Genomic DNA, 144,179 nt, shown 5'->3' on the forward strand with positions numbered 1-144,179 from the left:
AAAGTCTCCCTGATGTCCTCACTGCAAAAATATCGGAGACTGTAGATACTGAAGAAAAACCGGGTAAATTGATTGCGCAGCGTCTGCAAGGCCTCCTTCAATTCGATGCATAAGGAACAATCCCTATGTGCCGCATACAGAAAATCGAATGCAGACAAGATTGTTCGCAGTAATGTACCTACAGACTGCGACGCAGCTTTGGTTCATCTGACGTTTTGCATTTCTGAGTGTCACGTTACCATTACGAGGATCATGCCTTCGTATCATGCAACCATTTACACGGCTTCGGCTACTGGTTCGCGCCCGATGCGCACCTTTATCGCAAGTATGGCTGCAGTGGCCCCGGTGAAGCATTTATGCTGCATCTCGTAGCTGTAGACGCCGTCGAAGCGGGGAAAGTCGAACTCCGCCAGTTTCCGAGCGAGCCAGCAGTAGAGCAGACCCGTTGTCGCCGTCATGGAGAGTACGCGAAGGGCGAACCTCATGGAGCCCATGCTCAGCTCGTAGCGGTAACCCAAGAACATCATCGTCAGAAAAGCGTACGCCGCGTGGAGGTTGTTGTGCGAGTGGAGTGGTGACATGAAAAGCAGCTTCCAGTCGCCCCTGCATGTATTAAAAGCAACCCGTCATTTGCATGGTTAGGTGCGTGGAAGTGTGAGCATAGACCCCATAGTCTAACGCATATTGGGTCACCTTAGTTTCGTGGCCTATCCTAGTATTAAGGCAGAAACATTGGATTTCTACGCTTAATAAAACGTGCGACGAACAAAAAATCGCTGTTAGGAACCCAGAACCACACACAAAATCACAGCGCCAAGCGGGAGCCGGAGAACGTTGATCGTGGAGGGAAACAAAAGTACAAGAGGATGGTTGGGTATGGCGGCTTGTCTAATTCACGCAGACGCAGAGCGCAGGCGTAAAAAGAAACAGCTGTGCCGAAAGAGGGTAGGCCGCTGCCTCGTACTCAACACGATCTGCATTGAGTGGCTAAGGATTCTATTAAGGCAAACAGCAGGCTGCTGGCGATGGCGAGTGATTGGTACGAATTTCCGGGGTTATGTCCAAGGGGCTGGAAAAGTGGTGACGGGCCCGGCCGTAAAGTCTGACCGAAAGTTTAAGCGCACATGACAGAACAACCAACTAGGCTTTCGCGTTCACATTTTGTAACGTTCCAATGATTCTCCGTACAGTTTTATTTGTTATCCGCAGCCCACTTTCCAACATTGCCAATTTTTATGCAGTTTTTAAACATTTATGCAAATACATCATGAACGCCACTTGAAAAGGACATCAAATTAGGGCTGCACGAAGCTACAGAACACAGTTCTCGCGCGCAATAAATTGGAGAACTACCCTATTGCATAAAATCCTCCCAATTTGAATTTTCCTTAGCGCGATAACGTACTTTGCGCCATGTCTGAAGCATAGCTCACGCTAGGCAAGATGACGTGTCCACGAGAGTAAAGGGGAAGGCTTATCACCGGTAGCGGAGAATTAAGACAGCTGGTCTTCCTTATTTGTAAGCTTGAAGCGCTCTGAACTGGTCGGAGGACGGTCCGAATTTATTTGCACCTAGCATTTCTATGGCCGGAGCAGTATTTTACTGTGAAGGAGCACTGAAGAACTGCTCTAGAGAGGCAAATAAAAAAAACCATGTATCCAGGACGGTGGATGGACTACAGGGGTGATAGAATGGGAAATTTGCCAGCGCCCCTGAATATGTTACGTGATGGGAGATTGCCTGGTAGCAGTTAAAAGAGTGCGCGAAGCAAAACCCGTTTGATTGTAATTGCGATTCAGCATATTTCCTACCTAATTTAAGTAAGAAAACTTTCAAGGTCTACACATGTGTTCTATGGCAGAAACATAGGGCTCTCCGGTTCCCTTTCGTACAAGCCCATTTATGGACAGGAGATATGAGTTCTGTAGCGTTTACAACTTCACGCTAAACTTATAGTGACAAGTAAATGGAAGTCGGCGCAGTAATAGAGTTGCCGAGAAAGGCGAATTTTAATATAAATCACTGCTGAATAGCCTCCGTTAAAACAAGGGTCGTGCTGGTATTGTCCGAGCACACTCCATCCCGTAGGCGCACCAGTATTTATGCAGGCGCCAATTCCTAAATATTTACAACCACATGGGAAACTACATAATTGGGCAACGTGGATGGAACTCGGCGCAATAATTCCGCAATTTAATTCGGACAGCTTCCGCCACTAAAGGTTCCAGAGTGAGTGTGGGATCAGCACCGACAAGTTTTTAGGAGCTATAAACTTCTACCTGGATTCGACGTTTCTAGAGTACAATGACAAGCTCTAGCTGCAAGGGGAAAGAGTGTGCATAGGGTCATCTCTCGCGCCGGTCTCAAGTGACCTACTTTTGGGATGGTTTGACCGACAACTTGATGTGGCATTGCAGGGCAAGAGCGTCGTGCAGACGTTTAGGTTTGTGGACGGCTACCTAGTCGTCTTCAAAAAGAACGGTGGTGCGGAGCCAGTGCAGATGAAGGACCTTCTCGGAGTGTTCTCTTCCGTCCTATATCCCTTCGTGCTCACCACGGAAAATCCGAAGAGTGGGACCATGCAATTCTTGTACATGAGCCTGACCTTTCCTGATCGCCATGTATGCTGGACGTATGCACCTAGGAGCCAGAAGGGCTTTCTGCCTTTCTCGTCAGCCCACACGAGGCTCGTCAAGCGAGGCATCGTGCTAGCGGCCCTGAAGATTTCGGTGCTTCGCTCGTGTCACCACAAAATGTCCAAGAGCCTGGAAGCACAAGCCGGTAGGCTTCCTAGCGCAGGGTATCCGCGCACGTTACTTTTGACTGTCGCGGAAAGTGTGGTGAACTCGACGACATCGAACTCTATGCCGCAGATCCAGGAGACGAGGCGTGGGCGTATAAACGTCATTCTCTACGTGTCACATGGACTCAAGAAGATTGGTCAGAAGGCGGGAATTAGGACAGTGTTTGCCGCACCTAACTAGATTGGGAGAGTGTGCAAAGTCGTCAACAACGTGACACCTCCAAAGGCGCCTTGTGGGATCAAACATGCCACTCGCTTCGTTCCCTGTCGCGACAACGTAGTGTACGAGATCCCCCTCAGGTGCGGTGCAGTGTACGTTGGACAAACGGGGAGATTTCTCAACGAGCGCCTGAGGGAGCACGCGTATGCCGTACGCGTCGGCACAGGGAGCCACCTAGTTTCCCACTGCGAGAAGTGTGGGTGCAAACCACCTCTTTTTGAGAACACCAAGGTTCTTAAGCACTACTTGGGAGCGCGTACGCGCGAAATTTTCTGAGCTTACATGATAGCGAAAAGAGGCGGCAAGTGCGTGAGTCAGCCCTCAGTTACTTTGCTACAAAAGGAGCGTGACTACTTAGACGGGGCAAGTCAGAGATAACAGCATCAAAATATTCCCCTCAGTGCTGTGTGCATTGTTCATTTTTCACTGGTTTTTTGTACTGTGGTTTTCCTTTTCTCTCTTTTTTTGATTGATTGCAAAAGTGTGACGTCGTCTGTGTTTTCGTATATATTGCAGAACACAATAAAATACGCCCAGTTGCTAGACAGCGCTTGTACTGTCTTTTTTCGTTCTGTCGTCCGCGTCCTTGCGCTGTTTTTTCTAACGATGTATAGCCAACTAGCCCAAACCCAAGCCTTACTTACATGCGCTAAGAGACCAATTCTTAAAAACTTTGATTCGTGATAGCTTCAGTTAACGAATTGATATAGCCATCTTCTGTAACCATGCTAGCTTTTCAGAAATGTCCCTTCTACACCCCTTACTCGCTCCCGAAATATGGGGAAACCGAGAAATAAGCTTCATTAGAAATGAGGGTGGGCTTGAGGCGGTGGAGGTCAAGGGAATTAGATTTGCCAGTGTATTTGATTGTAAGGTTTAACGCGCCGACGCAACGCAGGCGATGAGGCGCGCCGTAGTGGAGGGCTCCGGATTAATTTTGACCACCTGGGGATCTTTAACGTGCGCCGAAATCTCGCACACACGAGCGTTTTTGCTTTTCGCCTCCATCAGAAAAGCGGCCGCCGCGGCCGGGAATCGAACCCGCGACCTCGTGCTCAGCAGCGCAACGCCTTAGCTACTGAGCCACCGTGGCGGGTGATTTGCCAGTGTAAACACATCGCTATACCATAATCGCTTTGCGAGCGCATATTTGCGGCAATAACCGTAGTGAATAAAGTTAAACCTGGATGTAAAGAACCTGTGTTTGGCGAATTCTTGCATTTAACGAAGTTTTTCATTTCCCCATATCTGGCTTCATTGAAGCCCATATGTTTGTGAGCTCTATGTAGCGAAGGAGTTGCGATGGCTAACCTCGATGAAACGAATTGGCTACGCTGATGAGTCAATGTTTTTTGCCGTTTTTTTTTGAAAAATAGGCTGGCGAAATGCACTAATTTAGCAAATTTTCTCCCATCGCTATCTTCCGTGTGTTTCCCCCAGGGGGTAAGAATATATGGGAGGCGAAATGGCCCATTGCGGCAAGCGCGGGCGAGCGACCAGATAACGTCACAATGAATACCTAGGCGGACTCCCAAGCTTCATAGCTGCGACGGCGAAGGAGAGGGTAGCGGCACCTGATGGACGAACTGATAGCGGCCGCACTCCATTCCGTGGCTGCGCAGTGCAATGCTGATTGCGTTGGCCGCGCAGTTTCTTCACCCGCGGCAGATGTCGCTAGCTTCACGTCTGACAAGAACTTGTGACATTATCTGACCGCGCTAGGAAGCTTCGTTTCCCCTCCTATCTTGTTCTTGCTCCGTGGTTTCCCCGCGTGAGTGCGCTCTAAGGGAGGTGCTTGGCCTGCCAGTCGGCTTGTCGAATCCACTGATATCTGTGCTATGGCTTCGTGGGGGATGAGTTCTGCTGTCTGAAAACGAAAATATTTGTCTTTTTAAGACAAGCTCGCAATTTTAAATGCCGTCTCCTCTTGCGAGAAAGAAGAACGTCACCGCCCCCTAGAGTGTCCCAGCCAGCATCGGCTCAACTATTTTGAGTGCATAACAGAGCATCAAGTTCGCCAAAAGGTGCCCTTTACGCATACATTTGGTGCTTTAAACGCGTTCAGGCACCAAAAAATTTCAAACAGCAAAAGTAATATTTGGTTACGTTCGTGAATTCGTAGGCCGTGTATTAGCAGCAGGCGCCAATCACGCAGTTTTTCAGTGTGAAATATATCCTTGAACAAGGGTGAGTTCAGCATCACTGATATTTAGCATATCGATTTAGTTTCTGCTTCATTCACGCCAGCTTTAACTCGAAACCTGCGTGTAACGAAAACATGCATGTAACGAAAACATGCATGTGACGAAAAAAATGCGAATTTTTGTCAACTTCGTTATATCCACGTTTGACTGTACGTCGAATTGCCAAGATTCTCTATGCTCGCACACGCAGTAACTTTCATAAGTAAAAAAAAAAAAAAATCTCTGACACCCCTAGGTGTCCACATGATTAGAATGGGGTAACGTCGAATCGTGAAATACGTGCGTCATCACTCAAGACATACCCTCCATAACCAATGAAATGTTATCAGCGTTTGCGTATATCCGAATGGCGATATACCCAAAAGACAGGTGAGAACAAAGCATGGACTTTTATTTATTGTTTGTTTGAAGCAGTCTTCACCAATTCATACGTGCTACTATGATGTAGCTAACGGCTTTGACGAAGCAATAATGAAAACAACAGCTGATAAACGCTTTTGGGTGCAAATGAAATGCGCCAAAACGCTCATTAGGCTCCTATACCCATCAACTCGTCGGATGCTCAAAATAAAGATGTAGCTAACACATGATCGGTACGCTTAGTGGCGTGTTCTATGCACTTCGTAACAAGAACACTTCTCCCGCCAAAAAAGGAGCGTCTTCATCTCCTTAGAATGTGAGTATATGTCTTTGAGCTTCACTGTCGTCAATAGGCTTTACAAGGAGATCGGCTCACCGGGGATGAGGCCGAAATGGGGCAGCGTAAGTGCCTGGATACGGTATGACGCCGCTAGGATCTAAGTACAGGTTGGTCTGATGCACCGTGACTACTCAAGAACGAACGCACTTTACGCTTAAAAGAAAAGAGCAAAATATACAGACACCAGGAATGAAGCACATGCCGGAACAGAGTTGACTAGCGCTGAGGACCACAGAGCGACCCGACCATACGTGGCTGTGAACCGCCACATTTCAAAGAACTTGGCTAATGCCCTGTTCGCGGTATCATATCGCGTCTGAGACGGGGTTTATATCACCTCCTGTGTCTATCTGATGCATGGCTCATGGTGCTATATCAATACCATACTAGTGATCTTTCGAAATAGGTTGTGCTCAACTAGACTTGTGAAAACGTTGTTTTTTTTGGGCATACTATTTGAAAAATTCAATACCCGTGTTTTTACGCGCCCTAACTAGGCCGATGATGCGCGCCGTAGTGGAGGAATACAGGATATATTTTTCCAACTTCGGATCTTTTACGTGCGGCGAAATGTCGGATCTTTTGTTTTGCATGCTCTTTTTAAACTTCGAAGTATCGAGGCATTCCAATTATTATTTCCCAGGAGTAAGACTTTTGATCGTTACAATATGCTTCGATGGTGCAATTAAATTTTTGATTCTTGATTAATTTCTAAACCAAATTCACGATTCCTTCCCATTGCTTCCGCGATGTGGAGTAACTGTCATTGCATAACGTATTCATTTAAGATATGTGCATTGCGGTATGATTTCAATTTAGTCACTTTCTATGTTGTCTCCAGCACTAATTACAGAAGAAACAAGCTTCTGTGCGCACCCATTTACCCATGAACCACGCCCTCATACTAATCCCACTGCCGTCTTGCGCAAGTAAAGTAACCTACCGGTTGAGTGCTGAGTCGGCGCTTAGGCACGGACTTTGTATCATTGCATCCAAAGAAGATGGTAGTGCCCGGATGAATGCTGCCGATATGAGGGCGGACACCGGAGCAAAGCTTGGTGGTTTGCAGTGAAAAAGGTACACATATGCTGCCCCGGCCAGCAGACCTGACAGATGGCCCATGAAGGACGATTGCGGGGCCAGGATCATGGTTTCCAGCAACTCGTACCATGCAAACCAGGCGGGAAATGGATGTGCCTGTTTGAACCACTCGACGTTCTTGAGCACCTGCACGCCACAAAATGATACGCAGCGAGCAGTAATAATGGAGAGTTTGCGCCTGCTTCACCGCAGAGTGTATTTCCCCGATTTTTGTTCGGTTGAGGTGGTGTTGGTCAGTGTGTGATGTCGCGAAACGCAGAAAACGACAAACCTGCTATTTGGACATTTCATCAATACAGGGCGTAAAAGCCCTATATTGGGCTTTTATGGTTTTCTCTCCGCTCACATTTGACAGAGTGTTCAACAAACGCCCTTCCTGTTTTAGTATTTGAGCGTTTTTAACTTTCGCTTTATGAATAACAGGCAAGAGAATGTTGGCAAAGCTGGCAATCCACTGAGAGAGCTACATGGGAAAAGACTGGACACTCGCCGAGCCACCGGTGCCATTACATACGGTGGCGCAGCGTTCGCATTGCCACCAACCTCATTGCTAGGTTCATATTATGCCGAAACTCGTTTTTTATATTTACCTCCTCCTATACCAATCAGAAACCAATTCTCAGTGGGTCCGTAGCCCCTTCGTGATAGGCTAACAAGAACATCCTTTTATTAGAATAAAACATACATGGCGTAGAGACAAAAATTATTGCGGGTTTAAGTAGCTAAGGGGAGACAATATTCTTCGAATAGGACGACTTAAAAACGAATACTGGTTTCATTTCCGTTAGGCTCACAGCACACGGAAGAACAAATCCCGCTCTTTATCGAGGCCAAAGGACGCCCATTACATCTCCCAAGGGACTGTTTCTTTCCCTTGATGAGTAGTGTGGCTTCCAGCTGGTAGCTATAGTGGAGGCAATCGTGCAGTAACAGCGTCTTGACGAGACGTTCAGCCGCCTTGTCACTACTGCGCAGCACCTTAACGTCCAAATATTACCCTCACTCCGCTGCCCACAGGATAATCATGTTTGGCGGCGTTGTAGCGAACGACAGGATCAATCCCAACCACACCAAGTTCACGCATCAATCAGTTCAGCATAGCAACCACCATAGGTTTCCGGCTGTTAACGGGCAGGTGTTCGCATTTCCACCGATTCAATCGCAACTGTGCTGCAAATATCGCACACTTGCGAAACGTCTCGGAAAAATAAGAGATTTTTAGGGTAGGTCACCAGAGAGCTGTGAAGAATTTTTAGCCGGATATTGAACATAGTTTGTGCAGGAAGAGCAAGGTTTCATGAAGGCTGAAGGCGGAAGTCTTACCTTGAGAGCAAAGATTACGCCGGAGAAGCCCATGCTGCACTGGTTAATGTATCTGGAGTTTCCGGATGACCATGATAGAAAGAAGGCAAGCACGACGTGAATTGCTCCCGTTAAAACCAGAAGAAGAGCCAGAACGTATGCGAATTTGGTGCTTCCCATCTCACTCTCGAGGAGGATTGCCTTCCACAGGAAGGACACCATGTTGTTGTAGAGATGCCAGTCGTCGACGTGCTCCACTTGGGCCAACAGGAGGCGACGCCATTGCCGGTGGGGCACGATGTGGCGTGCGCTCAGACACACCTCCCTCGGAGAACGCCACGGAACGGGAAGCCAGCGTGCGAAGACGGCCGTCTGGAGTGCTATGGTGAGTCCCGTGACCAGTGGAAGTGAGCGGAGGCCAACTTGGTATAAGAGGTGGTAGGCAAGCAAACCCAAGGCCCATATTCCGATGTGGCGCCCACCAAGCAGTATTGACGCCAACCACGTTACGCATTCCATTCCTGGTGACAGCCACCTTTGACTTCCTCGGTTGGTCCTTTTAGAGGCCGGTGTGCCTGCAGTAGAGCGCTCGCGTCGCTTTTAAATACAAAAAAAATATCAAACATTGTGCAGTCAAAATCACCACGACTACTCACCGAAATGATCCGAAGGAAGGTTCACTCACTTCTCGCCGGGATGCGGACAAATGTTGCCTCTATATACGATCTTCTCCTTCACTCTGCGTTAAGCGGGCTCCTGACTGTGTTTTTCATCTTCTTCATCTTCTTCTACCACATATATTCCGTGACACTTGCTAAACTTCATCTCCTCATTGTGAAAATGAACTGGTGGAAAAATTATGGCGGGAGCAATGGCCGGTATTCCACTGCCAACCGAATTCGAAGGGCAGCGTATCCCCACTGCATTAGTTTGGTCCTTCAAGTCGGTAAACCTGCTAACCTGCACATCTGAACTGTACACCTTTTCGTTTTCTTGCACCAGTTGACGCGCGTTCAATCTACAGAAAAACCAGATCTATTTGGACGAAGACTCCAAATTCTTGCTTCCGACTATACGCGTGTTTGGTTGAATGCCGTACACGTGGGAAAACTACTCGGGCCAATTAAGTCTGCTGAAGCGTTTTAAATTTGACAGCATCGCCACAGTGGGCATGGATTGGTCTGCCGGGACCTTCCGACGCCAGCCGTCATTGTAGTGGCCAAACCCCTGAAGCAGATATGTGGCTATGCTGAAGACCTTTCGAAACTATACATGGGCGCCTGAAAATCAGTTGCGCCATTAATGAAACGGAGTGACACCATGTGGTCTTGAATTCTGAGTTGTGACGTTTACGAAGATGAATAAAGCGTCCATTTCAATTGTTACGTAACTGATCCTGAAGAGGACTCGGGAGAATGACATGCAGCGACCAATTAGATGCACAGTGCTCCGGCTTTTGTGCCTGTGAGTCCCGTAAAAACGTTTACTCACCCACTCACTCTCTGCATAGTCATGTTCTGTAACTCGGTATGGTCCCTTTCATATTGTAGTTTTAATCCGTCTCATTCTTCACCGTGTACCTCCACAGCCGGTACTGTGCAGCACCCTGCATTTTCAAAATAATGCAGATTTTCCGGATGCTTCCCCTTTATTCGTGAAGGAGAATAATTGGTGGAACAGAATTTTGAAAACCAAAAAAATAGAACAAGTAAAAAATGATTGAAAATGGTGAACCGTTAACGCTCTGAATCTTCACAAAAAAGCGGATTTCGCGGAAGCTCCGATTTAGTCGTTGCATTAGCTTAAATTGGTGTATTCAGTCGAACAGAATTTTCGGAAACCCTCAAAAATATGAAAAATAAAAAAAAGCGAAATTGGCTTACCAGGTAACTGTCTGCATTTCCACAATAACGCAGGTTTCGCGAAAGTTCCACCTTTAATGGTTAAAATGGCGTAAATGGAGACAATTTGTCAAACGGGATTTCGAAAAACCCAAAAATAAGAAACATTTAAAAAGTACTGCAAATGGCAAAATGTTTCACGCCCTGCTTTGCTTGCTTATTTTGTGGGTGCCTTAATGGAGTACTGACACGAAATTTTCGTGTTACGTTTTTTTCGCTGCTATGCGTGTCTACCAGCCCACTTGTCATAGAATGACAGATTAGACGGTCGAGCGCAGCGTAAACATTCATTTACGGCGTCATTTATTCGTGTCAGTTTCGGTTTCGACAAAACAAACGCCGAGCTGCCGCCATGACAGGAGGTATCACGTTACGTCACTATTCTTGCCGCATCGCTTCCGCTCTGGAAGCGCGCGCGAGCGAGCGCAGGCGTGCGCCCGGATCGGCCGAGGTCTTCGCCGTCCCCACAGGCCGGGGCAGCATGACATCGGTTCCAAAACCATGACGTGTAGACACGCCCGAGCAGCGCGCGCCAACCACAGCCAGCGCCTCGGCTTCTTCACGGGAGCCCCGACGTCGGCAGTTTGGGACAAGTAGCAGATGATGTCATGTCGGTCCGCTCTGGGCTTTTTCGTGCGGGCGAAGAATAAAATGGATTTTAAATATGTTTCCCTGAACGGTTGCTGTTGAAACCTGCTGGGAGATATCTCCTAATAAAAAGGAAGCGTTTTACATAGTTATCTCAGCTTTGAAATTTTGTGTCAGTACTGCTTTAAGGCGTGGCTAAGAAAGTTATCCTACGGAATATTTGAAAAAGATTTATAATCATGCCAAGAGGACTCACGTTCTCTTAATGTATACTTCTATTGTCGTTGATGCCATGTTTAATGCCTATTTACTCATGTTCTGTATCTCACCATTCGTAAAAGTTAATTTAAATAAAGTTATAAAAATGCTGCATCAACTTGAATGTTTCAATTCAATATGAGTCAAATCCAAACTTACCATTCCCATAATGATTAAATTCACCACATAATTTTCATGTACTAGAGGAAATAAAGTTTTCCTTAATGACATGTATACGCAGCAAAATAGCTGTGGCAGCGTTTCATTTTGGTACTGTAACTAACTGCCGCTTTTTTCTCATATTTGCTTTAGGTGGATTTGTCTCATTTCGGAAAAAGACGCCTCACATAGAAAAGTGAGGGAATGTGTCTCTTGGGAGGATTTAGACTATTACTTCTTAAATGCATTTTTGACAAACGACTCATTAAGTACTAGGGTATTGGAACCATGCGCCATTCATTGTCTGGCACGCCCTTAATACTATCCCCGGCCGATGCCGGGAAAGGACATCACCAGTCTCGAACTTACTAAGTCATGTTTGAGGTTAAGAGGCAGATGGGCTACGTAAGTTCAGCATGGGTCAAGCTGCATACACTTCACTTCAAAGACACCTGAAAGTTAACCTCACCACTAACTTGACTCCGGCTTAAACAGATTATCAGTTACGTTTGGCTAGACCATAGATGATGCTATACTTTGAAAGACTGGTTGCATAGGCAATAGCTTCCGGAGTATATTTCTGTCGATGCAGAAATATAAAAGCTATACTTGTTGCTTTATTTTATAATATAGCTTTTGACTTGCTGTTTACTTTTATTGTTGCGGATGCCATTAACGTTATTTGAACACAAGCGCCTTGTTTTGGAAGAAAAGAAAAAGAACGCAGGCGCCATGTACGCTACGTTGAAGTTTCCTTGCAAACACTAGTTTGAAAGATATTCATTTTTTACAATACGTACGCATGCAGGGAAAGACAATGCTGAGGGAACAGTTGGGTTTCTCGTTTTTGTAGATTTTGCCGCACTCAAGGGGGATATAGGTATAGGGGCGTCTGCTTCGAGTTTGGAGGGCGCCACATCGGAAGCGGTAACGGTAGCATATAACGTCGGCTTCGAGAAAGATTGTCATTATTTGCAGTATATCTACTGTAGCATCAATCTGGGCGAGGCGCTACTGCCCACTTCGAGGAGACATGGACAAATGCCCTGGCACGGTTGCGGCCAATTCGCCGTGTACTTCGTCTGCTTATCACGAACATTATCGTCATAGTGTCGTACCTCATCTCTCTCTCATACCCATCCTCATCATCATTCCTGCTGTTGGAGTTCTGGGTTGCGTTCGGAATAAAGGTGCTGTGCCGAATACCTCCAAAACGTCCCTCCTGTATGACGGCTGTCCTTGACGTAGCCCTCAATACCTTTACCCGGGAAACTTGCTGCAACTGAATTCAGGAACCTCAGGGGAACCCGAAGAACAATTTTTTCAAAGCGGGCCAGCTTTTACTTGGTTGCTTAGTTGGACAAAGCGCTGGCTACCGCTGGCAGATAACGCTGACCCATAATGTTTTATCACGTTAGGCCGGATCTTTAGGCATTAAAAGCCTTTTTTAGCGAAAAATAGGCAGCCAGAACCACGTTACAGGCCTCCAACATCGTAAATATAGGCACCATAAAGTTTTGCGTGATTGCCACTAATTTCAAACAAAGAAGTTCGCGACCTGTTCTTACGGCAAGAAAACGAACAATGTTACGTTTGTGATGGCACAAAGAATCCAACATCTGAACATAGGCGTTCAATTATCCGATTAAGCTGCCGAAGTAAAGGTTATTCTGTGGCATATTTAAAGAAGCGCACGGCTAACTTTCAATTTCTATGTCAAGTGTCCTTTTCTCGAGCATCGCGTATAATGAAAGAGGCATGAACAAAATATTTGAGAGATAAGAGTACTGATTAAAAAGACGCTACTTGATGTCTGCCCGACACGATGTGATTAGTACAAAACAAGAACACGCAGATAATAAACGCGGGCAGAGAACGATCTATCAACAACTTAATATGCTGCTGCATTAGGACTTCCCGGTAAAACTTTCAGTTTATGGTCGTATTAGAGTGTCCTCGTCACAACTTCAACGGTGCACACCATGCTAAGTGAACCCTCACAGTGCATTGAAGACTTTCTATAAACCACCTTCCCCTACCCCTTTTCTCATGTCCCCCAACAGGGCCTATTGGCCTCCTCCTGTAATAAAGTCATCCATTCCATTCCATTCTTATGTACAATGATATTATCGAGCTGTTGAGGCAATACGCCCAAACACTGCCAAATCGACTTCAAAATCGACTTCAGTCGAGCCGATTGTATGAAAAGAATGTTTTAGAGCCCGTCCCACTATGTATTATAATATGTAACAAATGCAGCTGTGGAGCGATGTTTCGTCATTGGCTATTCAACGTAGGAATGATCGGCTCAAAAAGGCACAATCGATGCACAACCTTTCTGTTGAAAGCGCAGTTGAATTTCAGCATTCTCATGGAAACGAGGATGTGACTGCAGAAGCTTGAAGAAATTTATACGTAGAGCGCGGAGAATATTGTGTAACATTCACTGCGATAATTCCGGAAACAATAGCAAAATACCACCGTGTGCACAGTTGTATTTCGTTATTTTGCCTCTTGTCACTGAGAATGGGAGTCCTTATCCACTGCTGCGGGGTGTTGTTTTCCGCTGGTTGGTTGCACCAAAGGACAACGTTGAGCCCCATAAAATTCACTGCACTCAATTCTGCCCAATAAAATAAATAACAATCTCAAGCTGTACTCAAAAACCAAACTTCAGGCAAACCTCTGTTCATATGGTCCTTTTAAAATAGACATTTATTGGCATATGGGCACAAACCCAAAAAATTATTTATAGGCGCAATAAATAAATGACCATAAAATCTCTTCCTAACCTGTTATTTATGCTTTTATAAAGGATGGGGTGATAGGAGCGCAGGGAAGAAAATAGCATTTGCTGAAAATCTGGTCTCTATTTTCAGTAGCTTGTCTATCGTGGGTTACTACTGCGAGGTACCCAAAGAGCCACCAATTCGCACTCAACTCCAGTGATCCCTTCCACCGTAATGCCATCAATTTTTAACCGGCTGATTGAAATGACCGACCGACAGACGTCAGTATGTTTGCTTGCACCTAGTTACAGAAACATTATTGTTTCTGAAATTGTCGCAGGTGTCCACTTGCGTCATGCTATGCAGAGCTCTTGATGTGCATATTGACGATGAGGAAGTGTGATGCACTACATTTTTTTATTGACAAATCACCTGCGCCGACGAAGTCAGCTCAGAAAAAAAATCTGGGGAAATTTAGCGAATTGTGTACTGATCGATGCGTCGCATTGCAATGCCGCTTGTCCAGAGTGTGAGCTCTGTAGAAGCAAACTTTTCGGTGTTGTCGAATTCTGTCCGAATAACTATGTTCATTCATCTATTATCAGGATTACAGGTGTTATTCCGGCGAAATCTGCATTTTTGTGGAAGTGCAGGCCATTGCACAGTTCGAAATTCTGGCCATTTCCTTTGTATATTTTTGTTTAGGGTGTTTTGGGTGCTTAATACCAAACTACGATATTAAAACGAATAAATGTGTTACTTTACCCAAATCTGCATTTTTGTGGAAATGCAGGGCATTTCGTGGTTCGCCATTTTTGATAATTTTGTATATTTTTCTTAATGTTTGTTTCTCACAATTTTTCGGACCAATTATGGCCATTTACGATATTATACGATTTAAGTTTTTACTTCCGCCAAATTCGCTTTTTGTAAAAATTCAGGTCGCTACATTCTTCGCCATTTTTGATATTTTTCTATTTTACTTATTAACAGCGAAGCTGTTCAGGGAAATCGTAATTTTTTGTGTCCGCAGTTCAAAATAAGAAGATATTCCCGCGCGCCCGCACGTGATCGCGGGACTAGCAGCGGCCCTTCGGGGGTTAAGAAAACCAATGAAACATTACACCATCTTCCCGTAGGAGAACATTGAGTAGTATGCGAAGCAGCCAGAGGTCGACTGAAGTTCCAATTATTTTTCAGTTCGTCGTTTCCGTTGACGTTCAGCTTCGCGTGCCTTCGTTGTATCAGCAGCTTCTTGACGTAGTTTGAATGAGTGAAGGACATAAGGCCCGTTCGTAGCACGTGCTCCCGCCTCGGTTTGTAGCGCAGTGGGAAGAGCGTCACGTACCTCTTGTTGCCGCCATAGAGTCGCGGGATCGAAACCGGGCGCCACCTCACTTTTTCTTTTCCTAGTGGACTGCGCTGACGTCAGCCCAAACGCTGACGGGGCTGAAAAGACGCGCATGCGCAATAGAGTGTGGATTGCGGACAACTACAACGAGGGAGGGAGGGACACCGCCCCGAGCATGAGCTGCTTCGCATATGAAAATGGCTAGTGCTCGTGTGTGCCTGCCTTGTGACGACCGCCCGGCGCCCGTTGCGCCCATTTGTCAAGCCAAGTATACGCACCTAGGAAGATTGGCCAAGATTGCGGCGACCGCCCGGAAGTGAAATAAGCCAAGAAAATGCCAAGCGCTCGTGGGAACGTGCTTCGCGGCGGCCTCCATGTGACACCTTTTGACGTTTGTCAAGCGAAGTATACCTACTTAGGGAGGTTTGTCAAGATTGCAGCGACTCCCCGACCGTTGAAAAAAACCAAGAAAATGCCCAAAGCTCGCGTGTGCGTGCCTCGCGACCACTACCCAGCGTCTCCTGTGCATGTTTTTCAAGCCAAGTACCCCCACATAGCGTGATTGGCCAAGATTTCGGCGACCACCCGATAGTTACAAAAACCAAGAAATTGCCGAGCTGTCGCGGGTGCGTGCCTCGCGGCGGCCTCCTAGAGTCCCCGGCGCCCGTTTGTCAAGCGAAGCACACCTACGTAGGGAGATTGGCCAAGATGGGCCAAAAATTTGAGCGTTCGCCGTAATCCCGGCAACACTTGCTCAGAAAGAGAAAGACGTCGTAGCGTCAGCCCCTCCAAGGTGATGTCCAATGATTGGGACTTCCAAAAAAATCAAGGAAGTTCACACTTACAGCAACAATGATGGAGTAAAGGGCGTTGCGGCAGCGAAGTAGAAGCAAGTCTGCTGTAATCGTGCGCTTGAACCTTCGGGATGGTCGCGAGGGTTGCGTCCATGTTCGCTACCTTCACGTATTACACGTTAGTATCAGCTACTTTCATTTTTGTGATGGTATGATATGGTGTTTTAGAGGCGTAGCCTCTTAGGGGCCCGGGCGGTCGGCGCCTCATGTCGTCGTCGTCGTAACCATCGTCTCATGAAGTCACGGTACCAAAACACCCGGACGCTCGTTTACTCTTCGCTCTAGAAAGCTAGGTGCTTCAAAGACACGAGTCATTTACAACAAAGCTGCATACCACAACCTCGAATGGTTTCACCTCCGTTGGGAAAAACCAAAAGACGCCAAGAATACACGTATACGCTGCATGCTTTCTCTCTCCCAGGTTTCACGTTTGTGGATTATGGTCGGGATTTTTTTTTTTGGTTTTTCAAACTTATCTTCTAAGAATTACCTTCATTTACGCTGTTCTGACGGTTAAGGGTGTTGCTACAGCGAAAGCGGTGTTATGTAAAAACAGCGCGTTGCATGGTTCCGTCTGTGGGGGTACTTGGCACAGGGTCCTACGTTATAAAAACCAGCCTCCCAGCACCCTTCCTTATCTGTCTAAAGGAGCCCCGGCGATTACAGCGCTCGTGTTACAATGTACGAAATTCGATAATTCAGCGGTATCTTTCTTTGTCAGGAAAGCACTTAAGGACTTCCCATTGGTAGCGGCGTAGTTAGTTCTGAGGCTTCGAATTTGCAAGACTGGTGCAAGACTGATGCACTGTTGGTGCCATCTTTGGGGTCTCTGTGAGCTTCAAGCTCAGAAACTAGCCATCAGCCACAAAAACCTAGATGGCAGTAGTGAGACCTGCGCTGCAGATTGTAAAGGACTGCCATCCAAAACCCTGGGTAGTTTTCCTAGACTTCCGCTGTGTTCTACAAGCGCTTCTCAAGCGGGGAAATCATCAAGGCCAGCGGATTCATCGAATCAACATCATACACACCGAGACACTGCTCCGAGGACACACTATTTTATTGCAGTGGTTGCGAGCACACTGTGGCGTCACGGGCAATGTAATACCTGATCGCTTCGCGCCAAAGTGCCGCTCCAAGAGCCAACAGCACAACCCCCTTTATATAAAGAGGGCGTCAACGGACTAGTCAAAACTCTCAGATGGCGGATGCAATTGCAGCTCTGGCGGAACCCGGACCTGTAGTAAGCTACCCTTCTTGCTGTCTACCAGCATTGTACGTTTCGTATACCACAAAGTTTATGCAGACCAACAGAGTGTGCTATACATCGCCTGCGCCTCAAGGTAGCCTATAACAAAACATTCTTTAGAAAATTGGTCTGCTGACAACACCTTTGTGTCCTCGTTGTGGTGTACGAAAGGACATTAAACACCTGTTCTCTTTTTGTCCTCGTTTCTGCTCGGCGCGAATGACGCGCGGAGTTTACTACGGGGGGAAATCCCATAGCCCGTGGAACAGCAGGGAAAGTGCGGTGGGGTTTTAAATTCTTGTGGATTTGGTTAGAGACTGTGAACTCGATTACGGCTTGCGACTGCCTCTGTCGCTATATGTTTGTATATGTGTGGGTCTGTCCATCTTATAGGTTTTCTTTTGTTTTTACTTTTATTTATAGTATTAATCATTTAAGAATTTACCCCAGCTACACGTTCACCGACCATCTGAAGTAGGAAGCGTAGCTTTATGCATGGCTGACCACTTCGGTCTGAATAAACAAATTCTATCTCCCTCCATTTAATCTCTTTCTTCTATTTCAACAGGGCAGCCTGCTTAGGAGATCTCAAAACAACAGATGGAAAAAATACGGAGTAAAGAAAAGAGATTACTTCAAGCGAACCAGGGGATTAAACTTGGGCTTGTGCGTTAAGGCGGTCGGGTTTCTCGCTCACGCGAAAGGGCTGCACAACGTTCCACTAGTGGCGCCCCGCACAAAATCTTCCCTTAAGAAGAAGTAGAAGAAGCTGCTCCTGAAAATTATCTTTCCTGAAAGTCGCGTGATTAGAAAAGAATTCCATTCATTTTAACCATCCTCTGTTGATTGGCCGATCCCCTGATTGGGTATGTGCCATACCTAAAGGCGCAACAACAACAACAACAACACAGTTTGCCCTGAGTCCTCCGTTGTGTGCGGCCAACCCGTCCACTCTTTTTGCGAAATGGAGTTCTCAGTGGACCCTGGAATCGGCCAAGGTGAGTGCTAGGCCCGACAAGCAGTGCGTCTGTGTCGTGTTCCGTAGATTTCTAGGAAACGTAACGAACGTCAAGGTGGCCCATTTTGGTTTCAAACGAGTTGGGTACACAGACGTCGGGAATGTAATTTCTATCCCTGCTCATTCTACCACTGGTTATCTGCTCTCAGCTATCCACGTAGTTTTTGTCTTGGAACTGCACGAGGGATTCTCAAAGCTTTGCCATTACCATCCTTGGGCCGGACACAGTTCTTCGTGAATGCCTGCCATCTGGGGAGCAATAATTTAATTTTTCAGCAAAGTATAGCAGATAGAGAGGAGCTTTGCGTCAGGTATGAGTTGAAATAAATTTTATTGGCTCGTCTAGCGTGAAGTATAACAAATACGAACCAGGAGCCTAGCCATGGCTAGAGGGGGGGTGTTTGGGAGCCAGAACGCCCCCCAAAAGTTTGCAAGAGCTGCAGTCCTCCTCATCCCTCATCCCCCGATATGAACCTATTTTATGCACTGCATCAATATGGTAAACAAAACGGACTCCATCCCGCCTTTCGGAAGCTGATGTCGAGCGAAGCTGTTGTACACCACTACGCCTCCTCATGGGGGAGGCTATGAAATGTTCCTAGTCACCCTGGCGGGCTTCTCGCTTGCATATGCGGATTCTCTGGCGGAAACTGCTGGGTCCTGACGCGTGCGCTCAGCGTTTTGGGCAAGAAATGCTGCTTCCTGCCTAGCCTAATCCAAGCGCTGTCCTCGAATGATGTCAACTCCTCACTTTTTCGAGCAGCTGCAAACCTAATCTTTGCCAGAACACATTTGGTAGGGGGATGAGTGGTTCCATTGTTCACCAGCGCCATATACATGTTGTGGTTTCGATGCTTGTTATGTGTTTTTGCTTATAGAAATGCTTAACTCCAGGCTTCATGCCTAGCTGTTTATCCTGATGCGTGCACTCGGCGTCTTGGGGGAGAACTGCTGGGCCCGGCCGGGGTTTTTTTTTGTTTACGTAACGAAATTTGCTGACCATTGAGAGGCTAACAGCTTCGCTTAAAATATGAATAATGTTGGTTAACAGCTTCGCTTAAAATATGAAGAATGTTGGTTTGTTCACGTACACAAGATAGGGCTATACTTACGATCAGCTACCAATGGCTACCAATGGCTATACTCACGACCCCATATGCTCTTCGGCATCGGTTATGAAGCCAAAGGGATCGTCTGTCCTTACGGTGTGAAGGCAAAGCCTTCGACTTTTGCATAGAAACCATGGGTTGGAACTCTAGCCCTCTCCAGGACTTTAATTTTTCAAATAGCCAGCTTTTTCTGACGCAATCAATCAATTTGTTGTATTTCTTAGCCTCATTTTCCTTCGCTATATTTGCAAGTGTTAAGCCCTCCTCAGCGCACGCCCCCTAAAGCACCAATGTGGATTCTGCGAACTCGTGGGACTCACAATTTCAAGCAATCGCTTAATTTACGACACTTATATGCATTATTTTTCACAGGCTGCGGTATTGTGGTATCTTTTATATCGCTGCTGACACAACGCGCTAAATAGCATACTTAAGATTTAAAGAAATGTCGACATCCCGCGTATAGCCATGCAGGCAGGATAGCATGACGTCGTTGGTGTAGCCACAGCCCTTGTTCGGTGGTTGGTTTCGCATATTGCCGTCCACCGCCCGTGACTTCGGCTGAACGCAAAGACCGAATGCTAGAAGATATACCTTCCTTCTTTTCGTGCATTAAAATACTAAAGGACTCGATGATCTTGCGTAATATCCTGCGTTTAAAGGAACTCTGAGTACTTTTATGTGCTACTGTCGATATCACATCTTTGTTTGCCCGACATTTTTGGGTTGAATTCCAAACAGCGGCTCTTATTTTTGTGTTTCAAGTATTATTCACGAATATTATGGTAAATATTAGTCCTTTCCTCTAAGATAGTTGTTTGTGAGAAAATATTAATTTTCTGCGATGAAGTCCTGGGACTCCTGCATGCAGTGGTATTTTTATGTGTGTCCCAGTGAACGAAACAACTTACCCTCCTGTTTTGTAAAGCGCAAGGATAGCTCAGAAATGGCTTGGGTGAAGTCTAAGGTTCTTTTCATTTATTTACCGGGCGACGATTGCCCCCCCCCCCTCCTCGCCTGTACTGTTGTTAGCTAGGCTACTGATGCAGATTGTAATATAAACGTTTATTGGACACAAGTGGGTGTGTACATGAACTTCTAATGATTTAAGAACTATATAATTCTGTTGCGCTGTTTTCTTTTTTGTTTGTTTAGAAGGGTCAATGGGTCCAGTCTTTCAATCCCCAGGTGAGTCAATACTTCAGCCACTGGTTTTCCCACCCCATTGTTTTTTACTTCACGATTGCCCCCGACACATTCTTGGGTCCTATGGGGATACACCCGTCTAGACCACTACACCCCTCTAGACCACTACGCCCGTCTAGACCACTGTTAACAGGGAAGCTGTTGCAGGTCGCGCCTTATTGTTCGTCTTGTGTAGGTCATGTGTCAGGCAGGAGTAGGAGCAGTTAAAAGATGCACTGGACTCGCAGGAGCGTCCTCTTCTCTCTTTCGTTAGGAGAGGGAGCCTCCGGCTACGGTTGTTCAGCTGCGGGTTTCTCTGCACGAACCGTAGAATTTCTGCTGCGAAAGCATTGCCGTTTTCGGATGAGTGCCTCTTTATGTTTGAGACCGAACATCAAAACCGCAGCTCCCTTGTTAAAATAGATTTCATGCTGTTTCAATCGGAGTTGATTTTTTAAGGAGGATGGTATTTAGTGGATACTTACACTTGAGAATTCTGGACTATCTGTCTGACTATCTGTCCCTCGATTCAAACTTTCGGCAAAAGTTAAAACAGTTTGTAAAAACGTTTGTACAGGCGGAATCAGTCAAACTATTAAAACTGCTGGCGCTAGCCATACACGTCATGATCATTTAGGGCAAAGGAAGCCTCAGACCCATTGGAAAGAAAATATAAGCAATTAACTTGTAGTACCCGCATTTTGAAAAAATTAAGATCATACGTCAGGTTGTTTGTGAGAATAACAGGTGAAAATAACATGTTCAAAATGGCGCATAGAGACTCCAATGCGTGCATATAAAAGAAAGCGAAAAAAGGAGATGGCTGCTGTTCGGTTTGTGCGGCTCAAGGCCGTGCAAGGCACCATAAATAATTTCAAAGATTCACGCTGTTCAAACAGATAGCGCGCGAGCAGTGCTTAGGCAGGAAAATTGAATTCTATTGAACATGGCTATATTTCATTTATCCCAAGAGGAGAGAGAGGAGACGGAGAGGGTAAAGAGTGGGCGCGAAGAGCGCAGAAAGGAATACGTGCCATAGACGGTAAGGGACTATCATCTTTCGAAAACATACGCAGTGAAGCAGGCAAATGTGCGGGCAAATTTTGTCATGACGCGAGCCATCATGACCCGTTTATCTTGAAAGGTTACAGCATTGACGATCCTCTCCTTTGTGCAATGTATATATTCCTGTTGCCCAGTTCCGCAACAAGTCACCTGATCAGGAGGACCTTTTGAAAGAAGCAGAGGGAGAGGAAAATGTTGTGCGCAAAATCTCGACACACGGGCGTTTTGGCTTTCCAACTCCATTAGACAAGGAGCCACCGGGGCCAGCATCGAACCCCCATTCTTTGGCTCAGGAGCAAAACACTTTAGCCACTAAGCCACCGCGGCGGGTGAACTGAATTGTCAAGAGTGTCACGAGCGAGGGGCCACGTTTGCAGTTTAACGGGAAATGAGGCACTGAAATTATTTACGGGCCCAGCCCCTTAGGAGCTCGGGCTGTCGGCGTCTCCTGTCGTTTCATTCGTCACGTTACTAAAACCTGGGTACTCGTTTTGCCACGCCTCACGCTAGTACGTTTCATGTCCATGGGCAGAAAGGCGTACTCAAAGAGCACACCGCTACCATAGTTTTCCAACGCCTCGCGCAAGAATGGTTAGTGCTTCGAGGACACGAGACTCTTCCGCCAAAGCTGCGTGGCTCTACCACCCAATGGTTTCATCTCCGTTGGCAAAAACGCCAAGGTGCGAAGAGTACACTTATACACTGCGTGGTTCGTTCCTACCTCGGTGTCACGTTAGTGAAGATGGCCCGGGATTTTTACCGCCGCCGGGTCTCCCGACGAATACCGCACACGTGATCGTGCTGGTGAGGGGGCTTGCCTTGCGCCTTAAGTTTGCGTTCATGCGACACGCCACGTCGTGCTCGACAGGGCTTCACACTTTTGCGATGCGGACGTGCGTGCGGTTGCTTTAGTCGAAATAATTCCTCTCACTTCTGTACCTCCGTTTTGAAGCCTTGGAAAGAATGGGCCTATCGATGATCCGAAATCCCCTCACTCACTCGCTCACCCACTCACTCACCTACCCAACCACCCACCCACTTCTATAATTATTATCAATCAATCAATCAGTCAACCAATCAATCAAGCAATGAATCAATTAATTAATATAATGTAACTAATTAATGTATGCAGTAATCATAATTAGTAAGTAATAATTGATTATAAATAGTACAATTATTAATTAATCGCACACTCGAGTACTCAGCGATCGATAAATTGATAAATCTGTCAATGAATGAATACAAATGCATAAATCTATCAATTATTGAATCAAGCAATCAATCGTTCATTAAATCAATTGAAAAATTAGTCAAAAAATAAATAAATACAAAATACATCAGTCAGTCATCCAATCAATAAATCAATCAATTGATGAATAAGTCAATAAAAAATATACATAAATCGATCAATCAATGGCAACAAGCAAGCAACCATTAAATGAATGAAACAATAAATCAATCAATTAATGAAATCTGACTGTAGCTTTCCAATGCCACTTACGGAGAAAATCTACCAACAAATTTCCTGAGGCATAACAATACGTAGTATTATTTTCTGTCCTAATGGTTACAAGAGGAACACGGTCGGTCCCTAAATCCGCGCACATTTCGAGGAGCACCGGTTAATTACCGCACTACAATCATGTCACCGAAGGCTCCACAGCCTGAGTTTTCATGTCATTTCATCTGGATTCATAACGGTGCTACTTCATAACCGTGATACGAGCCTCACCGAGTGGGTTATGGCACCGATGGCTCTTTGTTTCCTGCACATACACTTTGTGCTTACGTTTCTATACTTCGTTAAATAATCGCCCAAGAACAATGAAACAATCCTGGAAATCACACAAAATGGCTGATAAATACTTTTTTACGCAGAGTATGGAAAGTTTTATATCAGAATGCATACCCAATCAAAGCCCAATAGTTTCTTTTGTTGTTGATTGTAGTTGGGGGGGGGGGGGGGTTGTAGTAGTTTCTAATTTATACTCCAGGTGTCACTGCTTGCGTCATGAGCAACCCCCCGGAGAGGTGGAATGGGCTTAGGTTACTCAGAATATTGAAAGAAAATTGCCGCGAACAACACTGCGCGATTGCGAAGATTTGATAAGAGGAGACTGGGAGGAAGAGGTGGAGCAGGGCACGCGCTTGGAACAAGACCTGGCTCTTGCGCATTAAGTGCTAGTTCTGGTGGCGATTTACAAGGGAACCGAGTTCTATGCCACGCTGCTAGAGTGGTACTAGACGGCCACGCACACAAGACGGTTCCGGACGGCAAGATAACCGCAGAACGAGAGCCATTTGGCTGCTGGGCTGTGTCTCTCTGACGGATGTCGAACTCACGGTGGTTACTGCACGCACCTGGAGAACGCAGCCGTGGATCCTGGGGGCAAGAGGCGAGATCGTTGCCACCAAACCCATCTGCCCATGAGTTACATCAGCACCTTTAACACCACAGCATGGTATAGCACTGACTGCTAACACGAGATAAAACTACGTCAGAGAACCTATATCCCGCGAACTCTTGAAAGCATTGTACCTTCCCCTATAGTTACTTGGTTTGTATCATCTCGTAAAATCTCCTCGTGATGAATTCAATGTTTTGGTTAAGCGTATTTGATCCGCCTGGTTGATTGACGTGACAAAATTGGTGAGCCCACAGGGATTTTTATCTGGCCCAGTCACGTGTCTTGTCAGCTTCAAGAATCGATTTAAAACGTTCGTTCGTTGGTGCAAACACTACGTTTGTACAGACAGAAGACGTTGAAATTAATTGAGGGTAGAGACAGACACCTTTCCGGAGTCCTGGGGATTAAGGGGGGCCTTGTGGCCGCAGATTTACATCTAGCGGTGATGGTGAGAACCCTACTGGCCAGGTCTCTTTGCAAGTCCAGGTCCGAGCTGCCCAGCTAACGCGCCCAGTGCTCGTCGCGATTGACATGCGTGGAGGGCTCTTGGGGGCATGCCCACATAGGGTGGACAAGTGTTGCACCGTCGGCGATAGATTCTGTGGATTACTGCGGGGCAAGTCAGTGCAGGATACGCCGCAGGCGTTCTTGATATTTTCTGAGCCCTGGATGGGCGGGAGATTATGGAGGCGGGCCAGGCGGTAATGCATGACAAAGTCGTTGTAAGTGATTACTCAGGCTCTAGTGGGGGGGGGGGGGGAGGCTTTCACAGGCACGGTTAGTAACGGCTCGTGCCAGGTTGTGGGACGCCTCGTTCTCTTCCAGACCAGTGTTCGCCGGGGTTCAATTGGGGGCGACAGCAGAGGTTGGGAATCTATTGAAGAGCATTTTGAACGCCACATGGAAAATGAAACCATGGGCAAAGTTTGGCGCCGCCGTTTTCAATCTGTCATTATAATTGTTTGAATACTCCGGGTTGTTAAAGCGGGTGTTGCAGCCTCCAAAGCCACCGTCGTAGAGGTGGTGCGCATGGTGAAGGGTGTGAAAATGGGAGTCTTATCTGGGTTCATGACGGCTCCGAGGACGAAGCCATTGTGATGGCGGTAATCTGCGGCGTATACATACATGATGTTCGGTTAAGGACAATTTGCTCGCTAGTACTCGTGCTCACTTCTTGTGAGCTCTGCGGTATTGGGGGGGCATGCTCCGAGGGAGCGGACAAACACGTAGACAGGATTGGCTAGCCCGTGTGATGGTGTCCTTCGGGTTAGAGGTCTCTGTGGTGCAGAGATCTCAGTGACTCGGCCTGTTCTCACCGGTGAAAGTAGTAGAAAGTTGGGGAGCTGGTTGATGTGAAGTGCCTAAATAAGTTCCTGAGTCATATTGTGGATAACGAGGCGGTCATGTCGGACAGTAGGTGCCTTCTGGAGAATTTAGAGTGTTGCTTTATATGCCTTCCTATTGAGATTACGGCTGGTCATATTCGTATGGAGACCATGTGGAAGCGAGGAGGAAGAGATGTGTAGCTGAGCTTACGAGTCTCAGGAAGAGGTGTAGCCTCTCTTCTTCATTGAGTACGTGTTTACCACCAGAAAATCGCTTAAGGAATTCAATTCTTCGGTTTAGATGACAACCTAATTTTCAGATGTATTGTGTGGCTCCTCGGTTGCGTTCACTTTCAGGAGGGACCTCTGGTGATCAAAGAAACATCTACGGAAGTTGCGATGTATGGGTGCAATGAGAATTCAGGTGGTTGGTGAAGCAATTATGGTTTGGCGTGGTAACGTGCAAAGGCCCACCAAAGTAGCTTCCTTGCCAATGGCTCGGGCCGCATGCTGCAAGGTGTTTTCAATGTGTGCATTACACCGCCTGTTACCCAAAGCGTTATGTCGTCCGCATACAGGCTGTAGTGGAAGTAAGGTAGTACTTCGAGCCGTTAGGGGATATGAACAATGGCGATATTAAAGAGGAGGGGAGAAATATCTTCCCCTTGCAGTGTCTCAATGAAAGGTAGTGTGAAAGTTTATGGTTCGATATCTGCTACTCGGAGAAACGCAATGCGGGCCACCCAAAACGCACGCACTCGTAAGTGCGTTCTCCAGGGGACGCTGGTCCTAGGGGACCCATAATGGCACCGTGAGTGACCCGATCGAAAGCAGGTATACTTTGCCTGGTAAAGCATTGATTTTAATTGCCTTGCAAAGGTCATTTGCTTCCCTTTTAGCATGAAAGTGGTAGATGCGGCACCAGCAAAAAACGATTGTTGCCCGAAAAGCCTCGCGAGCTAAGGAAGGAAATCCAGCCAGCCAGGCAGAAGAGCACGTGTGTCGTATCTCTAAGGGGAACACTACAGAGTATGAGGCAACTCTGCAATACCTGCCTTGTTGCGCATGCTGGCTGCCGGCACTCGTTGCTGCATGTGTAGGATATGTGTGCGCCTGGGTAGGCACACATGAAGAAGGACCGCCAGTTTGGTCCCGCGATGAAATACCACCTGACTCGCCGCGGTGCCTCAGTGGCTAAGGCGTTGTGCTGCTCAGCCCGAGGACCGCGGGTGCTATTCCCGGCCGCCGTGGCTGCTTTTGCAATATAGGCGAATAACTAAAATGCGGGTGTGTTGAGACTTTTGCGTACGTTGGAGATACCCAGGAGGTAAAATTAATCCAGAGCCCTCCACCACGGCGTGCCTGGTAGCCCAGGTGTAGCTGCGGAGTGTGAAACACCACAATCCTTCAGTCAACAATTCAATCAATCAATCAATCAATCAATCAATCAATCAATCAATCAATCAATCAATCAATCAATCAATCAATCAATCAATCAATCAATCAATCAATCAATCAATCAATCAATCAATCAATCAATCAACAACATGTGAAGAGCATGCGAAAGCCTGGCTCAATTGTCATTAGAGTCGTTTAGCTACCTGTACTTTATTAACAAATAATGTAATAATACCGTTACATAAGCTAATATAGAACACGCTTTGGGAATGTATTTGGTAAATCGTTGTGCATAAGCACAGTGAAAACAATCATAACCTTTATTTAAAGAGTAACCTGCGGTGATCATCCCCCTGTGGCGTTAAGTCTGAATGAACGGTACGAAAAGAACATGAATTGAAAAAAAATTTCTATCGATTTATTTTTGTGATCACTCTTCCTTTTCTTCGTCTATGGCTCTGGTATCTGTGGCACGCTCATCTGGAAGAAGGGGTACTAATTAAGTAACCGTTCAGCAAAGAACAGTTTGAACTTTATCGCTACGTTACTAACCAATCTGCCAATATTGGAACACAACGTAACAAAACGAACCCAAAAAAAGACAGAGGACAAGGGACATTTGGCTTGTGTCGTTTAATATCTGGTGCAAGAGTGTGGGGCTAATGTATCGTACTGTGTGAGTAATAAATTATGTGAGTTTTTAACGAGACGTTACATATTTTTTCTCGGTTTCGGTTTACCCAGAGCTTGTTTCTGCTAGCACGTGTGAAATGAGCATGAACGCATCCATGGCGACGAGGCTAATTGGATACTCTTGGGATTAACAGACTTTTTTCTTACAGATCCCGAGGAATGGTAAGTGCTTTTATGAAGAAGAGACATCACTTGCTATTCCCTTGGACAGACCTTAGAGAATTTTCGAATGCTAACCTTTTTAAAAAGACCATGCGGCACTGCAGATAAATGCTTGTGCTCCCTCCTTAGTGCCTCAAATCACTTAGAAAGCTGCAGCTATCGGGGGCACCTTCGTCGCGGCGTATGTCTTCCAGTGGCGGCATGTTGTTCTTGGGATCTTCTTTAAAGTGACTCTGTATGGTGTTATTTGCTGCAGCTGGAGGTTAGCCGGCCAATAGTCGTGATTTAGCCCGAGTGACGTCACTCAAGGCCACAAACAATGCCAAGACAGAGAAAAAAAAATGGGCAGGATTTTGCTGTTTCTTACGCGGTAAGAGCTGCAAGTTTCGGCTCGAATGCATCGTGACTCCGTAATACGCTGTTCAAACATCGCATATGGTTACGAATACGGCAGAACCGCAAGGATTCTTTCATCTTAAAGTGACAAAATAAAAGAGATGTCTGTTTACATCATGAAACCTATCGGCACGTTTGAAGACAATTTTTATCCGTGTGGAATGAAGAATGTAATTAAATTTTTAGCGAATGACATCAGCTGGCAATGCCAATATTTTGGCGCTCCAGGCGAATACTAACTGACGCACGAAGATAATTCGGAAATGGAATGAGGTCGGGGAATACGTGCAAAGTAGCTTCCGAACCGAAGGAGTAGCATCGAAAACAATGGTCCGTCACTAAGCAAGAAATTTGAAGTTTTAACTTAAAACAGTGTGTCTAAAACATGACAGTAAATGAACATTTTCGCATACATGTTGTTTTACTTAGGAACAAAGCAGACCTCTTTGAAAAGCTGCGCCACTTTAGCGCCGGCCCAGATGCAAATATGTTAGTTGCTTAGCTCGGCTTGTGATGTGAATGTTGGGTAAAAGATAGCTAGACTAAAATTATTTTCTTTAACAAGTCAAATGTTACAAAATATTCGGGACGCATTTGCACTACTATTTTGCAAGTGTACGAGTTGCCTAATCGCCACTGCTCTCATTATGGAATTACATTTATTTCGCCATGAGAACCTACAAGGCCAAGCCGAATGCCATTTTTGCTAACGGCATTTCCGTTGATTGAAATTAGATTTGCCGTGTGACAGAGGTATTCGTTAAGTTAGAAGCGTCTGCCGGCTGAATTAACATTCAATGATTTATTTATTTATTTATTTATTTACCTATTTATTTATTTGTTTATTTCGAACATATTGCTAGAGATTTGGTGAAGGGTTTTGCAGGAATTGGGGGATACATTCAGAACAATGACATAGCACACGTCAGTTAAACTTTCGTAGCATACTTCGCGCTTGAAACAGCGAAATGACATAACACACGCCAAAAAAGAAATTCTAAGCATACTTCGCGTTTACAACAATGTATATGTAGAATGGAAATATAAAGCATGAAAAATGAGACAATGATGTAGGAAAGCCACGAGAGTATACGATTCAAGATTACACAATATACCATTTTTGTGAGCCAAAATTCGTTATGGGGGATGAAGATCACAACCGGTGAACGGTATAATCAACACGCACCTGAACATGGGCACACAAATGAGAGACTGAAAACCGCAATATATAATTAATACGGGCAATGCTCAGACATGGTGCAAACTTGAAACTGTATACATAAAAACGTCGAGGGTTCTGCAGTAACAACGTTATGTGGCAACGCGTTCCAATGTGGTTGCTTCGGGGGGAAAAGAGTGCTTGAGTGTGACTGTGGGGATGCTGTATTCGGTTAAATGTCGGCTGTGTTTCGTTCTAGAGATTCCGATATTAGACACATTTAAGGACAGAGAATAAACACGCCCCGACGAAAGCAGGCGAAGTGGCAACGTACCTGATTACCGAAGTTTATTGTTCTCCTCACTTTTCAGTGGCATTTATTAGTGTGCTTCGTTACATAAACAATGAGTAACATTACTTGCTCTTAAAGCATTCCGTCATGACATGTTATGATATGAAGGGCCTGTCTTATAGGCAGAACAATTAGAGCACTAGGACGGTGGTTTCTCCGTAAGCTTAGCGCCTATCTTTTCCAAAGTGGTAACCTTCAAATTAACACAAGATACCTCAGTAGAAACGGCAAGAAACGCGGCTATAAGTGCCCTTTTGGGTGTTTGTGTCAGCCGATATTCGTTTCTTTTGGAAACTGCTGTACTTATGAAATTAAATTTACTTCGCCGCGAGGACCCCGCATGGCGATACCAGATGCCATTTTTGCTAACCGCATTTGCGTTCAATGAAACTAGATTTGCACTGTGAGAGAGGTATTCCTTAAGTTTAAGCGTTTGCCGTCATATTTAAATTTCAATGGGTTATTTATTTATTTATTTATTTATTTATTTATTTATTTATTTATTTATTTATTGACGGACACTACCCTCGACCTCACGTGGGCCGCAACCAGTGTAGTTCGCGAATGGCGCTGTGGTACAGACCCTATGGGTTCCGATCACTACCCCGTATGGATAACATTGGCAGACTCAACTTCCCGTTGCAAATTGCGTCGCACAGTGGTAGACTAGGAACGCTTTCGCTACCTCATTGCGGACTACGAGCACACTTTACCGTTAGCCACTAAAATAGCTCGGGCTGTCAAGCATGCCACCAGAAATTTCAACGTCCGGTACGACACTCCGACACCTGACAAACACTTGATCAACCTTTGGTCGACCCGCGAGATCCTCCACCTTCAATATCTCAGCAATGGAAAACAATTAATCGACTTACTCAAAGTTCGGAACAAAACAGCACAAGCTAGACGGTACGCCAAGCACCTCAGAAGAACCCGTTGGCTTGACCACTGCGCAAGCCTAAATGAACGAACCGGTTCCTATAAGCTGTGGAGCACTTACAAAGCTCTCTTTGGTACGACAAAATCCCTTAATACCACGCAAAACATCCTACTTGCTCAGTCTATAGACGAAGACGAACTGGAACGAGTTGCAGCCCAGACATTCTTCCCACAAGATAATGTATACGACTCGACTATCTACGCCCCAACGTACGGTGATCACCTGAAGCCTGAGGACACATTCGTCACCATTCAAGAACTGCACATAGCCCTTGAGGCTGTTAATGTCAAGAGCGCTGCCGGGAAGGACAAAATTACTTGGCAAATGCTCCGCAACCTTGCTGAGAAATCTAAACAACAGTTGTTGGCGGAAATTAACACAATATGGGAATCTGGGATACTCCCTGTTGAATGGAAGCACTCCGTTGTGCACCCAGTACTAAAGCCTAAAAAACCCGCTACTTCCATTTCCAACCTTCGTCCCATTTCACTTACATCCACTCTTTGCAAACTGATGGAGTACATGATCCTTACTCGTCTCACCTACCTGCTCGAGACAGCGAACGACGCCATTTACGACCCTGCACAAACCGGGTTCCGGCCCGGTCTGACCACTCATGACAGCCTGCTCTTATTACGACCAATGATAGAGAAAAAATGGAGAAAGAATGTTAACACAGCTCCAGGAGTCCTTGTTACTATTGACCTCAAGAAAGCATTCGACACAGTTTCCCACGCCTACATCATTTCGATTATGGGAGAACTTAACATCGGTCACAGACAAACCAATTTTGTCAAGAACTTTCTCTGCAACCGAACGTTTGAAATACATACGGGTAAAAAGCATCCCCACATCTTCCATAACCACCGAGGTGTACCGCAGGTCGCTATTTTATCTCCGACTCTATTCAATCTCGTCATGTCAAAAATTGCCAGGCAACTCCGACAAATTCCCAACATTCAAAGTACTACATATGCCGACGACATTACGATTTGGATTGACCCCCGTAAGACAGACCTGACCCAACAGCAAGTGCAGGTACATATTCAAACTGCACTCGACACTCTCGCCGACGCCCTCCAACACACTGGGATGCAGCCTTCACCCGACAAAAGCACATACGTGGTGTTTGGTGGCACACAGCAACAGAAGGACGCCTACAATTTTCAGTTTGTACGATCGCTCCTTAAGCCGTGCCCCGAAAAGTGGGTTAAAGTTCTTGGCATCCATGTCCCTGAGGATGACGGCTGCAGTGTGTGGCTTGAAAAAATCAAGAAAACATGGCACCAACAGCTTCACATAATGAAACGCATAAGCAACCGGTTATGAGGGGCTACAACGGAGACACTCAAACAGTTGACCCAGACTGTCCTCACGAGCAAAGTGACATATGGGGCAGTATGCTTCGACTTCACTAAGGCTCAGTTGCAGCAGCTGGAGGTGCTACATCGGGAGAGCCTTCGAGTCATCACTGGCCTTCCCAAACATGCCAAACTCGAGGAGCTCTACAAGCACGCTCAACTCCCCCCTTTCACAGAAATCATCCGAACCCGCCAGGAAGGCCACGACTTCCGACGAGCATCCACTCTCGCCGGCCGTGCGCTACCCGCGCTGCTCCCACAATGCGCGGCACCACAACAACCCATCCCTTTGCCGCTTCCACCATGGGACGACTTCATCGTCGTTAACCCAAAGCCACTCCCAGTCACCGGTCCTACGCTTCGCCACTCCAACAAACACAGACGCACATCTGAAATGACCGAGCGGTTTCCACATAGCACTGTTTATACCGACGCCACTTGGGAGCCCACCACGAATACTGCCGGATTAGCGGCCATTCACTCGACATTTCAAGCCGCTTGTCAACAAGAATATCCAACAGCGCCATCGTCTACCCACCTCCAACTCGAAGCGATATTACTGGCTGTCCAACAAATTCAAATTTCCCACTGGCCTACCAACCAGCCTCATGCAACTATCTTCACAGCCAGCCAGGAGGCATTCCGCGCATTGCGCCGGGTGCCTTATCAGAATTCTATCTGTCCGTCCATCAAGATGCTTGCCCGAAGGCTACATTGTAAAACAGGACTACAAATTCGGGTAGACTGGGTGCCAGGGCACTGCGTTAACTCCACCAAGGAGGCCGCGCGCGCCCTGGCGAGCGATGTTCTTTCCACCCGCTCCCACCCAGTTTTGCCTCATCATGACCTTAACTTGGACCCCTTTGAAGCCCGTGCCACCTACCAGCGATGTGCTAGAGCTCGACTCCGCAGCCACATCCCTGCCAATGACTACCCGTTACCTACAGGACTGCCACGTGGCCTTCAGGTTCTGATCCACAAGGCTCGTGCTAGGGTGGCGCTTACAGAGGACATCCTTTTCAAATGGCGTTCTTACATACCAAAAAAAGGGCAGCCACCCGTTCTCCCCGGCGCTACCGCAAACAATTCACCCCCGCCGGCCACGACACCACCCACGTGCACCACGTGCTATTTTGGAGCCACACCGACCATTGAACATCTCCTTTGGACGTGTCTGGGTCTGCACGCGAAGCGCACGTCTTGCAAACACAGCAGCGTTACGTGTTTGACGGACTGGCTCTACCCACCCGCAGCCACAGCCAAGCAGGTGTTTGCCTCCTTGTGGGACTTCGATTTCGCTACTGGCGTTCATCTGAGAATGTAAAGTTTTCCCGAACTGACACCACCCTCCCCACCCGCCCCCACATAGGCCGAGTCGCCATCCTTGTGTCAATAAAGTTTCATTCATTCATTCATTTGTTTTTTATTTATTTATTTATTTATTTATTATTAAGAACATACTGCTACCCTCTTAGTGGAGGCTTTTGCAGGAATTGGGGGATACATTCAGAATAATGACATCGCACACCTCTATTAAACTTTCGTAGCTCACTTCGTGTTTAAAACAGAGCAATGACATAGCACACGCCAGAAAGAAATTTCAAGCATGCTTCGCGTTTGCAACTTCTTTTAACGTCAGTTCTTATTCTACAATTTAATGGAGCCCCAAATTTCACAATGCGGAGGACCGTGTTAGAGACGACTGTTGCGGCCTAGCTACCAGGGAACGTAGCCGTGAGACCCCTGATTGAAGGCTTTAATGGCGATGGCAGAGTAACAATGATGATGATAGTGTGATGGTGTGCTCCAGGCGCTTCCTCTTCTTCAATTCTCAACACCGGTCATTTGCAACGGCCGGTTCTAACACGGTGCTTTGAGTCAGACCAACGCCGCCTGTCCGACAATGGCAAGAATATCGCATCCTGTAAAACTAGACATGCATGCTTCAAACACGCGGCAGCAACAAATGGTTGGCAGCTAGCGGTGGGGTCGGCCGTCACTAATTTTGCGGATAAGTATAAGGCATGTGCCGGTTTTTTTTAATTCGTTGAAGCAAATCGTAATCAAGAGAGGCTGATCGAAAACGATGTTTCAAAACCTAGTTTCGCGGAACTAGAGCACGTATGTTAATACATTTACAGGAGTTCTTTAGCTGTTTACAGGAAGGAAGGGACTTCAATGATGTCTAGAAAGCGTCTTTCAAGCAATCACGCATTCATATGTGTTTAGGTAGTGAGCAAGCGCTCCCATTGGGACATAGATGGCTTGTAGTTCTCTCGCAGTTCTTGCGTGTAATATACGTGTCTTTCCATCAGGGAGTCGGACGACTGTTCTTCGCTGGCGCTCTTTCTCGTCTGCCTCTCCTTCACGCTTATCACCGCCGGCTTCGGCTACTACGTCCTGGTGGAGTGGGCAGGTAAGCACCGACGCGAGGTGGGAGGGCGAGGACAGTGTATACCGAGGAACACAGTTCCTTGAGGTTAACCATTTACAGCCAATTCGCCTATTGCTAGGGGGCAGCAGATAATCTCCGACAGCAGAACGATGTGCACAATTATCGTACGCAAGTGATCTGCAACCGCGCGGCGCCCGCTCAAATCTCCGGTACCGTCAAACTGTGCACCACAGCTTCAGCGTATGGGAAAAAAATCATTAAAAATAAAAACATGGTTGTACAGCATTCATATTTTGACAGAAAACGGCTTATGCTACCCCCGCCCCCTCCCACCCCCCCCAAAAAAAACCCCACCATAAATGAATTTTTGTTAAATGTAAAGCCTACTCTAAATGGATCGGTGAAAAGTTGGTCTGTGTAAGCAGGCTTTCCCGCATGGCGTCTTGCGCAGTGAAGCATAGCCATCTACGTAGGGAGTATGATCACAGAAAACTCCAACAGTTGTGCTATCGAGAGTATCCCAAAACAAATTATATGACACATCGCCACTACTGTATATCTAACATTAGGCCGAGTTTAGTTTACGTGTCGTAACTACTTCATAGTCAAGTTCTAACCGTTGCAAAATCCGTCTGTTGTATACACGGCCAACTACGGGGGAAACATTGTTAGCGAAAAGCAGCTGTTGCTGTCATTTTGCTAAAACTATCCGGAAACAACTTACATGAAAAATAGCCACTAAGGTGTCCCTTACATTACGCACCAAAGCTTTGCTGGTAATCCTTTTCCCCAGGGTTACAGCACTGAATTTTTAATGTTGGTAGTCTTTCTCGGGCTACTTTCACCTGAATATTTTTGTGTGCTATCTGTACGTCTGTACGCCCGTCGATCCCTCTATTCAGCTATCCGCCCAAAGAAAAAAGAATCCTTAAACGAAAAGTTTATACAGGCGAAAGTTTTTCAAACCCTATAAATCTGGTACCAAACTTTACAGTTGTCAACGTGGTTGAGCAAGAAAAGAAAAAAGAAGAACACCAGGTATTTATGAGACATAACGTGATACATAACTGCCACTGGGCAGCATACTTTGGAAAAACAGAAAGAACTCATTCAAACTCAATCACATTTTTTTTTTCATTCACACTGTACTCAATCAAACTTCGACTAAAAAAAATCTCCCGCCCTGAGGCCGCTTCTACGAGTCTCGCGGAGAAGCATGCAGATGGCGCCACGCGGCCGCCTAGAGGCAGAAATGCTTCCAACTCGTTCGCGCCTCTCCAAACACACAGAAACATCCCCCTCGCGACGAGCACGATCAAATGCAGAGCATTTCTGGGGGCGCACGACGTTAAGTAGTTTGCGTTACGTTAATGTTGTTGCACTTGTGGCAACTGCTCACAAGAAAGCGCTCGTCAGCAGTAATTTGAATGAGTCAACGATATAAGGCGCGTCCGTAGCGTCGCATTCTGTGTCGGCTTTGTGGCGCAGTGGGTAGAGAACCATGTACCTTGCGTTCCGCCGGCAGGGTCGAGGGATCGAAACCTGGCGCCGGGTAGTATTTTTTTTTATATAGTAGGGAGGGGTGCGGTGCGGACTACGGACGCCAACGCGGGTGACATCGTGAGTTACTGAAATGCTCTGCATTTAAAAGCTCACCTGTTGGGTGCGGTGCGGACTATGGACGCCAACGCGGGTGACATCGTGAGTTACTGAAATGCTCTGCATTTAAAAGCTCACCTGTTGGGTGCGGTGCGGACTATGGACGCCAACGCGGGTGACATCGTGAGTTACTGAAATGCTCTGCATTTAAAAGCTCACCTGTTCTCAAAATTGCTCACCCGCCGCGGTGGCTCAGTGGCTAAGGCGTTGCGCTGCTGAGCACAAGGTCGCGGGTTCGATTCCCGGCCGCGGCGGCCGCTTTTCTGATGGAGGCGAAAAGCAAAAACGCCCGTGTGTACGAGATTTCGGCGCACGTTAAAGATCCCCAGGTGGTCAAAATTAATCCGGAGCCCTCTACTACGGCGCGCCTCATCGCCTGCGTTGCGTCGGCGCGTTAAACCCTACAATCAATCAAATCAATCAAAATTGCTCGTACTTTGTCACCACCTACTGATTTATAATCGTACTAACCGGTACTCAAATTCATTTGTCCGCACAAGCATTCGTGTTCAATCCGTACTCATGAGTACTCAACTCATCTGTATTCACGAGTAATAGTACTAAGCTTGTACTAATGAGTACTCCATCTGTACTCATGAGCACTCAGTCTGTACTCATGAGTACTCAATCTTCTGTACTCATGACTACTCATGAGAACGTAATTTGCACTACTCACAAATACTCAACTTATCTGTACTGTTAGTTTGTTCGTGCCTCGAATGAAAGACTAGATAGAAGAAAAATAAAATGTACGAGAAGAAAACGTCTGACGCTGTGCACGGTTGTAGGGCGACTCACTACACGAAGGCACGTACACGTGAGAGAGCGAAACGGAACAGAAACACTCGCGTTGCGTCTGGTGTCTCCTCTTGCTCTCATGAACCAAACGACGATGCCTGGGCCGCCTCGGGCTCACGGCGAGCTCGGATCTTCTCGGTGCGGCCGCGGCCGTAAATTGCGGTTTTCTGCGTGTCTTCGGGTGGCAGCTTTTGTTGTCCGTTTTCGTTCCCGGGCATGCTAATATTTCCCTAATGATGCTCCGAATTCCAATTGTGCCTGTTCCCAGGCACAATTAAGTGTTCGCGTAGATTGACGTCCATTCTTATCCAGATCTCTCTCTGTCCGCTTATGCACAGCTGCTCGATGCTGGTGTTTTTTTTTATTGCGAAAGTTTGCTCTGCAGCATAAAACGGTGTAGGCGAGTGTGTTTAAATGTACGTGAACAGGAAGTTTTAACTGAGAAAGTCTAAAATGCTCCGGTGATACGGCCCAAAGAGCCAGCGTCTGTAGTCGGGAGGCCGGCCTGGTTTGAGTCCCACACTATGTAGTACTTGCTGTCGGGAGCGTTGGAGGCCATGGCAAGTCAACAGAAGATGGTGAATGTCTGCGGTCGATGCCGACGTGGTGCAAAATGGACATGTCCGGCCAAACGGAGCCCGTCGATCCGGGGGCCCGGTGTGGGTGACCGCTGGTGTAAGAGCAGCCCCAACGCGAATCCTTCGTAGCTCCACCTCCTCACGGCGGGTGAGCCCACCAGGGAGGTTTGATACACACGGTGGAATAAGTGCGCGTGTGGAGCGCCGAAGGTCTTCTTTGTCGGTGGCCAACTTTGACATTGCGTCAACTGGAAATAAGGGCAGTGGATGCGTCGTTGGAGGTATACGAGTCGCCGCATCCGCCTGTTGCTGTCCAGGGGTCGATGTCCTCTGGGCCCAAGTAATCTTCACTCTGAAACTTAGGGCCGCAGCCTTCGCGTGGATGGTTTGCGACATGGGCACTTAATGAAGTACTTTCCGGAGGCCTCGGACTGCTTGCATTGAATCTGTAAAGATGTTGACAGGTTGTGATTGGTCTGGCCTCAGCAGCTCTATAGTCGTCAATGCGTCGAAAATCGCTTTGAGCTCAGCAAGTGTTGACGGGGGCCTCTGAGGGGCGTAGTAATGGCAGGTTTGACAAAACTGAATGGCTGGGTTTACGACGGCTGTGGTAATAAGGCTTCCCGAAATACTGGCGTCGACGTAAAACGTATCTTGGCCAGCACTGGATGAGAGTTGCGGCGCAACACGGCTTGACCGACCCACAGGCTTGCCGTCAGTAATTAATATTCGGGTCCAAAGAGGGGTTCTGGAGAGGGATCTGGCGGCGTGTTAGTTTGGAGGCCCATATACCACCTTAAAGCAGCCACAGATGTGTACACCTGCGCTTTCAGAGATAGTGCCTGTCGCCGCTGGTGAACCAACTTATCCATCGTGTTAAGGCCAGCTTCTTCCTGTAGTGTGGAGATGCGCGTTAAGCGAGGAAGGCAGGTAATAGTCCCCATGGCTTCTCTATTGATGGCCTCTAGACGATCCCATTCCGCCCTTGTCATGTACTGAAACTGAGCCTGGTACGTGATACGTGGCTGCAGGATTGCACGTACGAGAAGCCGAGCCATCTCTGTGCGAGCTCCTCCCGATTTCATGGAAATCCGGCGAATTAGATGTAGCAGTTGAAGGGCGCGCCAGCGAGCTTCCCGGAGCCATGGCGTAGCCGAACCGGAGGCCGCTATGCATACTCGAAACTTCCTAAGAGGGCGTTCGTTTCGATGAGGTTCGGTGGATTTCAAACCGGCTTGATTTTTTTGTGTGTTCCGCTGGATTCACTTCGTCGGTCCTGAACATGATAGCATTTACAGCGTTGTGTTAGTTAGTTGCGCCGCTTCTGTCGCAATTGTGGTCGTGTAGATCGTTGCGTACTTGGTGCATTTGGGAGCGTAGACGTCCGTTTTGTCTGGCGGCGAGCTGCGGTGTGCAGGTATGGCATTGTTCGGCGCGTTGAGGATGTTGCTTCAATTGACGTGTGCGTTGCATATGGTGCGGGAGCGGTTTGCTTTTCGTTTAGCGTGTTGTAGCGTGGCGTTGTCGTAGGGTGGCGTGGTTGACCGGTCAGAGTCATTGCGGCTTAGTGCGCGCTGCCGCTGTTGTTGCTTCAAAAGTGAAACAATTGTGGTGGAGAAGCGGGCGTAGTTTGTCTCGTCCATTCTGTCCCACATTCTTTGGCGTCGCAAGCGTGACTTCATCGTTAGGGCATTCGATGCCTTTGTCTGGATCGGGTTCATTCGGTGCCGTTCTTGCCGTGTCCGTGTCACCGCTCAATCTCTTGTCTTTTTCCCGTTGTTTAGAGCGTGCTAAAATCGGTATCTCTCCCGTAGAAGCAGGCTGCAAAGCGTTCCGTTCGTCCCGAGTCCACTTGATCGTTGTTGCGTCCTCTTGTACCAAATGGTGTTTGTCCGGCGAGTCTTGATAGGAGCAGCGGGTGCCGGGGATTTTGTTCGTTCCGGGTCGTACGAGCAGCATGCGCTGGCCGTGTCGTTGCTAGTTGACGGACCTACCTGCACCAGTGTGATGTCGTTTGTTCGTTTGACTCGGGCGTGAGCAGCGGGTGCCGGAGAGCTCGTACGCTCCGTTAGGGTTGAACCGCGTGCGTTGGGTATTCTTTTGCTCGTTGCAAGGCTGATTTCTGCGGTTGTTGCATTCGCTAGCCAAGTCCGGATAACGAAGCGGGAGCGGAAGATGTTGCGAATAGCGGTTTCCTCTTTGTGTGCCGGCTTGGTCGTGTGGCGTGCGCTGTGCATTTCGTTCGCCGTGGTCAGCTCCACCGGTCCAATTTGGATGTCGTTCGTCACCTCTGTTCGGTTCGTGCTCACTGCGCTGTGCGCCTCGTTTGTCCTGAGAAACTCCCCTAACCTTGGTGTGCTGTCGTTCTCCACGTATGGTGGGTTTCGTCCGCCGTGCGTCTCGCTCATCGTGGCCATGCTCACCAATCCGAATGCGATGTCGTTTGGTGCGTGGACCGGGGCCGGGACAGCACGTGCGGAAGATGTACGTACTGGCTCCATTCGTTCCGTGCTCTCATCGTTTCGTTCGTATACGTCTGGACCGGAAGAGCGCGTGCAAGGCACGTGGTGCCTCCTGGCTTGTGCGCGCTGCGTACGTTGCGCGTCTCGTTGCTCGCTGCTGGAATGACCTGCGTGTAGGCGATGTAACCAGTCGATTGGCTCGGTGGGTGCCAGAGCAGGAAGTGTTCATGATCTCGCCAGAAATACACTGAGCTTCTTTTGTGTTTCCGTAATCGTGGCGACTACCTGGGAGAGGTCCGGTGAGCAGGCTATCATAGTTTTGGCTGCGGCGTTTCGTTCGTGGGCATGCCGTCGTGCAAGCTGCCTGTGGCCGGATGTCGCGTAGTTTAGGCAGCGAGCACCATATGACACTGAAGTGTAAACAAAGCCTTACCTTGCATGTAGCCGCCCAGCGTCGGTGGTAAAAAGACATGAATAAAATTCGTGTCTAGGCAATGAGCGCCTACTTTACAAAACTGGTGATTAAATGCCCATTGCTTGCACTCTGCTCTGCTCTGGTGGAATAAAAACTGGGAACGAAACTCCGCAGGAGCGAAATTTTGCTTTTAGACACTAGAGAATCGAGAACGAATTTCGATGCACACGAAAACAATGGATGTACACTCTGTACTAGGCGCGCTTAACATCATATTGAGCCATGTACTACAGTTGCTTTCGAATGCAGAAAAATAAACAATTCTGCGTTCTAGCACCTCCTGCCGCCGCAATATCGTGGTGTGCCTCAAAAATGGAAATAGTAGACCCATGTGTCGAAGCGTAGAATGTATGATAGTTCTTGTGGTTCTGAAGTTCAAGAACAGGTGTCTGAAACCGCGTCGGCTGGACTGAATCATGCCTGGGACGAATGGCCCGCGGCAGACACGCACCGAGTCCCGCCTGAAGATGGCGTTGCTAAGTCGCCTTCCCTTTCTTTATCGTCGGGGGTCGGCCGATTCGGCTCGGCTGACGCAGTATCTTCGCCTCCATTCGCCGGATTCAATTTTCGGTCAGTGATAACTAGTCCTGATTGGAGGGATTCGAACTGCACGCGGCTGCAACGGAACCCCGGTGGTATAAAGCCAGCCCGGGAGCAGCGGCGAGGCAGCGGTACCTATGCATATATCGTAAATAAATGCAGCTTCAAATCACTGTCCACTCGCCTACTTCGTCGCTCTGATCTGTGCCGCATCGATAGCAGACTCAGGAGGGCAACGTCGTAACACAGGTGACGGAGCTGCGGTGGCCCAGTCCCAACAGTGTGTGCGCGCGTGCTTGCGTGCTTGCGTGCGCGTGCGTGCGTGGGTGCGTGCATGTGTGTGTGTGCGTGTGCGTGTGCGTATGCGTGCGCGCGTGTGTGCGTGTGCGTGTGCGCGTGTGCGTGCGTGCGTGCGTGTGTGTGTGTGTGCGTGCGTGCGTGCATGTGTGTGTGCGTGTGTGCGTGTGCGCGTGTGCGCGTGTGCGTGTGCATGCGTGCGCGTGCGTGCGCGTGTGCGTGCACGTGTCCGTGCTTGCATGCGTGCGTGCGTGCGTGTGTGCGTACGTGCGCGTGTGCGTGTGTGTGCGTGCGTGCGTGCGTGTGCGTGTGTGTTTGTGTGTGTGTGTGTGCGTGTGTTGGTGTGCGTGTGAGTGCGTGCGTGCGTGCGCGTGCGCGCGTGATAGATTGCGTGATAGATTGAGTGATAGATAGATTTTATGAGGCGCGATAGATTGCGCTGACGTCACTGTAGTTGCCGTGTTGGTGCGTTGGTTGCACACTGGAAATCTGCAGCTCTTATCTCGAGCAGCACTGATGAAGCTGACAGCGATCGATCGTAAAGGGCGTTGGCGTCATTATCTGGAAGCGGGATAGCGTAGGAGACGTTCCAAGACGCGAGCTTAGGCAAAAAAACCACGGCATCTGGCGTTGGCCTTCATCATTCAAAAACGGCCACTTCCCAAGGCACTCCACAGTGCGAGCTTAACTCTGCAGTATATTGCTATCGAGGGGTGGTCGCCCCGCCAGTAAATAGCGGATTAAGGTACGGGAATAACAACCACCGAAATTCACCAGCACCGCCAACTTCATCATTACACGGTGGCATAAACGACATGCGACGAATCTGCTTGCCATTCGAAAGCACAGTCTTTCGAAAGCAAAACGCTGCTCCAGCGTCAAGATTATAGAGCTCTTCGACAAAACATGCAAGAAGAAACAAGGCGTCGCACGTGTTCAACCGGGCATTAAGGTATCCGATTCACACCTCACAAACGTGCTTACGTGTACTCGGATGTTTTATTTCCATTGCAGGGGCAAATTCCACCTCCACGACTGCACGGTAGGGCTATATGCTCACTTGTAGATGACACTGCACGAGACAATAGTGTTTCAAAACGGGATCCTAATCAAACCAGATGGGCCTACGTACATCAGCAAAATTATCGCTTGATCGTGCACAGCGGGATGGTGCGGCCAATTTCGGTGGCAGAAACACTTCAATCGCTTTGACGCAAATCACGTAAATTGATCGCGACTGTTTAAATGAGCGGTTGGGATCAAGAACCACTACACAGCGGGACGTGCGTCTACGGAAACTGCTGAATACCAAGAAACGGCGACTTCTGTGCCCGTAGTGCATGCATTGTGACCAGCCCCCACCGCCTCTCCCATAAAACAACTTGAACGGAGAAAGTGCAACGAAGCAGCCACGTGTTCCCAGGCTGCGTATTTCTAAACAAAAATAACTGCGGCAATCAACACGTGCCATAGGAGGAGAACAACTGCGGCCACATTGCCCGCCCGGCCGTCACCCCTTCGTTTTTCCCTTTTCAGCATAACCCTTTAGCGAGCGACCGCCAGAAAACGCTAACAGCACCAAACAGGAACCGGGAAAGGAGAGAGGAGCAGTTTTCGTTGTCCGGTTTTACCATCCTTCAGAGTTAACCTTCACAGCGGCACTGCTAAATGTTTGCGACTCGTACACGCGCGTCCGGACTCGAGTTCGTAATAAAACGTGTTTGCACTACTGTACTCACGAGTGCATGCACTAGCAAATGCAGCATTCATGAATATTGCACACATGAGTACCCATGCAATACTGATGAGTAGTCATACTCCAGAGTACTGCACTCATGAGTACTTATACTCATATACTCATGAGTAGTGTACTCATGAGTGCTGTACTCCCGAGTTGTGGTCTTCCTCGTGTACTCACTCGTCATCACACTCACTTTTTAATGTGAATGTTTAGTCACTTATCATCGTACTCATTCGTGAGTTTGAGTCAAATGAACACAAATGAGTGTACGCACTAGTGAGTACGCAGACCTATGCTGGGCAGTGCTCTTTTATTTGAAAATACATTTACCCTCGATATTTACGATAGCAAATAGAAAATACGTGTTGAGAACAATATTTTCACTTCAAAAATACAAAAGGAGCTCGCCCCCGACCCTAGATGTCAAGGCAGCATTGCAAGTCCCAGTTGCAACGAAAGAGTCTAATTGATGGCGCGCGAGCTGTAGAACGCGGGAAAATGTAATTGATTCAACGTGTTTATCATCGAAGGAGGGAGACGAAAGGGGAAGAGACTCAGTGGTGGGAAAAGACGTGAACAGAGATATTTACATGGCAGGGGCAGTAGAAGACGATGATCGTTCGATGACATTTGCAGCGAGTTGATAAAATACCAGAGCAATTTTTTTGCTGTAGCTGTAAAAGAAATGATCACTTAATATTGCTGTCATCATACCTGAAAATTTATTTTAAAAATTCTGTATATACTCGTAATCAAAAACTGCGTTAGAACCAATTAGAGGGTTGAGACGAGCAACACTTTTGCTCTCTTGGGATATGCACGATGCCAAAAAAGTACCACGAAAATGAATTTTTAATATTAGAAACAAACTCTCCGGTAGCCTGCACATGATATTCAAAGTGCACTGTAATTCTCTTCAATCATGCGCATGATTTAAACGGTGAACATGCCATTCTGAATGAACTTGCAACGTGAGCATGCAAAACCGGAAAACAGCAGCACAGGAAAAAGGGTCTGACGAGGGCTCTGGGAAACGCCAATGCGGTGCGCGAGGAAACGGAAACTGCTACCCCAAAGCAGAGTGCAGCGCTTCCATACGTGCTACAGGAGTCGTTTGAGGGCTGAATGTACAGACGGATGGCGAAGAGAAGGTTCCTGGAGTATGGTGGCGAGAAGAACAAGCTTCGCGCGTTTATCTTCAGGCGTCTGGTCAAGCGGTAACGGGCGGACCGCTAAGCACGAGAGATATTTCAAGACCAAAATAACAAAATGCGCAGATAGACTGTCGTCTATAGTCTAAGATAGTTCTAATTTTTTTCTTCCTTCCAGAATATGTTGCATCCTAGTAAAGTTCTGTCGCTTTTGGAGTTTCTGTTTCTCGCAGCAAGTTTTGTTAATGCCTCTTCGCAAGTCGCAAATAAGTCTCGACTGTGTATAGTTTCTGCACCGTCTTTCGTTAAATATCCCTAGTTTCACACACTCGAACATTGTAGTAAATCCTTTGTGTAATAGAAAGTTACAATGATGAAAGTACTTTCATATAACCTTAGATATGGAACAGAATCCCTGTGATCGGAGTAAAGCAAGCACACAAAGCAAGTTCCCAATGGTACCTTGGGGAAATCGAAAGAAAAAAGGTAATAAACGAAACGTACAGCACTGCGGGGTAGAGGGGGGATTCAAAGGAATACGAGCAAAGGATCGCATGGCCTTAGTTGCATACGGTTCTTTTTGGCGGGTAGATTTAGAAGGTCCACTCGCGCGCGCATTTCTCTGGGTTGAGAATATGGCCTGATACAAAATCCAATGCTTGGTCAACCAAGTTAAGTTACGTATTTAATTTTTTGTGGATTGAGATGCACGGGCCGTGAAGAGAATTGTCGTTCCGGTGCATGCATCCGTGAAAGGCATTCTTTTCATTAACGTGAATTTAATTTCTAGTTGAGAGAAGAAAAAATCAACAAACCCTGATCTTGCGTTCTGCGTCACATTCCTCTCGTAATTTGCTTGCATCAATGTGGTAGCATGATTACGAGTTTGTACCCCATAGGGAAGAAATAGCCCACCTTATCGCCCAAAGCAAAAGGGGGCAGTTGCCATAGAAGAGAAAGAATACTCAAGAGAGGGCCCTAGCTTTCTCAATAAAGTGCAGGAAATGTGGAGAAAGTTACGTGATTTAATGTCGTCCACAGAGTGTTGCCTAATTTTTTACTCCTACGGCTCCTAAATCTGGCGACATGGCACGGGAAATTATGCGGGAGAAGAGATTTGGAACGGGTACTTGGTTAAGGCAATAAGGCTGCTTTGGTTCGGTGGACGCGGTAACAGGCCGAAAACGGCTTCACGAAAAGGGACGTCCGGTTCTCTCCGGAGTGTTTTTCATTCCATATCAGATGCGAAAGTTCGGCCCGCAACTTGATTTTTGCTGAGCTCGCCAGTGGGGTTGAAATGCGGAACTATGATACAAAAAGCTTCGCTCGAATGAGCAGGCATTCGATCTAATGGCAGGCCGCATTCTGAAATGTGTGCAAGACAAGAGCATGAACGAAGATGTCGAACCTGGTAGCCAGATGACGCTGATTGTATGTGATGCCCTGCTCTTCGCTGTTGGTTTTTCTTTGTATCCCTCCTCCTCACGGTACAATGCTATAGTTGACCAACTGCCTAATTTACGTATGGTTACTCACCGCGGGAATCCACTGTTTGCGCCTGGTGCAGATATTACTAGGATTGTTGGTGAATTGTTTCGTATACTTTAACAAGGTCATTACTGTGCAGGTGGCGGACACGACGACGCAACCTTCGATCGCGAAGAGACGTACAGGCTTAAGATTCCTTCCACTAGTATTGCACGTGGAACACCCTCAGATTCGGCTCCTCCAATTACACCAGAACCCTCGTCCAAAAGGAAACCTAGTGAGTGAATTTGCAGCATTCTTTGCGCCAATGGTATATCAATACCTTTTGGGGAGACTAAATATATCTTCATTTCCTTCCCTTTAATTGAACGAATTCTTTGGCAACCGCCCGACCTATTACCCCCAGCTAGCTGCTTGATGGGCTGACTGTAAGCTGGGGCATAGCCACAAGGAACTGCAGTAAGCGGGGAACAGCACGACGGGAGTAGTTATGTTTCCGCTGGTGCCGGAATAAGAATGATAAATTGTCTTGCACGCTTACGTGACTTGATTATTCAATTAGCGACACGGACAGTAGCGAAGGGCTTAGGGAGCGAATGTGGCATATTACTGGATAGCGCCAACATTGCATATTGGATAGATCTATGCATTGATGATGGTTGTTTGAAATTGTAGGCGGAAGATCGTTGACGACAACTTCGATACACGGAACGTCCTAATAAATACGAGCGATTTCGTGGAAGCGGAAGCCTAGAACTTCTACCAAAATAGTCGGCTTCGAGAATTGAAAACACATACACGCACCAGGACAGTATATGCTATTTCCCGATCTTGAGATGTTCGGAGCATTGTTAAGTGCTTTGACATTGAAGGTCTCTATTCCGGTAAAAGAAACTTATATACGTCGAAAAAATGCTTTAAAGGAGTAGCATGGAAGAAACATTTTGTGAAGATGTAATGGAAGGGCGAGTTGCCTGTTCATCAGAAAAAGTTTAATTCTCCCACCGTATTACCCATCGGTTATATCCTTAATTATGCAGAGGCTTTTAATGTTCAGCCGTTCAGGGGAGTACTCAGAAAATGTTTTCTTTATTAAAGTACCACCGGCAGTTCTGGTCGATTCCTAGGCAGTGGGTTATAACCAATATATACCATTGGGTTATAACCAATATTGAATTATTCGTTACTTGTAATAATTCACCGTAGTGTTGTGGCTCCTAAGGAAGGCTTGTGGCTATACAAAATACCGCGTGTTGATCCAACGACCGACGTGCGAGCTGTGCGAACTCGGGGAACTCGAAACTATTTTGAAGAAATATTTACTGTATTTTACATGAGAGTTCCCAGAGTGGACAAAGCGTGATGGGTGGCAGGGGGAGAAAAGCGAGCTAGGTAAATATAACGAACAACACGGGCTCCTACGGGGGTTTGTGGTTACAGAAAATGCGCACAAGCTGTCCTAGCACATCCAAATACAAGAGACTTCACTGTATTTATCATGTGCGCTACGACAGCGCAGGGAAGAACGTGGTTGGAGGAAAAGGAAAGAAAGTTAGGTAATCGCACAACTACTTTCATGGGCTTCAACGGGAGGCGTGTGGTTGCAGAAAAAGCGGCACTTTATTTTCACATATAACACGCGAGCTGTACTGACGCAGCTCAGAAGCAACCAGAAGCAGCCCAAAGCAACGGAGGGTGTTGGCGGGGGTGTAATATGTGGTCCGGGCGACATCTAGTTGTTGTAGCCCAAACCACTACAGTCCAGTGCAAATTGCATATACATTCTTGTCATCTCGCTAAAGAATCCATTCATTTGGTCACGTTTTAGGTATCTAGGGTTGTCGCCCATATGCATATTTATCTCACCGCGTTACCATGGTATCATGCCGTTACCCTTGTAGCTGTAACACCACTTTGCATGCGTGAACATGTACCGGATCCCTTCCGTAGGTCGAAATGAAAAACATGTTTTATCCCTCAGCTTGCGGTTCCCGTAATCTGGCTTACCGGCCAGCGGAATGCAAGTAGCGACATCTGACGTATACGTCTGAGAGCAAATGAAACAAATTGTTTTTGTAGCGACATCTGACGAATAGGTCTCAGAGCAAAACAAACAAATGGTTTTTGCCCGATACTAATCGCTTGCTCCTGAAATGATCTCGGACGGCTTAAATTAACCCCTCACAATACAATATAAATTTTAAAGTATAGTTGTACACACCTGCCGCACAGCTTTCAAAATGAAAAGAATGACGTAAATGGTGTCATCTTGTGGACGCAATCAGCATGAAATAACGCAATTAAAAATTCTCACCCCCGCTAATTATTCCAGCTGAAAATGAGTACACTACGTTGTAATAATTCCTAAATCACCTTCACTACCTTGCCCTGCACGAATGTGGCGGAGTAAAAGCAGGTTGCGAGCTCACAAGCTCACATGAACTACTTGGGCAGTGTTGGCAACTGTATGGTTTTCGCTCTACATGTTGGACGTTTTAAATGCGAATGCATTTCTTAGCCGCGGGTTGTCTTGCGTCGTTGAGCGGCGTGCGCCAAGCAACAGTTGGGGCGCGCGCCTAGCAACCGGAGCAGGTGCGGAGTAGCGGAGGGCAAGGGGAGAGGAGGAGCGCGCTTGGCGTGTGAGGGCGCTCGCATCGCGGAGCTCTGGCGGAGTAGCGGAGAGTGAGTGGAGAGGAGAAGCGCGCTCGGCGTGTGAGGGCGCTCGCATCGCGGAGCTCGGGGCGGAGAGAGAGCTCGCGCGCGGGCTGGCGCGGGTGTCTCTCTCCTCTCCGCATACCCCTCTCTGCTCGCTGCTCATATAAATGCAGGGAGCGCGCGCCTCTCTCCGTGACTGCTTGCCGACTGGCGCCTTGATAGCGATGGAAGTCGGTGAAGTCGAATCCCTCGCGGCAATGATACCGCAAAGAAGAATTCGGTGCACCCAATGCATTCGCATTTCCGCACGATCCCCTTCGGGGAGGTGGGGGGATTTTTTTGGATTTCGTCTCTCGCTGTGGAGCTATTTTTCGCTAGGCGTAACGCAATTTTTCGTTTATTGAAAGTATGAAATCATTCCTTTATCTAATGGGCTGTAAATAATCTTTGGTTGCTGGACTGCATTTCTATATCTTGAATCAAAGACAGACAGTGACAACAAATAACTCATCAGTGAACGACAGAGTGCGAGTGGCATGCGAACAGGGGAAAGCTGTCCTAAGTAAGAATAGAGCGTTCACTAGGAGCATTTTTTCACCAGAACTGGTGCAGATGAGGGCAGTGTCGTGCAGCATCCTGCAGAGTGCTGTTGAAGCTGTCAGTTGGTAAACAAATGCCACACTGGTTCCACAACGGCCTCCCGTGCCGGGAAAGAGGCCCGTAAAAATATCGGAAGCATGGAGGAAAGCTTTTTTTGTTGTAAATATGCGTTGTAAATAATACAAAACCCTATATCAATTGGTTGTACGGCTGCTCCAATGGTGTCACGGAATTCTTATCTGCCCATCCTTGATATAAGACAGAGGTAACTAAATATTGGGATGCGCAAGACGAATAAATAAAGAATTCTTATAATAGACAGAATCTGAGCTAGTTGGATCATAATTGATTAAATACCGGTCAGCCTAAATCTAACTGAGGACTCAGACAAAGACGAGAGACGAAGTCAGCGCTTGTGCTTCATGTCTCGTCTTTGATGCATGCTCACTTAAATTTAGGCTGACCAGTATTTACGAATAATGAAATGGCTGTGGCTTAACTCAGTTATGCGCTGGTATGAGTAGCGAGACGTACGGTTACTGGTATTGTTTCGCTTTTCGAGGACGCTTCTCGATGCATGTGGCGCGTTCTTCCTACGTCTCCCCGGCTCGCTGCCGTCTGTTTGTTTTGTTCCGACGACGGAGTCTGGCTTCTTTCAGTCTCTCTGACTCACTTACCATATCTGATAACGAATCCCACCGAGCCGTCCCTTCTATATATACGATGCAACGCCACCTCAACCTTTGTTGTCGCAACGTGGTGTCAGCGGCTGCTCCTCTGACGTCATGCCAGATGGCGCGGTGTGGGGCGCTGCCAGCTGCGGAGGTTGCTAGGCAATCGCCGAGCTCACGATGCGGCCACCGGTCACTGCAAAACGGCGAGAATGCGGCCATTGTAGCTCCCACCACAAAAAGTTGTGCCACGCTACTCTGCGAAGAAGGATGACCAGCAAAGCTGGGCGTAGTCCAAGGAGTGGGCTAAACAAAACACACGTGCTCCTAATATCTATTTGGGCATACCTCCTAATTTACCAGCGGCAGAAAACTCTGCAGGAGCTGTAGTTTTACTGAGAGGATAAGCACGGGTGTGTCCGTTTTGTTTCCCTAGAAGTCACGTATCGACAGGAGACGACAATTCTCTAGTATTTGTAACTTCGTATTCCTGAAACTTTGACATTATTAACCATGCAGAGAGAGAGAGAGAGAGAGAGAAAGAGAGAGAGAGAGAGAAATAACTTTATTGGGCGAGGCTGGTGATCCTAGGCGTCGGCCAAGAGCCCTTGGGCTCTGGCAGCGTCCTCTGCCAGCGTGACGGCCCCGATTTGATCTGCTGGTTCGGAACTGAGCAACAGGGTCTCCCGTTGCTCCGCCTCAGTGATTCTGCGCGCGGGCGTAGCCGCCTGCGGGCAGGCCCATATCATATGTGCTTGATCTGCCCTTTCTTTAGATTTGTGGCATTTGTCCGAATGTTGCCCTGGATAGCAGTAGCTATACATAACCGGGTTCGGATACGAATTCGTCTGAAGTAGTCTCCATACGACGGATTGCCTCTTATTGAGTGATGGATGAGCGGGGGGAAACAGCCCTGTTCCAGATGGTAGTAACTTGTTACGTCCCTGTAGGACACGAGCCGATCCCTCCCCGACCATCGGAGCAAATGGGCTAATGCGGTGTCATGCAGCGATAAAAATAAATGAAACTCGGATGACTGTGAAAATCTCTAAGGGGCTAAGTTCCACGTAATTTGTTCCTTGTGGTAGTTTTATTTAACCCATCATTGCAGCATTTTTGTGCAACCATTCAATCGGAGCAGTTCAGAATTGGTGAGCACGTAAAGCCTGGCTGCGTGGTCATGCCCCCTCTCCCTCCCTAGCCTGCATCTCCCACCACGTGCACGCAGAAATAGGTGATAGGTGAGACACCTGCCAACACATTGGTCCGGAAGCACTTCAAGGCGCCTGTGTTCGAACAGGAAGAACGAAGGCAGAACGTAAGTCCAAAAGCCCTTCAAGATGAAGACACCAAGCGTTACCTCGGCAGACCAAAATTTTTTTTCCGTTCTACTCCGATTTGTTCGCCCACGTAATATAAAAAGCAATACATATTCAGCGACGTTGTACAAGAATAGAAAAAAGTAGTTGATTCCCTCTTTCATAGGAATCAGTAAAACACGGAAGTGAAATGTGCCTTCACAGCAGCAGTTCAATGTTGTTTGTCCATCACAATGAACTCGCACATCGCGATATATACTTCGTCGGTATGGCAACGTTATTCGCCTCGACATTAGACACTGCATTACACACGCCGGAGCATTCCGCAAATACCAATTGAAACCCCAGCGACTTTCAAACCGTGCGAACGAAACAGAACGGGTTGTCAGCGAATCGCTTGGTGAATATACAGTGTGTGTGTGTGTGTGTGTGTGTGTGTGTGTGTGTGTGTGTTTGTGTGTGTGTGTGTGTGTGCATGTGCGTGTGTGTGCGTGTGCCTGTTCGTGTGCGTGTGTGCGTACGTGCATGCGTGTGTGTGTGTGCGTGCGTATGTGTGTGTGTGCGCCTTTGTGTGTGCATGTGCGTGTCTGTGCGTGTGTGCGTGTGCGTGGGGCGAGGAGGCATGGAGCGGGTATCGCTAGCAGTCGAGGGCTTCAGTGCACCCAGTTAATTTCAGTGCGTGGCAGTCGTTACAGCACTGTCCAACTGCTCTGCTGTGCATTGTGTACTCGAAAACAAAGATTGCAGACGCGTTTTTCTGTGGCTTCATTGATTGCGCTGATGTCACTGTAGTTGCCGTGTCGGTGAGTGGGTTGCACCGTGGAAATCTGCAGCTCTTATCTCGAGCAGCACTGATGAATCTGACAGCGTTCTATCCAAATGTGTGTTGGCGTCGTTATCTGCAAACCACATATTTTACGAGACGTTCCAAACGCGAGCTTAGGAGAAAAACCCGGAGTCTGGCGTTGGCCTTAATCATATAAAAACGGACCCTTCACAAGGCTCTCCACAGTGCGAGCTTAAACTCTACAGTAGTTGCTAGCGAGGGGTGGTCGCCCCGCCAGTAAACAGCAGATGAAGGTAGGGGAATAACAACCACCGAAATTCCCCATCGTCTTCAGCTTCCTCATTACACGGTGGCATAAATGACAAGCGGCGAATCGGCTTCCCATTCGACAGCAAAGTCATTCGAAAGCAAAACGCTCCTCCTGCGGCAAGATGCTAGAGCTCTTCGACAAAATATGCGAGGCGAAACAAGGCGTCACATATGTTAAACCCGGCATTATAATGTCCGATTCACAACTCACAAACGGGCTTAGGTGCACTCGGATGTTTTATTTCCAACGCAGGGGCAAATTTCACTGCCACGCCTGCACGGTGGCGCTATATGCTCGCTTGCAGATGTCACTGCACGACACAATAGTGTTTCAAAACGGTAACCTAATAAAGGCAGCTGGGCGGACGTACATCAGCAAAATTATCGCTGGAATGCACACAGCGGGGTGGTGCGGACAATTTCGGTGGCACAAAAATTCAGTCGATTTGACGCGAATCACGAAACTTAATCGCGACTGTTTAAATGAGCTGTTGGGCTCAAGAAACGACTACACAGCGGGTAGCCCGTCTAGGGAAACTGCTGAACACTGAGAAAGAGCGACTTCTGTGCGCGTACTCATGAGTAGTGTACTCAAGAGTGCTGTACTCACAAGTAGTGCTCTAACCCCTGTACTCACTTTTCATCGTACTCACTTTTTAATGTGGGTGTGTAGTCACTCATCATCGTACTCATCCATGAGTTTGAGTGGAAATGAGTACAAACGAGTGTACTCACGAGTGAGTACGCCGACCTATGGTGGGCTGTGCTCTTTTACGTGAAAATACTTTTACACTCGATGTTTATGATAGCAAATAGAATAAACGCGCTGAAAACAATATTTTCACTCCAAAAATACGAATGGAGCTCGCCCCCGACCCTAGACGTAAAGGCGGCATTCCAAGTCCCACGTGCAACGATAGGTTTCAATTGATGGCGCGCGAGCTGTATAACGCAGGAAAATTTATTTATTTATTTATTTATTCACAATACCCCTAAAGGCCCCCGTGAGGGGGTATTACATAGGGGGGTTACATAGCACACGTTTTGTATTAGCGCAGTAAAGCGGAAAAAATATACAAAAAGAAGCAGGAATGTTCACACTGAAAACGCCAATAAATATACATTGTAAACTTGAAAACGCTGTAATCAAATCATTATAGCAAACAAAAAAGACAGGAATATAATACAGATGGTTCAAACTCCAGCACGACACGATGTACAATCTATCAGAACAACAAGAACAAAAATAAAATACAGAGCAAAAATAAATATGTTCAGTACACAATTTCAAGAACGGGAAAAAAAATCCAAAAAGAAGAGGAAAGTGCTAGGTTAGCTGTTGAATTAGTTCCTGGAATTTCGTGTTGTTTTTTGAGAAGCGATATGAGATGGTAGATTATTCCATTCGACTATGGTACGTGGAATGAAAGACCGGGCAAAGGCAGATGAGTGGCAGTTTGTGCGTTTAACTTTGTAGGAGTGGTCTCGGCGAGGGAAAATGACTGGAGGTGGCTCGAAGAAATCATCGTGAAGTGACGCGTGGTGATACAGCTTATGGAACAGTGATAGGCGGGAAAGATGGCGGCGATGTACTAGATCAGGTAGTTCGGCGCGACGTTTTAGTGCTGTGACGCTAGAATGAAATGAGTAGTCTGAATATATGAAGCGAGCTGCCCGGTTTTGCAGAGATTCAATATCAGTTACGATGTATGCCTGATGGGGATCCCAAATGGCTGATGCATACTCAATTTTAGGACGTATTAGTGTAGTAAAGGCAAGTTTTCGAATGTCAGAAGGAGCATGTTTAAGGTTACGCTTTAGAAAACCGAAAGAGCGATTAGTGGAAGCCAGGGTGTGTTTTATGTGATAATGCCATGACAGATCGGGTTGAAGGTGAACTCCTAGATATTTATAAGTGGAAACGAGGTCAAATGAACGGTTATTGAGCACGTAGGACGTAGGAAAGCGGGAGGCGCGATTAGTGAAGGACATATACTTAGTTTTAGAATGGTTTAGCGTCATTAGCCAAGATGAGCACCATGCATTGATAGCGTTAATATCAGTTTGTAAAGCTTCACGGTCATTATCGCAAGAAATTATTCGGTAAATCACACAGTCATCAGCAAAGATTCTTATTCGGGAAGAGACAGAGGATGGCAAGTCGTTAATATAGATTAAAAACAGTAGCGGTCCTAGTACGCTGCCCTGGGGGACTCCGGAAGTAACAGGTTTGAAAGAACAGGTACAAGTGTTAGCAGACGTGAACTGTAGGCGTGATGAAAGGAAATCTTTTACCCATGATAAAATGTTAGAGTGAATGTTAAGCCGAGAAAGTTTCGTGAGGAGCCTGTGATGAGGAACACGGTCGAAGGCTTTTGAAAAGTCAAGAAAAATGGCGTCAACTTGGGATCCATCGTCGAGAGATGAATGAATGTCATGAATGAAACCTGCGAGCTGTGTGTCACAAGAATATCCTCTGCGAAATCTGTGTTGGTACTTATGTATGATGTAATGATCATCCAGGTAGTTGATAATTTGTGTGTGTATTATATGTTCGAGGAGTTTACAAATGTTACTGGTTAACGATATAGGACGATAGTTTAGGGGAGAAGAGCGTTCACCAGATTTGAAGATTGGAATTACTTTTGCAATTCGCCAGTCATGGGGTATGCAACCTGATGATAAGGATTGGGAAAAAAGAGCACACAGTATGGGACAAATGCTGGCTGATAAATGTTTGAGTATTTTGTTATTGAAGCCTGCATGATCCGAGGCAGTAGAAATTTTGAGCCGATTGAGCAATGAAAATATTCCAGCTTCACTGATTATTATTTCAGGCATGCTGATGTCTGGAATGCAGTTAACTTTAGGGCATGAGGCGGTGTCTTCACACGTAAATACTGATATGAAGGCGTCGTTTAAAACCTGTGCACACTGAGACATGGGAATGGCATCATTATTACTGTCAGTGAGGATGATGTCAGGATTGCTAAGAGGATTGATAACACGCCAAAATTTCCGAGGGTTATTTTTTAACATAGATTATAAGTCATGTTTGAAAAAATGACGGCGAGTTGATGCAAGCAGTGACTGATATTCTTTATCGCATCGTTTGTAACGCAGCCAGCTATCGGAAAAGTGGTCTCTTTTATTGGCGCGGCGATAAAAACGTTTCTTTTTGTTATTGAGGCGTCGAAGTCGCTGGTTATACCAAGGAGCGGTGTTTTCTGTTTTTATGGTGATAATTGGGATGAACCTGTTGATTAAATTGGTAAGTGCGTTTTTGAAAATGACCCAATTATCTTCAAATGAACGCGATCCGTGTTCTTCCAAAAAATTATCTGCGAATGAGAACAGTTCATTGTTAATGCTTGTGTAGTCAGCCCTATTGTAACATCTTATTTGTTTTTTAGTAGTTTTGCGCTTGATAGGAGAAATATGAAGAATACCAGTAAGGATGTCGTGGTCCGATAGCCCATCGAGATGCGTGATGACAGACAAAATATCAGGGTCGTTGGTAAAAACTAAGTCGAGAATGTTAGCCGATGTGGACGAACTGCGCGTGGGACGACTAATTAATTGAACCAGTGAAAAATTGAGACAAGACTGAACAAAGTTATGCGCTTCGGTTTGGCCATCCGTAACTGATTGAGTGGACCAGGAAATGTTAGGAAAGTTGAAATCGCCAAGAATTAACAATAGAGAATTTGGAAAACGGGAACAGATTAAGTTCAGCACACGGGTAAATTCACTTGAAAAATCAGTATTCGCATCGGGTGGCCGGTAAAAAACGCCAACAATTAGGTCACGAATACCACACTTTATGGAAACCCATACACATTCCAAAAAAGAACTAACATACACAGGCACGGCAAGTACGTCATTTGCTACCGCTAGGAGAACGCCACCTCCTTTTCTGTGTTTTCTATCGCAACGGAAGAACCTATAGTTAGCCCAGGTTAGAAAAATACTGCTATCGGGAACTTCCTCGTTTAACCACGTTTCAGTAAGCGCAATAATTGATGGAGTGCTAGAATCGACCAGGGAAGAGAGCGGAATGCTTTTTGACCGAACGCTTCTGATATTTGTGTACAAAAAAGAGAGGCCACTAGAACGGACTTTTTGAGGTGATGGACAGCAATTTTTTGTTGAATGGGAAGTGAGATGGGAATGCAGTCATACCGTGGTTGGATTTGGAACGGGTGCCGCTTGATTTGCAATAGTGTCCCACACGTACACGTCGTTGTTTATGCATAGCCTGTCAAAAATGAGCTTCACACGGTCACCATCTTTTTTAATTGTTTTTGAAAACTGCAGTAAGTTTCGCCGTTTGTCACGAACTGGCTTCGAAAAGTCACGTGACAAGCCATAAGACGTATTTTTCAGCTTGCCGCCACGGCTCATTATCGCCTCTACCTCTTTATCATCGAAGAATTTGGCAATAATTGGCCGCGTTTTATCTGGCGAAAAACGCCCCAGGCGATGTGCTCGTGCGATGGATGTGACCGTAAGTTCAAGCTGGTTTTGACAAAAATCATTTACAACCTTTTGAACAGCATCCCATGTCTCTGCTTCATTACTGTCAGTGATGCCATAAAATAAGACGTTGGACCTTCGCGAGCGGTTTTCTAGATCGTCAATCTTATCCTCGATATTAGAAATATTGCTTAGCCTTGTGACGGCCCCTGAGGCACCAGAAGACTGAAGTTTAGATTGTAAATCGACAATTTGGCTTCGAAGTTTTGAAATTTCCTCGTTGTTCGCGGGAAGTTGCAATTTTAATTTGTGCAATGAGTTTTTCGTCGGAGGAGGGAGACAAAAGGGGAACAGAATGAGTGATGGGAAAGGAAGATAAGAGAGATATTTACATGGCAGGGCCATGAGAAGACGATAGCCTTTGATGACATTTGCAGCGAATTGATAACATAGCGGATCATTTTTTTTGCCGCAGCTGTAAAGGGCAGCATCACTTAATATTGCTGTCATGCTATCAGGCAATCCATTTTAAAAGAGTCTCTATATTCTCGTTATAAAAAACTTGGTTATAATCAATTAAAGGGTTGAGACGAGCAACACCTTTGCCCTTTTGGGATATGCGAAATGCCAGAAAAGTACCATGAAAATGAATTTTTAATATTAGGAACAAACTCTACGCCACCCTGCAACTCGTATTGTAAGTGTAATGTAATTCTCTCCAATCGTGCGCATAATTTAAACAGTGAACATGTCGTTCTGAATGAACTTGCAATCTGAACATGCAAAACTTGAAAACAGGAATCCAGGAAAAGGGTCTGACGAGGGCTCTGGGAAAGGCCATTGCGGTGCGCGAGGAAACGGAAACTGTTGCCCCAAAGCAGGGTGGGGTGCTGCCATACGTGCTACAGGAGTCGCTTTGAGGGCTGAATGTACAGACGTATGGCGAAGAAAAGCTTTCTGGGGTTGGCTGGCGAGAAGAAGCTTCGCGCGTTTCTCTTCAGGCGGCTGGTCAAGTGGTAACGGGTGGTCCGCTGAGCACGAGAGACAGTTCAAGACGGAAGAAAGAAAATGCGCAATTAGACTGTCGTCTGTGCTCTTCGATAGTTCTAATGTTTTTCGTTCTTCCAGAATGCGTGGCGTTCTAGTATAGTTCTGTCAGTTTTTGAGTTATCATTTTTCGGAGGAAGTTTAGTTAACGCCTCTTCGCAATTCGTAAATAAGTCCCTACTGCGTATAGTTTTTGCACCGTCTTTTAAATATCCCTCTTTTCAGACACTTGAAGATTGTAGTAAATCCCTTGTGTAATGAAAAGTAACAATGATGCAAGTACACGCATAAAACCTTAGATATGGAACAGAATCTCTTGAAGCACAGTAAAACACACGCACCCAAAGCAAGTTCCCAGTTGTACCTTAAATAAAGCAAAAACAAAACGGAATGGAGGCAAAGAATTTGAGAGGGCTTTTTGAAGCGAAGGATCTACTACGTCACGTCTCGCAAGGCCATTCATTGCGTCGGAGTGACCTTGAGCAGCTGCAGCAAAATTGTGCAGGTGCGACATCTCACCATGTGATCTGCTGCAGAGAGGCGTCGCAGCTGCACTTGATCGTGGCCTCACTGTGAGAAAACACGTAAGGAGGTGAAGGTTTCATGGCTGCTTCGGTTAAACTTAGTCGCTGAGTGACGGAGAGAACATGGCGAGATTGGGTCTTAGTCTCGCCTTCGATAGCGCACTGGATTGGTCGCCGGTGTGTACCCTTCGTCTTTCGCTCGTGACAATTATACGGGTACAAGTAGTAAACCAGGCGTAATTTTAGATGGGAAGCATCTCATGCTCGGCCTGTGTCCCTCCCTCCTTTGTTGTTGTTGTCCGCCGCCCCCACTCTACTGCGCATGCACGTCTCTTCAGCCCCGTCAGCGTTTGGCCTGACGTCAGCGCAGTCCACTATGAAAAGAAATACTTAGGCGGTGCCCGGTTTCGATCCCAGGAATCTCTGGCCGCAATGGGAGGTACGTGGCGCTCTTCCCACTGCGCTACAAAGCGAAACGGGAGCATGTGCTACGAACGCGCCTTATGTCCTTCACTCATTCAAACTACGTCAAGAAGCTACCGATACAACGAAGTAACGCGAAGCTGAACGTCAACGGAAACGACGAACTGAAAACTATAGAGGAGGATGTTGAATTTCCCGTGGGAAAGCTGTCTCGGGAAGCGCCACGCGCCTTGCAGCTCAACCAAAGAGGACGAAGAGGGAGGGCAGCGGGGTAGGAGCGTGAGCACGCAATAAAGAAAGACGAGAACCAGGAGGTGTTCGATCAGTTAAGCGGGTGTCGGTCTCTTCGTTGTCTCTACATTTCTCTACATTTCTCTGTCTCTACAAGGGGTTTCACACTACGTTCACATTCGTGCTCCGATAAATAAAACAACGTAACGGCAACACAATGGAACCTACACGGAACCCCCATATTGCATCACATCCTCCTCATGGTTCCCCCCAGGAAGATGGGGTAATTTTTTTTGTCTTCCGTCGTGGCCAGCTCTGACGGCACGGCTCACTGCGAAAAATGTCCTTGCGACACAGATGGTGCAGTTCCGGTAGTTCGAGCATTAATTGAAATAATAATATAAGACATGGTATGTTTTCCTGGTCTCTGAATAAAGCTGTAATAAACCAAACGTAAAGCACGGCAAGGTAGAGGGAGCATTCAAAGAAATACGAGCAAAGGAACGCACGGCCTTAGATGCAGGCGGTGTTATTTGGCGGGAAGATTACGACGGCCCAGTCGCGCGAAGATTTCTCTTAATTGAAAATACAGCCTGATACAAAATCGAATGCTTGGTCAACGAAGCGAAGTTTCATATTTATGTATTTGAGGATTGAGATGCAGGGGCCGTGAAGAGATTCGTCGTTCCGTTGCATGCATCCGTGAAAGGTATTCTTTTCATTAAAGCGATTTTAATTTCTGGTTGAGAGAAAAAATGAACAAACCCTCATCTCGCGCTCTGCGTCTCATTCCTTTCCTAATAAGCTTGCATCAATATGGCAGCATGAATAAGAGTTTTTACCCAATAGGGAAGAAATAGCCCACCTTATCGCCCGAATCAAAACGGGGGCAGATGCCATAGAAGAAAAAAAATGCTCACGAGAGGGCCCTAGCTTTCGTAATGAACTGCAGGAAATGTGGAGAAAGTTATGTGATTTAACGACGTCCACAGAGAGTGTTCCCTAATTTCCTACTCCTACGGCTCCTAAATCTGGCGACATGGCACGGGTAATTACGCGGGAGAAGAGATTTGGAGCGGGTACTTTGTTAAGTCAATAAGGCTGCCTTGGTTCAGTGGACGTGGTAACATGCCGAAACTGGCTTCTCCTAAAGTGACGTCTGGTACTCTCCTTAGGGTTTTTCCTTCCATATTATAAGCGAAAGTTCGGCCCGCAACTTGCTTTTTGCTGAGCTCGCCAGTGGGGTTCATATGCAGAGCTATAGATACAAAGAGCTTCGCTCGAATGAGCAGGCATTCGATCTAATGGCAGGCCGCATTCTGAAATGTCTGCAAGACAAGAGCATGAACGAAGATGTCGAACCTGGTAGCCAGATGACGCTGATTGTATGTGATATGCTCTGCTCTCTACTGTTAGTTCTTTGTAACCCTCTTCCTCCCGGGACAACGCTATGGTTGACCAACTGCCTAATTTTCGTATGGTTACTCACCGCGGATAATCCACTGTTTGCGCTTTGTGTAGATATTATTAGGTTTGTTGATGAATTGTTCCGTGTAGTTTAACAAGGTCATTACTGTGCAGGTGGCGGACACGACGACGCAACTATCTATCGCGACGAGACGTACAGGCTTAGGATTCCTTCCGCTGCTATTGGAAGTGGAACACCCTCAGATTCGACTCCTCCAATTACGCCAGAACCCTCGTCCAAAAGGAAACCTAGTGAGTGAATTTGCGGCATTCCTGGCGCCAGAGGTATATAAATACCTTTTGGGGAGACTAAATATATCTCCATTGCTTTCCCTTTAATTGAACGAATTCTTGGGCAACCTCCCGACCTATTACCCCTAGCTAGCTGCTTGTTGGGCTGACTGTGAGCTGGAGCATAGCCACAAGGAACTGCAGTAAGTGGGGAACAGTACGACGGGAGTAGTTATGTTTCCGCTGGTGCCGTAATAAGACTGATAAATTATATCTTGCACGCTTACGTGAGTTGAACATTCAATTAGCAGACACGGATGGCAGGCAATGGCCTAGGGGGCGAATGCGGCATATTACGGGACAGCGCCAACATTGCATATTGGATAGAGCTATACATCCCTGATGGTTGTATGAAATCGTAGGCGGAAGATTGTTGACCACAACTTCGATAACCGTAACGTCCTAATAACTGCGAGTGATTTTGTGGAAGCGAAAGCCTAGAGGTTCTGCCGAAATGTCGGCTTCGAGAATTGCAAACACATACACGGTCCAGGACAGTATATGGTATTTCCTCTTCTTGAGATTTTCGGAGCTTTGTTAAGCGCTTTCACATTGAAGGTCTCTATTCCGGTAAAAGAAACTTATATACGACCAAAAAAATGCTTATAAAGGAGTACCACGGCAGAAACATTCTGTGAAGATGTAATGAAAGGGCGAGTTTCCCCTTCACCAGAAAAAGAAAATTTCAATTCTCTCACCGTATTAGCCATCGGTTGAATCCTTAATTATGCAGAGGCGTTTAATGTGTAGCCGTTCAGGGGAGTACTCAGAAAATGTTTTCTTTATATAAAGTACCAGCCAACGTTACTAGAATCCTTGTAACGTTGGTACCAGGGGCAGTTCTGGTGGGTTCCCAGGCAGGTCTTAATACCAGTGGGTTATAACCAATACTGAGGTATTCGTTACTTGTAACAATTCATCGTGGTGTTGTCGTTACTAAGGAAGGCTTGTGGCTACACAAAACACCGCGTTTTGATCCAGTGGACGACGTGCTAGCTTTGCGAACGCGGGGAACACTAAACTATTTTGAAGAAATATCTACCGTATTCAACATGTGAGTTGCCAGAGTGGACGAAGCTTGATGGGTGGCAGGGGGAGAAAAGGGAGGTGGGTAAACATAACGAACAACACGGGCTCCTACGGGGGTTTGTGGTTAGAGAAAAATGCGCAGAAGCTGTCCTAGCACATCCAAATAAATGAACCTCCACTGTATTTATCATGTGCGCTACGGCAGCGGTGGTAAGAACGTGGTGGGAGGAAATAGAAAGAAAGTTAGGTAATCGCACAACTACTTTCTTGGGCTTCAACTAGAGGCGTGTGGGTGCAGAAAAAGCGGCACTTTATTTCCACATATAACAAACGAGCTGTACTGAAGCAGCTTAGAAGCAACCAAAAGCAGCCCAAAGCAACGGAGGGTGCCGGCAGGGGTGTATTATGTGCTCCGGGCGACATCTTGTTGTTGTAGCCCAAACCACTACAGTCCAGTGTAAATTGCATAGACATTCTTGTCATGTCGCTAAAAAATTGATCCGTTTGGGCAATTTTAAGGAGTGTAGAGTTGTCGCCCTATACATATCTAGCTCACCACGCTAGCATGTTAGCGTGTCGTTACCTTTGTGGCTGTAACGCCACTGCGCATGCGCGAACATGTACCGGATCCCTTCCGTAGGTCGAACGGAAAAACATGTTTTATCCCACAGCTCGCGGTTTCCGTAATCTCGCTTACAGGCCACCAGAATGCAAGTAGCGACATCTGACGTATACGTCTGACAGCAAATGAAACAAATTGTTTTTGTAGCGACATCTGACGAATAGGTCTCAGAGAAAACCAAACAAAGTGTTTTTGCCCGATACTCGTCGTTTACTCCTGAAATTATCTCGGACGGCTTAAATTAACCCCTGACAATACAATTTAAATTTTAAAGTAGTTGTACACACCTGGCGTACAGCTTTCAAAATGAAACAATGATGTAAATGCTGCCATCGAGTAGGCGCAATCAACATCAAATACCGTAAACCAGAATTCTCGCCACCGCTTATTATTCCAGCTGAGGAGGAGAAAACTACGTCGCAACAATTTCTAAATCACCTACACTATCTTGCCTAGCACGAATTTGGAGGAGTAATAGCACGTTGCGAGCTCACAAGCTGACATGAACTACTTGAGCAGTGTTGCCAACTGTAGGGTTTTCGCCCGGCATGTAGGGCGTTTTTTGAATTTTTTCTCTCGTCGTGGGGCCGTTTTTTCGCCAGGCATAGGACGATTTATTGTTTAATGAAGGTATGAAATTACTCCTTCGTCTTAACTCTAACGGGTTGTAAACAAACTATGGTTGCTGGACTGCATTTCTATCGCTCGATCCACAGACATACAGCGACCACAAATCACACTCGTCACGGAAAGACAGAGCGCGAGCGGAATGCGTACAAAAGTAAAGAAGTCGTAATTAAGAATAAAGCGTTGACTAGACGCCGTATTTTTTATCAGAACTGGTGCAGATTAGGGCAGTGTCGTGCAGCCTCTTGCAGAGTGCTGCGGAAGCTGTCAGTTGTAAACAAAAGCCGCACTGCTTCCACCAAGGCCTCCAGTGCAAGGAATAAGCATGGATGACGGAGTGACTATCGATAAAGATTTACCGACTAACATTGGTTGTAATAATGCGAAACCTCATATCAATCGGTTGACGGCTGCTCTGATGGCGTCGCGGTATTCGTATCTGCCCATCCTTGACATGAGACAGAAGTAAATAAAGGTTGGGATTCGGGAGACCAATGAATAAAAATTGGCTGTAGCTTAACTCAGTTATGACTGTGTGCGTAGCGAGAGGTACGGTTAATATTTCTGTTTAGCTTGGTTCTCGGTACGGCAACGACGCTTTATGAGGCGTGCGGTGTGTCCTTCGTCTCTCTACTCGGCTCGCTGCCTCTTCTTGATTTCGTTCCGAAGACGGAACCTGGCTTTTTTCAATCTATCCGACCCATTTACCATATCTGACAACGAATCACACCGAGCCGTTCCTTCTATTTATACGATGCAACGCCGCCTCTTCCTCTGTTGTCGCAACGTGGTTTCACCGGATGCTCCTCTGACGTCATGCCAGATGGCGCGGTGTGCGGCGCTGCCAGCTGCGGAAGTTGCTAGGCAATCGCTCAGCTCACGATGCGGCCACCGGCCACTGCAAAACGGCGAGAATGCGGCCATTGTAGCTCCCACCACAAAAAGTTGTGCCACGCTACTCTGCGCAGAAGGATGACCAGTAAAGCTGGGCGTAGTGCAAGGAGTGAGCTAAATAAAATACATGTGCTCGTAATATCTATTGGGCATAACTCCTAGTTTACCAGCGGAAGAAAACTCTGCAAGGGATGCTTTTACTGGGAGGATATGCACGGGTTTGTCCGTTTTTTCCCCTAGAAGTCACGTATCGACAGGAGACGGCAATTCTCCAGTATTTATAACTTCGTAATCATGAATCTTTGAAATTATGAACCATGTAACCATAATAATGAAATGAAACTCGGATGATTGCGACAATCGCCTCAGGGGCTACGTTCCACGTGATTTGTTTCTTGTGGTAGTTTCATTTAACCCATCGTTGCAGCGGTCTTGTGCAACCCTTCAATCGGTGCGGTTGAGAATTGGTGAGCGCGTGAAGCCTGCCCCCCGCCCCCCCCCCCCCCCAGCCTGCATCTTCCGTACGTGCACATGCATAGAGGGGTGATAGGTGAAACAGCTTCCAACACATCGGTCCGTAAGCCCTTCAAGGTGCCTGTGTGGGAACGGCAAAAACAACGGCAGAACGGAAGTCCAAAAGCTCTTCAAGAAGCAGACAGAAAGCTTTAGCTCGGGAGACTAAAACGTTTTTCCGTTCTACTATGATTTGGCCACCCACATTACATTAAAAGCAATACGTATACAGCGACGTTGTATAAGAATAGAAAAAAAGTGGTCGACCCCTTTTGCTTAGGAATCAGTAAAGCAAGAAAGTGAAATGTGCCTTCACCGCTGCAGATCAATGTTGTTTGTCTATAGAAATGAACTCGCACATCGCGATATATACTTCGCCGGTATGGCAACGTTAGACGCATCAACATTAGAGACTGGATTACACACTCCGGAGCATTCCGCAAATCCGATTGAAACCCCAGTCGCTTTCAAACCGTTTGAACCAACAAAACGGGTTGTTAGCGGATCGCTCGGTGAACACACGGTCTGCTACAGCGAAAAGAGCATAATTTGCGGGTCGGCAGCAGTCTTTTGGGTGTGCTTTGCGAGCGACGTCCTGTAGACGGGTCGCCTCGGCAAAGGTTCGACCACTTCGGTCCTGCTCTGCGGCGTGAATGGTGGACATTTGCGTTGCGACGAGCTCAATGCTTGGAACACGAGAGGCGGAGACCGTAGCTTAGACCATGATGCGTGAACGCGCTCCGCTTCCCTCTGGCGCGTCTCTCGTTGCCCAGCCGTAGAATCGGCCATCACAGATTTGCTCAGTAAAAATTTTGGGTCATCCTCGCATGGCCCACAATGCTCCCTGAAAGTGTTTTTGTCCCCCAAAAATTTGTTCTTTTTCTAGCGGCCCTTTTATCTCCAGGGTTTCAAGCAAACTTACGTCTGTGAAAAAATTCATTAAAAAGTAAATTTTCTTACAAAGGCCACCATTTTTTTGTGAACATCATGTCGAGGCCCTGGGCTGCTGTATGCCGAATTTTAAAATATTTTTCCTTTTATTTGCTGTGATTACGTCATTCAGAAAATACACGATATCGAGCATTATCATACATTTTTAGCAAACACAAGCACATTCTCTCAGCCAATGAAGCATTTGTACCTGTATCTCAGCATTGTGGAAAATTGGTAAAAACTATATTCATACTGAAAAAAGATTAAATGTGCGAGAAAACGTTTGTCAAACTTGGGAAAATGTCCCTTATGGCCCATATTCACCTTGAAATTGCGCATTGTTGTGCTCGTAGTAAAAATATCAAACGCGACCCATTCACTAGTACAAATGATCGCAGTTTATTTCAAAAAGTTTAATCAAAACAGTTTTTGTTTTAGCAGAGAAAAACATTTTTCAATTTGTACAGCGACACTACCTCACCCCTTTCCACAGAGCGTCTTCTCTGCGCGGCATCCACCTGCCGGCCTTTAAAGGAGCCATGAAGAGAAAACACAAGTTTGGTTCATTCAAAAGATTGTCTCGTTAGAATCATACTGACACCACTTTTAACGTAAACTTCGCTCAAATAAGCTACATAATTAGGAAAAACGGGAATGGTCATGCGACCCACCAGCTCATTTCCCGCAACAGAACCTGTGATGTCACATGGGCTTAGCTCTGCGATTGGCGGAGGCTGGCAGAAGCAGACGCAAATTAGGTAGACCTTACAAACTAGACGAACGAGCGATTTGCGCTTAAATTTAGGGCACATTCTTTACAAAGTAATAGGAATGATGGGACAAACAGTGGAAGTTACGAAAGCACATGTAAACATAGAAGTACTGATGCGTTCTGCTGTTCGTACTGCGCACAGCATGCTTTGGTTTAGCTGCACAGCACTATGGGGCTTGGGGTTGTCTCAGACGACACTGGCCGATTGACGAAAGCAACGGTGTCTTACGTGACCCCATTTGTCGAGCGAGCACTGTTTCAGGGAACGAATATTTTCTCCCAGAACAAAAACAAGCCAGGTTTAAATGCGGGCAAAAACAAACCAAACGCTTGCCACGGTATGGTGGCGCCATCTAGGTTACGGAACGTAAAGAAACGCGGGAACAAACCAACACCGCTGTACAGGGTGGAGACAACCTTTGAACGGTCCCGTGCCGCCGCAATTGGGCCAACGGGCTCAACGCGTTATTCTTTTCGTTTCCCACGAGACCTAGCAACGCGAAACAGACAATATGATTCAAAATTCTTCAGTATCTTCAGTAAACCGCGTTGCGGCGATAATTTTAGCGCGGTTTTGACACAATGACTTGCTTCGGCGGCGAGCGAACAACCGAACATGGCGGCGCCAGCGTTACGTGTCTCTACCCTGTACGGCGGATGCGTGAATGAAGGTACTCTAGGCTGCAGAGCGGTCGGTTCCCGTGATGTCACTTGGGACCACGAAAACGCACGATTGAGCGGGAAAATCAAAATTTTAACCTAAGTTGTTTAATTTCTCAGTGAATAAAGCACCGTTTGTATCCGGACAAGCGCTGGGGGCACTATAAAACACGAAATCTTTCGAATAAAACCAACTTGCATTTTCTCTTCATGGCTCCTTTAAGAGGCGCCAGCCAGTGGGTTTGCGCTACAAGAATAACTTTCGCCGCAATGGTATTTGTAGCGTCAGGGCAGGAAAAAGGAATAATTCGCGTGTTAGTAGGAAAAGTACAACGTGGAGCTAGCGGTGGTGCGCCCATTCCATGACTACGGGTAACTCAGCGGCTGCACATCAGATGTGCATTTAAAGCATCGGGTTATGCAATTCCCGCTAACGCATACAAATAAATCCGCTTAACTTGATGACTCAACCGCTGTTAATTTCGTAATTTCCGGCATACTTAAAAGATACCGCGTATAACATACCCTGCTTCTTTAAATGCACGTCCATGTCCAGCCAGCCGTCGAGTTACCCGCGCTCATAGAATGGGCGTACCACCGTTAGCTGTATGTTGTAGTTTTCCCACTAACACGCGAATTATTCCTTTTTCCTGTACGGACGCTACGAACTACAATGGCGGAGAAGGGTATTCTTGTAGCGCAAACCCGCTGGCTCGCGGCCCTTTCATGCAGGCAGGTGCAAGCCGTGCAGAGAAGACGCTCTGTGGAACAACGGGGCGAGGTAGTGTCGCTTTGCAAATTGAAAATTTTTTTTCTCTGCCAAAACAAAAACTGTTCTGATTAAACTTTCTGAAATAAACTGTGATAATTTGTACTAGTGAATGGCTTGTATTTGATATTTTTACTACGAGCACAACAATGCGCAATTCCAAGTGAATATGGGCCAGAAAGGAGATTTTTTCAAGTTTGACAAACGTTTTCTCGCATACTTCACCTTTTTTCAGTGTAAATATAGCTTTTACCAATTTCACACAATGCTGAGATACAGGTACAAATGCTTCATTGGCTGAGAGAATGTGCTTGTGTTTGCTAAAAATGTTGGAAAATGCTCGACATCGCGTATTTTCTGCATGGCGTAATCACAGCAAAGAAAAGGAAACATATTTGAAAAATTCGGCATACAGCAGCCCAGGGCCTCAACATGATGTTCACAAAAGAATAATGGCCATTGTAAGAGAATTTACTTTTTCATAAATTTTTTCACAGACGTAAGTTTGCTTGAAACCCTGGAGATAAAAGGGCCGCTAGAAACAGAACGAAATTTTTTTTGGGCAAAAACACTTTCAGGGAGCATTGTGGGCCATGCGAGGATGACCCACAATTTTTACTAAGCAAATCCGTGATGGTCGATTTTACGGCTGGGGCGTTTGGCATGGAATTACCCTGCACCAAAGCAGTGAGGAGAGACATTCGCCAGTCTGCGTCGTTGCCTTTCTGCCTTAATGCAACAATTCTCTTATACGCGGGCACTGTAGAGGAGTAAGTTGTTCCTAGACCGTTCACGGAGACATCACACCCGCAGCATAGGTGGCGTATCAACAATGATAAACACCGAAGATTATGAAACTACACGCTGCGCAATAGAGGCACCAACTATTGGCACTCATTAGCGTGATGGCACAGTAATTCGCTTCACGTCTCCTAGACGGCAGCACCATCATAGTGGAGAATGCTATAGGGAAGAATATATAATGTCAGTTCGTAGTGACATAGAGCTGTGAGCTCATAGCCCAGTTGCCATAACACATCCCGTCCCGGCAAGAGTGATCGTGGACTCGAATACTAGCGCAGCCGCTTGAATGGAACGTTTTCTGGCGATATCATTTCTGCGACAGATATTACGTCGTTGAGGCCTCGTTGCACCCCGGCATAAAACGCTTTCATGTTGAAACACAACAAATAATAATACCAAAAGAACTGATATAAACACGAATAAAAATTACAACTAAATTGGTATGCGTTGCAGAATAGTCATGTGTTCGCGTATGGCGGGTTGTTCGGCCACCAACACTATTGTGTAGGGAGAAGTAGGGCTTTTTATGCTCGGTGTGGGGCGTCGCCGACAAAATTGGTTGGAAACACTGTAATTGAGGCGGGCGAGGTTAGCACGAGAAGGGGCGGCCATATCCCTCACCCCGTGCACTCAATGTATTATAGCCAGGCGGTCTTGAGAGCGGCTGCCTGGGCGCAGCCAAATTGGACGGTGTGACGTAACTCGACATTGCCAGCCTTCAAGAACGCGTTTCTCGCAGCGGGCTTCCATGGGGCCAGGGCTTCTCTGTGATTGCCGGAGTGGATTTTTGCGGAAATCATGCAAATAATTTCGGAATTCGCGGGGCATGGACACTTATCGCATGGCTAGAAATCATGCCAAATTTCGGGGACTACTTTGTCGTCAAAAATGGCACATAAAGCTTTTCAAAGTGCTGTTCTGAGTGGCGCCCGTCACCTAAGGTAATGTTCGCGTGTTCCGGAGCTGTTTGGCGGCATTTTTGAATGTCTACATGGACTGCAAACGGGTCTATACAACGGCTTTGAGCCGCTGGCTGGCCCAGCCTTATCATGAGCATCAACGAATCCATTTTCATACGGATTACGAGAGTTGGAAATACCATCGAAGGTGAAGCGGCTGGCTGAAAGCCACTCCTTAACTTCGGCTGCGCGAACATGCATTATACAGGCCTGCAGTGCCACCAGACAGATGCAATGCTTACCGAAGCCGCGCTTCTGCACTTGTCACTAGAAGGAAGGATGGGTTTGCGGTATAGCCGAGTGGCGCGTCTCCGGGGGCGCCGACGATGCGGTGAAAGCCATTGGGTGTACTTTAAGTAACCCGATATTTGATATTTTACTCCGTGGCAAAGCTGATGTGCGGTAGGGAAAACTTGGGAAACTCGGTAGCGAAATCTGGGAACCACCGATTTGATTCAATGTTCAAGTAAATCCCAAGGTTTGAGACGATGGAAATCGGATTTAAACGCAATGTTTGAGCCGATAGCAAGCCTATCAAAACAGTTCCGAACCATTTCGTCGTTTCATCGAGACGACACAAACGCTATGCGCAAACCCAACAGGTGGCATCCGTTAGCACAAGCGTGCAGAGGCTGATTGGTGTGCGCTACTATAGTCCAGCGTACACCAATTTTCCATGGCACGCTTGCAGACAGCCTTCTGTTACGGTCGCAGTTGCCCTTGACGATGTTGTCGGAACAAAATTTTTCGTAGTAGAATGTCGATCCAGCGCAGCGCAGCGAAGCGCTCAAAGCGGTGCATTGCGAGAGGCTGCGCTCATGGACAGTCTTCGTGACGTTTTGGCTCGTGAGAGTCGCGGGACGATTCACCCAACACCTTGAGGCCGCGATCACAGCTGGGAAATTCGACTACTGCGGAAGATTTCCCCGATGGCTTCCACATTTTCTAGCTGCACACTTGGCTGGGCTCCATGGCTAAAACCATGACAGCCGACGAGTAGCCGAAACCGTCCCGTGACAAAGGCAAGTCATGGGCAGGCTTCCAGCAGTGCAACTGCCCGAACTACCGTCCCAATGTGTTGCGTGCGTGCGTGTGTGCGTACGTGCGTGCTTGTACGCTGTCAGCGCAGACCAAAATCATAGTTCACTTAATGTTACATGGTGCGAAACCCAAACCAATCTCAGATGCGGAAATCTTAAACACTTGGCTGTATCTTGTCTTTTACAAACGTAAATATTTTCGAGGTTTTATGGCGGCTGTATGCTGTTGTAGGGCACAGGAGGTAGAAGAGCTCATTGGAATTTCTAGAATGCTGTCGAAATCGAACAAGCAATGGCAAAAAGGGGAGGCTTTACACAGTATTGGGAAGGCTGGTTTGGAAAATATAAAACTGCCTTCTTGAGCATGCCGTATACGGATTGGCCAAGAGGTGGCCGATCACTGAGCATTTCAAAGAAGCCATGGGAACAAAATACCAGTGTGGCACATCAAGAAAGTGCTTCGTCCCTATAGCAATATTACAAATTTCATCACAAATGTTCAACAATTACTCCAGATATCAAAGAAAACAGGGGAATCAGTGACCACTCCGTAGCCACTATGTGGCGGGGTCATTGCAATGTTACAGCATTTGGTTAGTGCAACTGCAGCCGCCTATCAAGGCCACAGGAAAGAAAAATGACTTGGTGATTGCCGTGGGGTCCCTCTGCTCGGTTGGACAGTTCCACTTGAGTGCAAACGTGTGCTTTCGGTATTGTGCACGTGCTGCCTTTTTCGCAGCGGGAAATTTGAAATTTTTTATTTATGTCGCGCTTTTTGTAAAAACGTTTTTGGTGACTGCAATGAAGCTTAGTGAGTTACCAGGGGCTAGTTCGTTTGAATTGAACAAGGTTGTATTTTGTCTTCAGGACCTCCTTAAGAAAGAAGCCTCTATGGCGGCTATAATTACCTGTCATGTGCCTTGTGGGTGTTCCACTGTTGCTTTGTACGCAGTGCAGAGTTTCGCAAATAAAGGGTCAACTAGCGTGCAACAGAGTACTACTGCTTCTGGTTATTGAGAACACTTCCTCGTTCTCTCGTATATAGGGTCAACAATGAGCGACACAACGCTAATCTGCACCGTCAGTGCGTCCGGTCCCGACGACCCCCTGGCGCTTCCGACGGACGGCCTCTGCGACTTCGTCTTCTACGAGTCACTCTACGCTGGCCAAACCAAGCCCGACACCCTGATAGACGATGTCCCCAGTCCAAGGCTGAAGAGTTTCATGGACGCCGCGTCCACCTCGGTGTTAACCGACTACGGCTGCGCTGTGGACATCAAGTGAGGGCGATTACGAGCTTCTAGCTCGTACAAGTTCTTCGGTGATACGACGAGTACTCGTGTTCGCGATATGGTAGCAGGTACAAAATTCCAAGCGATAGCGATGTCGTTGTAAGAGTTAGACTAGGAGGCAAACGAAAATAAGTGCTGCAGCTAATGCCTACGTCCACATCTCAGGTAGGAATTTAGGGGAGAGCGTGAGGTAGGTACTTAGGTGTGGAGGCACGTAATGAGACGAGGATGCTCGTAGGTATTGTGATTTTCTGTTCACTTTGTTTCTTCAGCAGAGAGTACATTTGATCATAAGCGAAGTTGCGGGTGTAAGATGATATTCCAAATATGCGAATGAACATGAAGGGGCATGAACGGCTCACACAAAGGCCGATGTGTCGTGCCACATTTTTGGAACGCCAGAACTAGAGAACCATGTAATTAATCGAGTGGACACAGTGAGTGGTAAAAAAAGCCCCGAGACAAAATTTAATTTTTTCAACCACACCACAGTCGCCGTCGTAGTATCAATCCTATTGGTCCGAATATTACTCTTGTTCTTATTTTATTCTTGTGTGACCCTATTGTAATGATCATAGCCCACCGATAATTTCGGCTTCCAAAAGGCGTCTAACAAAGGCTTTAGCGCGGAAATCGTTTACCCTTTTCCGCTAATCACGATTTTTACCAAATGTGGTGGACGATTGCAACACTCCCTAATGCAAAATTTGTGCACAGCATGAACGGCAGCCTCCGTTCAAGACGCATAGCTGCTGTGTCTAAGAAAGTTGTCGCGTGATCAGCAAACGCACGGCGGTGAGCGCTACTCTGCCGTTTATCCAGCAACGCGTCGGCGCCGCAAAGAATGTGGTTGTAAATCGTGTTTGAACATGCCGTGCAAAGGTCACGTGGCTCGGATGAACCTAGCATCGAGGATAACGACGGAGGACCAAAAGGATCGATGAGCGTGCAGTACGGAGCATGCGCTGGGTTTTCTGTGCTTGGTGTGAACTTGAAAGAACAACACGCTTATTTTCATGGATGCCTGGCTTTTGGTTTCTTTTCTTGGGCGCCAAGAGACACCAACGGTGGTTTTTCCACACGTGTCTGGCGCGGGATCGGAATACTGCCGTTTCCCTCACACTTTCGGAGGAGCCTCTCGCACCACCTCGGGAAACCGCCCTCCCGTTCATTTTTCGCCTCCATTTTCCTTGTCTCCATTTTCTTCGTCTTCCGTGTTTTCATCGTTCGCTCGGTTACGAGGCTGGCGACGACTCCAAACCACAGTAGCGGGCGCCAAAGTGCTGCGCACTCAAACGTTATTTTCTTGCGAGGTGCTAATATAATCTTGGACATAATAGAGTTGTAATCAGGTGCTAATAAGGAAGAAAATGGATAATAATGTTCTTAAATAAATAGAAAAATGCATATAGATCAATAGCAAATAAAGACCTAATGAAAAGTAATTAGTATGGAAGGTTATGTTATGAAAGTTCATTAAATATATGAACATACAAATTTTGAGGAGTGAGGAAGCACAAAACGCAACTGCATATCTACATAATGTCACCATTGTAGTTGCGTGAGGAGGAGGTTGTTAAGAGCTACCGAATTTCATTTTCTTCAAAACATATATTTGTCTTGAAGTCAAGACGTCCTATTAGACCCAATAATACGTTTTTACAGTTTAGAAGTCCACACAAAGCGAAGGCAACATGCCTCTCTACCGCCTATAACACAGGGAGTTGAGTGACGTCCACTGGAGCTGTGCGCGGCAAAAATAAATAAAAAGGCATCCTTCAGGGTATTGACTATGTAGCGTCGTGTACATTCCCCTTATTTGTTTAAAAGAATCGTCCACAAATTAACAAAAATAGGAATCGGATATACGGTTTCAAGAAAAAAAGTTCAGGGAAGCTCGTATTCACGGGCAAGCTTTGAATGGCGAAGCTTTTGTAGGTGAGCATTGCCGGGCATATAGCAAATTTTCAGTATCATTGTTTCTTTCCACAGTTTCAGTACCAGCAATCACAGTCATATGCACGAAGAATGGTGGATGCAATGTTGTCCTCAGCGTTGTAGATTTTCACCAGCTCAACTGGCGAACCTTGAACTAAGTCGTGCAAGGCTTGAACTATAGCGAAGCTGCAGGGCTTCTTTATTCGCGAACACTGAAGAACACATCACGACGCATTTGTACAAGTTTGAAATTGTTTATTTACATGTTCCGTTGTTTCTTTGCACTGGGCTAGTAGTAGTAGCCATCATATGCGTCGATATCGTCGTGTTCCTCTCGAAAAGGATCGGACATGCGCGGTAGGGCTTGACGATAGTGCTGGGGCTTCTTTTTTTTTTTTTTTTTTGCTAAAGCGACTGAGTGAGCCGGGGACGCAGCTGCCGTCGCGAGGCACGTGCTAACTAGCGCTATGCATTTTCTTGGAATTTTTTTCATACAACACCGTACTTACGGTTCGTACAACAACTCCGCTGATAGAATGGCGGATGACGCGCATATGTGGGCATCGACGGAACGGGAAGCTTTATTAAAGGTATAGTTTCGTTATTATGAACGTCCGCGCAGCATTTTCTTATATTGTTATTGTACTTGCAGGAATTGCTGATTTTTAGAACGGTAAGCGGTGGTGAATGCGTCGAGAAATGCCATAGGTGAGGACCATGGTTCAAAGTTTTACTCTCCCTAGCGAAGACGCCTTTAAAGCGCAAAGAACGTGACATACACATAAACTGTACCTTCTCCGGACGTTCTTTCTAGAGCCGCTTTCCCGCTTTCCCATAGTGTGCGGTACGTGGAGGACACCATTGTGTCCTGCAACTTCCCTCGGCGCCCTCCCTCCTCCCTCAAGGTGCCGTTCCAGCAGCGTGGACGCGATACGCGGGGGTGTTGCGACCGGGCGGGGGCACCCGATCCTTTCTCCGTGGTCTCCAACATACGATGGGTAGTGTGTATGGTGCGAGCGGCCAGCCGCTGTTGCAGCCGTGAAGAAGTCCAGAGCAGTAGGATAACGTAGCTGTTTACTTCATAGCGAGAGGTGAGCCGAAGCCACAGAAACATACAATGCCCTAACGGGCGAGGTTACAATACAGGACACGTGCAGAGCGACCGCATGGATTCGCTGCTCCGACCGGAATGATTTTCAGCGTTTGTGCTGTTTCTATTTATACCCAAAAAAGGCCCCCAAGAGTAACACGCCATGAACATCACAAACATCCACACGCTCTTTCCATAGTTCGTGAGTCACCCATGGCTTCGTCCCACATGGCGTCCGAGAAAGGGGGAGAGAGTGTCCTTGAAAGGTGCCGGGGTCGCGCTATCTAAAGGTTGATCGTGCCGATAGCGAAACGTCTGAGCCGGGTATGTCGGGGCGTGACTCACCGACGCGCAGGTGCCTGAAGGGTGTGGCGAACGTCGTGAAGCATGTCTGGGCGTGCCGCTGTCAGCTGCCGGAGGCGCGTTGCAAAGCGAGGTGACTGACCCGGCATATCGAGACACGAAAGTACGATTCACCGACACGCGGGCGTACGTGGTCGATTCCCACGTGGTGGCTGATGCGGGAAAATACGGCGGCGTTTGGCCGATTCGTAACAGGGGCCAGTAACACCCTCGACTCACCCAGCAGGAAAGCGCAGCAACAGCAGCGCCGCTCTCCACCTCGGGATATCCAGAGAAGAGCCCAAAAAGCTTCGCGTGAAAATGCCTTAACATCTAAGACTGTGCTTAACACTGCTGAAATTTCTTTGGCCACGAACGCGAAGATGTGTTTCCGGACGGGAAAGCTGTGAGAAAGAAATAAAAATGGCGCAGCTTGTACTGGCGGTACAATGCTGGAAAATCAGCAAAGGTGGCGGTCCATCACCCTTCGTCGGAGACCCGGCTGTTGCAGCTTACATTTATTGCCGAACTTGCGGCTCAAAATTTTCCATCAGTGGCCGGCCCGGATCGTTTTCTCCGCAGCCTTTCCCATCTCTCCCAAAGTGCACCGCGTTATCACGCCCAGGAACCAGCGGCAAAGCCCAAAGCCAACGCGAGCTGCGAACCCAAAGTAAAGGCTATCTCCCCAAATCGAATTACAATTCAATCAGATAGATGGCTGCTTCATAACGCGAGGGACCCAAGTTCGATTCCGACCGCACTAAGCGTTTTGTTTCCCATTTGGCTGCACATGTTACTGTTCCGCGCCGCTGCTAACTCCAGACCCCTCGGGGCTTTGGAGTATCCCAGTGATTAGGTTGCCGGTTTCACGGCCTAAATGTCGCGGTTCTGATTCCCGGGATCTCCCTAGCGGCACTTTTTTTAAGGCACGCACTCCCAATACCAGCTCCTGGGCTCCTTGCGTCCTCGCCACTTTCCCTAACACTTTGAGGATGTTTGGGGCGACGGACGCATAGTGCTCGGCCTAAACCTTACCGCTGTTAAAAGTATGCAAAGAAGGGACCTCTGCTTCTTACGGCTGTGGCATGCGGTTCTGCTGGTGTACAAAAGAAAGTGAAGTTTTTGTTTTGAATAAATGTGCACTGTGTTCTTGCCGATAAAAGCATTGCAAGGGTTAGGAAAGAGAGATTAGTACTAACGCTTAAGATGAAAAGATTTGATCTTTGTACATCGGAGATGTCTTTGGTTGCTAACGATTGTACCACCTCGCAGCAACCACAGGGATTTCGCGACCGACCTAGAAGACCCAAAGGGCAAGGATCGAATCGTCGAATTGTGGAACCATAACGTCTTCCACTACGGATTTCTGACGCTGGACCAGTACAGGTCGGACAGTGCCGCCGTGATGGCCGCTCTCAACAACCTTAAGGTGCGGGATATTTGTGGTCATGATACCGTAACAATAAACTCCAAATACGATTTGTGAAGTCACCCTGAGCGTCAACCATAGCTGGTTGTGGCACATTTTATGCCTTTTATGAATTGCTCACAAGCTCACAAAGGTTCTTTGCTGGTTCTAGTTGAACAACGATGATGATAGGCCAATGTATGCCTTGTTCAGATACATTACGCTTAATATATGTGCTGCAGACTGTACTTATACCAATGGTAGTGAAAGGGATATGACACACACGTGATCTTATATTTTCATCACGTAAACCCTCTATCGTCATTCTCTGTTCAAGCGCGACTCGTTTTCACTTGAGCACGTCTTACCAGCATTGTTCAAATCAGTACCACAGCGGTGCTGGTGGGAAGAGCATGTGGCGTATGAAAAGAACATAGTAGAAGAACATTGATTGAGATATTAGGAAAGCACACGGCAAAATGACGAATTCTTTACTAGCCTCCTAAGGCTTTACTTTTGTGGTAATGTTTGAAGTCGGCCAGTTGGTAGGTGTCAGTAATTAGCGATAGCGCGAAGCAGGGTACACCACAAGAAAGCTTCTGGCCTTAACTTCTGCCTCAAATGAACCAAGAAAAGCATAACATAAGTTCCACAAGAATAGTAAACTTCATTATTTGGCCCGCAATGAAACGACGTGATGCAAACGATACACGAGGAGTGTCCCTGTAAATAGAAGATTAACTGCTGTCGAGACAACTCGAGGCACTCTTGCTTGTCTAACTGGATGCCACCCCATCGACCATGTGAAAGATACTACGACACACCATTTCCTCGAGAATAAAAAATTAATGCCACCGGCGAGTTTCGACAGAAAGGTAAACAATACTGTGATTCGCCGCAGGAGTGCTGTGAACAGACATGACTTGTTCCTTCATCCATTCGCTACACAATGGAATGTTAGGGCGCACAGTGTTCCGCTTAGAGCTTTGGGAGGCAAGTCTGGCTTACCCAAGTGCAGCGACACAGTTCCTGCTGTCGTCCAGAGCGGAGGAAGCCATGGACGCAGCTTCCCAAGACGGCGCCCTGGACTAAGGGTACTTGGGAAAATAAAGTTTGCTTCCTTCCTTCCTTCTTAGAGCTTGACACTTCCTGCAGCTATCAAGTCATTGTCAACAAAAATCGAGCATTGTTGCGATTTTGATTACTGAGTGCTCGACACAGGTGACTAGATGTTGGCCAAGCTGTGACTGTCCATATGCGCGTAAGCATGGCCGTCATCCATCCAGTCAAAAATAAACTAATCAGTTGGAACGTAGGGCGCTGTTTGTAAACTAGAAGAGACCAAAAAATGTATACAAATTCTCGAGGAACCCTCTCCTCACAGCCATCTTTAAAGGGATTTGATCAAAACACGAAAGGACAGAGTTTACTTGGTTCGCAGGAAGTCTGCACAAAGAGGCAAATGAGGCGGAAATGTTTGCACCAAAAGGCAAAGGTCAAGAAAAAGTTCCAACATGATTTTACGTTAGAATACGTTGCAGTGAGAGCTTTAGTCGGCTAGAGCAAGAGCCTCCAAAAAAGTGAGACAATCTCACATAAGAGTAACTCGCATCTAAATGCCGTCAGAAAATGGGCCTGTATCCCCACTGCATGACGGCATTCTGTGCTGCGTAATGAACGCGCGTTATGCAGCCGAGGCGCCTGGTGACAAAGCAGTGTCACAGAATGCACAATATTCTCTGCCATCCACACCTGCTAGTGCAATGTCATCCCAAGAAGCATTAGACATACCAAACGGAGCAGCAACTTTGCCCTGAGTACCACTTTGGAAAAGGACGAGGAAAGCTTGTATTCCCGCAATGAACATTAAAAAGGGAGCGTAGGAGGACACAGCAAATCGCAGAAGATTTCTGCGGCAAGGCCATACAGCCAGAAATCCGGAATCTTAATCAACCAAATCACTCACAATGGACTTTCTCTTATGCTCCTATTTAAAGTTTCCGCGCGGAGGAACCCTGCATGGAAATATGTTAAACAATTCCTCACATGCTTCGCATATGGATTTCTCTCCATTTTTTCCTGTGGAACCGCTCCACTACCCTGCACTCTCGGGTGTAACGGACGAAGCCGGCATAATAAGAGTACTGTTTTCGTAGCAATAAAATTTCGCTGCGCAGTTGTGTACGCAATTTCACACCCTACTATTCAATCCTAATACGAGATGCTGCAGGCAGGCGAGGTGGTATTCTTCGTATCGTCCTGATAAGGGCCTATTTTTCTTGCCAGATGCTAAGCCGGGCATCCCCATGCTCCAATCTTCGTGTATTATATCGTTTGTTATATTATCCCTTTGGGAAAGGCTTGGTTTGCAAGAGCCCTCCTTGATAAGCCCCCACACACGTACCTATTTCGGAGGACACTGCGGTTAGATCGGCTGATTTCTTTACTGGACAATACTGAGAGTCAAGACGGCTTACTTCGTACCTCGAACTCGGCAGCTTCACTCTTCTACACAAATGAAGACAATGCTCTGCGCGGACAGAAAAGCCGTTAAAGGGGCCCTGAAAGGCGTTTTGAGCACACTAAATGAACTAGCGCAATCGTTAGATTGGGTCGTCAACATCATCTGTGCCAAGTATTACTCTTTTACGCGCAGCGGAAAGCTCACACTTTTGTTGCAAAGTTTGTCGCTTTTTTCTCACCCTTTCCTTCGTGTTTTTGGACGCCGCCATCTTCACATGTCTACATCATCGATTCCCAGATGTTCGTCATGAGCTAGACATCCTGCTATTGGGCGGCTTTTTCACGCACTTCCGGCAAAGAGATGAGTCGTCTGCTCAGCGTCGGCTCGCCGGCTGATCTGCCAGCGGAGTGCCGGAGTGCTTGGACATTTTACGACAAACGAAACAAGTGTGAACAAACGCTTAACCGTTTGTATTGAATGCAACAGGGCCATAACACGACATGAATATTCTCTTACTTGAGTACGTTCCATAAAGAAAGCGTTGAAGCCCCGTGGCACTTCTTTCTTGCAATTGCAGAGAACGCCCTGAGCCGAGTGCCCGGGTTTGACGCATACATTTCATTCAACTTCCAAACAATCCAGAGATGCGTTTCGAACGAACACAACGTCACAACATGCGTTGCAAGTCAGAACCGCGATTGACAGACGGTGGGTTGCCTCCTCCTGCCCCTCGTAAATTCGGCACTCACCTCGCGCGCGGTTTGCGGGGACGAACAGCTAGTCACTTAACTCTGGCGCACAAGCCGAGATGGCTTTTAGCCACGCACACTGCACATACGCCATGCGGGGTTGAGTCGTACGCCGCTTGAGAAAGATAATCCAGACCATGGGAAGCACTATCCACCCGCAGAATCACAACGTCGCATTTCATTGCGAAACAAAGGCGTCCACAACACACACACCATCGCCTCCTGTAATGCCAAACGCATCTCGCACTTCCAAATGGGAGTAAATAGTATGCCTGCAGTGCCCATATGCCGCGAGGTGGGGCCTCAAGCAGAACCGGGATCACGTAACCGTAACTGACTTCTAGAGCGGTTTGTGCCTTGTTTCCAGGGCAACCGATGTTTGATATTGTCAAAGAAATGGTGCTCGCTCCAGCGCTAGAAAGCTCAGAGCCGCGGAGGAGCATGTTTTGCCAACGTTGCCGCTCTCCACCACGCGTCGCCCCAAGCTGAACTGGCGTTTTGTGCACGGGTTCTGTATCGGTTTAAAATGTCTTTTTCACATGCCGCCGCCAGGAATTACCACCACCACAAAATAAGACCCGGCACCAGCGGGGCCACATGTGATACGGCGCTTTTTGGATAAACAGTGCGCTGTGCATCCAAGGGAGCGAGCGCAGGATCCTCCCCGTGCGGCTGCGAGTTCGCCGCCGATAAAGAGTCGCGTGCCGCCGATAGCAAAGTTCTGCAGCAACGTACACCGCGAAAGCGCAAGGCCAGGCCGCCGCACACATGCGGCCAGATTTTTCGTTCGCTTTTCCAGCCTCGAGCGGAGAGCGGGATTCATGGTGTCAACAAAGCTTGCCCGTAGCAGACGGCTGTGTGAGCAGCGCAATAGCGGAAGTACGTCACCGCCGAGGAGCGCAGCATCATGGGAGGGAAGGCTCGCTCGCCGTCAACAGCGGAGAGTAAGCTGAAAGGAGGAGGAAACGCGGCGCGACGATAACACGCGGTTTTTGATTTACGATTTCTCAGCTAATACTCATCGCTTCAACAAAATTTTTGCGGGAGGAGATTGCTAATACATTGCTTTATTTGGTTACATGTACATCCACGCATCGGCGGCAGGTATTTTAGGACCCCTTTAAGATGCTTTTGGAACTGCCCACCATAAGCCTGGATTCGCCGCCTTGGTATTCTTGGTGTTCATTTCTTGGTGGTTACATTTGCAGATTCGACGAACACTGCCACTGAATTTAAGCATTGCATCATGGCACCACGGCCTGCTTGCTGTAAAAGAAGCTGCATATTTTATATTCGTTTCGACTTTTGGTTTTAAGAATCCCCGTATCTCAGCCTTGCTCTGCTTGTTCCTGGAACAAATGTTCACCCGTACTGCGCTGATGCGGTGGCTGGGCTTTGGACAATTCAAACTCAGCGGTCATAGCATTTTTGGGCAACTGAGCACCCATTTTTGCATTGGAGAGACACATTGGGAAAACATCCGGTGTGGTTCAAACATTACTCCGACACATCAGTGAGCCACACTTCGCGGGATTCCGTAGTCATTTTTTTTCGACCAACCTTTGTTTCTTGTGTGTGGTTTGACGTAATGCTGATAGGAGATTTTAGCACTTTTTTTCACCATGCCATGTGTTACGAAAAGCGTGCCTGGTATGGTGGCACGCCAGGAAAGACATCTAGACATTTTGGAGTAACTTTGAGAACTGTGTTTCATCTTTGAACAGTGTACACATGCCGTCAAGGTCTCGTAAATTTATAGAAATTTCTTCTTCCAGAAACGGCGTGGCTGCCTTCGTCTGCGTTTAAAGGAGCACTCCCTATAGAAAAAAGTATCCTTGTAAACCAGTAATGGCGGTCAGAAAGCCAGTAAAACAAATATTTCCTGATACCACATATCTTTGTTCCACTTGCCTATGACGGCTCCAGTACAATCTTAGTCCTTGTTTGGTGTCTACTCCACAACGCTCCCTTTTCACAAATAAAAGTGGCCTAGTGGGCAAATAAGGGAATGTCTTGGCCGAGCATGCAATGTGAGTGAAAGAGCAGCTGCCCAGGAACATTACGCAATGCAAAACGTTATTCATTCGTTGCATGTTGCGCCGCGAGTATCATCATCATCATCATCACCAGCCTGTCTACGCCCACTGCAGGGCAAAGGTCTCTCCCATTATTCTCCAATTACCCCGGTCCTGTGCTAACTGCGACCAATTTATCCCCGCAAAATTCTTAATCTCATCTGCCCACATAACTTTCTGCCGCACCCTGCAGCGCTTGCCTTCTCTAGGGATCCACTCGTTTAGCCTTAATGACCAACAGTTATCTTGCCTTCGCATTACATGCCCTGTCCACATCCATTTCTTCTTAATTTCTACTGATATGTCCTTAACACGCGTTTGTTCCCTCACCCACTCCGCTCTCTTCTTGTCCCTTAATGTTACACCTATGATCTTCCGTTCCATTGCGCGCTCAGTCGTCCTCAATATAAGTTGGTCCCTCTTAGTGAGCCCCCAAGTTTCTGCCCCGTAGGTGAGTACCGGTAAGATGCAGCTGTCATACACTTTCTTCTTAGGGGACAATGGTAGGCTGCCATTCATTATCTGAGAATGCCTGCCGAATGCACTCCATCTCATTCTTATCCTTAGAATTATCTCTGCCTCATGGTTGGGATCCGGGGTCACAACTTGGCCTAAGTAGATATATTCGCTTACTACTTGCACGGCCTCGCCAATTATCTCAATCTGCTGTGCGGTCCCGAGGTTATTGATCATGACTTTAGTTTTCTGCATATTAATTTTCAGGCCCACGGTTCTACTCTGTTTTTCCAGTGCGGTAAGCATGATTTGCAATTCCTCCCCAGAGTTACTTAACAAGGTAACGTCTTCCTTCAATATCCTCATAGAGGCTTTCCACTACCTGGTTGTCATGACTGGATGTGGGTGCGTAGCCCTGCACCACCTTGAGTTTTTACCTCTTATTGAGCCTAATTACAAGACCTGATACCCTTTCGCTAATGCTGTAGAGTTCTTCAATGTTGCCAGCTATGCTTTTATTCTCTAGAAGTCCCACTCCCAGTTGTCTTTTGTCCACTAGACCACGGTAACAAAGGACGTGTCCATTTTTCAGCAGCGTAAAGCTTCACCTGTCCTCCTAACCTCACTAGGCCCTACGACATCCCATTTAATGCCCTTTCATTCCTCGAACAATACCTGGAGACTCGCTTCACTGGATAAAGTTGTCGTGTTAAACGTTGCCAGGTTCACATTTCAACGGCGGCCTGTCCTGGTCCAAGGATCTTTAGCACCCTCTTCTGCGTCACAGGTCTGACCGCCGCCGTTGTCAGTTGCTTCGCAGCCACTGGAGACTGAGGGCCGTGGGTTAATTGGCGTATTCATGGGAGGTTGTGGCCGTTACTACACCAGGGTTGCAAATCCTGCTCTGGTGAGGGAGTGCGTTAACGGCAAAGGTCGACGGAGTCAGGCCACACCCCAAGCCCCATTCAGCAATTCCATCAATACGCCGATTTAAAAAAAAAATCTGGTTGGAATTGTCTGGCACCGGGATTCGAACCACGGTTGTTCTGCCCGCGAGGTGGATGCTCTACCTCTACGCCACCGCCGCAACCACGCTTTCAAAGCACTTTTTGAAATCAAATTATGTGTTAGGCTTCGTAGTTCGCCGCATTTTCACACTAGGCTACTTCGATTTGTGATTGTGGAACATTGTGAGGAAGACGCTTTATGGGGCCTTCAAAAAATATACGTATTACATTTTCATTTTACCGGCATGATGATACCCCTTGCCCTGTTAGTCTGATTCTCCCTGTCATTTCCTTGAGCTTGCTTGTTTGTCAGGAGAAAGCCAGGCTCAGTCTTGCTGCTATTAATCTTATATATTGCCTTGAATGGAATTATGACTCACAGTGCAGACTAACGAGTTCGGCCGAGAAGACTTTGCTGACCTAAACACCACTTCTGCTCTTGAACGGGTGCCTTGTTCACAACAGACGCAATGGAGAGATACGTTAACCGTCAACTGTAAAGATTGAGGAGACGTTGCAAAGGCAGTGTAGTTCGGACATAGAATTTTAGACGGTTGCATTCAGCGCATTTACAGCTAAAAGATGAGGGGGTCACAAGCTCTAGTTGCTTGAAAAATACACCTGCTGATCAATGAATTTTCAACATGGCTGTTACAGGCACCCTCCCTTTTTTGCTTCCTCCCACTTCAATTAGGCAAACCCTTTTACTTCGACAACCTGTTCGTCTCTGGCCTTTCCTATTTTGATATACGATAACGTATGTTGCCCTACCTAATTGTCTTCTGAGAAATCCCTTGGTTTTTAAAAGTGTAGCCGATTTGAAGCCATCGTTTTAGGCTTGGTCTTGGTAAGCTGGCCTCCCAAGATTGTTTGCTCAGCAGCGCAGCCAAATCACAGTTCTGCTGAGCGCTTTCCTGTTCGACGGTGCGATTTGACCACGCGTTCTATGGCAAACAAATTACCGACAACCAGCTCCGCTGTTTAATCACGTTCACAGAGTGGAATGCCACTCAATGTTAATATTCTGGGGCGCTCCCTTCTTGCAGGCGGTGACCAGTGCTGTACGGAAGGCAACAGGAGGCGAAGCCCTGACGGCTCTGGGCCTCTTCATTAAACTCGGCGACGTGTCGGCCTGCGCCAACGTGTCGTACTTTGTTAAGTAAGCACGCTGACAGCATCCAACATTCGTCTGCCTAAATTAAAGGCCGTCAATGGGATCCTGTAATACTAGTTGAAGACGACAAAAACTTTCCCTTGGTGTAAAGAGGTATTGAAACGTGATTTCTCGCGGTAAATGTAACACACATTTGAGGAAACATTTTGCTACAGCCGTGTTTAATACGCTGTGTACAATAACAGGCTAATGTTCGCCTTTTCATAAATGTTTAGATATTTGGCTAGTTCACTCCTACCTCAACGCTTTCGCACCCTGCAGCGCTAGCCAACAGCCGGGGGTTGTATTTCCGATTTTCTCAAGAGGGTACAGGAGTCAGATTCGCATCACCAAATGGCGTGTATGTACGTTGCCTGATATCTGCCCACAGAAAAAAATCACGCCATTGGCATTCGCCAGCGCATTTAACCAAAATTCACCAAGAAATGTCCATACGAGCAAGATAATGGCAAGGTGCGCTACAAAAATGAGAAGACCAGTGTTTTTCGCTCTTCCCCTGGGAAAAAAACACAACCGTCGCCCCCATACATAGAATCCGCGCCCGCCTAAGTGCTCAGTAACCAGACACGCAAACCACGGACTTTCTGCGGCCAAAAATGTCTCCCTTTATATTCACTAACTCAGTTGAATGCACTCCGATGACAAAATTACCTAAAGTAACTCTGTGCTGCTCGACGACATTGGCTTTGTGTGTCTGCCGGCGCTGAAATGTGGGCGTTTGACTTAGGAAAAGAATTTATGACGCTTAAAACAAACCTATGAAAGATCTGTGATGAAATAGTGAGAACGCAACTGGGAGCTCACGACGACACAAAAATATTCTCTTGACGGTGTGCACGTCATTGTTGGCAGTGTCTAGTCTCTTACGGCGATGTCGACCACTGCTCAAGGGACGAAGTTATTTGCTATTGCTTGCCTCAGGCAAAGGTCGGTTATCTTGCGTGATGAGAATGTGAATTTGTCTGTCGCCTACGCGGTTGTGTCTTGATCTGTTAGATAACCAGTCTCACTGCAGTTTTCTGTTTCTCAAGGCACTCTGTTCTCACGTCTTCTCCGGTCTATCTGCGCGCCCTTCGATTCGCCAACAATAACTAGGAACCTCAGTTGATTTGCATGCTACTTCTCTGTGTTTGATATTGCGAGATCATATTCAAAGTCCAAGTGTGCTCGTCTAAACTGCATCTAGTTTACAAACTCTGTGTCATATCTTATTTCGGAAGCATATAGGGCCAAATGGTGGTTACAGATTTTCTTCTTAATATTTTCGAGCGTCACCAGTAAACAGGAAACATATCAAGCGCATTGGTAACCTGAACCTGGCATGAAATTTTTGTAGTTCACCCTGATATAGGTGCAAGTTCTGTCACAGATATATTATCAAATATCTATCTGCAACAGTGGTTAACGTTTTAATCCTATCAATAACGATACATCAACCTGCAACTATTTTATTCGGGCCATCTATTTCCTTACCTTTCTCTCTCAGAGCGAGGGAGGAGGCTTCTAAAATTAATGTCGCCCTTTCAGAAACACACAAGACACCCATCCCTAATTTCTTTCCACCATGGCACCTACGTCCTACATCATGCGACCTGTCATTAACGCAAGTAGAAAAATTAGGGTACCCAGGAGTTCGATTCCGCAGCACGTCCTGTTTCTGCAGGAAAAGTACAGGTGCGCAGAATTCTTCAGCGTTGCCTCGAAACCGGTTTCTACGGTCGCTTGTGTGCCGGAGGGACAAAATTTTAGCATTAGTAAAACAATAAATTTTCATACCACTTTGTACACGGCAGAAGCGTATCGCATCTTACTTAATTCAAATCACATCATTAAACAGAAACTTCCAAAGGCTATCGTGTACACAGATTCCCTAAGCGTTGTGCAGGCACTGTCATCAGGATGGTCATCTCAGAACTATGTGATAAATGTTCTTTTGAAAGTTCTAATGTCGGCATATGCCTGAAACCTTGAAATAACTATATGGTGGGCACCAGGGCAGTCTGGAATCCCTGGCAATGAGGCCGGAGATCAAATGGCTGGTGCTGCTGCTCTCATGACTACAGTTGGCATTACAGCAGTACCTTACACCGGCCTAAGGACACACATCAGACGACAGCTTCGTAACACATGTCAATTACACTGGAGTCAACAAGCAGACAACAGACTACACATAATAAAACACCATTTTGGTGCTGCACAACTTCCTCACACAAAAGATACACTGAAGTCACCATGGCTGGACTGAGGATAACCCACACACATGTAACGCACTCCCACCTGCTCACTGGATCTTTTATACCCATGTGTAGCAAGTGTGAAAAGGGCCTATCTGTAGTCCATATACTCGTCACATGCAAGCCACTTGACACAACAGGACACAACCATTTCCCTTAATTATGCAGATGACACATTGCACTGCACCCATGATACTTTTTAGCCAACGAACCAATCTTTTCTAGTCAACGTGGTCTGAAGTTTTAGGCTGACGTAAAATTTCTGCAGCTTTTGCGATATCAGGTGTAATGATCCTGGCATTATACACCAGCCGTCTCAACTGTAGTTCGTATTGCGTCACTTTTACTTTTACTCACACGCTTTAGAATTTATGGCTTCATCAACCATTAAATGACTTTTCTGGCGCTCTTTGCCCTTGTTGGCCTTGCGGTATTAAACACAATTTATCATCCTCATCAACAAGAGTGGTTACCCTATAAACATATTTTACGCGACCACACACATCACGCTAGGCCATGCGGAACCGTCATCATAGATGAATCGTTGCAAAGGGAGTGCTTATATGCTCCTTACTCACGTTTATAGGAACGGTGGATGGGGTTTTGGTCCCGCTTCTGGTGAAAACTAAGACAGGCGGCTTTTTGAGACAGTCACGGAATATCACTTGCATGAAGCATACATTCCTCCTCCTAAATACGTCTAGTTCATTACTGTTGCTATAGCCACAGTGTGGGCGAGTAACCATTTGGTCGGTTTCACAGCACACACACACGAATAAACGTGCTGCCCCAGCCTTCATATTTATAAGTGCTTGTGCTCAAAGTCACTGGAATTTAGGCTAAGGGATTGCCTGGCGCCTTTCCTGTTATGTACCACGAGCGGCAGCGTCTGAAGAACCGGGATCTGTGCTAGCAGTCATAGGAAGGCATATCCAAAGCATTAGTGCGACTATTGTGTATAACAAAATGTGTATGTGTGTATATGTGTATAACAAAAGTAGCTGTCTGGTATTCTCTTAAGCTTGGGCCAAACGCTTAGTTTCGAGTTTTTACGATGACAACCGGACCAACGCTTTTCTCTGTTGTGCCTATTTTTATGCTTTTTTAGTTATAAGATGGTACAATTTCACAGTGTTATTTGTTGTACTGATCGGTTCTTTTTCTTTAAAATTGTGTGAATTATTTACTACTTTGCTTTGTTATAATGCGGTGTCCTATACTTTAATCTTTTAGCGACAGAAGGAGGATTGTGATTGAATTATTGCAAATGCATGCTGCCGTACTCTATTGGGCTCGGGAACTTTGTGAACCTCACTAGAGCTTTATTTTCGAGCCCACTGCTCCTTGGAGTGGAAATAAACATATTTAAATTAAAATGTTTGCGCATAACGAATACAATAGTTTTTTTTTTTGGGAATGTTTGCCGGTTTACGGCGCCAAACCTCAAAGTGTGAGGCTAGGCCGAACGTCGTATGTTTAGGCTTGATGCTATGTTAAACCTGAAAACCACTGTCACACGGGCATTTCATCCAAGCTGAAGTGAACCAGAATTAATATCGTGCACCCCAGCCGTGCGCCTGCTGCTGAATGGCATGTTTCAGTACCGATTAGGTTATTAAACTACCGTAGGTCATCCAGATGACACCACAAATGTATTTTGTAACAAGCGTCGGGTAACCCTGCGACGCCGTAGCCGGTATTAGCTGAATTCGCAGATGTGCCAGGGCCATTCGTTGTAGCGTAGTTAGCAGGAAAGGGTGCAACGCTTTGTGCTTTGGTGAGTGAGCCCTTCTTTTGCGACGAAAGCTTGTGTGGGTCCATGTTTTTTTTCATAATTTTCCAACAGGGAAGATACTGCAACATCAACTAGTAGTGGATGCTGTACTCGATACAGACATCCGTACGCGTGCGAGAGGCTATTTTTGTTTTCCGTGGCGATTGACCCGTGCGGTTGAGAGTGTGCAAACCCAATTTTTAAAAGTAGATATAATGATTTACATAAATTTCCTCACACGTTTAGTTGAGTCAATTGATTTGGTACAACTTGCCGTGTTACTTGAAGTTGTGCCTTTTTATAAACTTTTTCATCCGTCAATCTTTATAAGATCAAAGCATGTTCTGGGCTGTGTTGCGCATGCACGGTGACATCTTCCTGTCGACTGTGGCAATTATAGTGCCGCTAGCACAGCCCACTCATAAAATGGAAGCTCCCAGAACTGAAGAAAAAAAAGGTCTGTAGCAATTCTGCGGAACGAGATCATCAACGGGTCTTTCCGATTGCACTTCGGAAATTAGGACTGAGTCGAGCTCAGTCGAGGTCCATAGTGATTGAACCGGGTCATGTAGCATGGCCTGATCCAGACTGAGTTCTACCACGATCGACTCAATCGGTATTGAAAGTGTCCGTGTTACAGAGGTATAGGTTGATCCTTGCGACGTCCCGAGCATTGCCCCACTCATTAAAAATCGATGTGCAAGGTTGTGTTAGGAACAACCATCAGGGCCAACAGCACTTTCCAGAGAATTGCTAAAGACCGAGATACAATGATACCTCACGTATCATATAAGCAACAATAAACGTGAAACTTCTTATTCAATGCTCCCTACCTGGGCGTAGGGATTAGTTGCCCTTGTCCCTTCTTATGAGATATACCATGAAGTGGAGCCTGGCTCTGGTCTTTTAATGTTGGTTTTTCTCGCGCACTTGTCTGCAAGCGTGGCTGCCTGCATCTGCCGCAGGACTATCTTCACGCCGACAGCGCTTGTCGTCCTCGCTCACATCTCTTACCAGGACAACGCGTTCAACACGTGCAGAATAATCCCGCCGATGATGTACCAAGTCCCGCTAAAGTACTTGGCGGTTATGAAGTACGGACACGCATTCGTGAGTTTTACTCTTTTTGAAACGAAGCTTTTTGAAACGAAGAGGGTCTGTCGCGAAGGTTCGTGTCCACGTAACACTTCCCCGAACAATGGAAGTTACTGGCACCGCCAGGAATCAAATTTGGAACGAATAGAGAAACGGAGCGGGAGCTCGCTGTCTTACCGATTGAGCTGGGAGCGCACGCGGAGACGGGGGAGACAGACGGTGCGCTAACCGAGCACATCTGCGTGTTTACTCCTGCGTTCTCGCTAAATGCCATTTGGTAGCGTCGCGCTACCTCTCGCGCCGCTGTGCGGTCCACACACGGCACGTGTAGCGGCTATGCGTGCGCTTTGCGCATGCGCTAGAAGTTAGTCAAAATTAAGGGAAGCTCACACGAATGTGGGTACCTCACATTTCCGTCGCTGCCGCCGATCTCGTCGTCTCCGTCGGCGGCGGCAGACACGGGGGAGAAATCAGATTGTCTAACACCCGGATTGAGCTTCCTATAATTTTATACTAAAGAGTTTCCACTCATGTGCTTCACAAATACAACTCAACCAACCACCATCCGTGGATCATGCAATTATTTATCCTTAGCAACTAATATTTCTTAACTTTCAAACATGTAGCGCAGAAGACGAGAGACACAGACAAGTAGACACACACTGCGCTAACTTCCACCTTTATTGAAAGCGATATCACACATATATATAGGCAAGAATCCCGTGACGTCACACACATGCGTACATCAGCGCGAACGCAAGTAGGCAATCTCTTTTTCTGTAATTTGATAGAAGTCGAACTTACACAAGAGCTGCCTAACCTGGTTATCTTTTCCGCCTCAATGATTTCACGTGTACACTTGTCCTTACTCTTACCAATAATAAAACATTTATCAAGGAATGGTCTGCAATCTGTACATGCGTTACAGTGCATAACTAGTAGTCCATCTTGTTCATTTTTGTTGTTTACATTGCAGATTGTGCTCACGAAGGCCATCATTTAGACAACGACCGGTTTGACCAACATACTGTTTACCACAATCTGGTAGACAACACTATCTATACATTAACGAACGGAGTTTGGTGTTTCTTTTTACAATTATTAGATATCTATCTGCCGATCACCCTTATTTATCTTACAAAGCCTATCCAACTTCTCTGATATGATTGTGGGGTTTAACGCGCCGACGCAACGCAGGCGATGAGGCGCGCCGTAGTGGAGGGCTCCGGATTAATTTTGACCACTTGGGGATCTTTATCGTGCGCCGAAATCTCGTACACGCAGGCGTTTTTGCTTTTCGCCTCCATCAGAAAAGCGGCCGCCACGGCCGGGAATCGAACCCGCGACCTCGTGCTCAGCAGCGTAACGCCTTAGCCACTGAGCCACCGCGGCGGGTCCTATCCAACTTCTCAGGGGCTGAAAATGCAACTGGTACTTCTATTCGTTTTGCAGTATATAATATGCAATATGCAATATTTTGCAATATAAGGCGTTGGAAGTTAGCGCCGTGTGCGTCTACTTGTCTGTGTCTCTCGTCTTCTACGCTACATGTCTGAAAGTTATGTACCAACAAGGCCAAATTTCTACGCTACTGAATACCTCCTTAATTTAATAAAGGTTGTGGTTAAGTGCATTTTTTTGTCTCCGGTTTTACTCGTTGTAGAGCCACTTATATGAATTCAAGTGACGTCGCATGAGTAATCATTGTGGGTGTCGTTTACATATTCCATTACCAAGCAGGTTGACAGGGTGGAATGGCGCACAATTTTGTTGCCTGAAAAGTCCGTTGAATCCCCCCCCCCCCCATGGCCCAAATTTTAAAAATCAACGGGGAGGCAGCATTGGGAGCCTCCAAGAATTATTGGTGTTTGCATTGATTCTTTTTAAATCATGAATGCAGTCTAAAGCGCGTTATTACAGTACGGTTATGACGTTTCTGCCGGACAGTATTCTATAAAAATTTAAGTGGGGAACACTTAGAATGACAAGTTTATTTTCTTGCCTTATAGGTTACGCTTTACGTTAGCGCAAAAAAATTACAATAGCATTGAGTGTGGCCCGTCTAGCGCTGCCGGTCGGAAATATTGGAGCAGAAATTATTCTCAGCGCAACTGTAACTACCGTAGCGTTTCATACTAGGTCGAACGGGGATATATCGAAATCCAAGGGGATCGCGAAATAGTTGGATGTGTCGATTATTCGAAATATAAAATATGCCCATCTGAACCTTATCTGAAAACTTCGCACGTCACTGAGACCGTTCAGGGATCGCGATCACCGGTGTATTCCCCATTTGTTGTTTAAAACACGGAAAATACGAAACATGGCGCGACGACCCCCGCACTTTAGTGACCAGGAAAAAGTCCGCGAGCTGCGCTTGCATTATCTTCTGCGTCATGAAGTTCACTAAACTACGTTAAAGATTACTGACTCCAATGATATGAGAAATCCGGGCGCCATGCACTATGCTGCCGCGGACCCGAATTACGATGAACGCTGACAAGCTCGGCTGCCGCAGACTGCATTGTTTAGCATGTGGTTGAAGAGCGTGACATCGCAACGATGCCAAAGAAACGCCGCCCTCACCGACGGTGAACCTATGTACACCGAAACGAACGACGGGAGGGCAATTCCGCTGCCAAAGTGAGCAAACGTGTAAAGGAAGGCGGTCAGAACACAAAGCAGGGTTTGCATTATGTGCGAGCGGCGTGCGAGAAACAAAGTTTGACGAGTCTGTAAAGTGTGAACGAAGCGTGCGAGTCAGGGGGGCCTCCAGTTCGCGAGGGAGGGGCACGCGAATACTGCTGGATCGTGCTTTTCTGTTCTTAAAACTTCAAAATGCCTTGACCGTGCGAGACATTACAAACGTCTCCCTAGAAAGAAGCACCGAAAAAATATTTGTCTTTACTGACCTTACCAGTACCAGCCTTCGGGATCAGCCGTATATATCATCTAGCCTAACGTAACCTAAACTATCCGTCAAGAACAATTCCAATAATTTCCAATAAAAGCAACGCAATAATCCTCCGAAATCGGAATCGAGCGTGCACCCTTATATCCTCAGAGTGGAGAATCACCACTGCACGATCACGCATGCTTGTTAACCGGTTTGGTATCGTCCGGGCCGTCTTTTCTAATTTAGGGTGTCTCGTGTGACGTATATTAAGACTCCTAATTTGAGTAGGACTGATGTCTGAATACTGTGAGAACCGGTCACGTCCGACTTACCTATAGTAACTACGTTCACCTATATGCACCACGTCTATAACAAAGCCGCCCTCGTTGCAACACGGATGTTAAAGTGATGGTCCCATGCAGTTTCTGGCCAATTTAATACATTGATGTATAATTCTGCCTAATTTCGCTAGAATTCAAGGTTAGGTAGCGCAAAGTGTGAACATATCTTTAATGCCATTGTTATGACTCAGTTTGAGTGTTCTTCAACTTCGCGGGTGCTTTACAGATTGACACCGTGGCTCCGTTGCAGTGCGTCAAGAAAAACCTGGGTGCCCAGCGCACCACGTCACTGGCCATCTCAGTGTCGCTCAAGGGACGTCGCTACAAGCCCCTTTCTCCCGATACGGATCCCAATATCATCGGGACGTTCGACCTGTTCAACTATTGTTCGGGAGATAGCTCCTACGACCAGACTGCACCCTCGGCCCAGGTATGTTTCTCGTGATAATGCTGTTGCGTATCGCAACAGTTGGTCGTCCTCCAGATGTTCAGTTCGGCATAAGGAGGAAGGTCACGCTGACAAGCCGTGACGTACGGGGTGCAATGGAAGCAGCGTGCACAAATCACGTGATCCTTGTGGGTAAAGTCATTACTTGGGTGTGGGTAGACTTCAACCCTTCCAATTTTGTTGTAGTGGAACTGACGCTCACTGCATGCAGGGATTGCGGACTCACCACTTTGATACCCATAAGTGTGCTGCTGTTGACAGAAAAGTGTTCTGAAATATTTTACCATTCCTTGATAGCTAAGAGAATTCTCTGCCGCGGATGGGAAGGTCAGTGAAGCACATCATAGAAGATGTCCGTAAAAACTGATTTTGGAGATGACAGGCCGAACAATGATAAACGCAATATGCTCGCAAGCGATGCGCAAAAAAAGTACAGGGAAGAGTCACAGCGGCGCCGCATCTTCATTTGAAGAATTGGTGAGCCTGCAGAACTACAATACTAATGTTATCTTTTGCAGTTGTGTGAACTTACTGGATCTTACAAGCAACACCTCACGTACAACACTGCTTACCAAGCTGTTGTCACCTACGACAAGACCGAAGGGTTCACAATCATTTTTGAAAACGAGGACTCCATACGCAAAAAGGTGATAACTTCATTTCCTGTTGCCCCCCCCCCCCCCCTCATATATCGAAAGTTCGAGTTCATTGCAGCGTTCTTAGGAATACGGAATTGCATTTGCCTAAGTATTTTATTTTAAAATCCGTTTTACGCGCAAATTTGTTGCAAATTATGTGCGTGTTTACGCACACCAGTGCTACAGTGAGCGATTATTTCTATCTGTTACTCTCAGGCTCGGTCCACGCAGCATATCCAGCGCGTTCTCTGGCTCGGGCATGCACAGAAGGTTCCGCGACTAGTGTGCCGACTGTCGTGAAATTTACGAATCAGACGATGCCGCGCTTTGTGAAGCCCTGCACCCGGAGTGGTCTCTGTTGCGGCCTTATTGCGGGTGACGCCGCATGGCTTACAAGAGCAACTCGATTGCGGTGTCCGAAACGTCGCTTTGGTTGGAGGCCGATATCGCACACTCGTCGAGCACTCCAGCACAACAGTATAGAGCGCAACGGCTGTACCGGCACGCTAATGAACGCGCTGGTGCGTAGTCCGGTAGTGTTGGCGAGCGGCATTCTGGGATACCAGGCCGAGGTGTCCGGCGAATATAGCGTCGGATAGAAAAATGTTCCATCACTACGCCCGCGCCGATAACCACGCTTAGAAGTGTTAAACCTGAGTCAGTCTTTTTCTTACCTCTGATTCTGTGGAATGTATACCTGCTTCATAGTTTCATTCGTTTCCCTTCAAACGCCGTCCTTTGCCTGTGCTTGTTAGCGTGCATTGGTGGGAAGAGCAAACTAACACGAGGACAAGAGAACAAAACAAAAACATAGACGAGACAACGCGCTACTATCAACTGAAATTTCATTTTGAATTTTTTTTTTTGAAAAAAGGGAACGTTCCTGCATTTTTGCAGCCTCATCTTTGCATAGGGGCGATTTCGCGTGCAAGCTGGGTGCACTTCCCAAGCGTTGTAGTTCAAAAAAAGTGCCGAGTGGCAGACCGGGGAGCCGCTTGTACATATTTTAACGGTAGGCGCCCGGTGCCACCAAGGCACACGAATGCACATGGTGCCTTCCACAGCCACAGTGAACGCTCAGCTTGTAACCACCTTTGCCTGGACATGCTGCCTGACTCTTGCACCCCTGGCAATGCGGCAAAGCGTCTGGAAGGACGGGAAGCCCCGCCACATGGACAAGTGTCCGAGGCCCCTTCGCAAGGGTAGAGGCAGCTTTCCAGACGTGAATTCCTTTTTCGAGGGTCCGCACTCGACCGGGAATGCCTGAACCCGGTAAAGAAACCGGTGGTTCGTTATGCAGCCCAAGCGAAATAGTGGACTAAAGGTGCCTCGGGCCACTCGCTTCCTCGAGGTGTTGTGTTTGATTTCGGAAGGAACGAGGAACTAGGAAAGCATGGCTCGCTGGAATCCCAGGGAAAAGAATCCAGAATTAGGAAAGATAATCGTAATTCCGTACATGCATGGGCTCTCTCACAGACCAACGACAATTGCGCAGGATTCAGGAGCCACAGTGTTTTTTCGGCCCCCACAAGCTTTCGAGACTTTGCAGAAAAGCTAGTAGAGGCCTTCACAGGAGAAGAGGTGAAATAAGCAGCACAGAGTAAAGTTGGTGCCTTGTGTAAACAAAGTGGTGTATTCGCTGCTGCCCCTCCGTTCATGCAACAAGCGTTACATTTGTCAAAGGGGCGGCTGTCTTATTAATAGACTGCGCGAACACAGCAACAACTTATCAAATGCTGCTAGTGGCCATGTGGGCTCGCATTGCCTCCAGTGCGGCTGCAGGCGGCCGTCTTAAGAATGCGCGGTAATACGCCGACACCAAGAGCAGACTACCGGAGAAATTATAGAAGCTGCGCCACTTGTTAGATTCGGTGACGACTGTATAACGTTCCCTCTATATAACTGTCACCAAAAGAATTGCTCTATCTATCGATTCGGGGAGAATAGGTGTAAAATGGCAGAGTTTTCCAAGTGGCAATGTATTGTTTTCAAGACTATCTTAAAGGCTACCTGATACATTCTTGTGTTAGAGTGGCACCATGTTAGTGTATATAAGCTGTTTTGTTTCAAAATAAAATATCAGTTGATAGTAGCGTTTTGTCTGGTCTATGTTTTTGTTTCCGTCTCTTGTCGCCCTGTTAGTTGCGCTTCCCGCCAATTCAATGTATTACCAACTCGCCCAAGCTTGCGCTCTTGCTTGTTAGGTGTGCGACGCAGCCGGCGCCTACCCGCTCAAGCCGTTCTCGCTGGCGGCTTACGACGTCAACTTCGATGCGGGAGTCAGCAGCTGTCCGTCACCGGGCACGAAGGGTGACTTCTCTCGGCTTCGGATCGTCCGCGGCTTGATCCAGTACGTGCTCGACCCCCCGAAGGCAACCACCGCCTGCGAAGCCGTCTCGTGAAGCCACTCAGCTGCCTTCGCCCATTAGAGACGTTATATATGTTTCTTCTTTTTGAATGCTTTTATAGTTGATTTGATCAATGTTTTCTATTTTACTAGCATTGTTATTATAAGTTTGAATATAGAAACAAATTTGATGTCATTATTCACAGATTTGTAGTAGTCACTAGCGAATTTCTTATTATGGTTGGTTCTGATTCTGTGCCTGATCCATGCGAAATAATTTTTTGTTTGCTTCTCTGTAACCCATGAAGCTCCATGTGGAGCATCATAATGAGATGAGGAGTTGCAGTTGTCTGTACAATGTTGTTTGTAGGGAAAATGTATAGTTTTTGGCTTAAGGTCAATTGATAAGGGGAAGAGTGAAATTGCACTGGAACAGTTGGCAGTTAAGTGGTCTCTAGGGAGCCAGAGAACAATATCAAACGACTTCACCATTCATGGGGCGAGATTCTTGTCTGTTATCGGCAATAGACAAGGTAGGCTGCACGCATTCTTGTGGTAGGTAGCCTTGAGCACTACCGCACTCTCGGGAACTTGAAAGCAAATACCTTCGCCTTTTGGCATGGAATGGGAAAGCTTTATGGAGCCCGATGGTATTACTTATCGCTCGTCATTTTCTTGAGTCACACACGACGCTTGCGGTGACAACTTCCTGCCACTGCCCGTATGCAAACTGTTGGAGCTTCTGCTTACGATCCCGGGAGTTTCAGTGGGTGCCACAGCGTGGTGCTACGGAATTTTTTGGCTCATGCAGTTTCTTCCTTCACGGTCAGCGCTACGAACGACGCCGGCTTTGATGTATTACCAGTATTAGAGTGTCTTTACCTTAACACGTTATACCGCTAAAAATGGTGCGCTGAGAATGTTTTGCGGTATACACGGCCGTACAGTGATACATGTGTACCTCATAACTCATTCGTTTACCACCGCATAAAGAAGGAGACAGCATGCATTGGTGAATAAGAAAGAGTCGGTTCTATGACTATATTAGACTTTGGTAACACTTACGCCGGCATACCCACATGTGCAAATTCTTTTCGGCATCCAAAATTATTAAAATGCTTCAGCAGACTCCTACCCACCGGGGTCGCTTCGTCGTGAGGGTAATAAAAAGGTTGATACTAAATTGCCGCTGCCTAACCTTTAACTGAAGACAGGTGTGAGTGGCTCTACAAGCTTCCACAGATGCACGTAAATAAAGTCTACGCCAGCACAATTCCAAGCTCTTTCGCTATAGTGAACAAACGCCTGGATAGCTGCGGACTGTCCTACCTCACTAAACAATTTGGAAAGTGACCAATAGTAGCCTCACCTAGCGTCGCTTGTACTCAGTGGAACCGGTCAATGTTTACGGGGAATTATGAATGAACACGCGACTAGAAAAAATTTAGTTGCAATAGTGACTTGCTTCGTTAGGGAATAAATATGGCCGCTGGTGAGGAGGGTTTTCGGGTAAGCCAGCTCGGAATTTTGTTCTTGGGGAATGCACACGGCGCGCTCTACAAATGTCATTAACAGACTGAGAACAGAAATGGCGATATGTGGTGGTGCCATACATGCATAAAGTAGCCCAGAATTTGAAAAAAGTGGCTAATAGGTACGGAGTACCTATAGTGTTCTCTGCTCCTGTGAAGCTGGGACAGCTTTGTTCTCTCACTGCAAAGGAGAAAACCGGGAGGAGCGGTTGTGCGAAAAAAAAAATTTCAAGCCCTTTGTAAAGTACGCAAAAGGAGTGGTGTACGAAATTCCAATGACATGCTGAAAGGCCTATGTTGGCCAAACTGGGCGCTGCATGAATGATCCTGCAGGGGAGCATGAGCGCACATTGGGAGATGAAGATAGTACAGCTAACTTGGCGGAGCATTGAAGAAATTGCAAAAAAGTGGATGTAGGTCGCGACTAAATGAGATTAAGATTCTTGGCCGAGTCAGCAGCGATATCACACGTGAAATTATGGAAGCCTTTTTGATAAAGAATGCGCACAATTGCGTGAGTGACACAACCTTGACCTTATATAAAAAAGACTGATTCGTTCAAGTGCTTGTCAGGTGTGACAATGAAACGTTTTCTTCTTGGCCTTTTGCATATGTATGTGCGCCGCATGCGCCAATTTCGTCCTATATTTGGGGCGTAAGCCCTTGAATAAATCAGTTGTTAGTTACGGTCGTCCTGTTGTCATCCCTTGGGTGTCGTCCTTCTGCGCAATCCGCATGGCTTTTCAAGATATGTTATTACTACGCTAATTGCGAAAAAAGAAAATTGTAAAGGCTTACGAACCCTGTTATGATATGTGAACCTTCGAGCGTGGGAGTGATTGAGAGAGAGAGAGAGAGAGAGAGAGAGAGAGAGAGAGAGAGAGAGAGAGAGAGAGAGAGAGAGAGAGAGAGAGAGAGAGATATTTTTTCTCTGAGCAGAGGCCGATGTTATGGGCCTTGACCAGTGAAAGGCTTCGCTAGTCGGGGATTCCTTGGCTCCGACTGGGTTTCCTCGCTCGGGTCATTCAACTGCGGATGATTAAAACTGCATAGCGCCGGGACTTGCTCCACCCATTCTGTGCGAGGAACTGCAGTACCTTGGGTTCAAACTACAAATACTTGCGTCCCCTTCCGCCATCGAGTGAATCGCCCGCGACGCAACTCCAGATCATGCGCACAATCCTTCGTTCATATTCCGCAGGTTGGAAGCAATGGTGCAGGCCCAGTTGTGTTTGGGTTTCTTTGTCAGCCCAGTTTGCATTACGTTTGAGAAGCCCAGAACGCTCTGCTTAGCGCGGCGTGATGGAAAGTACTGGTAAGGTCCTTGCTTGTAACGGCGCATTTTTGGATCAATTTCGGTCTCCATCACGGTTTTCGGCCTCCACAAGCAATATAGTTGTATTAAAAGACAATCGTTATGTATGCTTTGGCGTTAGTGTCTTACAATGCAGAAAAAGCTTTTTCCACCGGTGCACAGATACGCGAGAGCTGAGAACAGCTGGGAAAAATCGGTGCTCAAAGTACCGCCGGAGGGAAAGCGAATATACGCTGTGAACAGAAAAAAGACACGTGCGTCGATTTAATCAGTGAGCCGCTAAGTTGTTTAGGATGTCCCTCTGTGAGGTTACTAACAATCGCCAAAAGTGTGTGCTGCGTCGTTTTAGAGTGTAATGTGAGCGGGGACGAATTGCAAAGCATGCTTTCCACACTGGGCGAACAGAGTAGAACCGTGGGCCTGAAAATTAATATGCAGAAAACTAAAGTAATGATCAATAACCTCGGGACAGCACAGCGATTTGAGATCGGTGGCGAGGCAGTGGAAGTGGTAAGCGAATATATCTAATTAGGCCAAGTTGTGACCCAAGATCCCAACCATGAGGCAGCGATAATTAGAAGGATCAGAATGGGGTGGGGTGCATATGGCAGACATTTTCAGATAATGAATAGCAGCATACCATTGTCGCTGAAGAAGAAAGTGTATGACAGCTGCATCTTACCGGTACTCACCTACGGGGCAGAAACTTGGAGGCTCACTAGGAGGGTTCAACTTAAATTGAGAACGACTCAGCGGGCAATGGAACGGAAAATGATAGGTGTAACCTTAAGGGACAAGAAGAGAGCGGAGTGGGTCAGGGAGCAAACTGGTGTTAAAGACATATTAGTAGAAATTAAGAAGAAGAAATGGACGTGGGCAGGGCATGTAATGTGAAGGCAAGATAACCGCTGGTCACTAAAGGTAACAGAGTGGATCCCTAGAGAAGGCAAGCGCTGCTGGGGGTGGCAGAAAGTTAGATGGGCAGATGAGATCTAGAAGTTTGCGGGGATAAATTAGTCACAGTAGGCACAGGACCGAGGTAATTGGAGATTAATGGGAGAGGCCTTTGCCCTGCAGTGGGCGTAGATAGGCTGGTGATGATGATGATGTGAGCGATCGCAGGAGTGTGCTGTGTGGCCTGAGTGATGGTTCGAGAGAGAACGTGTATGGGATAAAAAGAGTATCTTGGAAGTCACCTGGCAGACCATTGCTTGATGAAGGGCCCTATTCTACATTTTAAAAGTGCTCCTTAGTTGGCCACTGTCTTGACAAGCACCCGCACGGGAAATGGTTTTGAAAGTACGCCTTACTTAAGAGATGTGACTTTTGTGCACGCCTGCTTTTAGCAGCTTCGACCGCAATAGTTTCTTTGTTGAGGAATGGGGTGTAGCTGTTACACATTCAAGGTGTACCTTTGAATTTTCTTTGTATTGTTTCACTTGTATATCCCTTTTAGCAATACTACTAAACTTCGATTACCAGCAGGCACCTTATATGTGAATTTGACTCCTCGATTCACTACGAGTTGTTGTTTTAGATTTTACAATATGCGCGGCAACACGCCAGCTCCATACTGTTTCTTAAAGGGACACTAAGCGCTGGACACAGGTTTATGACACAGGGATCCAGCGACATTCTTACCCGCAATATCACAGAGTGTGCAGTAGATGTCGGAGGTACGATCGCTTGACAGGATAGTGGTAAACTTTCCCAGAAGAGCAAAGATTTAATTAGAAAATGGCAAAGCATAGCAATCTCCACCCCAGCTGACAGAATAGAACTTCGGGAGCTTTCAAAGTTAATCGATAAGCGCAAGAGAGATGACATACGGAAGTATATTACGGAGAAGATCGAACATGCCATAAAGAACGGAGGCAGCCTGAACGCAGTGAAGAGGCATCTAGGTATCGGGAAAAATCAGGTGTATGCACTTAAAGACAAGCAAGGCAATGCCATCACAAATAGAGATAACATAGTCATAGTAGATGATAAGTTCTATAGAGATCTGTACAGAAGCCTCGATGTCAGGTATAATACCTAACGAGAAAGTAGTTCCGAGGAGATAGACATCCTACCAGTAGAGATAGAAGTAAAAAAAAAGGCTTTGAAAGAAATGCAAGGGGGCAAACCACCTGGTGAGGATCAGATAACAGCAGGCCTCTAGAAGGATGGCGGGCACTTTGCACTTAAAAAACTGGCAAACCAGCATACCCAATGACTAATGATCGCGAGTGTACCGGAATATTGGAAGAACGCAGACAGCATCCTAATCCATAAGAAAGGCGAGATGAAGGACTTCAAGAATTACGTGCCGATCAGCTTACTCTCAGTCGTATAGAAGATACTTAGCAAGGTAATCGCTAACAGAGTTTCTGCCACCTTAGATTTTATTCAACCTAATGAACCAGAAGGATTTCATAAAGGCTATTCAACAATGGACCATATTAACACGGTTAATCAGGTGATAGAGAAATGAGCGAAGTCTACTAAACCCTATATATAGCCTTCATTGATTATAATAAATCATTTGACTCGGTCAAAACCTCAGCGCTCATTCAGGAATTGCGGAATCAGCATCACAGAATCAGCATTAGAGAAGCATTACGTGAGAATACAAGAGGATATCTAGAATGGGTTCACAGCCACCATCGTCTTGCGTAAGTAGAGGAGTATTGAGTAAAATACCGATAAGAAAGGGCGTCAGACAAGGAGACGCAATCTCTCTAATGTTATTTTGAGTATGTTTACAACAGGAATTCAGAACATAAAATCAATCCGTCCGTCCGTCCGTCCGTCCGTCCGTCCGGACGGACGGACGGACGGATGGATGGATGGATGGATGGATGGATGGATAGATAGATAGATAGATAGATAGATAGATAGATAGATAGATAGATAGATAGATAGATAGATAGATAGATAGATAGATAGATAGATAGATAGATAGATAGATAGATAGATAGATAGATGGGTGGGCGGGCGGGCGGGCGGGCGGACAGGCAGGCAGGCAGGCAGGCAGGCGGGCAGGCAGTCAGGCAGACAGACAGGCAGGCAGGCAGGCAGGCAGGCAGGCAGGCAGGCAGGCAGGCAGGCAAGGCAGGCAGGCAAGGCAAGGCAAGGCAAGGCAAGGCAAGGCAAGGCAAGGCAGGGCAAGGTAGGCTGGCTGTCGCTATTCGTAATGCTTGCTTGTATTTTATCGTGGCTGTTGTTGGTGTGATGTGTGTGTTCTTTTTGTGAAGGGTGTTTCCCTGTACGTGAGCGGAGGAGGAAGGACGGAGTGGCTTGCTCACCTCAAATCCGACACCAGACTCTTGCAACCTCTGTGTCGCCGTCGTTACAATATTCTGGTGGGGGCTACCCGCATTTTTTTGGGGTGTCCGCCAGTGCTCTTATCTCGGCTGGTGACGGATTAGGCACTTCGGGTAGGTCGCGACAGTTGTATAACCGCAGTTCCCTCGAAGTTACCGCTTCCTGCACCTACTGGTGGCTGCTGCAGTTGTTCACGTCATTGCAGGGGAGGTTCTTGTGCGTCAGGATTGGCGTACCTGCGTGAAAGGCTAGGGCTTCTCCGCCGAGTGTCCGGGGGTGCTTGAGCGATTGTCTTGAAAATTCATGTGTCAGGGATGGTTTATCTTTTCCTTCGCTGGTATTATAAGCGGCGATAAGGCGCTTTCGACGTCTGTTTGCTAGTCTTCTGGTATTCTCGTCCACTGCAGTTCTCATTTTGCAGTCGGGGTCTGTGCCGGATGTTCACTTTTGCAGTTGTAACAGCGCGTCTCGCAAGAGTGGGCAACCTCCAGCCACGGGTTGGCTGCAAAGATACCTCAGCAGTAGGGACAGGTCATTGTTATGCCTTTTTTGGGGCACAATCGAGGCACATATGCTCCTTCGGCGATGAGCATAGCAGAGCATGACGATACGGTGAAACGACACGTAGTGGGGCACCCTGAGGCCTTCAAATGTCACAGGGATGGCGCTGGACGGACCCGTTGGCCGGGCGAAAACAATGTGGACAGGCTCTGAAACCAAGTGTTGCCGAAGCTCTTGTTCGGTTGTTGCAGGGGAGATTTTCAGTACGACACCCTTGCAAGAGTTCTCGGGCGTGGCAGTGTAAGCCGAAAACAGATGCTGGCCGTCGTTTGGAGACGCTTGTTTGATGGCTAGAATTTTATCCTTGGCTGACTTGCTGTAGGTGTCGATCACCGTCACGTTCATTGATGACGAGGTTTGAAGTAGGTATGACGACGTTCCGCCGAGTTGTGTCCCTCAACATGCATGATGGCGTTGGCGAGAAGTCTGCGTGGGACATACTCTAAGTCTGTTACGTCGGTTAACATAGGAATAAATGTACAACTGGCAGCATCTTTCTCTCGTCTGTAGCAGACTGTGACCAAATCGTCGCCCATCTTCGTGAGGCGAGAGCCAGCGCTAGGACAGGGGTTCGATGACGGCGAAAGGGCTAGCGCCCTGGCCCCATTTTATGGGCGCCCGGGAACACGTTAGGCTTAGCGCACGTATATGAGAAAACGCAAAACATCTTCCGACTCGTTTTTGTCTTCTTTTACAACACAGATAATAAGGTTAGATTATCGTCTTCTGTTGTCTAGCTCGTCGGCTTTTCTGGTCATCACTGAGAGTTTGTATTCCAACCAAGCTATTTCGGTACGCAGTCGGTAGCCTTTTTTCCACACTGACCATTTTTTGTCTAGATTTGTGCCAATCACATGCCCTTTCTATTGGTGACGCCTCTTTCTTTCTTGATTTCATGCATGCCCCCCGCAATCTTTTTTAGCTTTTCTAACATTTGGTCGCTATCGAAGCCCGGGTTGGTTCCAACAACTCCGGTTACTAGTAACAAAACCCGCAACGAAACACGCACGCTACATAGTAGCTCTGCAAGAGGCCGTGGGCACGGCAGCAAAAACAACAAATGTCGTCACTTCGAAAATATTTTCCGGTGGGTTTTCTTATCTGGATGACTAACAGAAAAGGGTTTGCGATCTGAATGCTCACATGCCGCTGTGCGCACTGCTGAGCGGTGCCTGGAAGGCTCCTTCTATTCTGTCTGAAATTATGCCGGTGCCGATGAAAGCGTCGCGCCGCGAGCAACGGCGAAGAATTTCCCGTTGCCCAAGATCGGCTTACCCGGGCGCGTATTCCCAAACCATATCCCGTAGGGGCCCAGGCCGACCATACCCCCTAAGCAGCGGCGCAGCCAATGAGGTTAAAAAAAATTGCAATTTTTTAAGCTCCTTGGACGCAGCACCGTGACGTCACTACCTATATGTGCGCGACTTCATGCGAGGTGGATTTTTTTATTTTTCCCCCTCCCCTCGTTTCGGCTGCTTTGGGGGCGGCCGATGTTTCGCTCCGTGGCAAGGCTGGCCTGCGGCGCAGGGGAAGCTGACGCACATGTGGTAGAAGTTAACCTTTTGTACCTGAGCTTCTGATCTCTCCGCGCTCTTCTTGCGCGCCTGCAATTTGACGCTGACCTCCGATCGTGTTCCTAGATAAGTGCTCGGCTCGGTGCTCGAAGTGCGCGCGCGCGGATGGATGCTTTCACGTACATGTGGCAATTATACAAGTTCCGGAAAGCAAACACTCCCATAAAAATGAAGACAAAAATTTGTTTTGATCTTTTGTGATGGCGCTGCTTCGCGGAGGCCGATGGTTTCCCTCCTAGCGCAAGCCTGGCGTACGCACTGGGAACATAAAACTCGCTCTCCGCGCTCTCTTGTGCGCCGTCAGTCGCTCGTCTCCCTTGATGTTCCTAGTTAGGCTAGCGCTCGGCGCGTTGCTCAAAGTGCGCGAGCGGATGGATGCTTTTGCACGTACATATGTAGTTATTGTTTACGTTCCGGAAAGCAAGCACTCCTAATAAAGTGAAGGCGAAAATGTTTATTTTGGTCTTGGGTGGTCCTTTGGACTCCCTAGCGAAGCGTAGATCGTTTGCTCTCATTCGGTCGAAAGCACACGCGTACGTCGGTCGCTCGTCTGCTGCGAACATCAGCGAGCCTGTTATTCGCCATACTCGTCTGTGCCTCGCACTCGCGCAGAACTGCCCATCACAAGGTCCGTTCTCATAATTGTCTGCGCCACGCGCGTCCTCCGCGCATTCACGCGATGGTCGCGTAGCTTATAACTTCTGCTTCATGATAAGCACGAGCAGCCGCTCGGGGTCGTCAGAGATGACCTCGTGTCAACAAATCATGAGTCTGTGTTCCGCGCGAACCTGCCTGACGAAGTAGCAGTCAACGCCTTCATGGATACGTAGAGCGGGTGCACCAACACAACCTGGATTGTCCAAAAGGTCCAGAAACGGGGCGAAAGGTATGTTTTTCGATACGAAGAGTTGTAGTACGCGAAACGGCATTTTGCAACTTGAGTTGTACTATTAATATTTTTATTCTTGCTATTCCTTGTTTATACATTTGTATACTTTTTTGCGTGTGTGTGGCTTACAATTGAGGCGCGAGCTGTGACGCAATGCGCGCGAATTAAATCCAGACACTACAGAAATCTACATATGTGGTAGCTAAAAATGCGTCGCTGGAAACAGACACGAACTGCTCATCTATACCCATCGGGGGATCTCGAAAAGTGACAATTTTTTGCCGCTATTTGGACTTCCAGATCACTATCGCAAAAGTAGTGCGCCAAGAAGATAACTTTTTTTACTTAGTTTTATCTCTGCTGCGACTACCGTGACTTCAAGCTCACGCGCAACTACTCATTAGTCCCAGCGAAAAGAATATACGTATATGAGTGAGTGGAACACTTTATTAAATGAGAGGCCATGGGGCCCTGTGGGAGCAAGGATGAGGGGAAAAGGGGAAGGTCACAATTCGCACAATGAACACAGTTGCAGTCTTGGGGTCCTAATCGCAAAATGAACGCATTAAAGTGAGTCAGTGGCAGCAAAACGCACAGTTCACACTTAAATGTACAGTTCACACTGTAGACAATGCGGTTCACACTGAAAACAGTGCACGCTGCAGACAGTTCACATGGTAGACCGAACGGGGAAGTTGGCCAGGCGGCTACACCAATTTGTAGAGTCCGTTTTCAAGGGCGTACTCGGTAATTTGCTTCTAGCGCGTTGGGATCGTCACGGACTCGACTAACATGTTCCTGGTCAGTTGCAGGGGCGGGACCTAGTTTTCAAAGCTGGATGCGACTACGGTCGAATAATGGACAGAGCAAAATTAAGTGATAACGATTTGGTGTGCCTTCCCGATTACACGGGGGGGGGCATCAGCGCTATTCGGATCCTGCTGTAGCTGTCTATTTATAAATAACGTATCTTATGGAGCAAAATCTGTGGGTGCATGAAGCACAAATTGTTAAAAATAACTAATTGACATTGGCAACAGCGTGAGTGGTAGCACGCATGATTACTGATATCAAACTCGGCCTGATGGCTTCATTGAAGAGACTGTGGTCAATAGCCCTGTACAGAAGACTGATATCAAACTCCTCGTGGAATTCAGTAGCTGTACAATCCAACTATTACTTAGCCCTTGGTTGGTATATATTTTCGATATTGTTTCCCTAAATTGTTATGACCAGCTGTGCAAATTATTCCGCATTGATGACCGAGTGTAAAACGTGTACGTTTCAGGTGGTGTCTTTCTTATCAACGTATCACCCTTGCATGAACGATTCACACCTTCCATTGCTGTTAACAAAATGTCAATATGTTCCTTAGTGGCACTGTTCCCGATAAATAATTAATGCAATGAAGTTCATGTTAACGAAATTCAATTTAATAGTGCTTATGAAGGTGCCAAAATGTAGCAGCTCATGCAGCTGTAATATTTCGCGAGGGTAGGACAGTTTGTAAATGTAGTCATGGGTAATTGGCTGCCTTTCTCGTAATCCTTACCTGCAGCACCGAATCGTGTTTTCAGGTGTGTATATAGTGAAAGACCACCCAACTCAATTGTATACCTTTCTGTGTGTTGTAGAATGAGCTTTCAATGAGGGTGTTTGCTTTCCGCAACGTGTATAATTGCCACATGCGCGTGAAAGCCTCTATCCGCGTGCGCGCACTTCGAGCACTGAGCCGAGCGCTTATCTAGGAGCACGATGGGAGGTCAGCGTCAACTTGCAGACGCGCAAGAAGAGCGCGGAGAGATCAGGGGCTCAGGTACAAAAGGTTAACGTCTACCAGATGTGCGTCAGGTTCCCCAGCGCCGCAGGCCAGCCCCGCCCACGGAGCGAAACCATCGGCCGCCCGCAAAGCAGCCGAAACGAGGGGAGGGGGAAAAAAGAAAAAATACAACTCGCGAGAACTCGCGCACATAGAGGAATTGACGTCATGGTGCTGCGTCCAAGGAGGTTAAAAAATTGCAATTTTTTTAACCTTATTGGCTGCGCCGCTTCTTAGGGCGTGTGGTCGGCCTGGGCCCCTACAGGATATGGTTTGGGAATACGCGGCCCGGGCAGTTCCGTCCTTGCGCAAGTGGAATCAAGAAGCAGTGGCTGCTGCGTATCACACATTCTATGTAGCAGCAAACCTACCAAGACCTGAACGACGAACAGAAAAGGGTTGGTGATGTTCATGCAGGCATTGCCGCCGTGCCCACTTGTTGTTGTTTGAGGTTATTGGAGAGGAAAGGGAGTGAGGAAAAAAACCGGTAACTGTCTCTCAGAGAGGACACCTTAACTGGGTTTTGGTTAGGTGGGGGCGGAGGGGGAGGAGTTTAAGGGGTGGAAGGTGGTAGGAGGAAGAGGGAGGGTAGGTAGGGTTGAGCTTAGAGGAGTTTAGAGAGGCCGGAGGCTCCGACGAATTTGACGATGAGGGATACTACTTTGAGGCGGATGGAGTCCGGTTAATTTGGGAAGAGCACATCTTGAAGTGTGGAGTGTGGTAGTCTGAGTCTTCTCAGTGCATTGATGAGAGAGGTGCGAGGGGCGTCAAGGTGAGGGCATTCACAGAGGAGGTGTTGAATTGTCTCATTTGCGCCTTGGCATAGGTGGCACAAGGGGGAACCTGTCTTTTGTAGTCGATGTCTGCGTTCGGCGGTCCAGGAGTAGCCTGTCCTGAGGCGGAGAAGGAGAGAGCGGTCTTTTCTGGAGAGGCCGTGGGCTGGGAGGGGGCGCGGAGGACTTGTGTAGGAGACTGGGGGGTAGGGGTGGGATGTACTGAGGTGTCGTTTAATGATGTTGCGGGACTCGTTGATTGGGAAGACGTCGACGGACTGCTGGTGAGAGTTGGGGGCAGCGCGGGCCAGGGCATCCGCTTTGGGCATCCACCTTGCACCCTTCTTCAAGTTGGTGAATCTTTCCAATTAGGTTGTGAATGCACGGGGCAGCACGGTTGGGGTTGAGGATCTTTTGCAATGCAGCGAGTCGGAGAAGATGGTTATGGTGTCAAGTGGGAAGTGGTCTTTTGCCGTGTTACAGGCCAGATGTAGGGCTGCGATTTCTGCTGTCGTGGAGCTAACAGTAAAGTTGAGATGGCAGGTACGATTGTCGTCGAGGGATGAGAGTATACAAGCAGCTGCGCCTGTTCCGGTACTTTGGAGGGTGGATCCATCTGTGTAAAAGTGTGTACTGTTAGCGAAGGTTTCGTGTATACGTGTCATTGCCTCTTGGTACAGGGCGCATGTGGGGTGTACGTTTTGACGTGATACCTGGTAAGGTGGTGCTGATGCGCAGTGGGGGCTTTTATGAGGGGGAAGGCCAGGTTTTGAGGTTGAGTGGTGTTTATGTATGGAGGGGAGGATTCCTTGGTATAACGAGGCCAGTGCTCCCATTTGTGAGTGAGGTCGAAACTGGAGGCGTTCCAAGAGTGCCATTCCGTGTTGTGTTTTATGGAGGCGGGCGATGTGTTGGAGACCTCTTTGTTTGGCTTGCAGGGAAAAGGGCCACGCCTGAGCTTCAAAGAGGGTCTTGGCTACTTGAGAGCAGCGCGGAAGTCCTAGACATAAACGAATTGTTGCGCGTTGGTGGGAATCAAGGCGCTGCCATTGAATGGCAGGGAGGTTGATGAGGGGTAGCGCATAGAGGATCCGGGAATCTGCAAGGGCTTCGTAGATACGGAGTGCCAAGGTGTGTGAACAACCCTTGCGTGGGCGAGACGTTTGTGAGCTAACTTATAAAACAGCGCTATAAACTGGACTACAGAAAGGGCACACGGACAGGGCACACGTTTGTGAGCGATTTGTTTGGCAGAGGTAGCCTGTTTTTCGAGGGCACTGAGGGCAGGTCTCCAGGTGAGTTTGGGGTCGATGATAAGTCCAAAGTATCGTACCATTGGTGCCCATGGTATTTTTTGGCTTCCAATTGTGAGGTGTCGTGGTATCTTGGCTCCTCGGGGACAGAGGAAGAGGGCTTCGGTTTTATTTGGCGAGGCTTTGAGGCCGAGGCTTGAAAGTGTGTTGACAACATTGTCCAAGTCTTCTTGGAGACAAGTTCAGATGAGATTTGTTTCAGTTCGAGCTCCGCGGACGAAGAGGGCAATATCATCTACATAAATGGTAGTATGCACCTTGCATGTTTGTGTCCGGGAGATGGCATAAGGGAGTCGGGCGAGAACGAGGTTAAAGAGAAAGGGAGATAGTTTGCTTCCTTGGGGTACTCCAACTGTGACCCGCCGTTCTGTGCTGCTTATGTGCCCAATCTTGACTGTGAAGGTCCTCTTGGAAAGGAAGGCGCGGAGGTAATTTCGTAAGTGGCCCACGATTCCAAGTTCGTCAAGCGCGTTTTCGATTTGAGAGTGTGGTAGATTGTCGAAAGCTGCTTCAATGTCGAGGAGGACATGGAAGGCAGCTTCATTGCCATACCTGGCTTCTTCGAGGAGAGAGACTACATCAGCCAGGGAGTCGGCTGTACAGCGGTATCTTCTAAAGCCGGTCTGTTGCTCCCGGAAGGTCCCAGCAATTTCAGTGATCCATGTTAGACGCTCTAGGGCGATGGCTTCCATGACTTTCCCTACTGTAGAGGTTAGGGCTATTGGTCGGTAGGACGTTGGGGACGAGCTGAGTTTGCCTGTCTTTAGGACTGGGGTGGTTACTGCCAGGTGTGTGTTGGTGAGGAGCTCTCCGGAGACCCATGCTCTGTTAGAGGCATTGAGAAGTCGATATTTTTCGGGGTTGTGAAGGTTTTTTAGCGCTTGGTAAGTTATTCCATCATGTCCCGGGGCGCTACGGTGTTTTGTCTTTCCTAGTGCTGAGTGGAGTTCAGTGATGGTTATTGAGGCATTGCAGGCCGCCGTTATGAGGGGACTGTTTCGGCTGCTGAGACATGGTGATAGGGAGGCGAGGCGCTTTTTGAGGGCGTGGGCAGCTGGGGTGATGGCGAATCCGTATCTGTCCCTTTGAAGGCGTGGGGTGTCAGTTGCTTGAGTGTTGCACCCGACGGGCGTGAATTGGTCGGCAAGTAGTTCGACCAGTGCCTCCGTAGAGATTTCCTTTGCAACTGCTATGCTTAGGGCTGGTTGGCGTGGATTGCAGGGATCGAGAAAGGAGTGAACTACTCGCCAGGTCCGTGAAGAGTTTGACAGTTCTTCAAGCGTTGAGCCGTGGGATTCCCATCCTTGTCTGCGACGTTGGATGGCGTGTCGACGGCAGGCAGCGTCGGCACGCTGCCTGCCATGCCTACTTCCGAGCGATCTCTGGGAGTCTCTTTTTATAGTGCCAAACTTCACACCTGCGCCAAGAAAATCTTCGGGCCGCGAGCACTGCCGACGAAATTTGCCGCCAACAAATCATTGCCCTTGTAGATTTCTTTAATATACGTAGAAATAATATAAAAATACACTATGAGTTGGTGTCCACACATTAAATACATTATTGCCAAGGGAGCGCTGTCCGTTCTCGTATTGGGAAGCCTGAGGCACAGGAGATTTTCTAAGTTACATGACCCTTTAAATAATAATTTACGGAATGTATGTCCGACCAATTCTAGAATTTAGATGTGTGGTCTTCTCTGCAACACCTCACTACAACTATTGGCCGCTGGTAACGCTAAAACGGCCAGCCCTAAGTCTACGTCTCGGTCTTCCACGGCATGTGTTCATTAACGTTTTGTAGACGGAAGCTCGAATTCACTCACTAGTCTCCTGACTGCACGACCTAACTGTTCATGCATTCCTAAAAGTAATCACGTCACTCATATCAAGACCTTAACATGCCGTTGTAACATGGTCGCCATTGTTTTTCAGCAGCCTATCATCCTAGTTCAAACGCCTACAAGCGATATTTCTACAGCCCTGACTATTTTCGTTACATGTGGCCCTCTTGGCTCTTCCCGTACCTAATCGCCGTCCCAACCTTACTTGTAGCTTTCGATTAAATGTTCCCAAGGAATGCTAAATAATCGAACCTCTTATCAGGCCTTTTGCAGGATCACCTTACAGGATTCTTCTCCCATATACTGAATGCAACTGATGCCTTCGTCCAGAATGAAAATGTAGGCCTGGGTATCTTCTCTCACGGTTTAGACTGGGCCTTTTTCTCCGATTGCCTGACTTCACTAGTTGTTTTCATGCAGAATATTTAGCCATTGTCTTAGCCATTCGACAGCTAGGTTCGGCTGAAAAACATGTAATCGTGCTACAAAGTCCCTCTCTGATTGCACTGCTCTTTCGCCCTCAAACACACCCCCTTTACGTCGATTCCTTAATTATTTGTTGCCTCCATTATCACGGAAACTTCTTTCGGTATGGGCGCCTGAATACGCTAGCATCTGGATTAACGAATCGGCGGGCGGGACTTGCAATAAATGGACCCGTGGTGGAGATCCTAACGCTCATACATTTGCCCACTTCGGCACGTTTCCGTAGATTAGCCCTGATGAATGCATGGCTGAATCTGTGTACGTACGTTCAGAGCTCGAGCACTTCCGGTACTCACGGAAGAGCACGAATATTCAATTCCGGGCACGTGAAGTTAGCCTTATTAACTTTTTCTGTGGAGTACCAATTATAATTATTATTTGCACTGCTATGATCTAGCCCCCTCACCCCTTTGTGCATTTTTAATGAATTAGGGACAATAACAAATGTTTTCCTTTTTTCCTGAAAGTTTCCCTCTATATAAAAAAAACATATTTGGAAAGCACTTTTAATCAATTGCCCTACCCAGTGTCTTTTCCTCTAACATTATCATTTGCGGCGAAAGTCTTGGATTTTTGCAGCGATGATCATTGATGCTTTTAGAAAAATCATTTGTGAATCGGGTCGTCTATCATGCTAGCCGGTAGATCGCCATTGCGGGCTTCCCTATAAAATATGCCAGATCCTGTGCTCACTGCCTCCCCACACTCTGAGTCTGCTCAACGGGCGTGCCTTCTCGCTTCACTTCTTTAGGTACTTCTCACGGTTTTCCTTCTTTTTATTCTTTCGTTATCTATTATATTTGATTTCATAGTTGGATTACTGTCTTTTATGCAGCGCCTCCTTTTCGGGAAGTCGACCCATTATTTTTATTTATGTTTACATTCAATTTTTTTTCTACATGCCTGCTTCCTGTGCATTATTCTTATATATTTCTTTTATTTTTGATCACAGTTCCTTTCTCTCAGTTGGCACCCATTTCTTGGCCAGTCTCCTCAAGTGGGAATGCGCCATTTTTGTTCTACCACCCAACGAAATCTGAAGGAAGAGGAACGTGCTCAGGAGCTCTGCCAAATGCCGTGCCAGGAGATGACCGCTGCACAAATGTGTCTTTTGCTCGTATCCCGGCGGTAGGAGTGAGAGTGCACCTTCTTTCGGAGCCACTCGGTGAGTAGTCATGGCGGTTTCATTGATTTATTCATGGCTAAGGCCACGCGTTCCGGCTTCCAGAGGTCAATTCTTGAGACGTGCCCAGAGTGAATGTCGTAATCTGCGGCTCCCCATGCCCTCCATGGTTGTGCCCCCGATACTGGCCTTTCTTCTCTATCCGCCGCGCCGCTCGCAGTAGTTCTTTACCCCAGATTCTTTGAGAACATTTCAAGGAGTTATTCTTAGTGAACACGCTTCCGCACACGCAAAGAAATACTTTGACGGAAGCAATGCTGGGTCTAAAAATACGGTGATAAAAACTCTTTGTCCATATGAGCAAACTACATTTGGAAGGGTACCACAAGCGTCTGTTAGGTTATCCTCGCGTGCTGGGCTGTTTTTGTTAGAAAATAGAGAACATTTATTAGCCCTTTGTGGCACTCAGAAAACGTATTGTTTAAATGAAATTCAATAAAAACGTTACCATACGTTTTTTTTTTAAATAAAGATTAGTTGTGTGCATTTCAAGATAGAGGTCACGAATTTTATCACTTTGAAATGCGTTCCTCGTCTCCAGGTCAGGTTTTTACAGTTCGAGCTGGACATTAATTTTCAATACTTGATGGTGCCCTCACTCTTTGCATTAAGTGCGGAAAATATTCGATCTTGTTTTTTTAGGGGTAAGCGAGTGCTCTAGGTCAGGCATACCGGCCCCCAAAAGAAACAACCAGAGAAGTCCAAGGTGGCTGTTACCAGGAATGGAATATCTAACGTGGTTGGTGTCGTTAGTGGTTGGAGAGCGCCACATCGGATTATGGGCATTGGCGTTGCTGGCCTACCACCTCCTGTATGTAGTTGGCCTGCCCTCCCTTCCACTGGTCACGGGTTTCACCGTAGTGTTCCAGACGGCCATCTACGCACGCTGGCTTCCCGTTCCGTGGAATTCTCCGTTGGAGGTGTGTCTGAGCGCACACCACATCCAGCCCCACCGGCAATGGCGGCGCCTGCTCTTGGCACAAGTGGAGCACGTCGACGACTGGCACCTGTACAACAACATGGTCTCCTTCCTCTGGAAGGCCATCCAACTTGAGAATGACATGGGAAGCGCCAAATTTGGATACGTTCTTGCGCTCCTTCTGGTTTTATGTGGAGTAATTGAAGTTGGACTTGCCTTTATACTATCGTGGGCATCCGGAAACTCCAAATACATCCAGGAGTGCGGCGTCGGATTCTCTGGCGTGATATTTGCACTAAAGGTAAGAATTCGCCCCTCACCCTTATGAAGCTTTACGCTTCCTCTACAAACAATGTTCAGTGGGTCAAAATAAAGTCTTAATAGCTCTCTAATGAACACCGTAAAAAACTGTTACTTTCCCAAGATGTATCGCAAGGCCAGAATATTTCCAGCACAGTTTCGAGTAGATCAGTGGAAATCAGAACAGCTGCCTATGGACAGTCGGAAAGATTTTGATTGTTGTTATGCTGAACTGGTTGATGCATGAACCTTGGTGCCATGGAGGTGAATTCTGTCACTTAAAACAGCGAACAGGGTTATCTTCTGCACCGCGAAGTCTGCGTAGGGTGAAGCGAAGAGAGTTTTTTGGAGGTTAAAGTTCTGCGCAGTATTCATAAGGAGGATCAAGCTGTCGTCGAGACGCTGTTTCTGCACGATCACCTCCACAATAGGTACCTTCCGGAAGCCACACGACCTCATCAAGGGAATGAAACTGAGCTCCTTGCAAGATGCAATGGGCGTCCTTTGCTCTTGTTAAAGAGTAGAATTTCTTCTACATTGGGCTGCGTACTCGACGGCAACAGACCCAGTAGCCATTTATAATCCCTCCTAATCGAAGACTACTATCTTCATCTATCTACCTAAACGCGATAATTTTTCTCTGTGCGCCATGCGTGTGTTGCTCTAATAAAAAGAGAATGTTGTTGTTACCCTTATCACCAAGGGGCTGCGGACTCACTGAGAATTGGTTTGATCGTTAAGCGAAAGGTGAATGTTGCAGGACGAATGGGAGAAAGCAAAATAAAATGCCAGTTTTGACTAACGTCTGCAGAGAAATGAGGTTGGCAGGGATGCGAACGCTACTGCGCCACCGCATGTAATGGTACCGCTGACTCTGGGAGTGTTGGCACTTTTCGCACATGGTCTTCATGTGTTCTTTTATTCTGTCCGCTGATGGAAACCGCTAATTTTGCTGACATATCCTGTCGGTTATTTATAAAGCAAAAATTGAGGAAGCGTTAATTATAAGATAGCAAGAGCGATGTTCCAAGGGTTTTTATATATGAGCGGATAGAAGACAGAAAAAGCACAATAATGGGTATTGGTGAAATATCCAACTAGGGCAGCTTTGTAATTTTGTGGGTTTCGAGAAATCACACGATCGCCAACACTATCTCAAACGCTCGAATCTCCCGGCAAAACGCTCAGTGACGAAGCTTGGTGCAATCCCTGAACGGCATAACTACTGCTCGCTGCGGATCATTTTTCGGCATGCAGGTGCTAAAGAACGTCACGTGGTTCGGACAGGCTCAAGCCTTCCCCGCCTGGTATGCCTGGTACGAGTTGCTGGAAACGATGATCCTGGCCCCGCAATCGTCCTTCATGGGTCATCTTGCAGGCCTCCTGGCGGGGACAGCATACGTATGCTACTTCCAGTACAACCCACCAAGCTTCGCTCCGGTGTCCGCACTCATATCGGCGGCATTTATTCGGGCACTACCATCTTCTTGGGATGCAATGATCCAGAGTCCCTGCCTTAGCGCCGACTCAGTCCTCAACCGGTAGGCTCATAATCTTGCTCAAGATGGCAGTGGGAAGACAATGAGGGGGAGGTTAATGGTTAAATGGCTGCGTACTGATACTTGTTTCTTCCCCAGTTGGTTCTGGGAACAAGGTAGAGAGGGTCTCATTTGAAATTATGCGACAATGCATGCATTCGAGAATAGGTTATACATTGGAAGTTGCTCCTCCACATCCTGGACACAATAGGAAAGGATTGTGAACTTAGGTTTAAAAAATGGTTTCCAACACAGTCATCACTGCTTCTATTTTGAGTTGTATTTCAATTGAGATACCGTATCATACTTGTTTTTTCATTTGTGCTTTTGATCATGGTCGCGTTCACTGCCCAGCCATTCCGTTGCAGGCTAAGGTTGCCTCTTTTTAAAAAGAAGGCTGTTTCTTGGGCTGGTTTACTCTTTCTACCTGACGCACAGATTATCCACAAAAGTCATTTGGAAACTTGAGGTGACATTAGAACAGAGTGGATGGTGCAGTCGAAACAACGTAGCATGTGCGGAAACAGATAGCGCGGCCCTTTGAGCGACGCGCGGCGAGTCACTGGGCGGCGTACTTTCGAAGTAAAGGTGGTAACAGCGAGCTGTCCTAGACACCTGGATAACCAACAGAAGTTCAACTCATTTCTCGTAATTTTTATCGTAGCACAAAATATTTCCAGGTACACCTTAGTCTCCTGGGTGGCGAGGATCTCACAAACACTTTGTAAAGGGAAATGAAAGGTGTGTGATTCTGCCCCCGAAAAATCAAAAGGGACTCTCCCTCTCCTGGCTCGAAATATTTTGGTGGATGTTCCATTCGTAGATGACCCGATTTAATACAAAATAAACAAAAGGCACGGTAGATATAAAATATGCCTTGGAAGTTAAGAGAATGAATCTGCCTTAACGCTAAAAACTGCGAATTTCCTATTTTAAGCCTGCTTGTGGGTTGTAGTACGATTCCATCGGAAAGTTGCACTTAATGTACAAGCACGGAAACTAAAATGCTGATACACACGGAAACTAAAATGCTGATACACCTTGTGGGGAGCGCCTTGGCACGACACCTTCTGGCCTAGGGGGAGTCACCCGGAGCCCCTCGCCATGGGCTCCCTTCCCTTGCCCTCCTCGCCTTCCATGCGGCCACCGCGCCGCGAGACTTGGGGACGTCGGGGCCCGAGGGATGGCGCTGGCGGACATGGGGCAGCGGGCAAAGAGGTGAAGGAGCGGGCGGTGGTGAGGAAGAACCGCGCGCGGGGACTGAGACTCGGGACACAGAGTGTTTTGGTGTGTGTGTGTGTGTGTGTATGCCCGGACGAGGATGTAAGTAAAGAGTTCTTTCACGCAACCGCAGTGTGCCTCATTCCTTGGCATGCCGTAGAGAGCAGGCCCACAACCTATTGCCAAGGTGAAAAACGTAGATTTCAGGAAAACAAATGTAGCTCGGTGCAGCAAGTGTCAAGTCCGTTAGTGGTGCCTCGGCGATATTATTCTCCCTCAAGTATCATGCGATAAATAGAAGTGTGAAATCCAAACTCGTAAGTGAAGGATAGGATAATAGTGGTAGCTTTGATGATGGCAGTGCATCGTATGTAGACGGCGAATATTCGAAATGCTGAACTTCAGTACTTGTAAAGAGGTAGCAAAGTCGTGCAGACAAATTCAATTTCAGCACAGGGATCGACAGACAGTGGTAGGGAACTCAAAATCTCAAAATCTGCAAGTTAGTTTAAACATCGAAGTATGTTGCGACCTTGAAATAGGGTGATTTTTTTTCAAAAATGATAATTTAGAATCTCGACACTTTATAATTTAAAAGAACAAAATGCAAAATAAACGATTTGGCATACCACCACTTGTGAAAAATCATATCTTTGTAAAAGGATAGCTCCTACACCGCCACTATGGCGGGCCTCATCGCGCACTTGTAGTTCCGGCGCGAAAAACCACCGTAGTTGAATTTTTGAATTGGCATACGCAGCATATAAAAGGAATGCGCAACAACTACAGCGGAGCCCTATACAATTCGAAAGATCGATAGTCTGATACCAAAATGGCGCAATGGGCAATGCATCATATCGCCACAGGAAGGGATACAAGCCCTGTTGCCGATGCTACACCACGCCTCGAACCGGCCATTAGCCAAGTGCTTCTAAATGTGACGGTTCACAGCGAAGTATTGGCCCATCGGGCCACTCTCTAATCCTCACCGCTAGTCAACATTATTGCGGTGTATCGTTCATTCTTGATGCCTGTGGGCAGCTCCACTTTTGAGCGTGGAGTGCGTTCGTTGTTGTGTGGCTACCGGGACAAGCACGAACCCATCCTTGCAGCCTAACGGCATCATACCGGGTCCCTGCGGTTACATTTCCTCATTTTAAACTAACCCTCGGGGCGACGATATTCATGTAATGTTTTTGGTGGAAGTTGGCACAACTCCCGCCAAATCAGGCACAACTCCTGGCCTTATTTTGTTGAGACAAGTGCTCTTGTTACAAAATGGAAGGCATATGCCACTAAGCATACGAAGCGTAGTGTAGCCACAACTTCCGGTGGAGGTTGAGTTGTGTTTATGGAGATAGTAGCCTAATGTGCGTTATGGCTGATGTCATTTGCACCCGACAGCGATGATCAGCCCATGTTTTCATTATTGTTTCCCTAAAACCGTTAGCTACACCGTAATAGTACGCATGAGGCGGTGAAGACTAGCTCAAACAAAACTCAAATTAAAAGCCATGATTTGTTCTCACTTGTCCTTTGGATATATCAGGATTGGGATGTACCCAAACGCTGGTAACATTTTATTGGTGATTGTGGCTACGTCATGAGTGCGTTGCACGTAGTTGTCGATTCGAAGTTACCCCATCCTCAATCCTGTGGCCACCTTGGGTCAACATAGATTTTTTTCTACGCCAAAGTTACTGCGTGTTCGGGTATAAAGAATCTCAGAAATTCGATGTATTCACTACGATTATTGCTGCAGTGTCTGCGCTAGAAGAGAGATTGTAGTTTTGCTATACATTCACACTGGAAAATCGAATTCGCTTAACCTCCTCTCTCTCAATCCCTACCATCATTTTTTTAGTTATGCTGTATCTGTCTCGGCTTTCCCATATTGCGTGCACGAAGAATGCGTTAGGAAAGAAATTTTTGCAAAGGTCGTACGGCTACAGAAAAATTCTGCAGCTATTGGTTCATTGAAACAATCCCAAACGAAGTTTTATGAAAAACGGCTGCTAAGCCTACGTTGTCATTACGCCCAGTTTATTTGCCGAATTACGCAGTTTCCCATGAGGTTGTAAATATTTAAAAATTCCCGCGTGCATAAATACGGTGGTGCCTAAGGTGTGGATCGCGCTTGGAAAACACGAGCGTAACCCTGATTTTCAGCGCAGACTATTCTGCTACAATTCATATTTAATTGTCGTCTATCGACGACTCTATCTTTACGCCGACGTTCCTGTACATGTAACTATTAATTCACAGTGAAGTGGTAAACGTTACAGAATTCATATTTGATGTAAATGCAAGATCTTTTACGGAAGAGAAAAATGAAATACTTACGTTTCTGGCTATAGTAAACGTGTACTCCTGTAAGTTTTTTGATGCAAACTAGCTGGAAAGTATGCAAAATTGTCATTACAATCAAATATGTTCTGTTGCGTCCACTCCTTGGACTGCTACCAGGTAGTCCATCACCGTACATAACATGTTGAGGGGCACTCAAAAATTTTATTTTCCATCACCCCTCTAGTACATACACCGTCCTGAATGCCTTGTTTCTTTTATTTGCCTATCCGGAGCAGTTCTAGGCTGCTACTGGGCATTGCAGAACTGCTCCCACCATCACCATTCCAGGTACAAATTAATTCGGAGCGTCCTACGCGCAGTGCCGAGCAATTAAAAATTACAATTAAAGAAGACCAACTCTCTTCCCCACTACCAATCATAGCCTCCCCATTTATTCTTGTCACAACGCCATCTTGTCTAGCTAGATCGATGCTTTACACGTTGCGCACAACGCTAGACATGAAGTGACGCACCGAGCAGTGTGTGAAGCTTGCAAAAAATTCCGCGTCAGCTGCACTTGCGTGAAATATGGGGAGGGGCAAAGCATGCAATGTATAAGTGTACTCTTGGCGGCTTGGCGTTTTTGCCCACGGATATGAAACCGTTTGGGGCTATAGGTATATAGTTCTTTTGTAAAGTCTCCTTTGTTTGAAGCACGAAGCGTTCTCGCGCGAAGCGTTTGAAAACAAGTGTCCCGGTGAATCGTTTATATACACGTGTTTGCTCACCAAGATGTTACGTTCTTGCGCGAGGAGTTAGAAACGAGTGTCCCAGTGTGTTGTTCTAGTATGTTTTTTTTTCGTCCATGGAGATGTAAGGTTGTAGCGCTAGGCGCTGGAAAACTACTGCCCCAATGTTTTAGCACCGTGACTAAGGGCAACAGCGACGACGATAGGAGGCGACGAACGCCCGAGCACATAAGGGGCATCGCCCTTAATACGTTAATCGTGCAAACAAAAAAACCGCGCACCCCTCCGACTAACGACGATGGTGGTTCAACTCGAATCTTTCTCGTGATTGATTATTTCCCCCCTCTGGCCAACCGGCCCTCCCTTCCCAATAAATGACTTTACAATAATACTACATTTGTTGGCCAATCCCACACTGTGAGTATCTGATACTTTGGAGGCACGCACAACGTTTGTAGAATACTGAGAGAAACCCTCGGGCGCGCACTCCCTGGGCTAAAAGGGTGGGTTTAGAGTGTACGGCGCGAATCGGTACCTGATGCTTGTAGTTTAGTGAGCAATTTTTTTAGTTGGTGCCGGTTCGAAGTGCTAAATCTTAAGGCGTGAAGTTATACCTAGCGTTCTGAAACCCAAAATGGGAAGCTTGGCATAACGTCTTGCAGCCAACAGCGTTCCCGTATGCATAGCATCGCCATTCTCGGCCTCGGGATAACGGCGGTCGATATTCACCTCACAACATGACGTTAGGCCTGTTTTCGTCGCGTTGCCGCTCGCCTGCCTCAACTCCTTCCTCCACTGCACATCAACCTTTAGCGGAGGGGGTAACAGAACGTGCTTCGCACGGAAGCGTTTTAAGTTTGCTATACTTCACTCACAATGTCATCATTGTCAGATAAAGTTTGCTTTCTGGCAGGGCGTACTCGCGTTACAGACGCCATTAGTGGGACCACTACTTTACGTTTCGAGGATTTTATAGAGGATTTTATCGGGCGCCGCTATGTTGGAGGCGTGTGAATTATTTCGGTAACCTGGGCATCTACGCGTGAGCCGCACTCGTTTTTCTCCTCCCTCAGTTAAACACAATCGTATACATCTCATTACACTTTACCTCCTCGCCACTCGTAGGCGCACTAACTGGTACGCGGTACTGCATTTAGCATTGTCCTTAGTTGCAGCACCAGGTAGGACACGATGACTGCATATAAAGCACCTTCGATTCTTCTTAACACCGCCAGTTTTGTTTTCTTGGTGGCTTAATCGGCAGTGCTCCCGCTTTTAACCCATGAGACCTGTGTTCCGTTAGCGTAAGGAGCAGCATTGATGAGATGTCTTTTTTCTGTTTGCGGTCATGCTTTCTTCGCATAAAAGTGCAGAAGCTGCATGGAATCTTGGTAATGTTAAAAAGGGTGCTGCGGAGAGAAATAAAAAATACGGAGAGTGCTTAGAACTGTACAAAATGCGAAGGCTAAAAACTAGTGGGTTTGTGCTCTTGAACTTCCTGTCGAACTTTGTGGCCGCTCCTGTCACCATTTGACAAGCAAGCCCCAGCGGAGCACCCCCCGAACCTCGTTTCGCCAGCTCGCTTGACAGCGCCAGGAGCTTCCTGTTTGCCTTAGTAGAAAGCGACGAAGGGCGGCAGCGGCTTACCCTTCTTCTGCACGGCTATTTCTGCACGGCACGATCTTATCGCACTGCTATTTCCCTTCCGCGGCCAGAGTTCCTCGGCTCGCCCCTCGCGCTCTGATTTTGTCTGCGATTCGCTGCTTTTCACAGTGAGTTTTAAGTGCGAATGCACTTTATAAGCGACCCCAAACCATCCACCGCCGCCGGCGGCGGCGGCGGCGGCGTCCGCAGTGCTCCTCTATATTTAAAAAAGAAACAGCATCCGGCGCCAGGTTCCGATCCGAGGACTTTGCGGCCGCAGCGCGACGCTCTACCGACTAAGCCACGGACGCCACGCTGATATCAGTGTGAGTAACGCGCCTTATATCTTTAACGCATTCAAACTACGTCGTCAGCGGCGTGCGTTGGCGACTCAGCGGCGTTATAGCGGCTTGATAACTGCGTGGTGTACACGTGATACTACAAACCCGATGGAAGAGATTGAAGAGAAGGCGGCGAGGCGGTGGGCTGCGGGGGCCGAGCGCAAGCGCCGCAAGCGGGCCGACAACCGTGCATTCGCACTTTCACATTCTCCCCCTCGGGGAAATGCGGGGGAATTTTTTGTAGCTCACACGTTGAATGAAACACGGAGACGCACGGTTTCTGCCTTACAACTAGGATAGGGACCGGAACTAAGTCGCCTTGATAGGGGTTATATAGGGGGATTCGTAAATGAGACACACACGCCGCGCTTATGGGTCGACGGTTGTACGTGTGATCACTGCCGTACTTTCATGTACCTAATCATGAAACTGACGACTTGCTTTAAATACTTGCAGCGGCGACTGGAAGCAGCTTTTCCTGTCGCCACTCTACTCGTACAACGACCTCCACGCGGCGTACGCGTTTGTGACAATGATGTTCCTGGGCCACCGCTACGAGCGGAGCAAGGGCTCAGCAAGATTCGCCATTCGCGTGCTCTCCATGACGGCGGCCACGGGCCTGCTCTACTGCTGGCTCGCTCGGAAATTGGCGGATTTCGACCTCTACCACTTCAAAGGCGTCTTCGGCTACGAGATGGAGTATAAGTGCTTCAGCGGGGCCACTGCCGCGATACTTGCGCTTAAGGTGAGGATCTGCCGCAAACGACTTGTCGATGCGGTGTAAATGGTTGCGTTGTAACAAAGCATGATACCCGCAATGGTGACGTAAGAAACTCAAAAATGCTAAACTTCGTGTAAGCCAAAGGTGTCCGGCGGTAGTAAAGCGCATCACCCCGGAACGCTCGGGTGATTCGATTGTCTGGATGCGGCACGTTAGTATTGTTCATTAGGCAACCTACGAGGAGGTCTCGTACACTGTCGAAACCATTTATCTGTTTTTTCTCTGTGTACACCCTCGAACCCATTGCACTGGGGACCTCAAGGAGATTTGCACCCCGAAGTGACACAGATTACGTTTTAACATCGTATCCTTGTAGGACTCAAAGTCCGAAGTTTGGGTAAACGTGTTGTTTTGTGGTTTCCGTGCCAACTGTTTTTGGCGGTTTATATTTCTTTAATGAAGTTGCATTGTTCTCTTAGGCTGGTTCGTCGTATTTTAAAATAACCCTAGTTACTCACGAATAACAGCTAAGATTTTGTTTTAGCAATATAACATCCGTGAATACAGTAATTCAGCAGAAATACAATATATTTCGTCTACATATTATCACGTACTTCGCCCCTAGTGAGTTCTTACGGTGCCGAGTGCTAGTAACTGTCCATGTCATTGGGGGAATGCCAGTGAACGTAATGCGTTTCTTTAATTTGCAACGGTTTAGCGAAAAGAATGTGGGGATAGCGTAGATGGTGAAAGACTTCCAACTTTTCCAGGTGTCTTTGGCCACCGACGACGAGATACCAGCCGAGGCCAACGGGTTCTGGTTCTTGGGGCTCATTCCCCTGGGCCGCTACCCGGTCCTATGGTTCGCCCTGCCATGTCCTCCCTTGTTGGGCGCATTGCTGGAAGCCGTTTTTCTGGGCATTTGCTTTCCGCTTCTTTGGACTCTAGGACACACGGCTGGAATTTCTGCCGGGATAATCTACGCCACACTCCTATTTCTACTTAAAAAGTTGACCGAGGCGCCTTAGAGTCGCGCAGAAAGATGGATTTACGGCCATTACTTCCGCTTGGTTTCAATCGGGTCCACTCGTGCAGCGGCCCAGCATAGTAGTATTTCGGAAATGGTTTTCTTAATTTCTTTCAAAATAGTGTCGATCTTTTGCACCCATTTCTTCGGTGCTCCAAGTAAACGAAATAGTTATCTTTTGTTTAAATGTTGCTTCCGGCGTGAGTCGAATTTTTATACCGGCGACAGAAAAAAAATCTCAAGTATAAATTGTTTTCACCTGGAAGATTCGGCTTCAAATAAAATGTACGCGCACGTGTCTCTGCGGATAATTTACACTACTACATGCTAAATGCATTTTGCTAAATGACGTCGCAAGGCATTGCGTTGGCTGAGAGGGATTTGAACACCACTGCGGGTTTCCCAGCGGTAAGTAGACGTCGTACCGCCTACTTCCACGAAAACCAGTTGGGAATGGGCAGTGAGTTCGGCTCAGGGGAGCCAGTGGTTGGACCACAAACACCTGGCACGGGCCACAGTGTCCGCCAACACCAAGGTGCGCTAAGACGCAGGGAATGTTTTTATATAAAGACAGACAGTTTGCTTCCCCACCAAAGCATACGCGCGACGCCAGCCGCTGAAACCGCTGCCCTGGTTAAACAAGCGAAAAGTTTCTCTTGCCCGAAAGGGCCGAAGCACCGATTGCAGACGAAGAGGGTTGCACCGGAAGTCAAGTGGCAGGCCGGAAGCAGAGCACGGTGCCAAAGCACAGCGGTACTGGCTCGCGCGTAAACGTAGAAAATGAAGCTCCCCTGTTTTAAACCCCAATTTTGACCCACAAATCGCTATGAAGTCAAGGTCTTTTCTAGTGGCGTTTTAGAATGTGCGTGAGGAGACACGATAGGTGACGCGAGGGGAGGTGGGGGCGAAGCTATCGCGAAAATATTTCAAGGGGGTGTGCCCTCTCGCTCCCTGCCTCTTAGGAACGTCCGTGAAGTGCTATGCCTTTTAGGGAATATTTGTCCGACGTATTTAGCCAATCAGATGCGACTGCCATGAGAAATGTCTGGCGGTTATTCGCGCGGTTGCTCTGACAATAAACACTACGTGCCTTTTATTGTTGCAGTCACAGTTCACCTGATTTGAACACAAGCGCCGTGTGTGTGTAAAGAAAAAGAAGCGTAGAAGCGCCAAGCAATGCTAGTAAAGGATTTTTTTTGCAAACACGTGTTTGAAAGGTATCACTTTTTTACAATAAGTACGCTTGCTCTGTAAGACCATGCCCACAGAACAGTACGGGTTCGCATTTTTATCAATTTCTACCACACTCCAGGGGGAGATATTGGGGCGTCCACCTTGAACTGGGACGTCGCCTCCAACAGGGTCGATTGCGGCCACATATCTCTTCGGCTTGGTGACAGATAGTAATGATTTGCAGAATATCAAGTTTTACCGCTGGAAGCTTGTTAGCCTCGTCTCCAGTAGCCTCAATGGCAGCCGTAGACACCATGCTTGTCAAAGTGGGCGAAATGTTGTTGGTTACGTATTTGGCCACATAGGTGGTCAGCTCATGTAGGCAACGTATGACCCATCACCAGCTATCACAAGCGGGTCTCTCGTGAGTCATTACTGGAAGGCAACCAGGCACCCACCCATTTGGTACTGAGCAACCCACCACGGATACGTCCCACCGGTAAGCCACCAAATCTTATTCGGCCAATTGGAGCGACAGACCGACGGGCTTATCAAAATTTTCCCGTGTACCCAGTAATAGAAACAGTATCGTTTTTGAAATCGTCGCAGGTGGTCACTTGCATATGCTCTGCATAGCTCTTTCTTGGCGCGTTGACGATGAGAAATTGTGCTATACTACGTTTTGCTCATTGAACAATCACCTCCGCCCGCCAATTCTGTTTAGAAAAAACCTGCAGCCTACTGGCCCACTGCAAATGTTGCCTAACGCAGATACGCTCTCACCGCGCTCGCTTTAGTACACACAAAACTTCCCAAATCTGCGGCATATTTCAATGTCACGAAAGCACCTTTGCACTGTCCATCGCTACTCGCGTAGCTAGTTTTTGCGGCATCGAATTACGAGGCCGAGCCTGGTCCGTCGGCGTTCGAAATAAAATGCTAAGACAAAATGCAGAGCGCACGTGAGTCTGCGCGACGTGAGCAGATCCCGTCTTCATCGTCGTCGTGTTCAGCGAGGTGAAGCCTTGGCGCGCCGGCCGAACATCATGAGTCGGCTTAAGAAGCGTTTCACTCCCGACGAATAAGAATAACCACAGCGCGAACGCCGTCGTGTTGCAGCTCGAGAAAATACGAGACAACTACGATCCAACCCCGAATACCCTCTCTAGATGTGCAGTACGAGTGGAATCTCCGGCAAAACGACTGCGGACTGGGAGTAATGGAGAACTTCCGACGTCAAGCAAGCAAATCCACGGGTGAGGGGAACGGCGGGTTCCAGCACGAATTCCTGAGCACCGAGGGTGGCCACAGCTGTCGCTTGTGTGATCGGCAGGGGTTTTACAACAACGTGACGACGTTGAGGTTCGTTCGCGATTACGAAAACTGAAAGGCTGGAATGCAAGTTCTACGCGAGGCATTCCCTGCTGAGTTTGAGGGCGAACAAGTCAACATATGCAAGACGCGCCGGGACTCCCCGCTTCCGTCCGTCCGAAAAGGCTTAGCACAGCTGGGTTACGGCTGCTCCCTTTGTCCTGGGAATCGATGTGGGGCGAAGCTAGGTCCAGCCCCAGATCTGCTGGTTCTCCAGCCTTGCACCTCTATTGCGAGCTGCAGTAATTTTTTTTTCCGCAACTCCATGCTCTTCGTGCAACTAGTTTTTTTTTCTTTTTTTTTTTTTTTTGCGGAATAAATTTTGATGTTTGACGTCACTGACGACGTTCGCGCAATTGGATGTATGTCTTAGAAACCATAGGTATACCACACTTGTGGTTACGATATCACTGACCATGTGACCTCTGTGTTCCAAATTTTCCGAAGCCCTCTAGCCTAGACATGGCCATTTTGGAACCAGTTTAAGTCATTTTCGGTGTAGCTGATAATTGATTCCCGTGCTTTTTTTACAACCAGTAACTATTTCGGGTGCAGACACTGAAATAGTCGTGCCACTACCGTTGACGAGACTCGGTCTCGCAGGTTGGGTCGTAATTCGCATCAGCCGCGACTTTTCGCTTGGTTAAAGCTCGTTTTGTGTAAATGGATTGCGTTCTGGCCGACTTAAATTTTTAAGTTTTGAAGAAAGGACGTACGCACTAGAAATAGAGCAGAGGGGGCAATGCCGGAGTAATAACCTACTTTGTTGAACAACAATGCCCTTCCCCACACGCAAGCTGTGCATTGCCATTACCAGAACACACACTTATTTTTGCCGCTTTCTTGGAAACGCTGATTTTTTGAGCGAACGAATGGATTTTTGGCACACTCACTAAACAGAAGACAGTTCTTTATCTGTGAGGTTATAGGATTGAACGCTGCTTTTACGCTCTAAATGAACCCATGTGGTACGAGGTGAGTAGTAGTCTTCTGATAAATTGAGGCCACGTGGGGATCTTTAGATCTCGAAATAATAAAGGCACAAGAAGTGCACGCTTGTATGACCGAAGGTTAGGGAGCCAAAGTGTGTGCAGGTGGGTGTTACTGAGTCTCAGTGAGAATACGATAGCTTGTTTTTCAAATGCTAAATGTGGGTGAGTTGGTTGGTTCACCAGGGAAACATATTAAAACAGTGCGGTAGAGACGAGACAATGAATATGACAGAGGTAGTCCTGCGTGTCATTTTCGTTCTCTCATCTGTACCGCGATGTTTTAATAGTTTCGAAGTGTGTGCTGTGTGAGTGTCGCGGATCAAGAAGACGGTGAGAAAAGGGAAGGGGGGAGGGGGGGGGGTAGTCGCGGTGGCGTCCACCATTTGGCACAGAGACGCGCAACAGTTACCGGGACGCGTACAATTCAAATATTGATTGACGGAATGTGGTAATAAACGCCATATTCAGACTTTTTATTCTTATCTGAAGACATATGTCTTGACAACAAAGCTTGAGGAGAATTGCGGAGTGGGGACGCCTCAAGCAAAAGAGGGTTATAGCAACAATGATATAGTAGAGGTCGTAGCGGCAGCGAAGAAGAAGCAAACCGGCTGCAATCATGGACTTAAACCGTCATGTGGTCGTGAAGGTTGCGCAGAGCTTCGCTACCCCAAGACTTACGCGTTCGTGTGAGCTTCCTTCATTTCTTTTTTTCTTGTGAAGGGAGCGCTAATCGACGGCAGCCCTTTTAGTGGATGCGGGATTTTTACCAAAACTGGAGCTACGTTTGTACGCGCTACCAGGAGAGGTAATCCCAACAAATGGCCAACTTGGGCATGACAGCCGTCCCCGATCTATGTTGGCGGTAAAAACCGCAGTTATCTTCAGAATATTTTTGCGACACTCTCCTCCTTTGCTTTCTTTCATCGCTCGCTCTTTATTTCACCCGTTTGTCTTGCCATCGTTCACTCGGTTACGCCGACAACGCAGCTCAGGCCAGAAACGGCCGCCAAAGGGTTGCGCCCTAAAAAATAAAGGCGCACAGTTCCGCTTTTAGAGGGCGGAGCTTTGAAAGAAGGCTATAGACAGGCCGGAGTTGTAAATAAAATAGCGGGGTTATCTACTTTGCTCAACGGAGATCATATTGCAACTCGATCCCAGAAGACGCTGCATGCATATTTTGGCACAATCCGTGCTTTTTCAACGTCAGCGCCCTCAACTTGACGCGCTGCTAATGCCAAGCGTGGTCCACGCGATTGCGCCGGTGTAGCTATCACTACTTTATTAATTGTAGCATTTTTAAACTCGGAAGCGAGCTATTTTGGGCCTTGTGGAATAGCATCCCCTATTTCCGTTTCTTTGGCGTATTTAATGAAACTAAGTTCGGTTAGCGCGTACGTAACGTTAATATTACCATATGAACTTGATAGCGCTCATTACTAGCGATATTAAAAACCAGATCTCATGGAGTAATATTTTACGGGGGGAAACAGAAGCCCGTACAGTATGTGGCAGATGAGTCATCGGGGCTCAGGGGGCTACAACAGCATCGTAAATGAACGTGGGAATTCCCGGTCAATTACATAGATTTCGCGTCAAGCGTACCTGCACGTTTGTAGCGCTAAATAATGGGGACATGTATGGCCAGTGTCGGCGGCTCCAGGATTTTCGAACGGTTCTGCCTGTATCAAATTCTTGTTCCAGTATACTCGTTGCGTGTGACCGGAAGACTCAATCGAAGGATAAGCGCCTATCTTTTCAAAACCTCGGCTTTGGTTGGTGGCGCCACGTGAATGCAATGGCTAAGTACCGTGACCGCGGACGAGCTGGGACCAAAAGCCGAACCCCAAAATTGCTCCGAATATAACGCAGCGATACAACCTGGCCCTCTAAGTACTCGAAATGCTTTAGTGGGATATTCAAGCCTGAAATAGGTGGATTTAAAATAAAATAGAAATTAAGAGCACGGTAACTTTGAAATATGCTCCGAGAATTCAAAACATACACATATCTTAAAGCTAAAAACGTCGAATTCGCACGGTTCAGCCTATTTGTGGATTATTGCAGTAGTGCGTTGCAGTTATGTACAAGGTGCACATTTGAGTAAAAACACGTAACTGGGATCGGGAAAGCAAATTTGTCGTTGCGCGAAAGTTTACTCTTGATGACAAAAGTGTAGCTAGGTAGCAAAATGATTGTTAAGGGACTCGCGCCTCTGAAAGATGTTCCCGCCAAAAATGTATGAAATGAACATGTGGAATCCAAACGCGTAATTTTACCAATGAGATACTTCTGAAAACTTTGATAGTGGCAGTGCATCTCACCTCAACGTGAAAGATTTCAAATGTGAAGTTTAATATAATTACGTAGGACTGATTGCCACGAGCTACAAATCAGAATGGCAATTGAAATCAGGACAGTGGATATTGAAGCGTCAAAACTTATTTTTGTTGCAAAAAAGGATGCTGTCGGTCGACAAAGTACTTCGATCAAAACGCTATTGTAAAGAGAACGAAACTAAAAATGACAGCTTTGGCGTTTGAGTGCTTGATAGAATATTCTCAGCTCGTAAAAGCTAACCCAGAGCCCTACACAACGGCAGGCCTTATAGCACACGTATAGCTTGGAAGCGTAAAAATACAGAACCTACACGTTTTACTTATTTAGTACAACAAAAATTTACGCCTCCACAAATCTCATTGAGCGAAACTTAGCAGCAAATATTCCTCGTTCTGTGTGAGAGTGGCATTATGAGCCATCCACAGGGTAGACACTCGGCGTAAACCGAGGCCTGCCGTAGACGCTATATGAAGTCTAAAACAGGGCGTTGGCTGAGCGCTTGTAAATGGGGCCGCCCCCACCCAGGTATGCTGAGGCTGCTCGCTGCTGCTCACCGCGGCTCAACAATACTTCCGCACGGTCTCCACTCGTGGCACCTGTCAAAGGCTTTTAAATGCGAATGCATTTATTAGCCTGGGGTTGTCTTGCTCCGTTGGCCGGCGTGCGCCTGCATTCCTCCAGCGCGAGCGCACGTGAGCGCGCGCGTCGTAGTTCTGCCTTCGTCGTGGTCGTCGTCGTAAATGCGAATGCATTTCTTAGTCGGGGGTTGTCATGCTACGTCGGCGTGCGCCCGCAGGTGTTATCTCTCCGTGCTCCTCCTCGCCCCTAGCAACAGCTGTGGCGCGCCTAGCAACCGGAGCAGGTGGTAGCTCGGGCGGGAGTAGCAGAGGGCAAGGAGAGAGGACACGCCCGAGGGAACTTGATATCGCACGCCGTTGCCACGTCTCCCGCTCGAGACACGTCTCCGTACAAGGACTTGTACACCCTTACCTACACCGGAGACGGAGTCTTTGTGGTGACCGTGTACCTCGCGCCCAACCTCGCTCGAGACGCCTTTGCCGCGCAGCTGGACGCGGCTATGGAAAGTGTGCGCGTGCGCTCCAAACCTCCTGACCCCATAGTCATGGTTGGCGACTTCAACGTTGACGTGCGCAAGAAGAGTGGCGAGTGGCTCGTCGAGTACATGCAGACCAGGCACTCTATGCATTGTCTCTCTGCCGGCTTCGACACGTGCCCCACTACCATTCACGGGAGTTGCATTGATCTGGTCTTTACGCGAAACTGTGACGCGCGTATGCTTCTCAAAGACCCTTTGACCGAGCACTTTAGCGATCACAAGGCAGTGATTGTGGCCGTCAGGTACAACGATAACACAAACAGGTGCTGATGAATAAATGATTACGTTCACACTCTCGTCATTAATTACGCCATTACTCGCAACACACTCATCGGTGCACCCAATGCATTCGCATTTCTGCACGATTCCCTTCGGGGAGGTGCGGGGGAATTTTTTTTTCTTTTGAGCGTGGGTGTGTCTTAAGTGCAAAGCACATTATGGGCTCACCTGGTCGTCGTAGCTCGCAGTAACGGTTGATATCAAGCGACTGCCGGAATTAGGCAGCAGCGAGATAACGGACCTAAGTAGTGCCTGGTGTACCGTCATCAGGGAGTCACGCTGAGGCTTCTAAAACCACGCGGTTTAAATAGTCACAACCGTTAGAACCTGGTGAACGGCTAATGCTTGTCATACATCTCCCCGTTGTGTTGCGCAAAAAAAACTGCAGGTACATTTCAGGCCAAATTGCTGTATATAACTGGTTGCCCCCGCGTTCATTTAGTTGGGAACGCTCCTTGGCTTGGTTTTTTCGATAGTAAGCGCAAAAAGCGTCCGCGCTAGAAAAAAAAACACCGCGTTCGAAAGGCCGTAAAAAGGCTGCAGCCACGCAAGAAAAAAATGGCGCGTTCGAAATGACGCAAAACTCCTCCAGCATAGAATATTAAAGCAAGCACAAAAATAACAGAACTCCCGCTGGCGCAGTGTGAGGACTGGAGCGCGCGAGCACTGCGAAGGCAGGAAATTTGAATTGCATAATAATCAAGAGAGGAGTGAGACAGGGCGGCGAAGTGCTGGATGGGTGGTAGCAGTGAGTGGATAACGGTGCCACCGCCCGTTATGGCGAATCACTGCTCTGTACTTGCAACGGCTTTCATACTGAGTGGAACGGCTTTAATTTGTTTCTGAGATGGCCACAGGCCATCACCCGTACTCATCCTTGCAGTCTATAGCAGCGTCATACCGTGTTCGCGCCCTTACAAGCAGGTTAGAATTTCAACAGAATTACTACTCTTAGTTTGTGTGCGGATCCTCTGGAAAGCACAGGAGTTGTTTATGTACAGCAGGAAGCTTTAAAAAGCTCTGATTGCGGTGGAATAGCGGTGGAAAAGGTGGTATTGTTACAAAACGCAAGACGTGTCTCCAAGCGTATCGAGAGTAGGGTGGCCACGTCCTTCATGCGAGCTTCAGGTGTGCGGAAGGAGATCACAGCATAGTGTACGTTATAAATGGCGTCATATGCCACCGCGCAGTCACTATTAACGCTTCTTTCATCGTTGCATTGTTAAAAACGTTAACAACACCGTGATATTGCGGTGAAGAGGCGAAGAGTTTTTCGGGCTCGTAATAAGTGAGAACACATCCTATGGGTGATGGTGATATACCGAAATGCCAATACATTCTATTAGGGATGGTTGTAATCGCATGGGTGACGTTGTTACGAGTTGAGCACTTGTGGTAGCCACCATTTCAATCCAGTGCAGTATCAGGGGTTACGAAGAGCTACTACCTCACGAAAGTTTTTTTTTTATTATTTATTTTTAGCAGATAGTGCCTAAGAGAGCACCGAAACTAAAGGCAAAAAATGCCTGTCGGGGTCTCGGTGCCTTTACAGAATTTAGTACATACATTCAGAAAATAATGAACAGTTGAGCTTTGCGGTTCTGCACATTAAAAGCAGCCTTTCAAAAATAATGCAATAATTGAAAAATACAATGCATCTACAGCACAGATTTTACTGAATCGAGAAATCAATAAACACCGGTTTCAGATGCGTCATTTTAATCATTAGAGAACATAGCCCAGTCATCAAATCGATACGTACAACATTGCATATAACGTGACATATTGTAAATACTGCATAGTAGTCAGTTCCAGCATGTGCTCACATTATTCAGGAGAGGCCTGAATGGATGAGCAATGTTCTGGATTTCTTTTTAAAGCAAGAGAAACATTGGTCAGAATTTACGTCCAAAAATAATGTATTTAGCAGTTTATTGGTTTGATGCTATATTGTTTGTCGCCTGTAGTTTGTTGGTATTGGTGGTAGTTTTCGCTTTTGATGACGAGTTGCATATGTACTAACATTTCCAGTTTGCCTTTTATGAGCCTCATCGTTCTGTATCCATCGCATGAGTTTAAAGAAATAAATTTGGTCAGCTTTCAATAAAAGGTGTTTCTTAAAAAGTGGCCCCCTTCTTAAGCTACGTCGGTCCCCTTTATAAATGTCAAGTATACGTAGCATTCCTTTTGAGGGATAACAAGGTTGTCGTAAATATAGGCCGTAGTAGTGCCCCAAACCAACATTCAGTATCCTAATTTGGAATAAAAAGGGAGTAATATAGAATCCGTCTAAGCCAGGTACGTACCAGATTCCGTATTTATAAATACACCCAAATACAGGAGATAAATAAAATTGAGGCGTGTCAACGAGAACAGTCCATGATAGGTCTGCAGAAAAGCGCACAGCCAAAAAATTTTAACTGCTTAACCTGTGTGAGTGAAATACCTTCATCTTTCACATCGATGACCGTGCACTCTCGCTTATTTTCTGGTTTTAAAATAATATGGTTGGTTTTAGTTGTAATTTGTTGGAGTGAATACGATCATTTCCGAAGATATCCATCAGTTTGCCAAGCATATATTTGTTTTTCCCGAGCAAAAACAAAGCAAAACAAAAACATTTGCGCCATCAACATACCTTATCAGATTAGAACAACCGGTTATTGTCGCAACATCACTAATATAAACAAGAAATTCCAGTGGTCCTAAAATAAAGCCTTGCCGTATTATATTTTCATTTTGGAGGAGGTTGATTGCCTATCAGAGCATACTGGTATCGGTTTGTGATGTAATTTCTAAGTAAAGTTATAGCTATTTGTCATACGCCTCTTGTCAGAAGTCTCATTAACAAAATGCTATGTTGTACAATATCGATGGCTTTTTGCAAATTCAGAAAAGCCCGAGCGTGAGCAATTGTTTTAAATATTTTTCAATATTTGTTTCTTAATGTGTACGATAGCTAGTTCAGTAGACTTACTTTTCTGGAGGCCGTATTGAGATTGGCCTAATATTTGATGTTTTCAACGAAATAGGTCAACCTATCATTAATAACCCTTTCGAATATTTTTGACAAAATGGGAAGAACTGAAATTGGCCTATAATTATTGATGTCGTAAGAGCGTAAGGTACTGCGTAAGCCTTGAAAACTCAGTGCAGAGTTGCTGGGTGCATCCACTCCGTTTAATGCGGCGGTGCCCATAGTTAAAAAGTGCGACTTCCCTTGTGTGATATAATTTGTGGTTCAACCGAATTCACTTCCCTCGTTCAGCCTGACCACAGATTTTCTTCGCCTCCCACAACCCAGCGTATCCATCCACCCTCATGGACACTTGGTATCATTTCGCAATAAAAAGATCTTGCTCACCACCAAGGTGCCCACTGAAGGGATGCGGATACCGTAGTATATAACTAAGCAACACGACGTAAACGAGCACGTATTGCTAGACCATCGGGATTGATTTGGTTGGAAGTGACTGCATGGGAATTGGTTACAGCGTAAATTGGGGAAACTTCGAGAACACTACAATACAGTAAATTCCCAAGTCCACGAATAGGCGCAAACAAGAAGGCTGTGTTGTCCAGGAGATTTTAGCCAAATTCACTGGTTTATATTTCTTCTTATACGCTTCAAACCTCTCAACTTTAGTTATATAAAATTCGATTACTTAGCAGAACGGTCACGTTTTTAGACAAGCGTTTACCCAGGAACCTTGCAAATATTACCCATACTGCCCTACTAAGCCAAAAGCTCTATATGTGCCGTTGGTAGGTGACCGTGAATGACTTCGACTTCGACAAAAATGGTAAAAGCCAGACGAAAATAAAGGCCATATGCGAACTAAAATATGCCCGCCTTGTATAAGAAAAGAATAACAGTTGCACACGTTAAATACTGAAAGCTGATTTAGAGTATTATTTATTAGGTCTTAGTAGGGTAAATTAAGATGGCATGAGGTGGATTAAGCATGCAACTAGGGGAAAAAGTTCAACTAAGGTAAGATATAGGGAGACGTTTGTGGGAATGTATGTAGCTTGAAACCAGTAGAATAGAGATTTAGTAACATAGCGTGGCCTCTGTTTCGGCGGGTGTATTTGTATACTTAGCAAATGCTCCACGTAGCCAATCCCCTAAATGACTGCTTGCGTTTATTAATTGCAGAATTGACTGGACACTGCTTTTTGTCTCGCCTTTCTACTCGCACAACAGTCTCCACGCAGCGTACGCGTTTGTGACGATGATGTTTCTGGGCTATCGTTACGAGCGCAAGATGGGCTCAGCAAGGTTCGCCCTTCGCGTGCTCGCTATAACGGCGGCTACGGGCCTGCTCTACTGCTGGCTCGCTCGGAAACCTGCGGAGTCCGGCCTTTCCGACTTCGACGGCGTCTTCAGCCTTGAGATGGTGCACGAGTGCTTTATTTGGATGACTGCTGCAATATTTGCACTAAAGGTGCGAATCGACTCCAACAAGCTGTCAAAGCGGTAGAAATGGTTGCGTAGGACGAAAGCATGATGCTCATATTGGTTACGTATCGCTTTCAAAATTAGAACGTCTATTAAACGAACGCGTTTTCAATCAAAGCTTTTAACGTGTCTGAGACGCATCATTGCTTAACTTGGGTATTACATTCGATTACCTGGATGTAGCACGTGTCTATTGTTTGTTATTAGGAATCCAAGCGGAGGAAACATTTTAGATGCTGGCCCTTCATCTTACCTCTGTTTTTCACTCTCCGCAACCTCCGCAGCCGTACCAGTAAGAATGCCTACAACATTTCCACCGTGAACAGAAAAACGTGGAGTGTTAACGCCGGGCCTTTGCCCGACTCAAAGCCCACACTTCGGTTGGGCGTGTCGTTTCAAGGTTTTTTTCCCAAAATGTGTTGTCGTTTGCAACCTTCTTTTCTATGTATTAACAGAATTTTTTTAGTTTTGGAAAGTTACGGCGCGATTATTGAAACTGGTGCATTTAAAACTGCGCGGCTACAACCCAGGAATCCGTTTTAAAAATAACTTCAGTGAATACCAATATTAGGTGCCAGAAAAGGTAGTCTAGAACAAACGGAGGGTTCATTGATCAGTTCACACACAGTCGATCATGTCCGGGCGATTCAGCTGCCCGACGACGCTTCTAAGGCGCGAGTTTTCTTAGCCGATGTCTATAATTACTGGCTCCCCACAATAAAGTTCTCTCTATCTTTCTTTTCAATTAATAGAGGCGCACAACAAATTGGAATTGCTATAAATTTCGTCAACATGATATCATGTCAGTATTTAGCCTCTATCGAGCCCTTATTCCGTAATTACTCGCGTAATGATCGCACTTTTTTTTTTCAAACAATTTGATGCAAATTTATTGTGTGTTCATTACCCGGGGTAAATTTTTCGCGAAGAACTTTTGAACACAGAAAAGTCAAGCTACCTCCGGGTCAACATTTTTACGGTAGGTCTCATGAACATAAATAATAAATGAAAACAACAAAAATCCGCACACCACCGCCAGCCGCATTGAAAAGTGAGGCTAAATGCGGTGTTTCCATTAATTGCGGAACGCACCAGAACGACTTTTCTGCGAGATGACAACAGGGCGACCAATAAGTGGCTGCCGCTATCACAGTGCGGGGTATCAAAACAGATATGGGGGCCGACACAGCAAGCTGAGCGCATTTTTTTCTTTCTCTTGTGAGTACATTATGTGCGTTTAGTGAGAGTTTCTTCCTCATCAATATTGAACGCATGCTTGCCGACATCGCTAATATCGAAAAGTGTGCGGCAATAATGTAGCCATGCCCTCTTTGAAATGGAAGGAAACAGAGGTAAGCACGATCATCATCAGCTAGACTTGGCACACGTACCACATACTGCGGTATGAAGTTCGCGGTGCCTTAATTGCGGGGAAATAAAAAAAATCGAATTTTGTCGACAAATTTCAGGGGTGTGATCATTGCGCGAGTGCAATCATTATGCGAGTAAATACGGTATTCTTTGTTGCTAGCTTCGAGCTCGACATCTGGGAAATGCAAGTGAAGGCGGTGGTTTCCGGTAAGATGAATAACTTGACAGAAATACTCTTGGGGAACTTTATGTTGCAGTAGACGTAATTTTATTGCCGGTATGCTTCGCCAGAGACGAACGGATGGCTGCCGAGGGCAACGGGTTCTGGTTGTACGGGTTGATCCCCGTGGGCCGCTACCCGGTCCTTTGGTTCGCGATACCGTGTCCCCCATTGCTGGACGCCTTGGTTGAACGATGTTTCCTGGACATCTTCTTTCCCTTTCTTTGGGCTTCGGGAATGGCCGGAATAGCTGCAAGGACCATCTACGCCGTCCTCGTATATAGTCTGAAGGTGTTATTCTGAAGCTGTTTGGAATCTCACAGAAGATTCAACGGACTAAACAGATAACTGCCGCTTGCCTCCAGTTTAATTCGCACAGTCGGCAGCACAACTACAACAATATTTAGAGTATTCTTTCCTGTCGTGTTTTAGCAGGAGTTTTTTGTTTGTTTTTTTACCTAACCGTGCTTACTAACCCATATATAGAGAACTTCATACGTCGCAGATTTACTTTTTCTGTCACTACGAGTGTTCTAGATGACATGAAAAAAAAATTGTTGATACAAATGGTTAACATTGAGCAGCCGGTTTGGAATTAAAATTATGCGGACTGGTCGATTATTATCTTTTAGAGTATTGGTGGTGATTTGTCTTTCGGAGACTTCACTAATATAAAATGCTAGGCCGTAGTGACTATCAGAACTCATGGCGCTCCTTTCATGGCGCTCCTTTATACGATAGCGTATGCGGACTGGTCGATTAATATCTTTTAGAGTATTGGTGGTGATTTGTCTTTCGGAGACTTCACTAATATAAAATGCTAGGCCGTAGTGAATATCAGAACTCTATTCATGGCGCTTCTTTATACGATAGCGTATGCGGACTGGTCGATTAATATCTTTTAGAGTATTGGTGGTGATTTCTCTTTCGGAGACTTCACTAATATAAAATGCTAGGCCGTAGTGACTATCAGAACTCTATTCATGGCGCTCCTTTATACGATAGCGGCGAAAGGTTGGTAGATCAGATCATCAGCTGTCGCCTCAACTTGAGGGGGGGATCCGGAGGAGAAGGAGGAGGAAGAAGACAAACCTTACTGATGGGAAAAAATGGATCTTTGTCATCCAATGTAAGCGGAGCACTCCTTCCAGAGCCCCTACAGCTGTGGCTGCTACCGCGGACATATCTACCAGTGTGCTTTGAAAGATCAGTCTGAGCTGATCTTCAAGGGTGCAGCCGAGCAGCGCGGCTTGCCACTGTTCGGTCATTGGATTTTCGTTCACGGGTACTGTCTAGGATTCGGGACACGCCCATGTTATGTATTTAAAGGTTGCTTTTTATTGGTTACATAGGGGGCATTTATCGAAAGTTAACCTGTAGGATATATCGCTTTGAGGAGGCTGAAAGTTGGTTGTGTATTTATTTTTTTGCCGAGGCTGATATATCGCTTTGAGGAGGCTGAAAGTTGGTTGTGTATTTATTTTTTTGTTTCTTTATGTGTTTATTTATTTATTCATTTATTTATTTTTTATTTATTTATTTATTTATTTATTTATTTATTTATTATTTATTTATTTATTTATTTATTTATTTATTTATTTATTTATTATTTATTTATTTATTTATCACAGCACCCCCAGCGCCAGTTTGGCATTACAGTGGGGGGGGGGGGAGGGACAGTGCATATATCATTGACAAATGAAAGCAGTTGGTGCGGAGTACATGAATAGGACAATTACAATTCAGGGCAAATAACTGATACAAACAAAGAACAAAAACTGTTATTGTATATGCGAACACACACGCACACAAAAAGCAGCAAAGCACAGCCGAACCATACATGTGCGAAGCGAAACATTGCGGTTCTGGGGACGCGCGTAGCAAAGTAAAAAAAAAAGGAAATGCTAATGCAATCACACGGCCGAAGCAAACGCATTACTTGGCTGTGTTAGAGAAAAAAAGACATCTTAAACAGTTCAGTTCTACATCTATACTCTTAATCTGAAGTATGGGATCGCGCCTTGCAGAAGTGTGGTATGATGCCTTGTAAGTGTTTGTCTGCAGAAAGCGCCATTTTCCTGTTTGCGATTTGGTTAGGTGTTTGCGCGGCGGAAGAATATAGCGGTGGCTTAAAGACTGGTGTAGCAAAATGACATGGTAGCTCATATAGTTCAGCGCTGGAAGTGTGTATAGTGTCAGGAAGTATGTTGAGCTGCGCATATTCAACGTCCTTTCAGCATACGTTAAGCTATATACCCGTTATTTAAACTTTATCGCAGCGCTAACGTCAACCCTCCCTGGACTCTACCTGAAAAATAGTATTCAGTTACCTTTGTAAGACTTCATTTGAAGCTATGGTCAAAACTTTACTGCTTAGGCATATGGTAGTAGCATTGTGCTGACGTAGCACTTGGAAACTGCTCAATAGTTACTTTCTTTTTGAATTGAAGCTTTTAGGGTGTCACTGAGGGCGCTTGTCGCGTCGAGTACGCTCTGCAAGAGAAAGCCATCAATCAATAACTATGATGATGATTGTGGATGAACTGAATAAAAAAAACGCTTCCCGTGGTCAACATAAAACCCGGGTCCCTCGTGTTGTGAACCTGACGCCTGTCCGATTGCTCCAATGCATAATGTTCGAAGCAGTTAGGATTTGTGGAGGGGTGCATGAACGTCCAAAACTGGACAAATCATGCTCTGCTCTGTCTTGCGATTTCAAATAGTTAAGGTCGAAGCTATCTTAGTGCGGAATCAAATCGCGAAATGTCAAAGTCAGAGCCACTGGGATCAAAAGTCCAACATGCGTGCTAGTAAAAGTCAAAGCTCAACGTGTCAAAGTCGAAAAAGTCTGCGAGTCAAAGTCCAAAGCCAGACAACAAGCGAGTAATCACTTAGGGGAAACCATCGCGCGTTCAATCATTTTCGTCCATACACGGAGGGGAGCATGAGTTTTTTGTGTCTTGGGACGTTCGGAAATATAGTTCGGCGAGGCCTCTTGCAAGTTACATAAACGTCCTACGACAAACATTGTTTCAATTGTTAATTGCAGACCTGGTTATCGTGTCCTAAAAGCGCCAGATTTTAGCCCACGAGAACCAGTCTGGAGATTTGGTTCTTTTAACGTGCCTCAAAACATTATGGATGGCATGAGCTGAGTAGCTCGGAGCAATATAGTCACTGGAAGTAGGAAGCCAGCGCTGGAGCAGCTTCGTCTGCTTCGCTTAGAAATCGCCGCCCGAGCGTCTGAGAACTTTAATTCAGCTGGAGGATGAGCCATTCTTGGTGTAATATTTTGCGTATTACGAACCAAATAAGAAACAGGCTACAACGCTGTATTTTGTGTTGCACGGTTATTATCGATATAATTGCCAAGGGCAAGTAACACGCTTTCCTGTGCGGCGTAAAAGTAGCCGCAACTTTGTGCGCCGTGCAGTGGCGCGCTATTGGTTTCTCGATCAGTCAAAATTGCACGCACCCTTTGGGTGAATGTCATCTTCATCACAAACCGGTTCATTTTACCGAACAGTGCAAGTCCAACCACTTGGATCTAGAGTTTTCAAAACATGCAGTGGTGCGTAGGGCGCATATCAGGGAACGTATGCGCCAGTGGCGTACTGGGGACTTATTTTCGACTTTCCTAGCGCATATAAGCGAACATTTTTGTTATGAGCATGTGCCAGTGGTGTACAGTGAGCTTATTTCCGGGTTTCTCTGCGACGACGGTGCTTACAAAATGGCTAAAACACAAATAGAGCAAACGTTACAATTTATATCAAACGTCAATTTTTAGTTCAAATCTAAAAAAAAATATTTGCATCATAAGAAGACACAGTAAGCCTCTATCCAAGCTACATCACATCGTAACAAAATAATTTTGTTGAGGAGGGCGAGGGAGGTCACCTGTTTTCCCTTCCGCATACACAGCCTGTGCAGCGTTAGTTTACGTTACATCGAAATATGTCCCAACTTGTTAATAATAGTAGACAAAATTATATTATCACTAGCCGCAAGATGCATTCAGTCTTCTGATTTCCCAAGTGCGTGTTTTGTAGAATACTGGCGAGATGGCCTTGCCTATAGACATTGGAATTGTAAATGAGCCTTTGCCCTGCCGACCTTCGAATACACAGCCCCGTTCAGCATGACGCCCTTGAGGTTTAGCCTAGAGACATATAAAAACTCCAATGGAAAAAGTGTACTCAGCGCAACTACATGCTTTTGCGTTAATTTTTGGCAAGTAATGGGAAGTTCAGAATACAGAAAAGAACAGGGGTTGATTGAAGCATATGAAACAACTAAAATGGGTCCTAAATGTTTTACTGTTCCTCGAACAAAGCTGCCCTATGCTGCGTAATTGACTCCGTAAAACAACACATAAAGTTTGCGCCATTAAAGGTTTCAACCTTCCCGTGTTGTCAGTAAGACCAATTTCGGTCAAAATCAGTGTAAATAAAACAAGAGACTATTGTAAAGCCCTCTGTAAAGCTTTCGCACAGTATGGTATCCGCTTTGGTTACAAATTGATTGATTATGACATTTCACCCGTCGACGCTGCACAGGAGATAAGCCGCAGGGCTCCGGATTACTTTTGACCACCTGGAAATCTTTAACGTGCGCCGAAATCTCCAACACACATGCGCTTTTGCTTTCTCTTCATTCAGAAAAGCGGCCGCCAGGGCCACTTATAAAACCTTACCGTTGCATCAGAAATAAAACCAGGTTATAACAGGAAGAACATGCTGAACCTAAAATATCAAGAGCTATGAATATGGTACATCGCAAGTTCAAAATTGCGACACCTTACGTATAGAAAGCAGATGAATTAAGTAGTAAATGAAATTGTGCTTGTTGAGGCCAGAACGAGGCTGTTCTTAAGGCTCGGAATCGGAACTCAAACGGGATCGCAGGTCGTATGTATAAAATAATGTGGAGTCTCTTCCATTCTCCTCAAATTCGAATACCGACGTTTAGGAGAGGGGAAAACGTCGAAGCTTCCTACAATTCCGGGACATCCATAAGATGTCTAAAAACCCATTATTTTAAATAAAGGGATTATCAGGCGATCATATGTGCTTACTACAAACCTTCGAATTCACAGAAATGCATATTTGAGAACTTCTTGAATTTTGTCTTCTTGGCTTAAGCTGACAATGTGTGAATAGGAATATCAGGAACGGGGGATGTTAGCTTGCCAGTACCAGGTGGTCCTAATACCAATACCAAAATCACAGGGAACATATACCAAAACCAAAGGGATCATATAATAGGGCTCCTCTGTTCTATTGAGCTTGCGGCATGCACGCCGTCGAAGAATACGAATTCTTGCAAGAAATTCATCCTTTCAAAGGATGCGATGTGCAAGTCATACCGTCTACAATCAAAATTGCCGCAAGCCCAACCACGGCTTGGTTTTAGAGGTAGAATTTATATTGCGCATATTATCTCTCTGCATCCTTCAAATAATCTACCTGTGAATAAGCCAGGTAGGGAACAATTAAAACATTTTAGGCAAACATTTTATTTCGCAGGGATCCTTTATACCCGTTCGCATTTTCTAAGAAATGAGATAAAGGTGTCCCGCGCATGTAGGATGTTGTGCACAGAAATGAACTGCGAACGTGCGGGAAAAGAAATGTGCGGGTTTTGGGTTCATCGCTCGACGAAATCCGTGCCTGGTTGTTCAGTTACGGGGGTCAGCGCTCACGCATGACTGATGGGCGCCGCCGCCATACGGGAGGCCCTGTCACGGATGAAAGATGTCTGACTTCAGCAGCTTTCGGCCCAGCTCTACTGCTGTTGTTGACGAAATAGCAAGAACCGTTGTACTTCATGTACTTAAGCAGATGCGCACCGGTGCTGGAACCATAGCTTTCGTTCAACATGACATCTCTAAGTATCGTCACAGCGCTGCTCTGCTTGTCCGCTCTTCACAGTAAGCATTTTTTGTTTCAGTTGATAAGAGCCGCATTTTTTACATGTAGACTTTTGTTATGCTATTGCATTTCGCTGATCCTTTAAATCTAGAGCGCTAATAAGTGCCGTATGAGTTGATACTTGCATAGAACAAACTTTATCCTAAAATGCTCTCTTCAAAAATGCTTGTTGTTATTAAGTGGGAGGCCTAGCACGGAGACGTCTTGTTATCATTCTAGTTAACCTGCCCCTCAACACCATGTGACTGGGACTCATATTTTTGCTGTACAGAAGGGAATTGGCCGTAGCTTATGAGGAATGAGGGCGGTTAGTGCTCAGCTCTTGTCTGTAAGAAGAGTGCGTTCGGATTCAGTTGATCAGTTAATTTTAGCCCATGTTTCCTAAACTTTGGCGGACGTTTTTCTTTCAGACCGTGTTGGCTGCAATGCTTCTATCGCAGCACAAGAATTTTACAAAGGCTTAGTGAATAACGTATCCTTCCCGCTCGTAACCAAAAGACATATGGCTGATTTAGTACACCAGAAAAATAAGTGCTAACGCTAAACCCTACACTACAATCGTTGTACCTCTTCTGCTCAATAAAAAAAGTCTTTGGTTTATTTAATATTTCAAGTACCGTTTATAGGAGAATCATGGTGAGAACATGTCGTTTCTCTATCAGAAATTGCGTATAAAGAGTGCCACCAGTTCAGAGGAAAGCAAGCCACACCTCCAAAAGGAAATGGATTTTTTTGCAGTAATGTTGTCAACGAAGGATGAAGACTTACGAGTAGTGACAGTTCAAGTTCCCCGTTCTACGTTATGTAATGTATAAGTAAACAAGTTTAGTGTATTACAAACTATTTCAGCGAAAAAGTAAAAAACTTGTTGAAATGAGACACTGCGTTGATCTTTCCGTCTAGATACTGCCATTGCTTTTTTTTTTCTTTGCAAACTGGTGCGGCCCAATACTCGCCAAACGCCCTTTGTACGAACGCATACTGTATTCGTACACAGCTGGGGCTTCCAGCCCTGCTGCGATTGCCGACGTTCGCAGCCATAGCGAGGACAAAATGCGTGGTCGGAGCTAGCTTTTATAATAAAGTGTACCGGCTGGGCGAGGACTATTGAAAGGTATTAGGAGGAGCACCCTTAAACTGTTTCATTCAAGGATGCGTTTCGCCTCACTGCCCTAGTTGTGGGCTATCGTAAGCGGTACTGTGTACAACCTCGTTACGTAAACAAGAGCAAATGCAACAGAAAAGGAAAACTGCACGCTAGTGAAAACTGAAGGATGAGGGGAAAAAATGGAGAAAAAAAACGTTATCTGATATTTGACTTATTTTGTACGAGTTTTTATACAGCATGCAAAAGAAACTAAGACTTTCCTTTGTATTGGGGAAATGCTAAACCTTGCTATGCACCCAAACGGTAACGTTGAGCACTGGGGCGCAAAATGCACATATGGTGGTGAACATGAAATATCCCGCGTTTGTAACTTTATGAAACACAAACGCATGAACCCTTAGTAATGGGCGATCTCATCGGGCACCCTGGCTCAAATAAGTACAACAGCGTTTGCAGAACAACGAAATGCGGCGTGATGTGGTTTAGTCAAGCAAGTGAGCATTTCGAAAACTGACGTACAATATTTTATATTTATTCGCCAGCAGAGTCCTTACTTTCACATTGGTCTTCAATGTATGTGACAGGTGAAATTCAAAGAAACTACGTCAGCCAAGCTTGGGTTGTACTTTATATCACGCGCCTCAAACTAATCGGTAGCCTTACATCTCGGTGAATTCCCCGATTCAGGTCGATGTAGGTACCGCGTAA

General features: G+C 46.8%; 2 protein-coding genes across 2 annotated transcripts in view; both read left to right on the forward strand.

Annotated features, from left to right (window-relative positions):
• The first annotated feature begins 45,730 nt into the window (after positions 1-45,730).
• Positions 45,731-95,851, forward strand: LOC144139942 (uncharacterized). Its single transcript, XM_077672167.1, has 9 exons — positions 45,731-45,849; positions 60,196-60,333; positions 71,040-71,274; positions 75,929-76,085; positions 83,862-83,974; positions 88,963-89,107; positions 92,556-92,759; positions 93,296-93,424; positions 95,620-95,851. Exons 3-9 carry the CDS (start codon positions 71,048-71,050, stop codon positions 95,815-95,817), a joined length of 1,173 nt encoding a protein of 390 aa, XP_077528293.1. The 5' UTR covers positions 45,731-45,849; positions 60,196-60,333; positions 71,040-71,047; the 3' UTR covers positions 95,818-95,851.
• Positions 95,852-143,946: 48,095 nt separating this feature from the next.
• Positions 143,947-144,179, forward strand: part of LOC144139943 (uncharacterized) — an 8,764-nt gene continuing 8,531 nt past the window's right edge. The window contains exon 1 of the mRNA XM_077672168.1: positions 143,947-143,965. Within this exon, the coding sequence (XP_077528294.1) occupies positions 143,947-143,965 (19 nt within the window). The remainder of the gene's footprint in view (positions 143,966-144,179) is intronic.

Source organism: Haemaphysalis longicornis, unplaced genomic scaffold, assembly GCF_048455015.1.
Source record: "Haemaphysalis longicornis isolate Haplotype H1 unplaced genomic scaffold, Haemaphysalis longicornis Haplotype H1 scaffold_5, whole genome shotgun sequence".
Taxonomy (NCBI): Eukaryota; Metazoa; Arthropoda; class Arachnida; order Ixodida; family Ixodidae; genus Haemaphysalis; species Haemaphysalis longicornis.

Excerpts from the sequence above, each read along its gene's own strand:
- LOC144139942 (XM_077672167.1), top strand. The coding sequence starts at position 71,048 with ATGAGCGACACAACGCTAATCTGCACCGTCAGTGCGTCCGGTCCCGAC. Across the intron at positions 71,275-75,928 it reads GGCTGCGCTGTGGACATCAA|CAACCACAGGGATTTCGCGA; the intron begins GTGAGGGCGATT and ends ACCACCTCGCAG. Across the intron at positions 76,086-83,861 it reads CCGCTCTCAACAACCTTAAG|GCGGTGACCAGTGCTGTACG; the intron begins GTGCGGGATATT and ends CCCTTCTTGCAG.